At 42.4% G+C, this 144179-nt stretch overlaps 3 protein-coding genes across 10 annotated transcripts; 2 read left to right on the forward strand and 1 right to left on the reverse strand.

Moving 5' to 3' along the window:
- Nucleotides 1-9720: 9720 nt before the first annotated feature.
- Fam118a (family with sequence similarity 118 member A) lies at nucleotides 9721-36333 on the forward strand. 8 transcript variants are annotated; one of them, XM_051189542.1, is made up of 10 exons: nucleotides 9721-9882; nucleotides 18071-18246; nucleotides 20240-20295; nucleotides 20817-21069; nucleotides 23465-23686; nucleotides 25866-25994; nucleotides 28101-28386; nucleotides 29992-30087; nucleotides 33246-33329; nucleotides 35034-36333. In XM_051189542.1, exons 2-10 carry the CDS (start codon nucleotides 18136-18138, stop codon nucleotides 35054-35056), a joined length of 1260 nt encoding a protein of 419 aa, XP_051045499.1. In that variant the 5' UTR covers nucleotides 9721-9882; nucleotides 18071-18135; the 3' UTR covers nucleotides 35057-36333. The 8 variants fall into 8 exon arrangements, with proteins under 8 accessions (XP_051045499.1, XP_051045501.1, XP_051045502.1 ...); XM_051189544.1 differs by having other exon boundaries at nucleotides 35037-36333; XM_051189545.1 differs by having other exon boundaries at nucleotides 29992-30024.
- Nucleotides 36334-38721: 2388 nt separating this feature from the next.
- On the reverse strand, nucleotides 38722-97726 carry Smc1b (structural maintenance of chromosomes 1B). The gene is made up of 25 exons (XM_051189551.1): nucleotides 97595-97726; nucleotides 91659-91847; nucleotides 90354-90466; nucleotides 90066-90269; nucleotides 85944-86182; nucleotides 83545-83803; nucleotides 82582-82722; nucleotides 78103-78185; nucleotides 77073-77280; nucleotides 75248-75433; nucleotides 72872-73051; nucleotides 69542-69688; nucleotides 59302-59439; nucleotides 58745-58861; nucleotides 57971-58077; nucleotides 55371-55512; nucleotides 54388-54533; nucleotides 53037-53190; nucleotides 48548-48643; nucleotides 44541-44697; nucleotides 43672-43826; nucleotides 42561-42712; nucleotides 40965-41034; nucleotides 39802-39912; nucleotides 38722-39059 (listed from the first exon to the last, which is right to left on the reverse strand). Exons 1-25 carry the CDS (start codon nucleotides 97701-97703, stop codon nucleotides 38925-38927), a joined length of 3738 nt encoding a protein of 1245 aa, XP_051045508.1. The 5' UTR covers nucleotides 97704-97726; the 3' UTR covers nucleotides 38722-38924.
- Nucleotides 97727-98032: 306 nt separating this feature from the next.
- Nucleotides 98033-113951, forward strand: Ribc2 (RIB43A domain with coiled-coils 2). The gene is made up of 7 exons (XM_051189552.1): nucleotides 98033-98152; nucleotides 98820-98901; nucleotides 100448-100792; nucleotides 104082-104200; nucleotides 109650-109877; nucleotides 112418-112584; nucleotides 113508-113951. The coding sequence occupies exons 1-7, from the start codon at nucleotides 98039-98041 to the stop codon at nucleotides 113584-113586; spliced, it is 1134 nt and encodes a 377-aa protein (XP_051045509.1). The 5' UTR covers nucleotides 98033-98038; the 3' UTR covers nucleotides 113587-113951.
- The last annotated feature ends 30228 nt before the right edge of the window (nucleotides 113952-144179 follow it).

A 144179-nucleotide genomic window follows, 5' to 3' on the forward strand; every position in this document is an offset into this window, starting at 1 on the left:
AGACACACATATACACAGAGAGACACACAGAGAGAGACAGAGAGAAGGGGAAGAGAGACAGATATCAGGGACAAGATGTCATTCCTAAGAACACACCCCAAAGATCTACTCCTTTCAACTACATCTCACTTCCAATACTGAGTCTGGCTAACCCATCTCATTTGGACACATAAACGGATCAGTCCATCCACAAGGTCAGAACCTCATGAGCCAATCATTTCTCAAAGTTCTGCCTCAGTTTCAGGTTCCAGGGTTAACAATAAGCTTACGGAGGACATTTCTAGATTCAAACCACAGCAGAAGTTTTGGGTTGGGGAGACCCCTGAGGCAAGTTAGGCTCTGCAGTTACCCAGGCAGGAGGTATGAACAGCCTATCAGGGAATGAGGCAGATGGGAGCCGGGTGGAGGTATAATTTGGATGGGGACTGAATTTTGTGCTGATGGATGGGCCATGAGGTGTCAGGAAAAGGGGTGGAACTTGTGGGTTCAGGGCCAGGAGCACTAGGGGTATGGTAATGTCATCTCAAGATGGGCTGGGGGAGTTGGGGGAGTTCGGTGTAGGCTACTGAGGTTGTATCAGCAGAGCCTGAAGGAGTAATGGGTGGGGGAGTCCGGCACACAGGGGAGGAAAGTGTTGCAGGCACCCATATCGCCATTATCTGAGTGAGGTAGAGGGATCATGGCTCCCAGATACCCCTCAGTCTCTGCTGTGGAAAGATTTAAGTTATGCCTCAGTGCACTTGCAGACAAGTTCCTGCATGCCCATGCATACCAAGGTGCACCAATGCGTAAATACGGCATTTGTATACATAACATGACCTCCCATGTCCTGTTTTATTTATTCTTCCAGCAGCTCTGGGGGCGGGGGCAGGCACAGGACCTTGCACATGCTAGACAAGTATTCTACCTCTGAGCCACACCCAAGTCCCTTCTGTTTAAGTTGTTGGTAGAGTACTTAATGCCTAACACAAGGTTGTGTTTATTTGCCTTCAGACAGCCCAGCCTGTGGACTCAAGTGATCCTCTGCCCTCAGCCTCCTGCATCTGGAGCAGTGGGTGGGAAGCACTGTGCCCAGCTCCTGTCTTGTATTAACAGTTGTGTGGTGGTGTTCAGAGAACACCTTAGCCACAGTTCTTGAGTCGGTGCACCTGCCTATGCACACACAGATGGAGACTGCGGGTCAATGTCAGGTGTCTATCACTCTACACCTCATATTAGAGAATGTCCTTTTGCATTTATTATTTTGCGGTGGGGGATGGGCAGCTGTATGGCGGTCAGAGAGCCACTGTCAGGAGTTGCTTCTCTCCTTAGGCTGTCAGAGTTGGCAGCAAGTGTCCCTACCCAATAATCCATCTTGCAGCCCTCTCCACCTTAGTAGTACTGTTGTTGGGGCCTTCTTTCTATTCTTTTTCGTTCTCTCTCTCTCTCTTTCTTTTTAAACTTTTTATTTAGTGATTTTGAGACAGGGTTTCTCTGTGTAGCTCTGGCGGTCCTGCAACTCACTCTGTAGACCAGGTTGGCCTCACACTCAGAGGTCTGCCTGCCTCTGCCCGCCCCTCCCCCCCCCCCAGTGCTAAGATTAAAAGTGCACCACCACACCTGGCTTTTTTTTTTTTTTTTTTTTTCTTTTTTCTTTTTCCTTTTTGAGAAGGATCTCACGGGCTGGCCTGAAACTCACAGAGATCCGCCTGCCTCTGCCTCTGCCTCTGCCTCTGCCTCTGCCTCTGCCTCTGCCTCTGCCTCCTGAGTGCTGGGATTAATGATGTGCAGCACCACATCTGGCCTCTGCCTTGCTTTTGAGACAGGATCTATCACTGACTTTGAAGCTCACTGTTTCAGCTTGACTGGCTGGTTGGCCCTGGAAGCCCTGGGATTCTCCAGTCTCTGTTCTCCACCCCAGTCTGGAGTTACAGGTGTGCACAGCCACACCTCAATTTTGCAAGTGATTTGGGGACTGGAACTCAGGTCCTTACGCTTGTACAGTAAGCACTTTATCCACTAAGCCATCTCTCCAGCTCTCTCTGAATCAGTTTCATCCACATTTGGTTGAGTCAAGGTCGCAGAATCTAGATATGAAGTGCCAGCAGTGTCCAGGCAGTCACCAGGCTGGCCATCGATGCACTGGGGGCTACTTCCAAGCAGGCTCAAGAGTCTTCCCCATTACTTTTCTTTACTTATGTTTCTCCTATTCTAGAAATGCAAGCCACTGCAGAGCCACATGTGCAGCCCCCTCCTCCACCCATCAGAAGAGCTGCCCTGTCCTCTCAACAGGAAATAAACATTTGCATGCTATGGCACCGCAGGGCACTCGCTTCAGGCGACCTGCCTCCCTGGCAGACTACAACACAAGTCCTTGGACTGGGATTCCCCACCAAAGCCCTGCAACCTCATCATCCTGGAAGCTGTGGTGACAGCCTCTTCACAGCAGGTGACCCACTTGCATGGGTTAGCCACCTGTCCTCGGGAATGCAGGGGTGCGAGGAGCCAATAACTCATCTTTCTCTTGCTGACTCCCATAAACTTTCTTTTGTCCACCCCCTCCTACCCGATGGAATCATTTGCCTTGTCTTGACACTCAAGCAGGCACAGAAAAATGTACTAGAGGCTTTCTGATACTCAGGGTCAGGACAGAGCTGCCTGGCATGGCTCAGGTCAGGGCTGGAGATACAGTGAAGGTGACCCTGATAGAATTTGGGCAGACACTTGGAATGAGTGAGGATGCAAGAGAAAAGATTGGAAAGCCAGTCCTAAACCCAGTAGTCCACTACAGGACCTGCTGTTGTTTTCTTCCCTGAGGTTCTTCCTAGAACCTCTAAGCCATCAGGTTGACCCCTCCACACCACCTTTGAAAACAGAATAACCCACATGCCACAGAGCTAAGCCTGGATTTGGAGGCTGAGCAATGCTCTGTAGACTTAGAAACCAGTTCTCTCCAAGCCCTAACTGTTGGAGCAGAGTGGACCCCACTGCTGGGGAGAAGTGGAATTGTGGCATGTGGCTCCTAGACTCTGTGGGCATGGGGGCTTCCTTACTATAGCATATAGAGGTCAGGGGGCAGCTCATGGGAGTTATTTCTCTCCTTCCAGCTTGTGGCCCTAGTTGTCATTTGGCTTGGTGGTAAGTGCTCCATGGAATGTTGACTGATCCATGGGAGTAATTTGTTTCTTTCTTTTCTTTTCTTTCTTTCTTTTGCAGGGGAGGGGTGATTTAAGACAGGGTACCCATGGAGATCAGAAGAAGACATTGGATCTCCTAAAACTATAGTTACTGGATGCTATGTACAGGTTCTGGAAACAGGACCCAAGCCCTCTGCAAGATCAGAAAGTGCTCTTAACCACTAAGCCATTTCTCTAGCCCTAAAAATAAATAACATTAACTTTGAAATAATTATAGAAGAAATATACAAGGATGTCATACTTGAACCCCCCCACCCTGAAATTATACCATAATTATATCAAAAGAATGGAATTCATGTTGGTACTAGGCAAAGGGCTATCTCAGATCCTACCAGCTTGTGTGTGTCTGTGACATGTGTGCATGTGTGTTCCCACCTGGTTTTATATGTCATTCTACTACCACAATCAAGATAGGAAAATGCTCCTCACCAAGTCCCCAGGTGTTTATTACTTTTTCATTGCTGTCCCCAAACACCCAACACAAACAACTTAAAACTGGAAAAATGTATTTTGTGTCACAGTTTTAGAGGTTTCAGTCTACAGTCTCTGACTCTGCTGATTCTGGGCACGTGGTGAAGTGGAATATCATAGGCATAGGAACATACAGAAGAGGCTGTGCATCTCATGGTGGACAGGAAGCAGAGAACAAGGAAGTAAGAGGGAGTCAGGGAATGTCATGTCCCAGTGACATACATTCTGCACAGAGGCCCAGCCCCTCCCTTCACTATGTCCCAGTAGAGCAACCAGTCATCTTTATGAATCCAGCAAGAGAGTCAGCCCATTGATTGTATTAGAGTCTTTATAATCTAATCATTTCTGGAATCACCCACTAGAGACATACCAAGAGGTGTGCTTTAAATATTCTAGATGTTTCTCAGTCAAGTTTATTTCTCAGTCCAGTTAAAGTCAGCAATCAGGGTACACCATCATGTGTGATGATATATTATTTATGGTTTATTAACTCTTGCCTGAGGGTGCAGAAAGCAAAGCTAGTCACAAGCCATAGAGCCAGGCAATGGTGACACACACCTTTAATCCCAGCAGCCATACTAGCTAGCCATAGAGCCAGACGGTGGTGGCACACACTATTAATACTAGGATCAGAAGACAGGCAGATGGATCTCTGTTAGTTCAAGGCCATGCTGAACTACCCAAAATTGATTCAGTCCTAAAGATAAATAGCTCACACAAAGGTGATTTCAGCACTGGGGATCACATGCCTTTAATCCCAGGATCTGAGAGGTATAAAAGGAAGATGAAAACTCAACCTTGAAGATTTAGTCTCCAGCCACAAGAGAGGCAGCAGTCTAGGGTCTGAGGATTTGTGGAGCTAGTCCAATCACCCTTTCAGTCTGAGGTAGAGGTAAGAGCTAGTGGCTGGCTTGAACCCCAATATCTGTCTCTGGGCTTTTATTATTCATACTACAATCATGGGCTGGAGAGATAGCTAAGTGGTTATCAATACTGACTGCTCTACTTCAGGACCCATGTTGGAGTCCTAGCATCCACATGGTGACTCACAACTGTCTGAAACTCTAGCTCCAAGGGATGCTCTTTTCTGGCTTTTGTAGGCACCAGGCATGTACACAGCATACATACATTACATGCAGGTAAAATACTCATATATAAGAAATAAAATAAATACACCTAAAAGTTGGAGTTATATCAGTGGAATTACAAAGTGTGTAACCCTCCATACAGCACAGTTCCTTGGAGACCCACCCCACCACTGCCTGCAAACACTTTTGATTATAGAGTAAATTAATCTTGTTCATTTATCTATTTACCCAGGGAAGGACATTTGGGCTATTTCTGGTTTGGGCTGTTTTAATTCCAGCTGCAAGGTGGAATTAACCCATGGGAAGTTTCACTTCTCTGGGATAAATATATCCAAGAGTACAACTGCTGGTTTGCAGGGTAATGCATGCTTATTTTATTTTATTGTTTTAATTTTTTTAGCCTTTAATTTTTTTTATGTGTGTGGGTATTTTGCGTGCATTTACGTGTGCACCATGTGCTTGGAGAAAAGACTGATGGGTCCCCTGGAAGTGGGTGGTTGTGAGTGCTGGGAATGCAACCCAGGTTCTCAGGAAGAGCAGTCAGTTCTCTTAAGCACTGAGCCATTTTCCCAGCACACTCACCCTGTGCTGATATTTTGTTTATTCTCTAACAAATAAAGCTTGCCTGAAGATCAGAGTTCAAAGCTAGCCACACTAGTTAGCCCTATGAACCTTTAATCCCAGCAGCAGAGGCAGACATATCTTTGTTAATTCAAGGCCACCCTGAGCTACATGAAATTGATCCAGTTTAAAAGAGAAACAGAACTCACACAAAGGTGACCTCAGTACTTAATGACATGCCTTTAATTCCAGCACTAGAGAGGAATATGAGGCGGAAGACGGCAGGAGCTCAGTGCAGTCTGGGGTGGAGAGCAGTGCAGTCTGGAGATGCAGTCTGAGGACAGGATCATCCCTTGGGTCTGAGCATTGGTAGAGGTGAGAACTTTCTAGTGGTTTGCTGCTTTTCTTTTCTTATTTTCAGCTTTAACCCCAATATCTGTCTCTGGATTTTATTAATACCAACCAGAATTGGTGCTACAACACCCCCAAATCCCACCCCTGTCTTTTTTGAGATAAGGTCTCACTGTGTTGCCCTGGAATTTGCTTTGTTGACTCACAGAAAAACACCTGCCTCTGCCTCCTGGGTGGTGGAGTTAAAAGAGTGTGTCACCTTGGCCAGCCAAACACCTCTTCCCAAGAGACAGATCTCTGGTACTCATGTTGATGAGCAACCCCATTTCCCTGCATCCCCACCAGCACTTGATGTGGTGGCTATTTTCCTCTTAACCTTGTGCTGGGTGTGCAGTGGCTGAGGCTCTTCCCACTCCCCCCAGAAGTGGGAGCAGATTCCAGTTCCTCACACCTCCCAGCACCTGCCTCCATCAGTCTTTTGCATTTTGGACATTCTAGTGTGCAACTATAGCTCTGAATAGTTTTGATTTTCATTTCCTGTGATAATAATGCTGAGCACTTTTCCAGGTGCTCATTTACCATCCACGTATCTTCTTTGGAGAAGAATGTGCTCAAATATTTGCCCAATTAAGTTTGTTAAATCTTTCATTGCTGGGGTTGCTCATGGACTTTGCATATGCTAAGTGAGCTTCAGCCTTTTCTTTTTGTTTCAATTTGCCTTTACACATGTATTCTGCCAGATTTTTACAAATCGGACTGTTTACCTCCTTGTTATTGAACTGTGAGCTCTTTACATCAGGTCCTTGGTCAGACTACATTTTTCAATTTTTTTTGTTTTGTTTTTTGTAGTCTAACCCTTTTCCTTACATCTTCGGGGTCTTATTGGCCCCACCATCCATGTTGGCAGTTATTTTCTCTGGCTAAACAGTTCCACAAGGGCAAGGGTGGTTTTCCTGTTGTGACCTAGAGCAGTGGACATGTGGGTACTTATTCAGTGCCCAGCTGTCTCCAACTATTTCGTGGTTGTTGGAGGTGCAGGGGACCTGGAAAAGGAGGGCCTCAGAGCAGCCTGTTGAAAACTTCCAGGCCAGCAGTAATGAGGCCCTAGAATCTAGGGCCCAGATGGAGCACAGGTGAGACTTGGGGTGAGGCAGGTATAGCCAATAGGGGATGAAAGTGGGCCAGAGAGACTCTATCAGGATGCTAGGCTCTCCCAGCAAAGACATTTTACTCAGTCCTTCCTGCCTAGAGTCAGGGGAACATGGATGACTTGGGCAGGAAACTGACTTGGGTGGGATAGAAGGGAGGATCCAGAGTACTTTATTGCTTCCTTTGTCTTTAGAGTTTACAGCTTGCATGCATGATGACACATACCTGTGCATTGCTATAATGCTTAGTATCTATATAGACTGTGGTACTGGGGCCCAGGATCTGTGTCTGCCTGGCCTGTACACTGATGCAGGGCCTAAGTGACGGAGACCTTCCAAGGCTATGATAATAAAGCAACAACATCTCTGGGGGTGGGGGAGCACTGCCATGTGTGGCATCTGTGTCCTCCTGTTCACTCTGTCAGGTCTCACTGAATCCAGTAGTTCGGTCCTTTCTAGCTCTGCAAATCTCTCTCTGTAGCAAACCAGAGAGCAGCAAACCCAAGCAGTTTGACTAGTTAAAGTCCTTGTGTGTGTGTGTGTGTGTGTGTGTGTGTGTGTGTGTGTGTGTGTATGAGCATAAGCATCTATATGTTCATGACATGAGTGTGGAGATCAGAGGACACATTTCTGTGTGGGTTGTGGCCTTGAATCTTGTTTGTGACAGGATCCTTTTTTATGTTGTTCACAGTTTCATGTGCCAGACTAGCTGGCCTTTGAGTTTCTGGAATTCCTCATGTCTTTTCCTGTCATCTCACTGTAGGGTGTGCAATCATGCCTGACTTTTTCATGGGTTCTGGGGACTCAGGCTCAGGTCCTTATGCTTGCATGGCAAGTGCTTTACCCACTTGGAGCCATCTACCCAGTAGTCGTGACTCTGTTTTTTGAATCTGTAAGAACAGAATACGAATCCTTATTGGAGAGAGTTGTGGTGAGAGTGAAACTGTACCTTAGAGGAGTTTAGCACATAGAATGTGCTTAGAAACCATTACTGTCCTCATAGACTTGCACAAGCACATGCATTTCAAACACACGGACATCTCCAGGGTAGTCCCTGCTGCATGCCCCAAAGGCCACCTTGGTATAACAAAGAATGGGCCACAAGACTCATTGTGTGCACGTATTTATTCACATATTTGTTCAACCCACCTGAATGGTGCATACCAGCAACACATGCACATAAGCACCACGATGGCCCTTGGCAAGAGCCACATTATCTATGAACACAGTGGCCAGGGAGGGGTGAAAGCAGCTTTCTGGCATTTCTCCATGTAAATCAGGATGCTCCTAGAATGGCCTGGCTGGGGAGTAGGCGCTCAGCTGTCTCTCTTGGATAGGGGAAAGAAGCCATGGTTCCTAAGGCATCCCGTCTGTGGCTCTCGTCCTTGTAAAGCTTCTTGGCTGGATGGGCTGAGAGTTTCAGTCTGCGTCTTCAAGGGGTTGCCCTTGGATTGAGAGTTGAGATTACCTGGGCTTTACCACACTGGACCTTGGATGATATTCTCTCTCTCTCTCTCTCTCTCTCTCTCTCTCTCTCTCTCTCTCTCTCTCTCTCTCTCTCTCTCTCTCTCTCTCTCTCTCTCTGTGTGTGTGTGTGCGCGCGCGCGTGCGCGCGCACGCGCACGCGCTGTGGGTTCAAAATCTACACCTTCTAGCTTCTAGCCCACAGTCTACTTGAACAAGTTCCTCCTTCAGCGTCTCAAGTCTAGGCCTCGGGACCTGGCATAGACACAGGCAGGAGCTTGGGAACTAAAATGCATCACATTAAATTGTCCAGTCCCGGGACGGGAAGCCTGAACTATGGGAGTCAATGCATGGCTGGTATTGCCAATACAAAGTCTCTGGGCCTCTGCCTCTTCTGCTATTAATTGCAGTAAATATGGTGCCATTCATGGGGTTATTTTGAGGACTAAAGAAATATTCACACACTGAGGTAGGTGCCCAGTACTGCATGGGAAACCACTGGCTCCACACATTTCATGCTAAAAGTTGTTTAGGACCAGCATCTGTCACAAATGCAGTTTCCTTGTGGGCCGGAGGGATGCTAACAGCAAAACCAGGTAGAAAGAAGGGGGGAAGGATGGAGGGAGGGAGAGAGAGAGAGAGGGATAGGGAGGGAGAGGGAGAGGGAGAGGGAGAGGGAGAGGGAGAGGGAGAGGGAGAGGGAGAGGGAGAGGGAGAGAGAGAGAGAGAGAGAGAGAGAGAGAGAGAGAGAGAGAGAGAGAGAGAGAGAGAGAGAATCTTGCCTGGGCACGGTGGACCCAGGAAGGACAGGAGGAGGAAGTGGGCTTTGATCCGACCCAGCCTTATTTAGAGAAAGGAGAGGAGTAACCGCATCTTAAGGTTCCTCAGGCTTAGTTGAGTGCTCCAGCGAAGTGCCCATCCACGTGTGCCCTCCACTGTCCAAGGCGGGTACTGAGTTCACCCTGATCGACAGGCATTGAACCTGGGCACAGATACTTAGAAGTCCCTGGAAGCGAGCCCAATCTGGACGTGTCCAAGAGGGACTCCGGGGCACACTGGGAGGGCCAGGTGTCAGCTCTGGCACAAGGTGGGGGAGACGTCACTGCGGGAAAGCAAGCTGGGCCGGGTAGAGACACAGGCGGTGCAGCTTGTGGTTTGATGTGGAAGGGGCACCCCGAGTACCGGGCTGGTTCCGACCAAGCTCGACGACCTTCGCGTGTTTGTAGGGCCGTCCAGGGGCGCAGATGGGGAAACTGAGAACGCAAAGCTGCGCATGGGAGCCCTACAGCGAGCGTCAGTAAACCTAGATCGTCCTGCACACTGCAGCGCATTCACCTCGTTCGTCGCCTCAGGGGCGGGGCGCGCCCGCCCCCGCCCACTCCGGGCAGGGCTTCCCGTTGCCGCGGGGCCGTTGATTTCAGGGCGGAACGTTCGCACGGGGAGTGCGCGCGCGGGGGGGAAGTCATTGAGGGAGCGCTGCGGGTTCGGCTCGGCAGGCTCCGCGTGGTGCGCGCGCAGCGCCATCCGGCGCACCGCCCGGCGGCTCCACCCAGCCCGAGGGGCGCGGCCCGGGTAGGAGGCGGCAAGAGCGCGAGCGACACTGGAGACTCCGCTGCGCGGCAGGTGAGGCAGCTGGTCGGGGCCGAGTGCCAGCACCCTATGTCTCCCCAGCCCTCAGGACCCGTCCTGAGTGCCCGGAACCCCAGTTTCCTCTGATGTCCTGGTGACCCCTATCTCCGGCATCCCCTGGCACTGCTCGGGTCCGCGGCCACTTGTGGACTGGGCCACCTTTTAGTCTCGGGAACTCTCCAAACCCTCCAGTTTTCTCCCAGACTCAGCATACAGAGAACCTTGACGTCTTCAAGGTCTGCGACCCTGCCACCGTCTGCTCCAGAAGTCCAACCGAGTCCCCTCTGGGTCCGCTCCAAAACCTCCTCGAGTCTCCGCGCCCGGTGAACTCCCAACCTTTCTTGGGTGGAGGCCTTCAGAGCCACCTCTCCCTAACGTCCGTCCTTCTTGGGATCTCCTGCCTCCAGCTTTCTAACTTGAGGTTCACAGAGCCTTGCAGCTTGTACTAGAGTGTTCTTGAGGTTTGTGATTAGTTAACAGGAATAAAAGTACAAACATTCGACAGGTCAGTGGAGAGCCACGTATAACCAAAGAGGAGGTGGGATGTGGAACTCCGCCTGTGCGTTGTGCTCACCTTGGGGCCGCGTTTTCAGTTGTGAGACCCATATGGTAGAGAGGCATTGCTGGGAGTGAAGGAGCTGAGCAGACAAGGCTCTTTTAGATTTTGTTCTCAATGCATGGTAGTTTTTGTTACCGAACACAGCCCACCAAAGCCAGCCTAAAAGAGCAAGGCTGATTACAGTGGGCTAGTTGCTAGGAAGATGGCAGCCTAAAGTGCCATCCTTCTGGGATCCTGATTTATGGGTGGCTTACATAGGAAATGGAAATTTGTGGCTGTCGTTGCCGAGGTGAAGGTTTGGGGCCAAATGGTGCACATGTTATCCTTTTTAGTCCTGGAAATCTCTAGAACAAAGATTATCATTTCCTCAGACTATTGTTATTGATCTTCAGTTCTGAACTTACTACTACACAGTCTGGTGCTCTGAAGCACTGCTACAAAAAAGAGCACACTTGATCTGATGGTTGTGAAAGACAGGAAAGAGTCAGACATTGTTAAAGAGGGAGTGGGGGCCCTAGTGATCCAGTGTGCTTGGTGCTGGAGGCAGAGGGCACAGCCCCAAGCTGGTAAGGTTGGGAGGTGGGGGAGGTTAGCCAAGTTCTGCGGTTGTGTACAATGATCTTAAAGCAGCTGGGGTGGGATTCGTGAGGCTAGGTTATGGTGAAGGGAGTGATGGGAGACGTTAAAGGGAAGCGGACTCTCAAAGGCTGAGAAGTTGTTGAAGGTCATTTTGAGCAAAGTGACAGAAGGAATGAAAAGTCAGAGAGGTAGGCCCGCCACACCAGATTTTAGAACCTTGAGAGAGTGGGTGGCAGAACTTCATCCTAGGGCCTGTCCTTATACTGATGATAATGATAAAGGAGGAAGCCACAGCCCTTATTCCCTTGGGAATTTTTCATGAGTGCTTCTGCCATTACTTAGACAGGGATCCAGCCATAGAAGGAAGGTAGTATGGAAGCAGTGAGGGATGTGTTCTTAGTTGAGGCCATGATGGGATAACGAGGGCCTGAGCAATAACCTGGCATTGAGCTTCTTGTGCTGAGCAGAGGCCCAGATGAGATGGTTTAGGGGAGCAGGAGGCCACAGAAGGGCTTATGGAGGAGTAAAGTAGCTTGTATATTTTTGTTTTTGGTGTGTGTGTGTGTGTGTGTGTGTGTGTGTGTGTGTGTGTGTGTGTGTGTGTCGGGATGGAGGGCAGGGGACAGCACATATATGTACATGTGGAGGCCAAATGACAATCTTGGGTGTAATTCCTCAGGTACTGCCTCCTGTGCTTTTTTGAGGCAGTGTCTCTTGCTGGCCTAGAATTTATCAATTAGGCTAGGCTGGGCTGCCAAGGAGTTCCAAGGACCGGCCTGTCTTCACCATCCCAGTAGTGGGATCACTACACGAACACATGAGACACTTTTTAAAAAAGTTGTTGTGAGGATCAAACTCAGGCCTTATGTTTTGCTGCTGGAGCCCTCTCCCTAGTCCTGGCTTACTCATTTTTCCAATGGTCACTTTAGTTGTGGTGGAGAGACTGTAGGAAGCAAGACAGACCCAGGTGGTGTGGTTCAAAATATCCTCTAGGGCTTGACTGGGCTTCTGAAAGCCAGGGCTCAGGGTTTGGGGGCACTGACATGGAGATTTCTTAGGTGACATATTATCTGTTTGCTCACAGGTCATAGTCACCTTAGTGCCTCTCACCAGGGTGACTGTGTCTGCTACCAGAATAGGAGACTTGCTTCCAACAGGGAGATGAGGGCCTGATTCTTATAGGTCAGCTGGGGAATCTTGAAGGCAGTGGAAAGTTGCTGAAGGAGACACGTGTGGATGTGTCAGCATCATCCTCTGTGTGGAGGGCTGAAGCTGCAAGCCACAGGTGTCAGTGCCCATACAGGTGAGCGCTTTAAGGCCTGGCACACAGTGTGGAAAGTGTGGGTTAGAGATCGTGAAGAACAATGGATGAAGCCTGGATTTGGGAGATGCAGGGGGAACTGGAGGTAGCCCGGTGCAGGAGGGTTTTCTGTGGCCACCGCAGCACTCTGTGGTATGGTATTCGAACACCAGCCACACATGGCTGACAGTCACTTAGAGCTGCCTACAGTGACAGGACTGGATTTTAATGGATTAAACCTAGGGGCCATGTGAACCATGTGCTGTAAATTGCTCTAGTGTTAGTTATCCCGTGGAAGCCTCTGGCTACCTGGGAGGTGAATACTCTTCCTTTTTTCATGTGTCAGAGGACTGAGTAGGCTGTAGGCAGCACAGCACACCTGTTTTTGGCCAGAGCTTTCTGTGTACCTTTCCTTTTCCCACAGCCTGAAGCATGGAGCCTTCTGCTTGGAAAAGTGGCCACACCTCTTCTCGTTTAGCTCTCTTATCAGTTTTGCTAAGGTTATTGCAGGCAACACTGTCTTTGCTGGCTGGCTGTGTGTTTCTGTCTGTTCGTTCTTCCCAGCGTCCCTAATGCTATGTTTCTGGAAAATACAAGAGGGTCAGCAGGCTAAACAGAGTAGTCAACCTGGGGGCCCAGGTGTAGAAATGAACATGACAGGTAGACTTGGGGCTGCAGAGGTGTAGGCAGTGCCTGGGGTAGTCAAAGAGTCTGGGGTGCAAACCAGGACTGAGTTATTGCTACCCCCAATGCTTGGGGGAAATGTTGACCAAATTACTAGAGGCTTAGCTTTCACCTCAGAAAAATGAGGGCATTTGGCATTGTGCAAACCCTCAAGATCCCTCCAGCTCTGGAATTCTGTAATTTTAAGTTGCTCTACAGAATATCTCTTCTGCGTCTTCTGGGGTTGCAGAGTGGGGAGGTCATTTTGGCCCAGTTTGGGGTGTTTTACCATTACTGACTTAATAAATGAATGCAAATGCCTGTATTATATATAGTATGTGTCACCTTTGATGGGCAGACTCAAACAGTGAGTGCTGTGGGTGGCAGGTTCCTGGGAAAACATCCCATGTATTCTTTGCCATCCCAGCACACTGGTGTTAGACTGGGGGCAAGCCTGCAGCTTGGTGGTTGCCTCTAGAATGGACTCAGTGTGAGTCATGCAGGTGAGAGCTGTTGCATGCAAAGTGCTTCCTGTTTTTTCCTAAAAGCAGCAATAATTGTTATTATTTCTTTTCTTCTCTCTCTCTCTCTCTCTCTCTCTCTCTCTCTCTCTCTCTCTCTTTGTTTGGACATGCTCTCATGCTCAGGCTGGCCTTAAACTTAACATGTAGCTAAGAATCACTTTAAACTTCTAATCCTTCTGCCTCTGTCTCTAAAATTCTGGGACCAAAGGTGTGTGCCAGCATGTCTAGATAATGCTGTCCATAGAAGGAACTATAATTGTGTTTTGATTTTGGTACTGGTGGGATTTTGCTTTTTCTGTTTTAGAATTTGTTTTATTATTATTATTATTATGTGTATGATGTGTGTGAGTGTATGTGACACAGCATGTGCAGAGATCAGTGGACAACTTTGTGGAATCATTTCTCTCCACCTTTTTTGGGGGGATAGGTTGAGACAGGGTTTCTTTGTTATGAAGCTATTTCTTAATTTGGGCCCAAATATGTAAGCAGCTTGTGAGGACTGCTTTTAAAACACCAATGAGCACTTTTTTGTTTTGTTTTGTTTTGTGACAGTCTTTTCTACATAGCCCTAGCTATCTTGGAAAGCACTATGTAGGTCATCAATCTGGCCTTGAACTCACAGAGATCCACCTACCTCTGCCCGAGTGCTGGAATTAAAGGAATGCACCACCTAGCTATAGGTGGGGTTTTTTTTAAGATCAATTTTTTTAGATCAATTACTTAATTTAGTAATTGATCTAGTGGCATGTGCTCAAGGTTAGGGTTTGTGTCTTCTGTAAATTGTTCTGAAGTGTGTTTGGAAGCCAGGGGAAGGCTGTCAGGTGTCACTCATTGCCTTATTCCTTATAAGACAAGATCTCATTGAACCATCAATTTCAGTTCAGGGATCTTCCAGGCTCTGCCCCCAGCAAAGGTATAGGTGCCCATATAGGTACACATACAGTTTTTAAGTGGGTGCTGGGGATTCAAACTTAGGTCCTAGTTCTTGTGCAACAAGTAATTTTACCTACGGAGCCATCCCCCACCAGCCTCATTGTCTTTGTTTTAGGGTCTCACTTTGTAGCCCAGGCTGACCTGGAATTCACTATATGGACCAGGGTACCCTTAAACTTTTGGTATCTTTCTTCTACTTAAGCCTTCTGGTTGTTGGAATTGCAGGCATGAGCAACCATGCTTGGCTGTCTTTGTTGGGGGAGGGGGATGGGGAAGGGGAGGGTTGTTGAGGCAATCTCATGCTATATACCCAGGCTGGCCTTTTACTCACAGGGATTCATCTGCTCAGTCTCCTGAATTCTCTGATCACAGGTGTGCTGGCTACCTTTGTTCTCTTAATTGGAGAAAACAATTCATCCTTAAGCTCCCTGATTAGTGGCTGAAGAAGTGATTTTTTTTGTGACAGTTGTAGGATGGCACCGGAGAGTAGTGTAGAGTTGGAAGCTTGCTGGTGTGCTCAGGTAGCTTCTGGTAGCCTGTAGGCATCTTGACAAGAGCCTTTCAGATTCTATGCTCCCTTGAAGTCTTTGCAGTGGTCTAACCAGTGACATGGGTGGTGGAACCCCACAGACAGTTGGGAACTGAGCTTTGGGTTTTTCTGTCACATCTCGGTGCTGTTTGGGGTGTTTGTAGTTCTGAGTATAAGTCTATTCCTTGTAGTTCTGCATACTCCATCTTTTTAAAGCAGGTAGATGGAAGCCTGCTGATCCATCTCAACTGAGATAGATCTGTCACCCAGATTCCAGCTGGTTCATTTGTGCTACTGGGTATATTAGACACATTATTATTACCAGTGATTTCTGCCATAGCACCATGTTCCTCCCTGTCTACTAAGGTCCACATGGGAACCATATGGTGTGAGAAGATGACAGACTGGAAGTCAGGGAACAGAAACCTGGTGAGGTTAACAGGCCAGCATCAGCTGTAGTGTGTGAGGGCTTGGTAGATGGCCACAAGTGCATGTTGTGCAGATGCTTAAGTCTTGGTGTAGTGGGAATATGACTGGCAGAGTCCAGCTTTCTGTTCTCTTTTGCTTTTTTTTTTTTTTTTTTTTTTTTTTTTGAGATAAGATCTTGCTTTGTAGCTCAGGCTGCCCTGGAACTCATTATGTAGATAAGGCTAGCCTTAAACTTGAAGTGATCCTCCTGCCTCTGCCTCCCCAGAGCTAAGATTAAAGGCATGGTCACCATGCTCCATGTTGGCCTTCTTTGAGGACCTCCAGGCCATAGGCTCATATATTTAATGGTTAATCACCAGGGAGCAGTACTGTTTGAAAAAGATTGGGAGGTGTGGCCTTGTTCTCAGAGCCTTCAGAGGACAGCTCAGCTCATTGCTGGCCCAGTAATCTTGTCTTAATGATGCAAGGGATCCTTTTCTTCCGTCACAGTTTGGACTGACTTCACATGAGTTAAAGTTCTGCTCTTGGTTATCCTGATGCTGGGGATGGAACACAGGACATCTTGGATGCTAGGCAAACTCCAGCACTGAGCTGTCACTCTTAATCATGTGAAGGTCTGTCCTCACAGTTACTACTGCTCACTTGTTTAAATGTGATGCCTGCCCCTCCTGCTGGGAGAGAGGAGTGGGTTTTGAATATCTGCTCACCTTTCCTTCAGTGTGAATGATGGAACTGTGCAGCCTGTGGCTGGACATCTTCCTGCAGGACTTTGTGTGTGAGGTGCTGGGACCCAGGGCTTTGAGCCTGCTGGGCTGGGGATTGAAAGTATGTGTTACCATGCATGGCAGAAGTCAAATTTTTCTTTTGTTTGTTTGTTTCTGTTTTTCAAGACATGATTTCTTGGTATAGCCCTGACTGTCTTGGAACTTTCTTTGTAGATCAGGCTGTCTAGAAGCCAAGGTTTTTGTATAGCATAATTTCTGGATGGATGGATGGTGGTGGTGGTAGTGCACACCTTTAATCCCAGCACTCTGGAGGTAGAGGCAGGTGTATCTGTGTGTGTTAAAGGCCAACCTGGTCTACAGAATGAGTTCTAGAACAGGCTCCAAAACTACTCAGAGAAAACCTGTATGGAAACAAACAAACAAGCATAATTTCTGAGGCTCCCACAGACTTGGACTTAACTTAGTTTCTTGTTACAGCACTTGTAATGATCTGTGCGCCCCCCCCCCCGCCCCAGCCCCCCCCTCCCCCGTGTCCCTTATGGCCACTCTCATGATGACTCCAACTTGTTCTTTGTGTGGCAGTATAGGACCCTGGTGGTAGCCAGCCTTTCAGATAAGGGCCACTTACACAGCTTGGGCTGGGCCTGGTTCAGCAAAACTCCACTAGCCATACTGGGTGGCTCATGCAGTGCTCTTGGACCTGAGGGTAGCCATGCTCCTCACCTGGGTGACACTTACTCTCCCAGGAGTCTGGACTGGCTTTACAGGGCTGAGTTGCAGAGGTCAGCACTGCCCAGTGCTTATCAAATTTTCACTTTTATCCCATTTGTTGGTGTGCCAGTGACCAAAGAAATCATGTAACCAAGACCAGAGTCATTGTGTAGGGTGTTCATATCTGGAGGCTTGATGGGAATTGTTGGTGATCCACCATGACGGGTTGGGGTTCCTCTTCACAGTTATCTGAGGATGACCAGTTCCTCTTCTGTAGTCTGTCAACTTTTGGACTTTGGTGAACATTAAATGTTTTTAAAGTTTATAATTTTTTATCAGTGTGTGTCAGTGTGGGAGTATATGCATATAAAGCAGGTGCCTGTGGAGGTCAGAGGCATTCGGTTTGCTGGAGCTGGAGATTCCTCTGTACCAACTGGAGTAGGTGCTGGGATCAAAGTCAGGACCTCTGTAAGAGGCGTATCTGCTCATAACCACTGGGCCATGTCTCCAGCCCTTCTGATGAACATACACTTAGTGCTGTTTATGCCAAGGAATTTAAAAAAAAAAAAAAAATCAAGGCAGTCTAGCTACTACAGAGCTCATTCGTGTAAAATAGTTGTGATTTCTTATTCTAGGCACAAAACATTGTACTGAGACTTTGCTGAGGGTCTTAGATAAAGAGGACAGTAACTGCTTTTAAGAGTCTACTTTGGACCTGATTTTACATTTAGAAAACACTGGTAGGTTTTTATGAAAAAAAAAAAAAAATGGGTTGCTATGATGACTTGGCTTTGAGACTGCAAACTGGTGACGACATGGTCACCTAGGAAACCAAAAGCTGCAGCATCTAAGAGGCCTCCCAAAGGGTTTTGTTGCTGTTGTCTGGAATGTGATTGGCTTAGAGGAGTGGCCATTGAGAAGGGAAAAGAACATCAGAGGTAGAATGGCCTCCGGAAACTTCTAGGCACAGATCAAGCTGGGCAAATCTCCCACTTGGGCCTTGGTTTAAAAACAAAGGGGAGATTTTGAGCACTCTCTGGATTATTATGAGGCTTGGCTCTAATCTTTTGATTGCTAAAAAACAGGAAATGAGGTAATGTCTTTAAGCATGTGGTGTTTATAAAGAACTGTAAATGTCTAAATATGGACAGCTATGCAGTTATCACCGCATGGTTCCTGTGCTGAGTCTAAGTGTCTTTTGCATCCCCTGCTGGTTGCTTCAATCCCTAGAGGTTCAAGCAGTCTAAAAGCCCAGAGGCCCCTCTCCCCGTCCAGTGGGAATCCTTGTGATACTGATGCGAGTGCTGGCGGCAGAGACCTCTCCAGACCACCCAACTCAGGCTGAGACAGAGCCAAGCGAGCAGGAACCAGCCACAGTGGGCCTGTCCAGAGCAGAGTTCTCTCCCGTGAGTGTTTCCTATTTTCTTGGGGAACTGAAATCACTTGTTTTTGTGTTACTTCATTGAGATGTAAGTGCATGATTTTAAACAAAAGCAGTTGAATAGTAGAAAGGATCTAGAGAGTTTTCAAGTTCTTTATATGGTTAACTGTTGAGGCTGTGTCATTTCTAAGGCATGCTGGCTGCCTGTGTCTGTGTGAAGTCAGCCATGAAGTACTGGGTAGAGCTGGCCAAGATGAAGGCAGGAAGGATAACCACTCTGAAGACACAGTTATTTTGATGGCCTTGAGGAGTCTGCTCACGGTAACTTCCAACAGGAAGTGCAGCAGCATCTCTCAGTACTCTATCCTTCTAGGACCCCCACCCCACCCCACTCCGTTCTCTGTTGTGGGGCCCAGCTCAGCTGCTTGGCCCAGAAGTTTGGTTTGCAGATCACTATCCCTCTGGAAAGGACTGAGCTTGGAAGTGTGGCCAGTTCCAGGAATCTGTGTTTTACGGTTGGAAATAGAACACTAAATATGTATTGGCTTATTGGACTCCTGGGGTGAATCCATGGGGCTGTGTGCAGGGACAGGTTATGTGAAATAGAATACTTGCCTTAGAAAATTTCTAACAGATTACAGAAACAAAGACTTGGCCTTGGATGGTGACTGCAGTGAGGTGGGCACCCACACTCTGCTGGCCCTTCTTTCCTTTGGGCAGGTGGCACCCTCTGCCACCTTCACTTGTTTTGGCCATGGACTAGTTTATTAGCACTGAAGAAAGGTCAGGGGCTCTTGGGAACTTTGGAAGTTGTGAGTACCCCCATCCAAGGTAGGGGGTGGCTGTAGGGTCCCATTTCTACAGCCTGAGGTTGCAACTTACAGACACATTGAGCTTTGTCGTTTCTCCTGAAAAATTACATTTGGTGACCTGATTCTAATTGAAGAAGAAAAAGATTAGAATGTGAACAACAGTTTTCAGTCTGGTGAGGGTTGGCAGGGCTGGTATTCCTCCCACTGCTGACCCCTGGGGGAGTGCTACTTCAGGGTGTGCTAATGAGAGGCAGGGCTCATTCTCATTTGTCTCTACATAGCCTAGGTGGGCCTTTAACTTGGGGTTCTTCTGCTTCTGCCCTTCTAACTGATGGGGTCGTAGGTGTTCTCTGCCCATACCTGTAACTCAACAGTTCTGCTTCTCAGAGGGCTGCCCTCCATAGACAGGGTCAGAGTGATTACAAGTTCTGCACATGAGTTGTTCACCATGCTACTAGCATCTTGCATTAGTGAAGGGCTATTGAAGATGGTGTATCCATCAGTATACTGCAATCCCACATGTGTGGCTTACTTTTAATTTTGAATAGTTTCTAATAACACAGGGAACTAAAATTAGGTTATGTACTAGGCTCTCAAGTAACATGAAAAATATCAGTAAAAAGCCTGGTGGTAGATGGGGCAAATGGTATCATAATTCTCAGTGATAGTAGGATGTTGACCTTCATACCAAGTTCTCTGCATATTTCCTTGTTTACTTACAGTGAACATTAGTTCTAGACTCAAGGGCACTGTGTAATGGGGAATGGGAAAATTGTAGATGGTTTTGTCTTCAAGAGACATTTCCTAGGTGAAAGCATACAATGTAGAACTTGCTTAGGAGAGCTGCTCACTCTGCCTACTGTCTGACAGAAGACACTGGAGCACTTGACCAGTGGCAGCAGAGGAACTATTTGCACTTCAGACAGGGTTTCTCTGCAGCTTTGGAGCCTGTCCTGGAACTTGCTCTGTAGATCAGGCTGGCCTGGAACTCACAGAGATCTGCCTGCCTCTGCCTCCTGAGTGCTGGGATTAAGGGTATGCACCACCAATGCCCGGCTTGCGCTTATATTTTCATAGATAGCATTTTTCAGGTACTCATTACACGGAGAGTCAGGACCTTTTATTTCAACCCCATCCTTTACTGTCATCCAGGGTACTTGTGAAGAGTCTTCTGTTAGGTTCTGGTCCTAATGTATTTCTCTTTAGGATTCACAGATGGAGTCAGTGGAAAAGACAACGAATAGAAGTGAACAGAAATCAAGGTAAATAAAGTCAGTTAGGAAATATAGGTACTGAAGGGAACCCAGGGCTGCTCACCATGCAAGAAACACCACAGAAAGTGGCTTTCTGAGCCCCATCTTCAAACCAAGCACCATGGAGGTAGAAGGTGGGAAGGACTCAGAACTGAGTGGCCAGCCTCAGGTTCCACTTACTGGAAAGTGATGCTCAATGATTTGCTGCCCCCTGGAGAATGCAGTGGGTTTTAGATGACAGAAAATCTGCATTTTGTCAGAAAATCTCTCCCTGTCACCACAGCAAGATCATTTTATCCGTACAGTGTTTTCAAGCTACTTGCAGCTTCAAAGGATGAGAGAACCTGAACTTTTTGTTCATAGGTGCTGTCATGTAAATGTGCCTATGACTGTGGGCAACATGTATTTTGTCTTCTGGTAGTGAACGAAAGGGCAAATGTTTGACCCGAACATTCTAGATGTTTGTAGACTAAAAGCATGCAGTACTTCCAAGCTGACTGTTGGCTTCTTCTTCCCTTGTTTTTAAATAGAAAGTTTTTAAAGAGCCTCATTAGGAAGCAACCCCAGGACCTACTCCTGGTCATTGGGACTGGTGTGAGTGCAGCTGTGGCCCCAGGGATCCGCGCGCTCTGCTCTTGGAGAAGCTGCATTGAAGCAGTCATTGAGGCTGCAGAGCAGCTGGAGGTTCTGCACCCTGGGGATGTTGCCGAGTTCCGGAGGAAGGTGATGAAGGACCGGGACCTGCTGGTTGTAGCCCATGATCTGATCCGGAAAATGTCACCTGTGAGTCTCAAACACTTGAGGTTTCATGGGGCTGTCTTTGGGTTCTAGGCCAGGTTGAGGGAGTGAATAGATTGAACACTAGGCCTCTGTGAGCAGAGGTACTCATGTTTTAGTGCTCAGTCTAGCAAGTTTTTTTTTTTTATTATCAAGACAGGGTTTCTCTGTGTAGCTCTGGCTGTCCTAGAACTCGTTCTGTAGACCAGGCTGGCCTTGAATTTAGAGATCTGCCTGCCTCTGTCTCCTGAGTGCGTGGTTTAAAGGTGTGTACCACCATGCCTAGCAGGATGTCACCCTTTTAAACCTGGACTGCCTACAGATGCTGGATCAGCTGGCTGGCTCTCAATTTTGTCATGCTGCGTTTTGGGTGTGAGATTTGTGATACACTGTGAATATTGTGTTGGTTAGTTGTATTTCTCCAGATAACAGTGGGTCCTCAGAAGTCATTTCAAGGTGGGAAGTCAGTGCCAGTGACACAGCAGAGCGGTGACATAGCTGGTGATGCAGGGGACAGTTAATGAGAGGCACCACCGGCTCGTAGGTGTCTGGTGCAGTGCTGAGAACAGTGTGTGAAGCTGGAGTGGCTGCTCTCACTGGTCTGTTTTGTAGGAGATGTGCAATCAGCATTCAGAGGAGGCGGAAGAAATGAGATAGGAAGAGAAGAGAACACAAAATGGTCAGCAGGAAGGGCAGGAGAGGTTTGGGGTCAAAAGAGACCCCAAATGGTGTGGTTTTATTGTGATAGTATCTCAGATTCCTACATTGAAACTTGGGGTGGCAGCCCAGGAGTGTGCAAGAGCTTTATGGCATTGGGGACATGGGCCCTACCATCCTCAGCAGGAAGTTCCCTGTCTTTGTACAAAGTTAGCTGCCTGACTCCCCCTGCTCCTTCCAGTGGGCAGTGGACATGGGGCTGTCAACCCCCCACCCTTCCATGGCTTCCCATGGAGTCATTAGAGTAGTGTTTTCACCCTAGTGCTGGGCCTCACCTTCCCAGGCTGTGAATGTTTTCAGTTAGGTGGTGGTTGTGCCAAGTTGTGGGTGTTCAGTTAATCAGCAGGGGCCAGACCAAACCTGACCTGCTAGCCATTTTTATAAAGTTGTGTTGGCATGTGGCCATACCTTCCTGCTGGCACATTGTCTATGGCTGCTTTCACGCTCAGAGGCCAGCTTGAGTAGTTGCATTAGAAACTGGCCACAGGCCTAACAGATTTACTCTCTGGCCTTTGGTAGGCAACGGATGCTGACCCCTTATATAGGAAGATGAAGGCTAAATCTCTGCATAGCTGGGCATCACCGAGTGTGTGTATATCTCATGCAGGGAGAGGCTGTCATGGTGATCATTGTTGGTCAGGAGATGCGTGTGAAGTGCCATCTGTCGCTTCTTACCCTTGTGCACTGTTCTAAACCTCCCAAAGAGTCAGGTGAGGGGTCAGCAGGCCTCTCCTGCTGTGTTGGCAGGTTTGTAAGGAGGGTTCTGGTGCCATGGATAAAGATGAGGGCTAACAGGCACTGCAGGGGAGTGGCTGCAGTAATGTCATCCCCATAGCCTTCTAGGAGGGGCCTAAGGGAAGCTTGCCTGGTGGCTCTGCCTTGTGGGCCCTTGAGAACCCACTGTGAAACTAAGTGCTATGTAGGAAGCCTAGGTTAGGTAGGGCTGCTCTTCTAGGGAGTGTGTGGCCTCCTGACCCTTGTGTATGTACAGCTCAGCCCCATTCCTCTAATTCCCTTCAGCAAAGCTCTGCTGACACCACTTCTGGTTTATGCCCTAAGCTCCCTACCTTCCCTGCCCCACATGGAGAAAGTAGAGATTTTCATATACCTTCTAACCTGGCTCTGGGTCACCTCTCTGACCTCCCTGCTAATCTTTCCCCTCCCTCTCCTAGGCACACACAAGCTCTTCCTGGCCTTGGACCTATTTTCACTGCTTACAACTGCCCTGAGAATTCTCCACCTCTTCAGGTCTCTGCCTGGACTTCGGTTTTTCAGAGAAACCTATACAGGCCCTTGACCTGCCCACTCTCACCCCAGTGGTATCTACACCTCCTGCTCTGCCTTGCTTTTCCTGTAGTGTTTACTGCTGCAGGGTTACATCCTTGCACTTGAGCTGTCTCCTCCTCGAAGGCTGACTTCTTTTTTGTAAGAATGTGCCTCCTACTCATATGCCATGTCTTAGTCATAGTCAAGCTCTGGTGTCCCTAACTTCTTTTTGTTGTCGTTGTTTGGAGACAGGGTCGGTCTCTCTGTGTAGACCTGGCTGGCCGGTAATTCACTATGAAGACCAGGCTGGTCTCAAATTCACAGAGCCTACCTGTCTCTGCCTACTGAGTGCTGGGATTAAAGGCGTGTGCCATCACGCCTAGCTTGTGTTCCTAACTCTTGATCTACCTCTCTGTAGCGCACAGGCGATACCAAGCCCAACTTCTTCCAGGATTGCCTCATGGAGGTCTTTGACAGCTTGGAACAGCACATCCAGAACCCTGTGGTGCTACAGTCCATCCTCAGCCTGATGGACAGAGGCACCATGGTGCTAACTACCAACTATGACAACCTGCTGGAGATCTTTGGTCAGCAGCAGAGCAAGCCCATGGAGTCCCTGGACTTGAAGGACAAAACAAAGGTACAGGTGGGCTAGGTGGGCAGAAGTCAGGGAAGTTGTTGGCATGGGCATGTTGCTGGTGCCTTTGTTGAAAGAAGATGCCACACAGCCATTTTCTCAAGCAGCCTGGGAGTCATGCCCGTCCCCTCTTGTGATGTTTTCTGTTGTCCACTTGTACTTCCTTTTCATGTTTTGTCCTATGCCCTTCGAGCATTGCTCATTTACACTTATTCATTAGCAGTCACCATGGGAATATGGACAATAAAGTAAATATAAAGGAAACAACTACAATCCTCCCAGTGTGGATTTTTATTCGCATAATTGGGATTGCAACATATACAAACATTTCAGTCCTGTTTTTTTTTTTTTCCCCTTTAATATTTATTTTGGAGACAGGGTCTTACTGAATAGCTCAGGCAGATTTAATATGTGGGATATGTGTGCTCTGCTTTCAAGTACTGGGGTTATAGGTGCACAAGAATGTGCCTTGCTGTTTTTGTTTGTTTGTTTTGAGACAGGGTCATGCTATATAGTTGTAGCTGGGCTGCAGCTCACTATATAGACCATGTTGGCTTTGAAGTCATAGTAATCCTCCTGTCTTTGTCTCCCAAGTGCTAGGACTACTGGCATAGTCGATGATGCCCAACTTTATTAAGGTATTTGTTTTACTCACTATTCTATTGCTAAGACACCATGACCAAGGTACTTTGTAGAAGAAAGCATTTATTTGAGGCGTACTTATATATAACCCTCAGAGGGTCAGTCTGACCATCATAGCAGGGAGCATGGCAGCAGGTACATGGGTGTGTCGCTGGAGCAGTAGCTGAGATTTCATGTCTGATCCACTTGTTGGAGGCAGAGAGAGGGAGGGAGGGAAGGAGGGAAAGAAACTCAGCTTGGTGTGGGTTTTTGAAACTTCCCAGCTCACCCCTCGAGGCACATTTCCTCTAACAAGGCCACACCTCCTGATCCTTCCCAGATAGTTCTAACTGGGGACCAAGTATTCAAATAGATGAGTCTGTGAAGACCATTCTCATTCAAACTATATGTGTGTGTGTGTGTATATATATACATATAGATATACATATATATATACGTATATATATATACGTGTGTGTATATATATATATATATATATATACACATGTTTTAAAGAGCAAATGTAGATTTATTAAGAAAACGTGAGGAAGAACTTCTGAGAGCTGGTTCTAAAGGAGAAATGCCAAGAAGTTGTTGACAGTGATTTTGGCCTGGCATGGTGGTGCCTGTAATCCCAGTGCTAGAAGGCCGTTCCGCTCCAGCTCTGTGTGGTAGTCGTTCCCTATCCCTTGCCAGCAGTGGAGTTATTACGAACAAAGCAAGCAGGCATGGTGTGCACGCCTGGAACCTTAGCACTGGGAGACTGAGGCAGGAAGATCACTGTAAATTTGAGCCTTCCCTGAGCTACATAATGAGTTTGAGGCAGGTCTCAAAACAAACAAAAAAAGTTAAGTGTTCCCTGTCTGGGAGGTCAAAACCCTAATTGTTTCCCTTTTATTGCTGAGGTTGAGCCAAGTTTCACTTTATGGGTCATTTTCATTTTTTGTGCCTTTTGTGATATGCTTATATTATGGGTTATTAGGGATTCACATTGCTAGTTGTGCTGTTGGCCACTGAGTTGTGGAACACATTCTCTCTGTTGTAGCCTGTTTTGAATTGGCTGTGGACACAGGCTGGCTGCTGGGGAATCCTGTATTATGACATGGCCCTAGGACGGGTGGGACACAGGCTGTGGCTGAGCATGACAGCACCTTAGGAAATGAATAGTTGCCTATTTGCAGGTGTAAGAATAATGCGGGTTTTAGAGCTCAGGGGTAGAATACTTTAGCATATGTGAAGGAGGACCACAAAACATAAAAATGGAAACAAACCCAACAACAACCCTGCAACAACACAGGGTGATTAACTGCATATAACTGAAGAAGGTCCCTTCCCCAACACAGCCACTACCATTGCTGTAACAGCAGAATTACATTCCACACACTGTCTTTAAAGATTTTGCTACATTCTGGAGCAGGAATAACTGCTCCAGTGTTATTATAACACTGTGTTAAAGGTATAATTATGAGTGGAAACATTTACCTTTTCAGATAGTTTTCTTCTTGTATCTTGTCTGAAGTAACACCAGGCTGTTATTTTGTCTTGGTTTGGTTTTTGATAGGTCCTTCAGTGGGCAAGAGGCCACATCAAGTACGGAGTACTTCATATTCATGGCTTGTACACTGACCCTTGTGGGATGGTACTGGATCCATCGGGCTATAAAGATGTCACTCAAGATCCAGAAGTAATGGTATGCCTGTTTTCAGTAAGCCTTGGGTATTTATCCTGGGGAATTTATGGTGGCGAGCAGTCTGCTGTAGTCTGAGTGTTTTGCAGGCATTCTGGTCGTCTGTTGACCCTCCCTCCACATGGCTGCTGGGAATAGGACCATGTCTCTGTGCCCTGGTATGGTGCCTACACTTTGAGTAGATGCTCCCGGCACACTTTCTGGAGGAGGAAATGTGTGCTTCCTTAGAAAGTACAAACCTCTCTAGGTGCCAGCACTAGCTTGCAGTGATTTTCTTGCCAGAAAGTTGGCAGGAGTTTAGCATGATGCTGGTAGTCTGTGTCTTCCTCTCTGTTTTCCCTGTTCTTCAGTTCTCTGTGTTTACTTAGGTACCTTCTGTCCTGCAGCCCTCATCTTCCTTACATAGCGTTCGGTTCAACTTTCCAAACCTAGTTTTAAAATTAGGGCTAAAAATGGAGCTCTGGTTGAGCTCTTGACAAGCATGTGCATGCCCTTAGTTTCATGCCAGCACATATGGTAGACATACCAGTTAAAACCTCATTTTCTGAGAGCCTTTCTTTACTTTTTAAAATTTTAGGGTTTTTTTTTTTTTTTTTTTTTTTTTTTTAAACAGGGTGTCTCTTCAGAGTCCTCGCTATCTTGAACTCAGTATGTAGGCCAGCTGGCCTTGAACTCAGATATCTGCCTGCCTCTGACTCCTCTGAATACTGGGATTTGCTACCACACCCAGCCTTCTTAATTTTTTAAACAAAGATTTTGTGTGTGTGTGTGTGTGTGTGTGTGTGTGTGTGTGTGTGTGTGTGTGTGTGTACATAGTGAGTGCAGGTACCCACAGAGGCCAAAGGCATTGGCTCTCTTGGAGCTGGAGTTGCAGTGGTTAAGCTACCTGCCTTTACTGTGGGAATTGAATGGGGTCCTCTGTAAGAACTTTCATTGCTCATTCTTAACCACAGAGAATCTTTCCAGCCCCACGAGCCTTTTTTTGATGTCCTCACATGCCCAAATGAAGTGTGTGGAAAAGCCCTGTCCTGGAAAATTGCTGCCAGCTCTTCTGTCCTAGCTTCTACCTTCCCCCATTTCTGAGATGAGGTCTCATATAGTCTGTCTGGCTTCAAACTTGCTAAGTATCTTTGAACTCTACATTTTTTTTTTGCCTCTACCTCCCAAGCACTGGGATTACAGGCATGCACCACCCTAGCAGGCTATCTAGAACTCTGATTTAAGTCTGGGTGTTCTTGTAATACTCCTAGGATCAGGTACATGTTCCCCAGAGCTCTTCTCTGGTCTCTGTCACCAGGGATAGTATCAGCAGATGAGTGCTGGGCCATTAAGGGTTGATGCTGCTGAGGCCCTCAGCATGAGAAATTGCTGTCCTGGTATTGGGTCTTCATGTTTGACTCAGTTATACTCTACTGCTCCTTTGACTGACTCTCATAATCTGTGCTTGACTCACTGCCTGTTTCCCTTCACAGCCCTCTTGGCTTTACTCCTCAGAATTCATCTACCCCTACCCCATCCAGGGTATTGTATGTGTATAATTTTGACTCAAGAAAAATTTTTTTGAGATAGGATCTCACTATGTAGCTCCAGCTGTCCTGGTACTTACTGTGTAGATCAGGCTGACCTGAAACACACAGAGATCCATCTGCCTCTGCCTCCCAGTGCTGGGATTAAAGGTGTGTGCCACCACACCCAGAAGAACTGAGAACATTTTAATGTTCTTGTTTCATGTTTTACTAATTGAAGATTGTATGTAAGTATAGGAGTTGACTTGGGTGAGTTGACTTGGCGAGCCATAGGTGTACCATAGGCTGTCCTCACTGTGAGCTGCATTCATGCTGGGCAGGTTGGCCAATATTCAGGCTCTGCTGGTTCTCCTTCTAGTCCTATCTGAGAGGTGGATCTCTGCTTAGCTGTATTCTAATTGCACAGCTCACTGCATGGGGTTGACCTGAGTATGTCAAGAGTTCATAGCCTTTCAGAGCTCCTCAGGGTGGCTCTTGGGAAGCCTGGTGGGTCCATGTAAATGGACACAGAGTTGGCTATGTTAACTGTGGGCTCCTGCTATCTTCACAGAGGTGTGTTCCTTTGTTTATTGGCTTTCCCCAGGAAGTCCTGCAAAACTTGTACCGCACCAAGTCCTTTCTGTTTGTGGGCTGTGGAGAGACCCTGCGTGACCAGATCTTCCAAGCTCTCTTCTTGTACTCAGTGCCAAACAAGGTGGACTTAGAGCACTACATGGTAGTCCTCAAAGAAAACGAAGACCACTTCTTCAAGCACCAAGCAGACATGCTTTTACATGGCATTAAAGTCGTGTCCTATGGGGACTGCTTTGACCTTTTCCCAGGCTATGTGCAAGACCTTGCCACTCAGATCTGCAAACAGCGAAGTCCAGGTGTGGAGTTCTGCCATTACTTTCCAAGCATGATTCATGGCTTCTTCCCCATTTCTTCCTCCTCTCATACTGTAAAACTTTCCAGTTACCAATAATCTAGTTATTTTTTAATGCCTGTAAATTTAAAAGTAGAAAATGGGTGATTCATATAACAGTTTGTAAGTAGAACTTGAGACTTCTGCTCACAAATAGGAGACACACTCATGTTGCAGGCCAGTTTTATTGGTTGTAAGACTTAAACCTTAGTCATGTGAATATCATATACCTTCATCTTGTCACTACATTTTAAATCTAAACCCTGAAAAGCACAAAAGTTTCTGGTGCTTTGATTATTTTTATTTTCTCCTCAGAGCATATCTCTGTGCTGTGTGAGGCATAGCATACATCTCATTTGAGCTCTTTGGTCTTTCTAGGGAGTCTCTGCTCTGCCAGTTTACACCACAGTAATGGGAAATACTGCCCAAGTCACTTTTACATGAGGGAATTAATGGCTTTGACTTCAGTGTCATAAGACATGGATAGCAATTAAGAATAGAAAGTTCTGTATTGACTGGCCTTTCATGGTAACAGGAAACCCAGAGGCTCCCCATGCGGTGGAGTGAGGCTAGCAAGAGACAGCTGCTTATAGCACAGCAGCCATGTGTCTCTGCACAGGTACTTCAGCTGCTAAATTATGAGTAGTGTATAATCAGGGGGCCGTCAGTTTCTTACTGGGAACAGCGAATTCATGGTGTAGAGCAATGTCATCGTAACTACAAATTTTACATTTTTGCCATTATTATTTTGTTTGAGACAGGGTCTCACTATTTTCCTGTGGCTGTCCTGGAACACATAGAGATCTGCTTGCCTCTGCCTCCATATGCTGCGATTAAAGATGTGTGCCACCATGTCCAACTGCTCTTATTTTTTCATATCAGTACCTTTTGCTACTTAGATGATTTTAGAGTTGATACCAGCTGAGGGAGGTATTTGCCCAGTGTGTGCCAGAACTTTGAATCTGGGATTTGATCCTGGACTAACACAGACAAAAATATCTTGATACCTATTGTGTGCATGGATCTTCAGAGACCTCTCTCATCCTGCCCACCTCTGTCCTATCCATCACCTCTTCAGACTCCCCAATCATGACTCCCTAGAGGACAGCACCTAGCCACTAAGCTGTAGTGTATAGTCAGCAGCTGAATTGCCTCCGTCTCCATTGAAGCTCCTTTCCCAGGACCTGGCTGCTGAATGGACTCAGTGAGCTGCTAGAGTAAAAGGTCACTGAGGTTTTCATCTGTGCCTGTCATGAAGGATGTTTGTATTTGTGTTCTCTCCTGATGGGCAAGGATGCCCACTGGCAGTGAAAGTGACATTAGCTGTTATGGTACTGTGTCTCACTCCATACACCTGTCAGCTCCAGAAGCTTCACGTGGTCTGGTCATGCATCCCACCAGGTGAAGAAGGGAGTGACACAGGTAGGGCTCCATGGCTGGCATGTGATACAGTTGGCACAGAAGCCTGGCCCAAGCAGTGGATAGCCTCGGGACAACCTTTGCCATCATTCCAGACCTGAGGAGGAGTCCTCCCAGTCTTGGCTTTGCTGACTGTTTCCTCTCTTCCCAGATGCTGAGCGAGTGGACAGCACCACCTTACTGGGTAAAGCAGATCTTTCCTTTTGCTCATCTGACTTTTGCTTCCATGGTTTACTCGTCACCATAGGTACAATCATGCAAGTGTTCCTTGTAGTCAGTAAATTGCCTTATTAAATAGCACTGAAAGGACAGAGAGCAATGCCTTCAGATGGTCCCCACCACAGTAAAGGCACAAAAGTCCTTCCCTCTTACCGGGAAGCCTAGCCTAGTCTTGGACTGTCTGCCATAATTTCTGCCCTAGAACCAGAGCTAGAAGAAATCAGAGCAATGCTGTTTGCATTATGCCATTCAGTGAAGGACCCAGTAATCTAGGGTGACCTGTCCCTTACTTAAACTTTCATATATATTTTTTTCTTTTAAAACTTGCTTGTAGTGTGAATGCCCTTGCTGGGTTTGGGACTACCAGTTTATAAGCTGAGGAGTCAGCAGCTACCAGCATCTTCAGTGGGAAAATTAGGCAGGAATGTCTACTGCCTGAGTCATTTGGGCTAACGGGTCTAGCCAGTGAGCAGGAGCCTCTGTTCAGCCTGTCATTGCTGCCTGTTGGGCCAGTGTGTCCACACAGAACAGCATGGCAGTGCAGGGACAACTAGTTCCAGTCCATGCCAGTGGTGGAATTGGCTCAGTTCAAGAATGGTAAGAGCTGTCCTCTGCTCTCCAAGGCCATTTGAGAGGGTATTATTGTTTTGCTGTAATTTTCCCCTTTAGTGTGAACCCCAGAATAATAATTTTCCTTTGAAAGCAGCAGTGACTCAGTTGATTAAAAAAATGCAGTACATGGTAGGGAATAAAATCAGATTCAGAAACTGGCTCCTAGAAGTAGATTCTGTAATAGTGTGTTAGCACAGGAAGGACTTGCTGTGCCACTTAGTTCCAGAGCTTTCAGGCCATGGTCACATGGTTCCCTTTCTTCTGTCCTGTGCATGGTAAGGCAGAGCAGAGTACAGAGAAAGGGCCAGGAACAAGACATGTTTCCAGTGACCTGTGTTCTTCTGCCATAGCCCACCTGATAGTCCATTCAGTACAGGCTCAGTGCATATAGTGAGACCATGTGGTAGTTTGAAAAGGATGTCCCCTATAAGTCTTGGGCATTTAAATGGTTGTTTTCCAGTTGGTGGTGCTGTTTTGGGAGGCCTAGGAAATATGGCCTCGCTGGAAGAAGTGTGTCACTGGTAGTGAGTGGGTTTTGAGGCTTCAAAGTCACAGGCCTTTCCAGTTACTCTTGCTCCTCCCTGCTTTCAGTTAGAGATGTGAACTCTTTGCTTCTGCTCCAGTCACCATGCCTGCTTATTGCCATACTTCCTTGCTGTGATGTTTAAGGACCCCAACACTTTAGAATTGTTAGCCCAAAAATAAACCTTTCCTTTTAGAAGTTACCTTAGTCATTATATTTATCACAATAACAGACAAGTGACTAATATTAACAGTCTCAAAAACAGCAAAATCAAGAAAGGTCAAAGCCAGAGTCTATTCTGACATGTGAGGTAACTCTTAGCTATAATCTATAAAAATTAAATAAAACTGTACATGTTTGCAACATACAGTTGGCAGAATAAACATTTCCTATGCCAAAAGGAAGGAACTGGGTAATAAGAAGTAGGGATTAGAGCTGGGCATTGGTGGCGCACACCTTTAGTCCCAGCACTCGGAGGCAGAGGCAGGTGGATCTCTGTGAATTTGAGGCCAGCCTGATCAACAGTCTCCAAAACAATATAGAGGAACCCTGTCTCTAAAAACAGAAACAACAACAAAACAAAAAAACCCCAAAGAAGTAGGGATTAGACCAAAGCAGGACCAAAATCCAGCAGGGCAAGCATTAAATGCAGGTCTGATATGTAGGGCACCATTTAGGTAGCTCTGTTGTATGACCTTGTCAGCCACAGCCCAGATGGCCTCTCCTGGGTTGGCTCTGCTTGTTCCTGGCAGCTTTTCTATAGATATCCCGTATTCCTGCTGTTTGATGCTTACATTACAGCTTTGGTTTCACTCAGCTTCCTACATCTATCCCATCAGTGGTGAGGGAGTATTCCCCCTTTCATATTTGGCCTCTCTGGCTTCCAACAGCCCTAGAGTTCTTGGAGCCTTATCCCTGTGAGCCTGTGATTAATGGCCCTCACTGATTTCTGACCTTCAAGGCATCTTCCCTGATGTCTTGGAACAGTAGCATGGGTCAATGCTTTTTAATGGTGCTAATCTTAATTGGCAGCCACACCTTCCTTGATCATAACTTCAAATGTCCTACTTTTCTGGCTGAACTGTAAGGTTTTCCAATTCTTTTCTGCTTTTTCCTTTTAACTCTCATTGTGAAGCTAGCTAAAAGCAGCTAGTACTATCCGTGCCACAGCTGGAACACTACGAGGCAGTTTTCTTCACTGGCTTATTTAGTCTATCATTTTTAAATTCAGCCTCCCACAAGGTCTCAGAGCATAGACAAAATGTAGACTCAATTAACTAATTAATAATGTTTTCTAGAATGTGAAATGAATGACCTTTAGTCTAATCCCCTAAGGTCCTCATTTTCACCTGATCTTATGGGCAGTCCTTACTGTTTATATTCCTGGCAGCATACTGGGCTTCAGAACACTCAGCATCTCTAAGCTTTCTCTAACATGTTTATTTAAACTTGCAAATCACTCCTGTACACTGGTTCTAAAGGCTTTTGGTGCACATGCTCAGACAGAGCGTGGCCTCACTTGTTAGCACCAGTTCCCTACTGGCCTTTCTGTGACAAAATTCTGGAGAAAAAGCTACTTAAAATAGATACTTGGCTCTCAGGCTTGAGTTCTTGGTCACCTGGCTCTATTGTTTCTGGACCTGTGACAAGAAAGAGACATGGCAGAAGAAAGCTCACCTCTCAGTGTAGCAGAAGGACGGAGAGTAAATGCAAGAGCAAGGGTATGCCCCCAGTTACTGACTTCTTCCAACTAGGCTACCCCCAGCAATGTCATTGATCAAGCCGGACACCTTAGGATCTAATCACTACCCCAACAGTCTAACTTTGGGGATATGTATTGGTGACAAAACCTTTAACCCACTAGATTTGAGGGATACTTCATAATTACACCATAAAAAGTAGGCAAACTGTATTTCCATTTAGGAGCAATTTCTAGGCTATGCAAGGATAACAAGTGAATTCCCAGAGCACCCCCCCATCCATCTGTTACCCTCATGCTGCCCTTTTTTTCCTCCTGAACTATTTTAATGTAAATTTTTTCTTTTTAAAAGGTAATGCATGTCAGGATTGTGCAAAGAGGAAATTGGAAGAAAATGGGATTGAAGTTACAAAAAAAGTCAGACAGTCAGATACTGGTAGGTATTGTTTGTTTTGTAGGGGCCCATCCATAGGTTCTGTAGTTAGTGGTTTGCTAACACCCCTGGTCTGTAGGGAGGAGTGGTGCTTATACCATGCCAGAATCACACAGACCTTTGCAGTGGAGCCTGGCCTTTCACACTACTGACCAGATGACCAGAGGTACTGTTGTTTCCCCCAAATTTTTATTGAATGGAAAGCAAATGATGTAGCATCAGCTCAGTGAGTGTTCAAGAGGAAAAGACATCCATTTTCATACTAAATCAGCAAACAACATTTTGGGAGTATTCCCCCCATCAGCCAGAAGGCCCACATTAATCTATAAAGAAACTACTTCAGATTCTTGCTCTTAAACCTTTATGTAACTCTAATAATTTTCCAGGGGGTTGGAACATTTAGCATATTGATGACATTTAAAGTTAACTCCTCAGTGGGTGTCTGATCAGTATTGTGACAGAGCTTGAGCATTCCTAATGTGAAATCCTCCCAAACTGAAACTTTTTGGTACTCAAATGTTTTGGATTTGGGGAAAGAGTGTTTGGTTAAGAGTGTTTGCTGCTCTTAGAGAAGACCCTGAGTTCAATTCCCAGTACCCAAATGTGACTCATAACCATCATAACTCTAGCTCAAAGGAATTTGCGACCTTCTTTTGGCCTTTGCAGGCACCCCCCCCCCACAGGTTTGTGCACTGAGTGCAGGTTCCTATGGAGGCATCACATTCCTTTGGCATCTTTCTTCACTTGGTTTGTATTTTTAGTCATCAAGAACATCTATAACTAAAATGGAGCAGACTGGTTCTGTAATTGTTGCCTCTGGGCAGGTTTTTTTTTTTTTCTTTTCTATTAGTCTCCTTCATGTTCCTAGTTTTCCTCACATCTAGGCATCCTCCAGTTTGAGAGATTATTGTCAGCAGATAGTTGTGGGTTTTTTGTTTGTTTTGTTTTTCCTGCTGTCACCTATATGCATATAGGCTTGATATATATGTTCATGATATCTCTGAATGCTGCTTGTTCAGGTGCCAAGGCTACTGCATGGTAGACAGTGCCGTAGAGCCAGAAAGAGCTTTGCCCTTGAGTAATAGCAACTGTATCAGCCTTGCCTATCTCAAGGAAGTCATGTTTGCTTGAGGAAACACCTCTCGTCTCTGATGTACAGAAAGCCTTGGCCTATTCTGTATGTGGATGAGAAAGGCCAAGGGCCACTTTCTTAGTCCTGCTGTCCACACCTGCAACCATTACCAAAGGAATGGAGTTTCTACCTGTGTTGCAGTATTGTGTCTGCATTCTGAGCCTTCACCCTTGCTTCCAATAGACTAGGCTGGCCTTGAACTTAAGAGATCTACCTGTCTCTGCCTCCCAAGTGCTGGGATTAAAGGCGTGTGCCACCACCACCACCACCACCAGGCCTGAGCCTTCATTTCTTAACCATACTTTAAACAGGCTTTCACTGCATGTGTGCTGAAATTGTAGTCTTGATTCTACCAGAAAACAGCACTGAATTTAAATGCACAGGTCTTCACACACCTAACATTATACCTAGTCTTGGATAGAATTTATAGTTCTCCAAGGCCATTTCTAGATAGTGGCTACTATTCCTGTTATGGAAGGTTTTCAGAATTTTCAGTATATGAGGTAGTTGCTGAAAAAGAAATCCTGATATAATATTTAGTGGACTGAAACACTTTGGTATTTCTTTTGCTTAAACAGATGATGCTGGAGGGTCTTGAAGATTTTAAAACTTGAAACTTGAAAACCAGCCTTCTGTAACCACAGTGCCATGCCCAAGTGATGAGGAATATAGAGGACTCCATATGGATCTCTCAATAGAGAACTGTTACATACCCCAAAAGAGCCATGTGGGTGTGTGGCCTCCGTGGTTGAATGACAGAACTCCACTATGTGCTTAGCTGCTCGGGAGGTGACATAGACACACTTCAGGTATACTCTGTAAGGACTAATGGACAGCTACCTCAGGGACCAAACTGCAAGGTGGGGGGGTGGGATGTACCTGGCATTGTTCCCTTTTCCTTTTTGACATGTTTTCTTATGTCAGTGTGTTATTTTTCCTAAAACATGGAGGAGAGTGAAGACTGTCCAAGCAACAGTAGTTGCCAAAGAGAAAATAAGACATTTATATTTTATACCTTTATGTAGAAACATCTTTTACTGTAGAAAGTTTTTTAAAGGTGTGTTGGTTTTACTGTTAAATAGTAAAGAATGAGTAGATAGTAGAGGTGCTGAACCCACTAGTGAAAATGGTTGTTAAAGGGATGACTAGATCAGTTAGGTTTCTTTGGAATTGTGATATTTCAGTAATTTCTGTTCCAAAGCAATGGTAGACTGTCTGGTAGGAAGTGTTATGTCTGAGTCTGAAGACTTCTTTCATAGTCTTCAGTGCTGTCTAGATCTACTCTGTGACTTAAAAGTTAGAAAGTAAAAGTGAAGCACAAGATCAAGCTTTAAACTTTTAGATCTTAAGTTCTAAGCTTTCCAAGTCTTATTTCTCTAGGATAAGGCCCATCTTTTCTGTTCTCCTCTCTTCCCATGGTTCATATTAAAATTTACATGGAATGGAATAGGCAACACTTTGAAAGGGCTTGCCATATTTTAACTGCATTCAAAGTTTACTTCTGAGAAGCACCTATATTAAGAGCACTGCACATGCCCAGAATTCCTCTAATGGCGACTATGGCAAAAGCTCATGTTATGCAGAGTGATCCTTTCTAAAGGCAGACATCTTAGAAACAGGTCTTGCATGGCTCATTTGAGGCTATTAATCTTTGATATGATGCCAAACTCTGATATCTTGCCAAGCCCTGCCTGTGACATTGCGTGGATAGCACTATAGCTCCCAAGAAGACAGGGGTATAATTAAGAACAGGAAACACAGGTTGAGACAGGGAATGAGGGAAAAGCCAGAGAAAGGCTGAAGACCCCCTCCCTTTTTAAGTGTGGAAAATAAATCTTTTATGCCACTGGTTATAAATAAAATTTTTAAAGTCAACCCTGTGTGTGCTCATTTTTTCTTTAATTATGTCAAGATATGGTAATATATAATGAGAATGCTTAGCCACTGAAATCTGAAATCAAGCAAATGATTACTTTTGAATGTGTCTAATCAAAACACACACACACACACACACACACACGAATGTTATGAGCAGTTTCCCACCAGCCTGGTCCCAGAGTCTCATCAGCCCCAAGTAACATAGACACTGTATTAAATTATAGCTGTTGGCCAATGGCTAGAGCTTCTTATTGGCTAGCTCTGTCTTAAATATTAACCCATTTCTATCAATCTAAGTGTTTCCACATGGTCTTATCTTACCGGAGGGTCCAGACCACTTAGTCCTCTTGGTCCTACATTTCAACTCTCTACTACATCTCCCAGAATCCTCCTTGTCTCCTAGTACCACCTATCTTGTCTTTCTATTTGCCAATAGTGCTTTATTCATTAACCAATAAGAGAAACATATTTACAGGATGACATCTCCCATCACATGAATTTTTAAAAATTGATTTTTGGGGGCTGAAGAGATGGCTTAGCAGTGAAGAGCACATATTGCTCTTGTAGAGGACCAAGTTTGGTTTCACCACCCACATCAAGTGGCTCACAACTACCCAGAGAATCGGGTGTCCTCTTGTGGATTCTTTGGGCACCTATACTCATATATGCACAGACCCCCCCCCCCAACAGATAAGAGATTATTATTTCCAGATAGGGTCTTACCTTGTAGGACAGACTAGCTTTCAATTCACAGCAGTCATCCTGCTCAGCCTGTTAAATGTGGTTACAGGTTCAGCAGTGAGCCTTTTTTCTTTTTTAAACACATTAATAAAGCGCAAATGCTATCAGGGATAGATAGATTAAATATTAAAGCTGATCCAGTACATTGTTTAGCAAAATTATACTTTGTTGGCTATAAAAGCAGGATATAAACTGCAAAACAAATCAGAACATATCAGAAGCTTTAGTGGTCATACTGAAGATCTGCAGTCTTTTTTTTTTTTTTTTTTTTTTTTTAAAGACTGGTTTCTCTGTGTAACAGGCCTGAAACTCATTTTGTAGACCAGGTTGGCTTCAGACTGAGATCTGCCTGCCTCTCTGCCTCCTAAGTGCTGAGACTAAAGGTGTGCACTGCCACTACCCTGCTTAGTCTTTGTTATGATGTGCTTTGAATGTTCTTTTATTTCAGTATGACTCATGTATTAGAAGGAAAGTCTCAGCACAGGGTGTTTGCTGTGAGAAACACAAAGTTATCTAACAGGCTCTGGCCCTCTTTGGTGATTACTACCCAGAGCTAGAGTTAAGTGCTTCATATGAACTACCCAAGAACCTCACCAAAGCTGGAAACTTGTTCTTCAAGAAGTCTGCTGATCCCTGTTGTTTAAGTAGATCTACAGATAGCACCCAGTTCCCTAAGCTGACAGAATCCCTGATGTCTGCAGGGTATTCACTCTGCAGCTCCCTAAAGTTTTGGGGTCTCCAGTTACCATGTGCACCACAAGCTTCCTCCACAGAAGACTGAGCTTCAGACAGCCCTCTTAATACCCACTTTTCCTCTAAGTTAACATCAGGGCTCTTTCAGGGTAAACTGACTATTAATTGTAGCATTTGTGTATTTCATAACCACCAAATGTATAGAAAAGCTATCTCTGCTTTTCTGAGGGATATATAGTTCAATAATCTCATTACATTTTATTTTGTGTGTGTTTAAGTGTTCATTTGTGGAGTGGAACTAAATCTTGTGACTCAGTCTTGAGTAGGTAAAGAACATGTTCTGTATACAAGAAACAAGTTCTATTCAAAAGTGACCCAGGAGGCAGTTCCTAGGTCAGCAGTTGGACCAAAGCAGACTTCTATGAAGATCTTTAGAGTCCTTCTGTTCCACTTTGAAATGGCAACAAATACTGTTCAAAACTGGCTACCTTCCTTCCTCCTTGCAACAGCATTTAACATGAAGCCACTGTTAGTAGGTAATACCTTATAGTTCTGTACGTCCTTAAGATAAACTAGATTTAGAAAAATTAAGATTGTACTACAGCAGATGATTCAGTTTCACCATCAAAAGTTCTGCTTTTAAAACTTGTGAGATTATTTTACCTGTTTTCAATACTGACACACACCCCTGAAATAAGCCAGGTTCACCAATTACTAACTGCACGATGACTGGTATCTTTAGAAACTATCAAGGCTGGAGAGGTACTCAGTGTAGAATACTTACACAAGAGTCTGAGTTCCATCTCTAGGATCACAAAAATAAAAATCCTAAACCAGCTGTTTCCCTTAAAGGTAAATGCAAGGCAGAAACCAAAGCAAAGATGCTGCAGAATTCGGAATTTTACAACCAATTTATTTCAAAACAGAAGTTTTTAAAAAAAGTAAAAGAAAACCATACACCTCATGTTGCCATAGGAAACATCTATTGAAATGGGGCTGAGCACTCCTTAACTGGAGTGGGCTATAACCTGTTTTACTAAACCTGTAAGAAATTTTCTTCCATGACACATGGGACTAAACAGACACTGACCTAACCTCCACAGAGTCATGGTATAGCTCCTATAGCTGGCAGATGTTCAAAGACATGCTCATGTCTAACGAGACTGTGGGGACTGTGGGGACTGTGATGCTCTGGGCTTCCGGCGTCTCCTGCTGCTTTCTTGATCTTCAGTGTCTGGATACTTGGAGAGGTCCAGAGTCAACACGTGACTGAACATGCATTCATCATGCTGAAAGGGAGGGAGGCCAGTTTTAGTCATCTGCCCTGCTTAGAGGAGAGGTATTTTTCAGAGTGAGGTCATTAGTTAATCTCGATTAGCATTTAAAGGGGATTAGTTATCTTGGGTTTTTTTTTGTTGTTGTTTTGTTTTGTTTTGAGAAAGGATTATGTATCCCTTGTTATCCTAGAACTCACTCTGTACACTATGCTGGCCTGAAATTTAGAGAAATTTGCTTGCTTCTGGCTCCTGGGTGCTGGGATTAAAGGCATACACTACCCCACCTAGCTCAGTAAATTAATTTTTATCTTAAAGTGGGACTGCCTAGAAACTGAAGGTCTTAAATTGTTGCTCTACTCTCTTGGCTCGGGTTTTTAATTATTTTAAAATTTTAGTGTGTGTGTGTGTGTGTGTATTGAGTTGGTTTTTTCCCTCTATCATGTGGGTATGGAGGATCACACTCAGGTCAACAGACTTGGTAGCAAGTGCCTCAACCTGCTGAGCCCTCTGCTGGGCCATGACCTACAGTTTTAATTTCCTTGTTGCACTTAAAAATATCTTAAACCTCTTTCTGTCAAGGAGAGTATCTGAGTAATTACTCATAAATCTTACTCTTTAAAAAATCATTTGGCTTATATTTAGCCATGGTAGAAACCAATAGTGTGCACAAACTCTTAAACTATATGGACGTGGAATCCCAAGGCTGGCAGGGTAAGGAGTTAATGGGGCCTGCCCTTGCCCCTGTGTCTCTTACCTCTGGGTAGATGCCTATCAGTGCATCAGCTCTGGAGTAGAACTCCTCTTTCAGGGAAATGACTATCATCTGAAACTGTTCCTGACTCTGCTCTTTGATGTAACTTGAAACCTGAGAGGAAATAAAAAGCACACATTTCACCACCTCCTTTCGGTTCTGGGAACCTTAAATATTGGGAAAATCAAGTCTTAGTTAAAGATGAATTCTAGCTCCTTGGGGAAGCTCCATTCTAAGAAAATGACTAAAATAACCAGGGTATGGTGGTGCACACCTGTAATTCCAGAGAAGCATAGGATCTGAGGGAGGTCCCAACATCCTCAAGGGCATGCCTGGAATCAGATAACATCCTTCCACTATGGCCCTACCCTTTCATAGCTTCCTTTAGAAAGCTCAGTTAAAGAAAATCCTTTTCCAGTGCCATAGTCTTTATGTAGGGGTCATTTTATATCCAGACCATGGCATCACATCTCAAGTTCAAGACTTCCATTCTTGCACCATGGCTACTGCCATGGTCTCTAAAACCAGAGCCCTTTCTGTGAATGTGGCTTGTTAGCCTCTCATTAATTCTCTATAGGTAGCACTTCAGAAGCACAGTTATCCTGAATTCAGAGCACTTAGGACCAGTGTACTCTGACCCAGGCCAATCTTAGGGACTTGGCAAGTACTATCTTACTAGACAAAAAGTCTGAGTCTTAGTTCTCCTGTACCCAAGTTTTGAGTGGTTTGTTTGTTTTGTCATTTTATTTTGTTTGGCAAGCAAGCCATCAAATGGCCTAGCCTTCCTCCATGGTTTCTTCAAGCTTATGTTTGAGTGTATGTCCTGACTTTCCTCAATGATGGATTGTGACCTATAGTATAATCCAAATACACTCTTTTTCTACTAAGTTGTTCTTGGCCATGGTTTTGTCACAGCAACAGAATAAAACTAGAACAAAAATGTTTTATTAGAAATTGAAAGCAGAAGCCTGTGGTGGGATAGGGAGAGGTATACACCTTTAATCCTAGCACTCCATGAGGCAGGGGCAGGGGCAGGCAGATCTCTGAGTTGGAGGCCAGCCTAGTCTACAAAGCAAGTTTCAGGACAGCCAAGGCTACACAGAGAAACACTATCTTGAAAAACCAAAGTGGGGGAAAAAGGAAATTGAAAGCAGAAGAATACTCACTTTGCCAATGTTAGTATTGTCCAGGGCTGCATCTACTTCATCTAATACAAAGAATGGAGCAGGCCGAAAACTAGAAAAAATTTACATGCACATGAATAACAACTTCTTATTTGTTTTGTGAAGACTTAGAGGCAAGGAGAAGTTCTGGGAGACTTCTGGTGCCACCATGCCCAGCTCCCACACATTTCCATGACAACTCTGAGCTCCCACATGTCTGCACACTGAATCCCACATGAGTATTAAGCCATAGTCTCTCCTTGTTTTCTCCTGTGGGCAGTTAGTAGCAGCAATTATTATAGTTATTTAGGCTAAATCCAAGGAGTCAATACTGACATCTTCATATTCCATGTCTGTTAGCAACCTCTCTCTCATACTGTCTCAAGCCACCACAACCTTTCACCTTGCTTGTTACAACAGCATCTTAACCCTGTGCCTATCACTGCCATATGAAATATTCTCTACACATGCTAAGTCCACTTTGGACTCAAGGTCTTCTCACTTGCTATTCTTTTGTTGTTGTTGATTCTTCGAGATAGGTGCTGGGATTAAAGGCATGCACCACCAATGATGGGCAAAAAAAGTATTTTTAAGGAAGAGATTTTGTTTGTTCACAGGAATCTCCACACCACCTGCAACAGTATCTGAAAGTGTGAATATTTAATAGAGTGAAGGGATAGGGTGCTGCCTAATAAGAATCTCATTCTGCTGTGATCCTGAAGTTGGAGTCTTTCCCAGGCCACCATGGTTTTTCTCTGTATATACCTCTCCTGTGGGGGCCTGTCCCATTCCTTTCTTGAGACTAGAAGTCAGATTCCTATGTTCTTTCTTGGTGATGGGAAGAAGAGAGCAGCACTCACACTGCTGCCACCTGCTCTAAATGCTGAAGGCTGTTGTCTTATTTTATACAACTTTTGTTTCTTGATTTATATTTCAAGGGAGATGTACAACTATCATCAGTGGAAATGAGGATGTTAAGTCCCCAACTCCTTTTTTTAAAGGAAGAAATATTTTGCTTTCATTACATAACACAGAGCTCTGAGTATGGCCTGGGAAAATGATACGTAAATTAGGTCATTGCTTATTGCTCATTTATGGTAATCTTGATATCCTATGTTGATTATCCAAATACTTTCCTTTTAAAAATAAGCTAGAAAACTACTGGCTATTGACACTTTGTCAAAGACTGTACTTGTACATTTTCTAACTTGCTATGGATCTAAAAAAAACTTCAATTTATGACTGAAAAAAAAACAGATCTGCTAAATATTAAAGAAAATAATTATATGCTGGGCGGTGGTGGTGCACACCTTTAATCCCAGCACTCAGGAGATAGAAGCAGGAGGATCTCTGTGAGTTCGAGAACAGCCTGGTCTACAGGGTGAATTCAAGGACAGGCTCCAGAGCAGAAATCCTGTTTCAAAAACCAAAAACAAAATGAACAACAACAAAAAAAACAAACAACAACAACAACAACAAAAAAGCCCTCATCACCAACAACAAAAAAGAAAACAAAACTCCAAAAACAAACAAACAAAAAAAGAAAATGATTATAGTTTTCTGTCAAAAGGTACAACTGGTATCTTGCTGTGGCCTTACCTGTGTACAGCAAACAGAAGAGCCAAAGCAGCCACACACTTTTCTCCCCCTGACAAATTGTCCATAGGCATGAACCTTTTCCCTGGAGCCACACAATTATAGCTAATTCCATCTAAATAAGGTTCTTCAGGGTTCTCTGGGCTAAGGAATGCCTGAATGAAACACATTTATTTAGCCATATTAGAAAAGTAACCAATACATGTCAAGTTGAGTGGCAACATATTTAAGTGAAAATATTCTTTCTCTTGGTTAGGTTTTCAATTTTGATAGGAAAATGCTAATGCCTGTAAATACATTTAATTCTGTATTTAACCATAGACATCAGGGATATCTGGGATGAGGGAAAGGCCTAGGCCTTTCCACCATAATTCCAGTCAAACCTTAGCAGCAGATGTCACAGAGTTACAAAATCCATCAACTTGCTGGTCTATCTAGCTGGCATTTACTATGAGCCACATACTGGAGATATATGTATGAATTCTGTTTCCAATGAGTGAATATGCTTATTTTACTGAAAATAAGTTATGTTTAGTTGAAATTCTAAAATTCAGAAGTAGGATCATCTCAGTCATAGATCAAGCAGCACTGGTACATAAATCCTGACCCATATCTTTTCCACATTTAATTCCCCTAGTATTTGCTGTGGCTATTGATAATACAACTGGAGGGGATAATACAATGGGCCAAGAGATTCATTCAAATGGATATTATCTAGACTTGATCCCATCTTTAGTCTTCCACTCTCTTTTGATCAATACAACTATTTCTTTTATCCTGCTCCCACCTTTACCACAGAGACCATTATTTCCACAAAGTCAATTTAGTAGCAGTCAATAGGATTTCAGCATTAAAAAAAAAACTTAGAAATCAAATGACCCAAGCCCATTCATGTTTCAAATGGAAAAATAGGCCCAGAGTGGCTCTGACTAGTCCATGCTGTCAGGATAGTGTAGAATCCAGAACACAAACCTTGAAGATGACCAGTCTTCCTGCAGTGGTTTTGCACCTACATTATTCAAGGATTGTGCAGTGGTCACTTATTTCTCACCAGAAAACAAAAACACTATCATTTACACTAAGCTCCTATAGGATTGGGGGTTGAAAAACACACCTGGGCACTGCTGTTCCTGCAGAGCTTCTTGTAGATTTGATCAATTGAGACTGAGATGTACTCAAAACACTGGCTGAAAGCATCATATCTCCGTCTTTTCACCTGTTCAAACTCTTGTCTACATACTCTGGCTTCCTTTCTGCTGGCCTCAAAAGCTAAGAAAAAAAGAAAGAAAAAGAAATCAATGTTATTTTTTGAGACAATTGGGAACTTCTCTTAAAATCAAATTATAGATCATTTCCAGAACTGATTTTTGAGTTTGGCTGCCTTGATTATATCTATTTTCAAAATACCTTAACTGTTACAAAGTTCTGAAAACACATCTTTTAAACTCAATGAGTCTTTTCCTGGCAGAGCTAATGTCTAATATTAGCAAATCCTAGCAGTGTATTTAATATACTTATTTTTCTGGTATGAAAAATCTTAATTATATGTTTTAAAATAGTAAGTCTATGTTTTTTGTTAAGACAGAGTCTCATACAGCCAGGCTGGCCTCAAACTCACTATGTGGCTAAGGGTGACCTTATACTTCTGATGCTCCTGCCTCTACCTCCAGAGTTCTTGTATTATAAGTAAACCCAGTTTATGAGGATTTGGAGAAATGGAGCCCAGGTTTCATGTACATTAAGTATTTGTTCAACAAAGCTATATTCCCAACATCCAATAAATCTATTTTTAAAGTAAAGCATAACATTCTTCATAAAAAACATTTTGGCATTTAGTATTAAAGAAAACACATTAATATAAGGCAACAGAGAAAAATACATGTTAATAAGAGAAAGGTACAATACAAGGAGGTTGTTGGCACATACAGAAATGAAACACCCAAGAATATCATCTTGCTAACAACTATTAAACTCAAATTTTACCATCTGCAGATTCTTGAAACTTATCTCTGACAGCCTTTAAGTTCTCCTGTGCTCGTAGGTTTGGAGCTGAGGTCTTTAGTAGAGTATTTTCTTGGGATGCTACTTGCTCTCGAAGGAGTGTAAGATGATCTGCCATTTCCTTATCTGACTGTAGAGCCTATCATTCGCAGAGAACAGCATTGATTGGTATGCCTTTGACATTCAAAGGTAAGGCTCAAGTATAAGACTTACCATTCTTTGTGTGTGTATGTGTGTGGAAGTAAGAGATCAGCTTTTGGGACTGATTGTCTTCTTCCATTATGTATAACCCAAGAATTGAACTCAAATTATCAGAGTTGGTGGCAAGTACCTTTATCTGATGAGACACTTTCCTGGCCCAAGACTGCTGCTACCTAGCTATCTAGCTACCTAACTCCCTTCCATCCTCCCTCATCATCATCATCCATCTTTCCCATTCCTCCATCCATCCTGGTTTCTTAATATAGGGTCTTGCTATATAGCCCTGGATGGTCTGGTATTTACCATGTAGTGATCCTCCTGCTTCAGACTCTCAAATGCTGAGATTATAGGTATGTGCCACCACACCTGGAAAAGATGCTATCTGACTCTACTTGGACCCTCTGCATCTCCTTGCTCCCTTTGGAAGCCATTCTGGGCTTGGTACTGCAGTCACTCAGGCAGTGTCTGCAGTTTCCTTACCTAGCTGTGCCTTTCTTGGCTTCATGATGTTCTGGGAATATTCTTTTATACACCCCCCCCAGATTATGGTTATGTCTGAAATGTGAAAATTCATTTATCATCTGATTTTATGTTCATTAAAAATAATACTGGTAATTTATTACGGGTTAGACATTGAACCTTCAATCATGAAAACTATTCAGTTTTTTGCATTACAAGAACTCACAGAGGAGCTAGAAAGATGGCTCAATGGTTAAGAGCACTGCCTGAGTTCGATTTTTAGCATCCATATGGCAGCTCATAACCATCTGTAACTCCAGTTCCATGGGATCTGACACCTTCTTCTGGTCTCTGAGGGCACCAAGTATGTATGTGGTGTACAAGCATACATATAGACAAAACACCCATACACATAAAAACAAAACAGTAAAAAAAAACTTAGAAGTCAAAAATACAAACTATCATTTACACAGGGAAAAAGCTTCCTCACAGTATGAGCACAGGTGCTATAGGGCAGAGAGAAGGAATCCAAATGACTTAGAAGGGGTAGTGCTTAACTCCAAAGCCAATGAATAAGGAGGGGAAGAGGAAAGTGTTCTTCCAGGAAAACTTTCTTGACTCCTAAAGGGGGTTAATTAATATATAATAATGATAATATTTAACTTACTGATAAAAAGATCATTTGAAAACTAAATATCTTTGTGACTTAAAAATAATAATGAAGTAAAATAAGTGATTAACTATGATGGGTTTTTGCTGAAATATGCTTCCCAGCTTCCCTTGCAGACTATAGAAGTCATTTCCACCCTTACAAGGGGCCCATCTTCTTCTTCTGTAGGCATTTTGGCCACCCACACATGTGGGTAACAAAAGTGATCACCACTGTGAATAAACATGTCCCTAGGAATGGTATCTGGAGGTCAAAGTTCTCTTCCACCTCCCCAAACTGGCAGCTAGCTACCCTTAATCTAGGGCCTGAGGGCCTTTTTTTTCACTCTCTGTCTTCAGCCCTCTCTCTCTCACCTTGCTGACTCACCCTGATACAGTTTGACTTAGATGGGAGGCCATGATACATTTGACCAAAACATATATGCAGCATAACAAACTGCCCAGACAGAGTCCACAGAAAAGGTGGACTCTGGAGTTGAAATTTGGCCTCTCTACTCTAGACCCAAGAATGTTTACTTAAAAAGTTTCAAAGTCTGTCCTAGGTCAGGCTGGCTACCTGACTCTGTGACAGGGAGGAAAGCAAACCAGAACATCCCAGGAAAAGACATTTTGTTCTTAAGAATAACTAAGAAGAAAACTAGTTCCTTTAGAGGTTACAAATGGTAAGGTGTTTTGTTTTTAGTTTTGTAAGACAGGACTTCATTGTGTAGCTCTGGCTGTCCTGGAATTCACTCAGTAGACCAGGCTGGCCTTGAACTCAGAGATCCACCTGCCTCTGCCTCTGCTTCCCAATTGCTGGGATTAAAGGTATGCACCACTACCTGGCAAAGGAAAGGTGCTTTTAACTCTCTGCATCCTCCACACTTGTTTACTATCTTTAGTATCTTTAAAGCTTTTGTTGAAAATTTAACTTTCTCTATTTTAGGATTTGTAAGTTCATTGAGTGTGATTTTAAAAGGATGCATAGATAATCTTATTTTGTTAGAATACACCATGGATTAAACTCTTGTTCAGTAAAAGGGTGTGTGCCTAATGGGCTCACCTGCGGACATAATATGGCTTGCTATATCTTGGCTGATGACCTAGAAGACATGTGACTTGGCCACCAACTTTACTAAGGTTAAAAAGAGGACATTCCATGTGACTTAACTGTGACCTTGTTTAGACCACAATATAACCAGGGGATAATGCTTAGGCTTTCTAGGAACAATTTCAGTTTTAGAACAGTACTACCCCAAAAGGCATTTCCTGAGGGATCAGATGAAAGGAGCTCCTACTGTTATTCACAGTCTGTCTCTTTCCATTTTTAACAAAGTAATGATAATAAACTGACTTTTGAAGGATGAGAACTGACTCCTGGTGTATGAATGGGGTTAGAAGCTTGTAACTTTCATCATGTATCTCTAGGAATGAAGAGAAACTAGGGACTCAGTTTAATCACTGAAGTCACCAGTTGAATCAGTCATGATCAGGGTGGGGCATTCAGGTTGGTGGACACATGGACAGGCTGGCAGGGCAGCAGACCTTCAGGAGGCAGAATGCATGGGAGGTCAGCTCAGTACTTCCTCCATTCCTGTCCTATGTATTCCCTTCACTTGGCTCTTCCCATGTTATATCTTTCATTAAAAATTGGCAAATGTATAATATATTATCCTGAATTCTACATGTGATTCTAGCAAATCTGAGGGCTGAGGTATCCCTGGGTGACTGACATCTGAAGGGCAGGCAGTCTGTGTCCTGAACTTGTGGAATCTGATGCCACTCCAGACAAGAAGTTCCAGACTGGAAATAAACACTAGTATTTCCAGCTGATGTTCAGGGAACTAAATAACTGCTACTTCTCTAGTGTTGGAAACACTGTTAATACAGATGTTTGGTAACGTATGCACATATTTGTATGTGTGCACATGTATATGTAGAGGCCAGAGACTGACTGGCTGTCTTCTTTAGTTTCTCTCCACTGTATTTTTATGTAATTAAAAAAATTTCCAAGTGGTTTTGCCTGCATGTATGTGTGTACATCACCTGCATGCAGTGCCCATGGAGGCAAGAAGAAGACATTGGATCCTCCAGAACTGAAGTTACAGATGCTTGTTACCTGCCATGTGGGTAAAGGGGACAAAACCTGGGTCCTCTGGAAGAGCAGACAGTACTGATACCACTGAGCCATCTCTATAACTCTCCACCTTATGTTTTGAAACAGGATCTATTACTGGACATGGAGCTCACTACTGACTGGCTAGACTAGCTTCAGGGACCTACTTGTCTCTGCCTTTCCACTTCTGGGATTGCAGACTTAAAACTGTGGCACCCTGCCTTTTCTATGGGTGCTGGTGAACCAAACTTTGGTTATTATGTTTGCTTGGCAAGCACTTTACTAATTTAACAACCTCCTATTTTGATTTTTGGAGACTAGATTTCATGACACAGGAACTGACAGTAATTTTTTGATCCTCTTGCCTCTACCTCTCAAATGCTGGGTTTGTAGGAATTTGCAATTGTCACTCCAATTTTCTTTTTTCCCTTTGATGTCTCCCCCCCCCCCAAGACAAAGGTTACCAACTACCCACTCAAAATCTTAAACCTAACCATATAAAGATAACTCTATAGTATTTTAATAGTCAATATTACTGTTAGTCACAAACAAATCTTTAAATTACCTTCAAATCCTCCCTTAAAGGACTGTAGTCTATTTGGATGGATGCTTCTTTTTCATAGATATCAGCTGTTGCCTGGGTACTTTCTGTTTCGGTTAACTGAAAAACAGATACTCTGACTGAATTGCAACCTCTACTATAGCCTTGTTGAGTCTTTCAGATCAAAAGTTAACCCCTTTATAGCAACCAACCAGCCACAAAAGCCTGGTCTCAGTCATTCCAGACATAATCATGCATCAGTGTCTTATGCTCACTTTGCTGCAAGCATACAACCTTACTGACAAAGCAGGTGGGAGCCACTGTCAGAGCTATTATACTTCCCTCAGTGTAGCCCACCATGCATATCTGCTCAATTCTCACCTCAGCTACCTCTTAGATGCCTTCCCTTAAGCTGTTCCTTCCTTCTTAAATCTCTGAGATCTACCGTCAACACTCAGTGCTAGGCTTTCTCCTTTTTTTTTTTTTTCTGCTAGAATGTGTCAATATCTAATATAAAAACATTCTAAAAAGAGGAACAAATTACTGTTTATTCAACTATTTTTTGGCTGTTGGTGTAATGATGGTGAAAACAAAAAATTACAAAATGGGAAAAGCCTTATTCATCCCTTAGTAAATTTCTTAGCAACATAAACTCATTGAAACTACTTTTTGAACTAAGTTTACACTTTGCATACTTTCTTAATACAGCTCAAATACAAGTTAAGGCTGAATACTAAATGTATTGCAGAAGCTCTACATCTCGTGAGTGTGACTCCTCTGTATAGGAGAGAAGACATGACATTTGTCTATGTTTGACTTATTTTGCTTTATATCATGATCTCAAGTTCTATTTTCCTTCAAATGATATGTCATTCTTTATAGTTAAACAAACTTTCATGTGCATTTGCTTTACCCATTTATTTGTTGACTGAAATCTAGACTGGCTCCGTATGCTGGCTACTGTGAATAGTATTTTAATAAACACAGATATGTAAGTGTATCTGTGGTATGCTGATTCCTCAGGGCACATACAGAGTAGCAGCATATCTGTATCCTATGGTGGGTTTTTGTTGCTTTTTTTTAACTTTTTTTTTTTTTTTTTTTTTTAGGATCCTATATTCGGATTTCCACAGTGGGTATACTAGTTTACATTTCTACTAGCTTTGTATAAAGTGATTCCCTTACCTTACATGCTCACCAGTCTTAATCACCATTTGTTTTGCTTTTGATGGTAGCCATTATGATCTAAGTGTTATTTCTTGCTGTTAGTTCTTGAGTTGTTGGGATCCTTTTCATTAAGTCCTTGCCTCTACTCATATTTTCAGGTGTTCTGTTTCCACTAGCAGTTTCAAAATTTCAGGTCTCACATTAAAGTCTTTGTCTATTTTGAATTTATTTTCATACAGTGATAGGGAAGGGGAGTTCCATTCTTTAACATGTGACATACAATTTTCCCAGTGTCCTTTGTTGAAGATGTCTTTTCACCAATGTTTGACTTTAGCCCTTTTATTGAAAATCAGGCTGTTAAAGTGTATGTGCACGTTTCCCTCTGGATCCTCTATTCTGTTCCATTGGTTTGTGGATCTTTTTTTTAATGTTAGTAGAATGCTGTTTTATTATGGCTCTATCATACAATCTGTAATCAGGTATTGTGATACTCCAACACTGCCTTTTCTGATTAGGATTGTTTTTGCTATTAAGTTTTTTGTGCTTCCATATAAATTTTAGGATTGCCTTCTTTTTCTAGTTCTGTGAGGAATATCATTTAATTTTGATAGGAACTGCATTGAATATGTACACTGCTTTGAAGTATGATGGCCATATCCAAAATATTAATTATTGATTCATGTCTTTATGTCTTCAACTCTCTTTTTTCAGTTTCTTCAGAATTTTAAGGTTTTCACTGTAGAAATTTCCATATTTTTGGTTCAGTTTATCGCTAGATGCTTTTTTTTTTTTTTTGAAGCTTTTTGAAAATGTTTTTCCTTAGTTCCTAACAAGTTTAGTATTGATATGTATAAAAAGCTTTACTGAGTAGATTTTTTCTATTCCTTTAATTTTTAATATCAGCTCCTTTTATCAATTCTGTTTTTTACTTGTATTATTTATTCATTTAATAACAATTCGACTGTCTAAATGTAAGAAAAGCATCATACCAAAACATGCTATATCATAGAGGGCTTTTTTCTATTGGAAATAAACTGTATTAATAAAAACACCACACAACTAGATTTAGGTAGCCATTCAAATACTTTCCTAGCCCCAAACATTATATATTTTAGTTTTTTGTTTGTTTGTTTTGTGTGTTGTGGGTGGTGGTTGACACAGGGTTTTTCTGTGCATCCGTAGCTGTTTTGGTATTTATGCCATAGACCAGGGTGGCTTTTAACTTAAGAGATCTGACTGCCTCTGCCTCCCAAGTGCTGGGATTAAAGGTGTGTACTGCTCAGCTAGAGTTTTTGTTTTTGTTGTTTTTTGTTTTAATGTGTGAATGTCTTGACTGCATGTATGTATGTGCACGTTGGTGTGTGCTTGGTACCTGTGTATGTTAGAAGGCAGAAATGGATCCCATGGAACCGGAGTTACAGAAAGAGGTCACAAACCACCTAATGTGGGTACTGGGAATTGAACTTGGATCTCTACAAAAGCAGCAAGTGCTCTTGACTGCTGAGACTTCTCTCCAGCCTCCCCACTGTATTTTTCACTGCCTGAGCTAAACCTCATATTACCTGAACTTTCTGGTGTGTTAGCATCTAGTCTTCCATTCCACAATGCCTCCTTGGATGTCTCTCTCTGTGGGAGCTGTGGAAAGTTGACTCTAGACACTTTTACTTGTGACTATTCTCATTTTCAGGCTCCCAGTAGCTCAGCCTTAAATAGGTTTATTCTTAAGATGGCACTGAACCATCTTAAGTGACAAACAGATGTACTTTCTTTTGCTAACTGACCATGACAGAGTAGTCATTATCTCACTACAATCCCCAGTAGGATTCTAAGCTTTTGAGACCTTTTGTGGGCTTGTCCTAGGGCAAGATTACTAGTTTCTTTCTTTCTTTTTTTCTTTCTTTCTTTCATCCTTCCTTCCTTTCTTTTTTTCTTTTTTCTTTTTTACCAAGGCTGCTTCTACTCTGCCTCTTCCATCAAGAATTCATGGCTGGTACTGCATGGTGTTTGCTTCTTTTTGCTGTGATACTTTTCTGTTTTTTTCCCATTTTTCATCTGATGGTCTTCTGTATTTCTCTTGGGAAGAAACGGTTACTGTTTCTTCTTTCTTAGTACACATATTTTTCTACCTTTTGTAATTTTCCCAGAGTATTTGGAAAATCTCTTTCTGCCTTTTTTCCTCTGTCTTTTATGTTTGGGAGTTTCTATAAAGCCATCTTTAAGCTCAGAGATCTTTAGCTATGTTCAATCTATTAGTAAGCCCATATAAAGTATTCATTTCTCTTACATTTCTTTTGGTTCTGCTTAAAATACCCATCTGTTTAAATTATCCTGCTTACACACTGACTATCCAGTAGAGTTCTTAGCTTATCAATCACATTTGTATTAAATTTCTATCCTGATAATACCAACAACCCTACCCATTTCTTAGCTGAAGTCTAAATGTTGGTTCTGGTACTTTTCCTGATAGTCAGACATGTGCTGAGCAAAAGTAGCTACTGTAAATAGTCCCTTAGTACTGTGGTGGTGAGGTGTAGGAAGAGAAGCATCTAGGTGACTAGGTGACAATCTTTAGCAAGCTTCTGTGCCTGGACTATGAATTTCATATGCTTCTCAGTACATTTTTTTCCTCCCTTAGGTGGGACAGGATGATGAGAGATGCCTGGAGTGGAGGACTGCTAATATCTGACTGCTAACACTTAAGAACTGTTAACCTCAGCAGATGAGGTACTGGTAAAGTCATTTCTCCAGAGAGCAGCAGACTCTGTTAAGTGATATCATTTCAGAAGGTTTCAACATAAAAAAGTGAAATATTACTGGGCAGAGGTGGTGCATGCCTTTAATTCCAGCACTCAGGAAGTAGAGGCAGGTGGATCTCTTGTTAATTTGAGGCTAGCCTGGTCTATAGAGCAAGTTCCAGGACAGCCAGAACTGTTATACAGAGAAGCCCTGTCTCAAAACACAAAAAAATAATAAATAAACCCTAGTGTTCTCATATTCATATATGTATATGTGTACACACATCTATGTGTGTGTATGCATGTAAATATGTATATTTTTGAGAAATGCTCTCACTACATAACCCAGGATGGCCTTGAACTCTTGACCCTCATCTCAGCCTTCCAATCCCTCAAGTACTAGCTAGGTCTATACAGTCTTGCACCACTACAACCAATTTAGAAACCTTTTATTTTTAGGTAATTATTCAATACTAATTCATCTTAACATTTTAATATCTACCTTGAATACTCTGCCACAAACATTTTCCCCTTTTCCTTCCCTAGAAGGAGCTAGAAAAGCCATAGCACAAGCAGTTGAAGACATCACATATAGTATTTTGGTTAGATACCTCCACTTCAATGATGTCCTCCAATGACCCCAGCACAAGACTTATCTCAATGTCTTGAACTTTGCAATCCAGCAGCAAGTTATGCTTCTCTAGTAGCTTCTGTTCCAAAGAACCCTGAATGATTACAACTTCTTTCTGTAATTTTTCCACTTCCCTGTAAATACAGATATGAAAAAGTGGCTTTACTCATTATGTAATTATATCAAAGAATAACATGTTACATTATAAACCTACATGAAAATGTTACTTTTCTATGAGAGATGCAAGTGCCAGTCCATGATTTATGTATTATCACTCCTGAGAAAGATTATCAATGTATACATCTGATCTAAGAGAACATTTTTTTCATAGACATTTCTTTAACCAGAGATAGAAAAGACCCTGCTTTCCTATATTTTTGAAACAAGATTTTGCTATTTAACTCCAGCTAACCCCAAACTTTGTATTCTCTTGCTTCTAACTCCCAATTGCTGGGATTACAGGTACATGCCGTCATATCCAGCCCCAAATACTTTAATTTTAAATACGTGCAATTTTCAACCTGCATTTCCTATTCAGATACACTATATATTTTAGAATATTAAACCAGGAGAATATCTCAGGAGAGAGATACCAGATTAGCTATTGCATCCCTGACAACCTGGTTTCTATCACTCACAGAATGCTTTAATTGGAAGTGGGGAACTGAAAAATGAGGGACGGGGTAAACACTAAGTCAACAAGGACCTTTAAACAAGTTCAGAAAAAGGACAAAAAGAGAAAAAGAAAAACAAAGAAAGAGATCAGGATACGGGGGGTGGTGGTGGTGGAGGAAGATGGGTGGTTTTCAAGAGTGTAGAGAAGCAGAAAGGATTCTGTTTAAATGAAATACAAGAGGCTGAATATCAAAGCACTGAAGGTCTCTAGATAGTGAGGAAAATTATGACAAGTCAAGGGTTGAACAAAGCAAAGTGCTTATGGTCCTGTCAATCAGGAAAGTAGATGTCATCTTGACACGAATCAGCTGATTCAAGGCAGTGATTGTCTACATCATGATGGCACATATACTTGTCAGGTACCAGATGTTCTTTAAATGCAGACATAGATTAGAAGGAATCCCTGGAGGACAGGAAAATGCCAGTACCAAGAGATTCAGGGTAAAAGACTATATGTGAGTTCATGTTTTCAGCTGCCAAAAATGACTTCACTGAAGCTGTCCTGGTTTTCCCCATGTTTAGAACATTTGGAAGATGTTATGTGGGACCAAGAACAAGAAAGGGTAAACATTCAACCAAGTTTAGATAAGAAATATCAAACTGGAATTATAACTTTAAAATAATAGCTAGGTCTTTCAAATTGAAGTATTGATTACCTATTAACAACCAAAAACTTCTTTCGTTCCTCTTCAATTTGAATATGAATTTTCTCTATGTTGGAACTCTGAGTAGCAAACACTTCCTTAATTTGCTCTTGTTTCATCATGAATTCATCCACACTTTTCAGACATTCTTCTTCAGTCTGAACACAGAGAATATGTGTGTGTATAAAATATTTTATATTAATACAAAAAGGTTCTGCCATTATCAGTAAGAACATCTATTCATTCTAAGAGAAACCCCCTTATCCCATGTGTTGTTAATCTCTTTCAGATTGTGTCCCTTTTATTCTATAGCTTTTAGAAGCTACTAATCATTTCCTGCCTCTGTCTTTGGATTTGAATCCACTGTTTAACCTGCACTTCCTGACATGTATTCCATTTGTCCAGTGCAAGTGCTCATGAGACTATAAAATGCTAGCTGTCTTAACAGTTTCTATCACTTCTTCCTTCCCATGTTGCTGAGTTTCTGTACTGCCTTCTTTTCTGTTTTCCTCCTAAAATTTCTGAATTTTCTAGAATCTCAACTGTTTCTTCATTACACCATGCTCTCCACCTCCCTTAGTTTCATTCCTTATGCTTTTAATTTGCTCTACAAACTAGGAACTCCTGCCATACACAGAACGTATCTGTAATCTAGCTCTCAGGAAGCTGGGACATAATTTTGAGTTTGAGAACAGTGGGGCTACATAGTGAAACTGCTTCTGAAAACACAGCAAACCAGTAATTCTGGTTTATAGTTCCAGTCCAGAATTCTGTTATCTACATGTGTGAGTTCTCTGTGGCTGTGTTACTGCTCTCTCTCTTCCCACTTAACATCCAATAATTTATCAGTTCTGTTCATTTTACTTTAATATTTTTGAAATATGTTGCCCCCATTCCAACAAGGCACCATTAGGTTCTCAAAAATTGCTATTCAATGAAAAAAAAAAAGCCATAACTTCAACAAAATGGCATTTCAGCTACCCATAATAAATTACCTTCTTTAGGTTATCAATGTCTTCTCTGCCTTTCTGGATAGTCATTTTTAATGTGTCGATCTTGTTCAGTTTCTTCTTAAGTTGATTTCGACTATATTCAAGCTGAATATTAAGCCGAGTTTTTTGTTTTTCAAATTCTAATCTAGTATAATAAAATCAAGCAATGTAAGTGATAAGTGTGTTGATTCTTTTAACTTTTTTTCCAGATTAAAAAAGGTGTGTATATCTGTGTACAGATGTCCACTGAGGCTAAAGGGCATGAGATCCTTGAAAGTGAAGTTACAGATGAATGTGAGCTGCCTGATGTGGGTGCTGGGAACCAAACCTGTATCCTCTCCAAGAGCAGTAAGTGCTCTTAACCACTGAGCCATTTCTCTAGTCTTCTTTCATTTTTTTCTGATAGAAAATTTCAAAAATAAAAGTAGAATTAACATTGTAATGAATCACTTGCAATATACCCAACTTAATAATTACCAATTCATGTTGACTCCTGTTTCACTTAACTGAAGTTAGTGTAACAGGCAAGAAAAAGAAATTTAAAAAATACTAACTTGTCAGGAAGAAACAAAACTTTTTATTTACTGAGAATATGATTCTCTATGTAGAAACTCTAAGGAATCTGTCAAAGGGCTAATAGAACTAAGGAATTTAGCCAAATTTCATGATACAAGGTATGTTTAAGGTAAACTAATTTTATCTCATTAAAAAGTTTAAAACTTATTATTTGTCTCTTTGTGTATGTACATATGGATATGTATGATATGTGTATGGAGGCATATATGTCACAGTACAAGTGTGGTCAATGGACAACTTCCCAAGGGTTCTAGGGCTTGAACTCAGGTCACAAGACTTCATGACAAGTGCTTTACTCATAGAATCATCTTGCTGGCACACTTTTATTTCAATATACTACTAACATACAATTTTAAACTGAAATTTAAAAAACAATTTAATTTTCAAAAGTACAAAGATATGAAATGATGAGGAACACATGTCATGAAACAGGTACAAGACTGAATTTATATACTGTAAACTAAAGACCATTAATGAGTGAAATTGTGGATCAGTGTTTTATTGTCAATTCTTCCTAGGTGATCTCTAAATTCAATATGGGCCAAATAAAAATCAAGTTCTTTTTAAGAAAATGTGGTGGTTTGTAAGAAAATGACTCACATAGAGAATGGCATGATTAGGAAGTATGGCTATGTTGGAGTAGATATGGCTTTGTGGAGGAAATGTGCAACTATGGGGGCGGAGGGCACGTCATCGAGTTTTGAGGTCTCCTTTGCTCAAGCAACATTCATTGTGACACAGACACCTACTGCCTGTAGAGCAAGATGTAGAACTCTTAGCTCATTCTCCAGCACCATGTCTGCCTGTGTGCCTCCATGTTCCCTGCCATAATGATAATGGGTTAACCTCTGAAACTGTAAGCCAACTCCTGCTAAATTTTTTCCATTATAAGAGCTGCTGTGGTCATGGTGTCTCTTCACAGCAATAGAAACGCTAAGACAGAATAGCAATTAAATATTGATTCTAAAATCTATGAAGAAATGTAAAGGACCTAGAACAGGAAAAAACTTAATGACTCTTCTCCACTGTTGTACTCTCAGCCTCTAGGAAGGCCACCCAGCACATGAAAAGTACACAATAAATACAAGTTGAGTGAATGAATGGGATATGAAAGTATTATAGAGATTAACAAAAAGGCTGTGGGATAAATGTTGATAATTTTGATTTGAAAAACATTCTCAGGACTAGAGAGATGGCTCAGAGGTTAAGTAAGAGCACTGGCTGCTCTTCCAGAGGTCCTAAGTTCAATTCCCAGCAATCACACGGACGGACGGACGGATGGCGTGCGCGCGCGCGCACACACACACACACACACACACACACACACACACACACAGAGGTTTTTTTGAGACAGGGTTTCTCTGTATTGTTTTGGAGCCTGTCCTGGAACTAGCTCTATAGACTAGACTGGCCTCGAACTCACAGAGATCTACCTGTCTCTGCCTCCTCAGTGCTGGGATTTTCCCTCTCCCTCTCTTACCCCCACTCATCCCCCCATTCCCCCTACCCATCCACTCCCCAGGGAGGGTGAGGTCTTCAATGAGGGATCATCAAAGTCTGTCACATCATTTGGGCAGGACCTAGGCCCTCCCCCATGAATCTAGGCTGAGAGAGTACCCATCCATGGGATACTCTACAGTTAATCTGTAGTTTAAACACCACCCAAATTGACATTTTTAAATAGGCTGATTCTAAAGTATACATAGGAAGTAAACAAGAAAAATATACTTTAGAAATCAACTTCATTATAAAAAGAACTAATATGACTTTCCTTTTTGTGTCTGTTACATTTCTTTGTAAGAAACTAAGTTTTACTAGATTCTCCATCCTCTGTCATACTGAATATCAAACCCAGGCAGGGCCTTATGTATGCAAGGCAAGCGTGATCAACTACTGTGCTGTAAGCCTACCATTACTAGCTATTTCTTGTTGGACTAAAATAAAGCCTACCTCAAGCTTTAAACTAGGAAATAGTCATTTTTACATGTATACCAATATTGCTTACCAATTTTTTAAAACAAAAATACCTTTTTTGATCATTTTCTTGCTGCTGTTTAACATGTTTGTTCTCAAATTCACGGATATTTTCCACACCAATTTCTTCACAGAAGTCTTGGAATATTTCATCTTCTACCTTTTAAATTATTTTAAAACAACTGATTTAATAACCATTTTATAAAAAAATACATAAGCAGTGTTATAATTTTCCACCCTTAGCTTTTCCTGAATTAGGCCAAAAGCTACTCAGTGCATTCAGCCCAGTGCTTTCTATTCCTTAGCTCCATAAACTATCCTCATATGTTTTCAAAGTTGTACTTAAGCCCTGATAAAATACAATATTCTACATTTTAAAAAATGCATCCTTTATATGAGTAATAAGAAACATCTTGGGCAGTTAAAACAAGATTAAAGCATAGAATCAGTAATAAATTTAAAAAAAACTGGCATAATCTCAATCCAACAATATCTAGCTTCAAATACATAGCATTTTAATAGTAAGCCATATTGAAAATTTGTGGATTTCAGTTCAACACAAATGTGATAATACTGATACAGCAGTTAAGTAACATTAATGCCAGTGGATAATCGAAATCATCGGAAACTACAGAGGTCCTTGATCCTCTGTACTGGTAGATCCTATTTTGACATGCTCTGTTCTGGGTATGAACAAATAACAACATTCAAAAGATGATTTCCTGAGCTAATCTTGAATGCATAATTGTGTGTACACAGCCAAGAAGCCCTAGCTCTGGTCTAGAACATTCTATATGCTACTTAATAACAAGTGCAATATTTATCACCTTATCTATTTTATCTTGAAATTCTTCAATTTTTTGTTGTTGTTTGTTGATTCCTTCATTCAACATAGTACACTGAGACTCAATATTCAGCAATTCACTTTGTAGCTGAGATTGTTCCTAATAAGAAAAAAAATCTGCTTAATAACAGACTATTTTATTTTTATACTGTAAGGCTAAAAATATGATAGGGTGTCTTTTACAATAAATGAAGAATTGCTAGCTACAATGGATTCTGCTACAGCCAGATAACATGGTTAAATACTATAGAAATCATGAAGGACTGTAACAAAAAATCTTAAACATGGGATAAAGTATCTACAATTACATATTGTTATGTAAATACTATTCTTTTTAATTTTTTGAGACACAATGTCTCTGTGTAGCTCTGGCTATCCTAGAACTTCCTTTGTAGACCAGGATGGCCTCAAACTCAAGAGATACATCTGCCTCTGCCTCCCAAGTGCTAGGATTAAAGATACGTGCTACCAATGCCTGGTGTAAATAACATTCTTAAAATTCTATGTTGTAATACAAATTTCCATCAAACTCTACATTACCTTGTAAAATGCAGCAAGGTGCTTCTTTTTAATCATCTCTAGTTCATTTTGTGAATATTTGAGTCTTGTATTGGTTCCTTGTACTAAAGTCTGTATTTGTTTCAGATCTGTTTCCTTGCGGAGTGTCTTCATTAACTCCTAAACAGGGAAATGTGAGAACATTTTTACAATGGAAAAGCACTCTTGCTATTCAGTGCTTTCATAGTAAAATAAAAGTGATTTTACACATAACCACTGAACAATTTCTTCCAAAAAGAGGTAAGGTGTGGGTAATGATGGGATGTCTCAGTAGTTAAAAGCATTGACTGCAAGGGCTGGAAAAATGGCTTAGCTGTTAACAATACTGTCTTCTTCCAGAGGACCCAGGTTCAATTCCTAGAACCCACCTGGCAGCTCACAACTATTTGTAACTCCAATTCCAGGGGTTTCAGGGGACCCATGGCAAAATACCAATGCACATTTAAAAAAAAAAAAAAAAAGAGGACTGACTGCCTTTACAGATAACGTTTCAATTCCCAGCACCCACATGTGGTTCACAATCATTTCCAGGAGCTCACATTTAATTACAGGAGATTCAATGCCCTCTTCTATCCTCTACAGACATCATGCAGTCAGGTGGTACACAGAAATATGTGCAGATAAAAAACCAATACACATTAAAAAGTTGTGGCAGTGCTGGAGGGACTGCCTGGTAGTTACTAGTACTCTTAGAGAGGACCCTGATGTTCAATTCTCATGACTTACCCTGTAGCTGACAACTGTCTTGACTCCAGTCATAGGGAGTCCCCAGTAACCTTTTCTGGCCTCCATGGGAACTGCATGCATGTGGTGCATACATGTACATTCAAGCAAACACACACGCATGTGTGCATGCGCGCACACACACACTCTATGCAATATTATATATAAAGTAAACAAACACACACACACACACACACACGAAGACTGGGTGTGTAAATTCATTTGTCACCCGGAGTAAGACAGCATACAACTTCACAAAAAATTAACAAACTTTCCAACAGAAATGACAGTTAAGAAACGTGAAAAACAATGCTAAACAACACATCTGTATTTACATCTCAAGTTATTGGTGTTTTATTTCATGCAAGACATTCACTACAGTGGATTGTTTTTAATTAATGTCTGTAAGCAGTAGATGAATGTTCTTTTCCTTATACTTCACTAGAACTATGTATTGAAAATTTTAAGACTTATAAGAATAAAGCACTCAGTTTGTATACTATCATCATGTCTTACTTCCTGGACATATGGGTATTCTCTTTCAGTTACTAATAAGAGGGGGGGAGGGAGGGAGGGAAGGAGGGAGGGAGGGAGAAAGTGTATATTTCATGTGTGTTCAATGCCTGTGGAGACCAGAAGAGAGCATTAGATGCCCTGGTGCTGTAAGCTGCCCAACATGGGTTCTGGGAACAAACTCAGGTCTTCTGCTATAGCAGTAAGATCACTTTAACTGTTGAGCTGTCTTGTATTAGTCAGGGTTCTCTAGAGTAACAGAACTTGCAGAAAGAATCTCTTTATATATAGACCAAGAGGATTTATTAGAATGATTTATAGGCTAATTCAACAATGGCTTCCATGAATGGAAGGTCCAAGAATCCAGTAGTAGTTTAGTACATGAGGCCAGATATCTCAGCTGGTCTTCAGTATATGGTGGAATCCTGAAGTAGGCTCTGATGCCAGTAAAGGAATGGACTTGACAGAGTGAGAGCAAGGTAGCAAAGAGTGAAGATTCCTTCTTCCATACCTTTATATAGGCTTCTAGAAGATGGGGCTCGAATTAAAGATGGGTCTTCCCACCTCAAATATCCAGACTAGAAATGGATCTTCCCACTTTAAATTGAGCAAAATTCCCTCACATACATACCTTTTCTTTTTGAGTTCTAGTTAATTCCAAATGTAGTCAAGTTGACAGCCAAGGATAACCATCATAAGTCCACCCCTTGTCAATCTGGCATACAACCATATCTCCTTATATCATGATTAATTTCCAAATGAAAACAACAACCATGTCACGATTATGCCTAACATGATATAATATCCCACATACACCGGCATACATATATTTAACCAGGTAATAATTACACCTAACATGATGTAACTATCCCACATACAACTTCAAACAGTATATACATTTAGAATAGGTGGCAATATCCCTTGAGGGACATTCTTTTAGTATTTTAAACTTAAATATAACCATTGAGACTCTCTTAATTACATGTTAAAGAAATTGAGAGAAGAAAACACAAATCACAAATATGTGTATAGACATATTTTTTTCCCTTTGAGACAAGGTTTCTCTGTGTAACAGCTATGGCTGTCTTAGAACTCTTTGTAGACCAGGCTGGCCTCAAATTCAAGAGCTCCACCTGCCTCTTGAGTTCTGGGATTGAAGGTGTGCATCACCACCAACTGGCGATTACAAACACATTTTGAACAAAATGTATAACTGAAGCATTCATGTAAATTTTAATCCTTTTTTTCTGCAACTGGCTCACAGCCTTAGATGGTATTTGTAACCACTTTTCTCTACTACCCATTTTGTATTTCCTCCACCCTCATCAAGTACTTCAACAGGTCTTAACTTTTCCTGGAGCAGTGATGAATACCTTTATTACGGATGGGTCCTGTGCCCTTTGTCATCCTGTCTGGATTAGATGGTTGCATTCTCCCGATTTTAATTACAGAATGTGGCAGCACCTAGATATGTCCCAAAGGATCTTCTGTACTCCAGATATAATCTTTCTTACCTCCATTGTGGAGAATCAACACAATTTCCCCATGGTAATCTGGATCAATCACCCCTCTTAACACTATTATTCCTTTCTTAGCCTATTGGCTTAAGAGCATCAGAAGTCCAAAGTGGCCGGAGGTTGGAGGGAAGTATTTGAGCTTCCAGTTCAATGGAATGTTTGTTGTGGCACCTGGCAGAAGTGCTTTTCCACTCTGGAACCAAAATGTCTAGGCCAGCAGAATTTGTGAGAACAGGAAACAAAAAACTTCCTAGTGAATCCCTTGGATCCTTGCTATGGGAAAAACTGTACCATATACTGGACATTGATTCAAAACATATACTGCCTTGTTGGGAACCCTGCACCAGCCCTACAGACTTCTGCCACCTAACTGGTGCTGGAACTTGTCTTCAGAAGGCCATTTCACCTTTCTATCAGGCCAGATGCTTCATGATGGTAGGGAACATGGTAAAAACCAGTGTATTCCATGATCATGGGCTCACTGTTGCACCTTACTGACTGTAAAGTGAGTTCTTTGGAATACCATGATGGTAGAAAAAGCATTCTATAAGTTCACAGATGGTGGTTTTGGCAGAAACATTATGTACAGGAAAGACAAATACAGAACCAGAATAAATGTCTACTCCAGTAAGAACAAAGTACTGTCCTTTCTACAGAGTAAATGGTCTAGGTTGTAGACTGGTTGCCCCAAGCAATGGTGCCATATCTAGGGTTTAGTCTTGGTCTCTGCTGATCTGGCACTCATCAGCAGCTGAAGCCAGGTCAGCCTTGGTGAGAGAAGTCCATGTTGTCAAGCCCATGTACAACTCCCATCTGAACCACCATAACCACTTTGTTCATGGTCCACTGTGCAATGACAGGAATGGCTGGGGAAAGAGGCTAACTGCCCACAAAATGGGTTATCTTATTTACTTGATTACTGAAGTCATCATTTGGGATAACCTTCTGATAAGCATTTACATGCAACACAAGAATCTTCACTTCCTTTACTCATTTGGAAAGATCATCCACATACCTCTCCCCCCAGATGTCTTTCTTACTAATTTTCCAATCCTATTCTTTCCAAGTCCCTAACCATCCAGACAATCCACTGGATATAGCCCATTATTCAGTGAACAATCACACATCTGGCCATTTCTCCTCCAAACAAAATGTATGACTATGTTACTACTCAAGTCTACTGTGAAAATTACCCTTTGCTGGCATCTTTCAAGGTTGTCTTAGGAAGAGACTATAATGCTGCAGCGGTCCAGTTCTCGGTGGTGCTTGCATAATGGGCAGAGTCATCAGCAAACCATGCTCTAGTCTTCTCTATTGCAGTTTAATAAGGATTAGGATAAATAATTAGGCCAAACAGATGTTTATTCAGGGAGAAATAACTCATAACATAGACAGATGAACACCAGCCGGTTCCTGGTCCCAAGGATGCCTCCAGAAGTCCTCCTGTCCCTGTGCTGCAAGCAAGAGAGCATTCCCCACCTCCTCAGACCTAGTTCCACAGGTCACTTCTGCCCCTGGCTCCACCCTCCAATGTGCATGGTCAGTGCCACAGAAGTAAACAAAGTAAATATCCCACTACAATTCCCCTTTTAGTCTACAGAAAAGATTTAGGCTTGATACAAAAGTATATACAAACAGTGAATAACAAGTGTGCTCTAAGAAAAGGAAAATTGAGAACAAAATGACCTACATATTTAGTCCTAGGGTGAAGGCATAATGGAGTAGGGAGGAGGCAGCATGTAGAGACTGGAAAACAGAGGTCCGGGCCCACTCTCCGGTAAGATGAGATCACGTGGAAATACTTAGATTACTAGAAATAGGTTAATAATTAAGACAGAGCTAGCCAATAAGAAGCAAGTAACTAGCCAACAGAATTATATCAAATACAGAGTCTGTGTGTTAATTGGGGCTGGTGCCACAGTGGGTCCCAGCCGGCAGGGAAAAACCTTACTCCTTACACTTCTCTTACTCAGTCAACCAATCATGGAATACCCCCATGAGGTTATAGGTGCTTGGTGGCAGACAACATTTTAATGGGAGTAGAAACCATAGGTATTTGGGTAATTTCTTCATGCAACTTGTTTTTGTCTTCAGGACCTGCTTGGGCCCAGTCATGTATGTACAACTTCCATTTGATAATGGATTGCTCCTATGAAAGGCCTAATTTGAGTTAGTGGGCCACATATAACACCCAGTTCATGATGGGCAGCTCAGGTTGCATGGTAATTTGGTGGCCCATTGTCACATGCTCAGGTTCCACTAAGGTCCAATAGCAGGACAAGAGCTGTCTTTCAAAGGTAGAATTATTCGCAGATGATGGTAGAGTCTTGCTCAAAAATCCTAACATCTCTTCTGTGATTTATCTCTAAGGGCCTTCCAAAGGCTCTAAACAACACCCCTACTGCCACTGCTACCTCAAATACCACTGGATCATATGGTCCAAATGGTAGAGCTGCTTGGACCTGCTTAAGGGCCTTTTCCTGTTATCGACCCCAAACAAAACTAGTAGCTTTCTAAGTCATTTGGTATATGGGCTAGAGTAACACACCCAAGTGAGAAATGTCCTGTTTCTAGAATCCAAATAGGCCCACTGAACTTTGTGGTGGGTTGGACCAAGTGCAATAATTTATTCTTCACCTTAGAAGGAACATCTCTGTGTTCTCCAAACTACTGGATTTCTAATAATTTCAGAGAGGTTGAAGGCCCTTGAATTTTGGTTGGATTTATTTTCCATCCTCTGACACATACATGTTACAACTGAGTCCAAAGTGGTTGCTACCTCCTGTTTACTTGGTTCAACCAGTGTAATGTCATCAATATAATGGCTGATATGATATTCTGTGGAAAAGACAGTCAAGAGTTGTTTGAGCTAAGTTACAACACAGGCTAGCTAATTAATATATCCTTGAGGTAAATTCTAGCCTTGTCAACTGAAAGCAAATTGTCCTTATGGACAAGTGCCAAGAAAAAGACACTTGCTAGATCAACAGCTATGTCTTAGAGTTTCTACTGCTGTAAAGAGACACCATGACCACAGCGACTCTTATAAAGGAAAATATTTAATTGAGGTGGCTCATGATGGGGCAGTGTGCAGGCAGACATAGTGCTGGAGTGGGAGCTTACAGTTCTACATCTTGATTCACAGGCAACAGGAAGTGAACTGTGTGCCATGCTGGGCATAGCTTGAGCATAGAAGACCTTGAAGCCCTCCCCCACAGTGACACACTACCTCCAATAAAGCCACACCTCCCAACAGTACCACTTTGTATGGGGGGGCATTTTCTTTCAAACCACCATAAGGTGCATACCATGTACCAAGTGATATGTTAATCTGCTCAAGTAAGGACACCACATCTGGTACAAGAGCTGAAATTGAAGTGAGTGATTGAGTTTGTGACAGTCAAATGTCATTCTCCACAATCCATATTGGGCAGATAGGATAGTTTTTAAAAAAGATGTGTTGGGAACCACTGCCCTACATCTTTCAAGTCCTTGATGATGGCACTAATTTCTGTTGTGGATGTGATGTTTTTGATTCACTATCTTCCTTGGCAGAGGCAACTCTAAAGGCTTCAATTTAGCCTTTTCAACAGCCTTCACTTCACAAGTCAGGAAACCAGCATGATATTTTTGCCAACTTCTAAGTATATCTATCCCAATTATACATCCTGGAAATGGGGAGATAACCAAAGGATGAGTTTGGGGACTCACTGAACCTACTGTGAGTTGAACTTCAACCAAAGCTCCATTAATCACCTGAAGTCCCTACTTTAACTAGAGGGCCACTGTTATATATTGTTTGTATACCACAATGTTTCTTCGGATTTCCCAGAGTCAGCATCAGTTCAAAACCAGTATCTAACAGACCCCAGAAAGTCTGGTCACTTCCTTTTCCCCAATGTAGTTAACCTTGTAAAAGGCTATATGATCCCTCTGGAGAAGGTCTGGGGAAGGCTAACAGTAAAACTTTTAGGTATTTCATCAAGGTCCTACCTCAGGAGAACCTTGCCATTCCTTCATTTAAGGGTTCTGGGTCTGTAAACTGGATCAAGCCTGGAAATTAGTTCATGAGGCAAGATTCATTTTTGCCATAATCCAATGTAGACTTTCATTTGTTTGAAAATTTTTCCACTTATAAAGACTAAACAAAAAAGCAATACACTTGCTATCTATTTCATGCCTAGAAACACCATAATTGATTACCCAGTACCAAAGGTCCATACAAATAAAGCCTCCATAACATTCACTTTGGTCTATGCTGACCATTATGGGTCAGGCCATTATGAGCATTACTTTGTGCTGCCCATTACAGTAACTACAATCTCTTTTACTTTGGCAATTAGGTGCTACCACCTGGCCCCTGCTACTTTAGGGCACAATTAAACCCATTACATTTAATTCATACAACAGAGCATCAGTGTCTCTAGCCCTAAGGTTTGGCACAAGATGAAGGGTGATGGCAAAGCTCTTCAAAATGTGCTGGTGCTCCTTTCACCATTTTACATCTTAGAGGATTACTGAAGGACATCATTTCTGGGATTTGCCATTGTAGAGGGTTAGGTTTTACACAGTGTTCCCTATCTAGCATTGCAATTTCCCTGAGACTTAAAACCCTGTCATTAATAGTAGGTTAAGGGATATCAGGAATCTCCAACCCTTTTTCAGTAGGCCATCTTTTTTGAAAAATGCTTTAGCCAATCATTCAAAGGGACTCTGGATACCCTCCCCTTTTAACTGTTCAATATTTCATATTAAACCTGGAATCTCTGCTCAATGGGCCCATAACAATAAACTAACCGAGATCTAGATTTATGTTCCTTTGACCATTTTATCCCTCACCCTTAAAATCCATTCCTACACATATTCCTCAGAATCCTGTTTGAATGAATTAGCAAACCCATTAAGCTCTTTATTAGTGTAGTGTATTTCATGGACTAGACTATCTACCTTCCCTCTAGGAGCCTACTCTGCTTTAAGTCTGGTTATAATAGGTCTAGAGGCAACTACTGGTGGGACCCAAAGGACATACGTATTATCAAATACTGAAAAGGCAAGGGGTGACAGTATATCTTCTATGGAGGGTGGAGAGACTACTTCCTTAAATAAACCTTGAGACTATGAGGGTTTGAAGTTCTCAGCTTCGATAGGGTCCTCTTACACATTCTTATTACAAGTTATGGATCCCATTCTTTACCAATTAATGTCTTTATTTTAACTGCTGACACCCTCTGAAGCTGAGACTTGAATTTTTGCTGTAATTCAGCCAACCTTATAATGACGACTTCAATTTCATTTTCTGCAACTTGAGATGTGGCTGCTGGAGAAAGATTCTCTTCCAAGACACACTTAAAACCTTTAGATTGTTACTGCACATCTGGAGCTGGTCAATTTTATCAATAAGTTCATTGTTGTCTGTCACCATATTCTGAGATGCTAGAAGTTGGTTAATTTTTATCATTACTTCTTTTCCTTTGTCAATTTATGCAGAGATGTTAGAAGCAAGTGACCAATATCATCATTTCCCACAAACTGTCAAAAGTTTTATATACAGAGTCACCAAATCTATTGCTATTCCCAATTGGTAAATCAGAATAATCAAATGCATTTGCCTCCTTAAGTTTGTAAAATAGTTCACACTATGGGTTTTCATTAAATACTGTCTGAGCTTCCAGGAGAGGCTTCAGCAACTTTAAGTGCTGGCAAATTGGAAAGCCTATTACAGATACTTAAAATATTCATCCTTATTCTTATGTTACTATAGAACACTTTCTGGTACCAAAATCTATATTAGTCAGGGTTCTCTAGAGTAAGCGAAACTTATACCTACACACCTACCTACCTACCCACCCACCCACCTACCCATCCATGAGATTTATTAGATTGATTTATAGAATGTGGCCCAGCTAATCTAACAATGGCTGCCTATGAATGGAAGATCCAAAAATTTAGTAGGTCTTCAGTGTATGAGTCTGGATGTCTCAGTTGCTGTTCAGTATATGCCAGAATTCCAAAGAAGTAGGCTGAATGCCTGTGAAAGAATGCACTTACTAGCAAGGTGAGAGCAAGCTGGAAAAGACTGAAGATTCTCCCATACCCTTATATGGGCTTCTTGTAGAAGGTGTGGCCCAGATTAGAGGTGGGTCTTCCCACATCAAAGATATGGAAAAGCAAGCAAAACTCCCTCACAGGTGTGCTTCTCCATTTTGGGGTTCTAATTAACAAGAACAGCCATCACATTTTCTTCAGTCCCAAACCAATTACTCTTTTACTTGGTATTTTAATTAGGCCTAGCTATTGAATTGGATAAAATGCCTTTTTCTATATACAAGCATATAATTTTTCTAATTCATATATTGGATTACATTATCAAATGTATCCTAATTAGGTTTTCTATTGTTGTGATAAAAACACCACAACCAAAAACAACTTTAAGAGTGAAGGGTTTGTTTACTTCCAGGTTAACAGTCCATCACTGAGGGAAGTTAGGAAGAACTCAAGGAAGGCAGCAACCTGATGAAAGCAGGAACTGATGGAGAGGACATGGAAAAGTGCTGCTTATTGGATTGCTCATGGACTGCTAAGCCTGCTTCTGTATAGCACCTAATGCCACCAGCTCAGGGGTGACACTGGTGACAATAAACATTCAATACTCAATTAAGAAAATACATCACAGACCAATATGGTAGGAGCATTTTCTCAATTGAGGTTTTCTCTTCCAAAGCAACTCTAGATTATGTCAGTTTGACATATAAAACCTATTAGCAATGTGTAATATCAAAACATCCATGTGTTTTTGGGACAAATTATATTCAGTCATATATATTCTCTTACTCTATTGATGAAGATTCTATACTGACATTTTATTTATAAATTATGCATTTAGAGCTGAATAAATGGCTCAGAGGTTAAGAGTATTGGCTGATATTGCAGAAGACCTGGGCTCCATTCCCAGAACCTACATGGTGGCCCACAACCTTCTGTAAATGCAGTTCCTGGAGGATTTTTTTTTTTTTGAGACATAGTCTCAATATGTAGCTCTGGTGCTACTAGAACTCACGCAGATCCATCTGCTTCTGCCTCCAGGGTGCTGAGATTAAAAGTGTGTGCCACCATGCCAGGCCCTAATAAATCTTTTTAAAAATACAAAGAAATGTACAGCATATATGAGTAACTACTAACTTAGTTATTACACAAAAAGGTAACAACACCTAATTACAAAAATGTGTGCAGGGAGCTAGATGTAGTGGCACACATTTATAACCCCAGCACATGGGAGGCAAACAGTTTGAGGCCAGCTGGTCTATAAAGTGAATTCCAGGATAGCCAGAATCAGGCCTTGTCTCAAACAAACAAACAAACAAACAAAATAAAAAGGTACAGCAAACAATTCACAGAACTTAAGAAAAATGACTTTGTTTTTGAATAATTATTTTCCTTAATACTTTGTAACTTTTATGATGGTGATTTACCTTTAGCTCTTGAACTAGTTGGCCTCTTTTGTCTCTAAGACCATGCAACTCTTTCTCATCCCAGCATAGAGCCTTGTGTTTTAAGTCACTTGATCCTCCAGAGATCACTCCAGATTTTAAAAATAGTGTTCCATCAAGTGCTACTGCCTATATAATAAAAACATTTTCCCTTAGAGAAATGTATTTTTAGACAATTTTTGAACTGAAATTTTATAAATGTGAAAAACACTTTCCAAATTTTACTAATAAAATACTGCTTTATGAAGGAATATAAACAACAGATATAAACCCATTTTTACTAAGACTAGGCAATAAATTAAAAGCAACCATAGAGGTTAAAAATAAGCTGTATATTAGCTCCAAAATACATAATATTGAGAAGCAAAAACTGTATTTAATATCAAATAATTTGTATTACATAATCCTGTTTTGAAGATTCTGACATATACATCAATAGCTTACTATGAAAATGACCATAATAACCTTAGGATACCCTAAAACAATTGCATTCTCCAAAATGAATATAGAAAGAAATTTAAAATAAAAATTGTCCAGAGTTTATAATGTTCTAAATGAGTGCTTTAGTGGAATAAATTAATTAATTTTCAACATTTTATAACTGTTTCTACTTATTAGACTGAAAAACATTCCTGGCCCTAGTCCTCCCACAGCTTTCCCTAGAGATAATAAAATTTGTGTGTATATTCTTATATGTTTTCCTGAACATATTTTGCATGTACAAATAAATGACTTTAGGCATTCTAGTACACATTAGGGTACATTTGTCAGGGTGGCTGTAAGGAGAAAGAACCTAAAGCCTAAGTCAAGCATACCAGGCAGGCACTCTACTCTCAGCCTTATATATTGTTCTTTTATTGATATCCTTTTTCTTAGTTTTTAAAAATTTATGGGTATAAGTGTTTTGCCTATATATATGTATATGTGCCATGTGCATGCCTGGTGCCGTGGAAGCTAAAAAACCACATCAGATCACCTATCAAAGGAGTGGTAGGCGGTTGCAAGGCACTATGTGGGTGCTGAGAATTGAACCCAGCCATCTCTCCAGCCCCTATAAAATAGAGTTTTAAAGATTGTATACAGGTATAAGGCCATTTGTCCCTTCATTTAGCACATATTTACAGTTTATTTTTTGTTCACAACATGCTTTGTTTAATTATATTGTATCTTGCTCTTAGTATTTCAGGATTTTAATCTGGTTTATCTGTATCTCAACTATAGTCCAGAAATGTAAAAAAAAAAAAAAAAAAAAATCTTTTCTGTGTTTTAAGTTGGGTAAAATGATTTGGATATAGATACCACATTTCCACAGAAAATCTCTCATCTGCACTTTGTGCTTTTGATTTCCTATAGACTTCCCATACTTTAAAATTTCACATTTCAAGTGACACTGTACTGGCTGCTTTCAGAAGACCTGAGTTCGAGTTCCAGCATTCACATGGAAGCTCACATGTAATTCTGTAACACCAGTTCCAAGGAAGCTGATGCCCTCTTCTGGCCTCCATGGGTACACAGACATACATGCAGGCAAAACACCCATAGACATAAAAATTAAAGCCTATTTTATAGATATACATAATTTTATAAGTATACAATTTTCACATAATAGGATACCTTAATAGGTAGCATTAAACTTGCTTATGTTTAACATATAAAAATCAATGATGGTGGTTACTAAGACAGTGATCATATTGTCCTTAATATTATTAAGAAATACCAAATGTATGCAGCATTAGTCATGTTAGAAAAAATGATCAATTTAAGAATGGAAATTCTCAGAAGAACAGTGTTTTGTATTGCTATTTTGATACTAGGCATTTTACATAAATGTTAATTGATCATGAAGCTGAGGACTTACTGGGGACTATGTGCTAGGCATTCTGGAAGCATTATGTATGATGTTCTTAATGTAAGCTTCATACTCTTATGAAAGAGTATTATTGCCTCAATTTTAAGTAAGAAAAAATTAGAGTTTCAGAACTTAAAGTCATGCAAGCAATTACTATATAAAACCATTAGTCTTACTTTATGGCTTAGGCACTGAAGCACTGATATGCTTTATAATAATATTTAATTACCTGAATAATACTTTAGCATTGCTCAATGAAATACAAACTACTCAGGTGAGAAAATATATCTCTGCCTTACTGTTCTAAGACAATGTTTCTTACTGAACTAGAGCTTTGTTATTTAGATTAATCAGATTTGGGGATCCAAATGTTTCTGCCCTCTAATGCTAGAGTTATAGGCATGTGGAGCCATGCCTGGATTATGTGGATACTATGAATTTGAAGTCTGGTCTGTATGCTTGTAGAGGAAGAATTCTTATCCACTAAGCCATCTCCTTTACCCTAAAATATTTATTTTTGAAAGAAAAGTCACTACCTTGAAACACTAGTATTCAGTAACACTTCAACTGTTCTATTATAAATCAATTTTGTTAAACTTCGATGTATGCCTGGCAGTGATGGTGTACACCTTTAATCCCAGCATTGGGGAGACAGAGGCAGGCAGATCTGAGTTCCAGGTCAGTCTGGTCTAGAGAGTGAGTTCCAGGACAGCCAGGGCTACACAGAGAAACCTTGTCTTGAAAACAACAAAAACATTTCTATGGGGGGGCTGGAGAGATAGCTCAGGGTTAAGAGTATGGGCTGCTCTTCCAGAGGTCCTGAGTTCAAGTCCCAGCAATCACATGGTGGCTCACAACCATTTATAATGAGATCTGGTGGCCCCTATATACAAAATAAACAATCAAACAAATAAACACATTCCCATTAAGTTATATAGGAACAAAGAATGTAAAGAAAGCAAAAAGAAAATCTTCCTGTTATTCAAATGTAGTACATAGAAAAATGCAGGGAAAATACATGATCTGCAGGCATGTATTCCAAACAAAGTGAAAAACTCAATTGCCTTAGGATACCACAATAAATCAAAGTTCTAAAATACAATTTGTGATATAAAGAATGCTATACAAATTAGTGTTATAAGACTCAAATGAAGAGCTGAGGCTGTAGCTTAGTTGGTAGTGTGCTTGCTTAAGCATATAAAACCCTGGGTTCAATCTCTAGCACATACAACTGGGCATGATAGTGCATAGTGCAAGCCTATAATCCCAGCACTTGGGAGGCAGAGGCAAGAAGATCAGAAGTTCATAGTTATTCAACATCAACTGAAACCATCTTATGTAGTCCTAGGTTGCTGGTTCTTATTAAAAAGAACATACAAAAGCATGTGTAAGAGAGGGATAAAAGGAGAGGAGAGGGAGAGAAGACAAGAACACTTTGCTGGAAGTGTTATTAAGTCTCTCACCTTTCGTCTTTCAGGCCCACCAAATGCAATATGTCTTGCTTCTTCCACAGTCTCACAGACAAGGCCATTTCCACACACAAACTGAATCACTTTCTTTAACTGAGGAAACTGAGTCTTTATAACATCAATCATCATTTTACAGCCCTTAATTTCCCTTAGTCGTTCATTGATTGGCTTGATCTGAGGGTTAAAAGGAGATGTGGTATATTAGTTACACTAAAATAAAAACCAAATACCATATTCTTTTCACAGCATAGCCAAAAGCTAACAATGTGCTCTTATATGCAATGAACTTTCAACAAGAATATAAGAAACTTATGTCCCACATTATATCATGTAATTTTTCCAAAAATAGGAAAATTTCATCAAAAGCCAGAAGAAAGGACTTTCAGAGTCACCTGCCACTAACTAGTTGGAACAAAACAACATACGAAGTGTATTGTGTGCGCTGGAGAGATGGCTCAGCCATTAAAGGCTAGGCTTACAACCAAAATATAAGAAGGGCTTTGTGTTAAATCATAAAACACATTGGAATACATTCAGCCCTTAGATATATGTACCCAAAAGCAGCACAATACTTACAGATTTAAAAATAGAAAACCCTCTATACTGAAATGACTAGGTCAGCCTTCAGATCATAGACGTACTTTCAGATTTCTGTCTACAAGTCTTAAGTTTATCTGTTGTATATTACTGAAAACTAGCAAACATGATCTTATTTCTGTTAAAAAAAAAACAAAAAATTCCAATATATGCTAAAAGGTGCATATGTATGCACTTGGGAAAGATAAGATACATATACACTCATATATGTTCATATGTTCATATGGCCTGAATGAAGAGAGAAACCCTACAAAGTAGAATTTAAGAACTGTACCCTTAAAAAAAATTCCTTTCAGAATTAATATATTTATATGTAAGGTTATTTTTTACATTTATTTATTGTGTGTGTGTGTGTGTGTGTGTGTGTGTGTGTGTGTGTGTGTGTGTGTGTGTGTGTGTCCCCGTCCTCTAGATGATTCTGGAAGTCAGAGGACAACTTATGGGAATTGGTTCCTCTCATTCTACCATGTGGGTAGAGGAATGGAACCTTGAATTCAGGTTGTCATGCTTGGTGGCAAATCCTTTTTATTCACTGAGCCATTTGATGGCCCTGTATAAAATGTTTGTTGTCATTTTTTTCCTATATAAGATTTTAATTAAAATTTTTTTTTGTCTGCAAAGGTATTTGTGCACCATATGCATAAAGTGCCCACAGAGGCCAGAAGAGGGCCTATGACTGGAGTTAACAGATGGTTGTTAGCTGCTCTCTAACCCAGGTCCTCCATTAAGAGCAGCCATTGCTCTTAACTGCTAAGTCAACACTTCAGATTCTATCAGATTTCTGTAAAATATGTGTTTGCCTTGAAAAAATGAGTAACAAAAATGATTTCTACCTTTAATTCCAGCACTTAGGATACAGATGCAGGCAAATCTCTTAAAGAGTTTGAAGCCAGCCTGGTCTGCATATTGAGTTCCAAGGCCAAGTGAGACCTCTCCTCCCACCCCCCAAAAACACAACAAAAAATTGTAACACGCAAATGAATTAAGATTAAAATTTTGTCATGGGCACACACATAAGCAAAACTATGGAAGCATAGCACAAAAGGTGAATGAGTCTGACCTTAACACAGCTAGCATTTGTTGACCCCACTCCTCTGTGTAGGCACTGCATCAGGTAAAGATCCCTTGCAACAAGATGATTTATTCCTTTACATCACAGATAAAGAAACTGAAGTTCAGAAGACAACCAACTAGTAGGGTCACTTTGGAGTAGTACCAGGATCCATGCTGTACAGGCCTGTGCTCTTAATCACTATGCACTCTGCCTGCAGTTCAGAGTTTAGACCACTGAACTAAATACAACATTCTCTTCATTTGTCAATGAAAAGAATCTATAAAAGATAGTAATAACGAAGTTCCTTTTTAAAATTTGGTCTGCTCTACAAATCAGGACAGACACTTATACCTGAGTTACCAGTTACCAACATGTATGTCATAACCTACCTAGTTCTTATACTTTGTTACAAAACAGAACATATTGTTGGTAGTAAGCAGAGCTGTGTACTTCTCCAGTGATGGAACTGAAGACATTTAGAATTGTAGCAAAACTAGATTAGGAAGAAAGAAAGCAGTTGCTTGGTATTATTCACCTGCCAGTTCAGATACACCAATCATTTGAATGACTGGCTAACTGGCATCCAAGTTACATCACTACCACCCACACCACTCCTGTCACATAGCTACCAGTTTGGAGCAATAAAGACATTAAAGACATATTAAACTAAATACATTAAATTTGGTAACTAATAAATACCAAACATTAAAAATTCTTACATCAAGGTAATCTAGAGCAAGGAATGTCTCAGGTTCAGCTCTTTCCTCCTTCAGAAATCGAATACAATCTTTTGCAACCTTTTCTGAGGCTACAACAATGGCAACCATGTACCGGCCAAAAAGCTTAGTCACAGCCAGCTGGTATTTCTTATGAATAGGATGACACAGATCAAGCAGTCGTCCAAACTTAAGATTTCAAAACAGGAGAAAAAACAAAACAAAACAAATACATGAATGAGAAACATATAACTGTTTTCTAATGTAACAAAGCAGCATAGCTAATTGTATAAAATTTGTGTCTAATATTCATATTTAAAATTCAATTGAATGCTTAAATATTTTTAATATTGTCAGCTGTTCAGACTTTTCTTTTAATATAATGGACAACCTCTTGACTGCTTTCCCACAGTATGAACCAATTGCCCTCTTTGAGCATTAAGTGACTGAATCCATATTCCTGCTTTACCCACTCTCCTTGGAGGACTGGACATATAGAAGGGCTCAGCTGATGCTTTGTAAAAGTACAGTTTGAGTATCTCATTCTCTCTCTCTCTCTCTCTCTCCCTCTCTCTCTCTCTCTCTCTCTCTCTCTCTCTCTCTGGAGTTTTTAATTAGCATCCTGTTTCAAGGCAATTATATCCTCTGTAGGAAAACATACTTTATATGGTAGGAGGGATTCAAAATGGCCTCTCAACTTAATGGGGAACTCTGGAGGAACCTTTCATTGAGAAAACATTTGAGGTTCCCCATTAATTTTCTAATTTTAAAAAGTAATTCCCTCTACTTGGTAAAGTAAACAAGTATAGAAGTTGTGCTTCTTGTCAAATTAAGGCATACTAGGTATGAATTTTCAGGATTTAGTCAATTAACCAGTTTGGCTTCATTGAGTTTGGAACAAGCAATCCTATACTTAAACTGCTGAGCCATCTCTCCTTTTACCCTCCTCTCCATTTACCCTCCTTTTAAAAAGAAATCTGCACTATTGCCATTTTCTGCTATTAGATGATTGCTGCACTAGTGGGTTATTTAAAAATAGAGTTGTGTCATTTTGCTATGAACTGAAGATTCAGCAACCTAACCCTAATTTTTTATTATTATCATTATTCATGATTCAAAGTAAAGATTAAGCAGTAACACCAAAGACTTGGGGATATATATCTCAGTTGGTAGAATGCTTGCTCACATACATGAGGCCCCAGGTTTAGTCCCCAGCAACACACACACACACACACACACACACACACACACACACACACACACCACATTTTTCTGAAAAAATAAAGTTCTATAAAGACAATATAAAGGAGATAAAGTAGGTGCTTTGAAAATGTAACAATATGAAGGCAATGATTAAGAGTCAAATACTAAAAAAAAAAAAAGCCATAAAAAATCATAGGGCACACTGAGGCAGAAGTAAGGCACACTTTCTATATAATAGAAAACAATGTTGTGAGGCTAACACCCCATGTGACAGAGAATATCACTGTATTTTGTACTACTGGCTACAGTCAGAAAATTAAAATATAGCATAAATACCTGTCAAAAATCATGAAGATATTCATGCTTAGGATATAATATAAACTGGCTAAGTAGTGTATTCATGTAAATGTTTCTTTTTAATAGTTGCTTACAAACAAGCACAATCTGAAATTACTTACTTCTTGCTCTGTTTACTACTATATTTTAAATATAAAATTGTCAAATATAAAATACATTTCTAAAATACTTCTGCTTCCTTACAATGGTTCTATTTTCAATCTGAATTAAGAAGACTATTTTTAGAAATGAGTAAGTGTAGGCTCTAAAATATATTCATTCTAATTACCACAGAATCTGGGTAAAGTCTTTTAAGATTTTCCAAAACTTCAGCTCTCTTCCGTTGACGTCTTCCCTCATGGTTATCAATGCCAGCATTCTGCAATTCACTTCTAATAAAACTCAATTCTTCATTAACTTCAGACATTCTTGATTTTGTATCAGCAATTTCTTTCATCAGGGCTTCTTCTTGCTGTTTTTTATCTTTCAAGCAATCTCTACAACAGTAACAAGAATAACCACCAACAATTTGAGAAGTTAACAGGTTAAAACAGTCTTGTCTGGCACTGAATGAGAATGGACTAGTGCTCTATTAATTAAAAAATAAATACGAAAAACCATCCAACACAAACAGGCAAAAGTGTGTTTATTGTTGTTCGTTTCTTTGAAAATACATATTTCTGGTTACTACAAGTGTAAGTATAGACCAATATAAACAAGAGCAACCATCACATGCTTAATAATATAAATGCAAAATCAACTAAAATTCCTTAGTGGTAGATTAAATACTTTATAGTAGCTTTCATGACATAATTATTTTTAAACGTTTTGAAATTTATTTTTATTTGTATGAGTATTAGCCTTTATGTATGTCGGTGAACATTTATGTAATGTCCATAGAAGCCAGAAGAGGGCATCATATCCTCTGGATCTGTTATAGACGGTTGTGAGCCCAACTGTCATGTGGGTACTTTGAATCAAACCTGTGTTCTTTAGCAGAGCAGCCAGTGTCCTTAGCCACTGAGACACCTTTCCAGCCACCATAATTCATTATTTATTCTTGAAATGTCAATATCTAAAATAGATTTAAGTATCTTCATTGTTATATATTTATATTTTCAAAATTTAACATTTTATTCACTTTTATTTTCATTTTTAGATATATTTATTACATGGTAACTATAATTTTTAGCAATCCATAAATAAATGGAAGACACTGAAGTGAGAATATCACACAACAGTAACATTCATTCACTATTTAGAGAATACACTGGATCATTTAGATATAAGAAAACTGCAAAGATTATTTTTCTACTTACATGCATGTCTTTGTATATTCCTCCAACTTCTCTATTCGTTTTTTATGTTCTTCTATTTGCTCTTTTATTTGTTTTAGATTTCCCTATGATAGGAAATAAAAACTAGAATCAAGTCCAACATTCCAAACCTATAAAATGACACAGCTAGAATTATATTGTAAGCTGTTAAATGCTTGAAATGTATCAAATATTCTGGCACAGCTGAGGGACCAGGCCAGTGGGAAAATATAATTGTAACAAAATAGCGTCCAACGTGGACCAAAGAACTTTCACTTAAAACTTGACAAAAGCTTAAAAAGGTTTTAGAAAAAAAAGAACAGAGACAAGCAAGGCTTCTTGGTAGCATCATTTTTCTCAGTTGGGCTCTGTTTTGCTAGAGACAAGCAGAGATTTGCGTGGCTCCTTTAAGGGAGGTTTCCTGATTCAGCATAGTGGCAAAAAACTGCAAAGCTTTTAAAGAGCTCTGCTAACAACTTAATGGTGTGTACGAGAGCTGGCAATGGCAGTGGCCACATCTCCAAGCCGGTTGCATTGAACAAGGCAGTGAGCACAGCTCTCAGTTCTGGCAGTAAACTTACCCTCACCACCTACACCCACTATCTTGGCCAGAAAAAGATAAAGATTTACAGTAAAGTCAGATTCAGATTAAGAAAAACCTCTAAAGGATTACAGTGTGTTTTAAAATATATGTAGGCTTGGGAGAGAAAAAGAAACAGGATAAAAGATTTAAAAAAGAATAATAAAAAGAAAGAGAGTAGCTGGGTATGGTGGCACACACCTTTAATTCCAGCACTCAGGGAGGCAGAGGCAAACAGATCTCTGTAATTTCAATGTAAACCTAGTATACAGAGTTAATTCCAGGACAGATAAACGTTACACAGAGAAACCCTCTCTCAAAAAATGAAAAAAAAAAAAAACAGAAGTAAAAGAAATAAATGAAAAAGCCTTGTAAAGATGGAAAGCACAGAAGCACAGAGTCTGGATACTGTATGCTATGATATTGTCTTTACATTGCTCAATTACTAAGGAAGAAATAATTGCTACAATACACTTGATTATCAATACTGCTAAATTAATCCAATTTAAATATTTTAAAAATGCTTTGACTCAAAAATTTAAGTCTAAGGACAGGTTACTGGGGAAAAGGATAACTATTTTTGTTTTCACAGAAAATAAAAAGCTGGATTCCTTTCCAGACTAACATGGTTTTATCACAAGAACCCTTGAAGCAGTGTCCCAGGTGATCCAACATTCACAACAGCTGTGACAAGACAGCCTTGCAGACCACTACAGCCAGGATTTCTTAAGATTCCCAAGACAGCGGCCCCCTACCAGCAGGAAGCAGTTTGGAAAGAACGATGCCAAAATTCCCAAATATTGTTTATAAATGCTTGTTTTCACTTATATGGGGTTGGTTATAAATGGTTAATGACCACAACCAATCTCTTTAAAGGTAAAAAGGGGATTATGGATTTTCATTGATTGATACAAATTTAAGGTCAATTTTTGATATGTATATTTCTCCTCTTATTTAGGTTATTATGTTTATATAGCTCATTTAGAAATGTAATGTGTAATTTAGTACAGATTTTAGATATATACCTATGATAGTCAAAACTTTAGTTAAGCTTGTTAGGATTTCTAGATACACAGAGATGTATTTGAGATGAATAGGCATTCTTCAAACCTTTCAAAGACCTACAGAATATGGAATTTAAAATGGTTTAGGGTTTTTCTTGATATGAGACTTAACTGCTCTTGGCAACACTACCTGAGTCAGAAAAGAAGATGGACATTGAAGAAACGCATTATGGAGTTTACTTTCAATATGACAAGACTAGTCATTTGGGCAAGATATTACTCTTGTCTGCTGTATAAACAGGACATGCAGGACCCACAGGAAAGTGACTGCTGATACAAGATGGACATTAGCAAGATTTAAAGAAAATATTTCATCATCTATCCTATCTTTGTGAGTCTAAAGTCCTATATGTAAATTATCTTTAATCCTAACTAAGGAAAACTAAAATCCTGCTTCATGGTTCCTGCTTCATGGAAGAGTCTGCCAGACAGTCTACAGGACATAGAGAAAAATGACTAACAAACTACCAATAAGGTGGACAGTTTAAAGTTTCCTGCTTTGCTGAGGAGTCTGCAAGACACACTATGGCCTATGGGCTGAAGATGGAACATTACAGAAGAACTTCAGGTAACTGATCAGGTAGCAAGATGTCTTTGTTATTTCTAGAATTTATATATTATCCTTCTGAGGTCTTTGATGGAACTGAAAACAGATAGTTATGATTTTAGTTTTCCTTAGTTAGGATTAAAGATAATTTACATATAGGACTTTAGACTCACAAAGATAGGATAGATGATGAAATATTTTCTTTAAATCTTGCTAAATGTTAACTGTGGTTCTCATTTGACAATTGTTTTGTTATATATTTTGCTTTATTAAGGTTAAAACCCTTCTTTTTATTTAGACAGAAGAGAGGAGATAATGGGAGATGTCATTCTGTAAATGTTTCTCTTATTGGTTCATTAATAAAGCACTGTTGGCCAATAGGAAAGCAAGATAGGCGGGACTAGGAGACAAGGAGGAGTTGGGAAGTAGTAGGGAGGAGTTTCAAGATGTAGGACAGGAAGAGCAGAATTCTGGCCCCTCTCTCCTGTAAGATAAGACCACGTGAAAATACTTAGATTAATAAAAATGTGTTAATATTTAAGACAGAGATAGCCAATAAGTAATGCTAGTAACAGGCCAACAACATTATATCTAATATAGCATCTGTGTGTTATTTGGGGCTGGTACAGCTGAGGGACCAGGCTGGTGGGAAAACATACTCATAACAATTCCAAACCTATAAAATGACACAGCTAAAATTTATTATATTGTAAGCTGTTAAAAGCTTGATATGTATCAAATATTACTACATGAAAATTTTTAGGGTTTGTGTGATGACTTAGCAGGTAATGGTGTCTTCTGTTAAGCCAAGTAATGAACTGAGTTCAATCATCAGGACATCAAAAAAGGGAAAAATCCAACTCTCAAGTTTTCCTCTGACTTCTACATATGCATCACAGTGTGCTTGGGTATTCACATGCACAAACATATAAATAAATGTAATATTAGTTACCCGAGTAACGAGTAAAATTAAAATGTCATAATTGGAAAGGGTAAAGACTGAAGAAAATTTTGGTGAAAAGATCAGAAGTTCAGTTTGTGGTCTAACTTTGAGATATTTGTTTAACACCCAAACTGGAGAGCCTGAAGTAGCAGCTGGAGATACATGTGGCTGGAGTTTTGAAAGATGGAGAGCTAGATGCTCAAACTTTTAGTGCAGTATTTACATAAGTATAACCACAAATTACCAAGTCAGTGAATACAGGTAAGAGAAAAATCATTACTTAAAAACAAATTGGGCTCACAGCAGCATTTACAATGCTCTATACACAAATATCAGGGTGGTTCAGAAAAACTTCATAATGTATAATAAACTTTCATTGTTGAATATGCAGTAACAGTAGTTTTATGCTCAATCCTTAGTCTTTAGAAAAGGAACCATGGAACATTTAGATGGAGTGACCACTGAGTTTGTCCTTCACTGTAATATGCCTATCCTTACTGTACACACAAATGCAAAATGCAAGGCCCAGAGAAATATAATAAGTAACAAGCAAGATAGACAGGATGGGCTGAAAACCAAGTCTGCCTTACTCTGAGCAAGAATATAACACTACCTTAATAGTTCCAACATAGAATGACTAGCTCCTCTTGGGCTACAGTCATTCATCATATCTATGGGGAAATAATTTCAGAACCTATGATTGTTAGTCTAATTTACATATACTCACATGCTTATATAAAATGGCAGTATTTATATATAATCAACATATATCTATTCCTCTATACTTTAAATCAATCATCTATGGAAGACTTACAATACCTGGTACTCTATAAATATATATAATATGTATAATATATGTTTAATATATAATATATAAATAGGTATTATATTGTATTGCTTAGGGAATGACACAATGTACATAGAAAATGTTCTTTAAACACATTTTTACCAGTATTGTTGATCCTTGGTTGAGTGTACAGCTTCAAAACCCACAAATACAAAGAGCTGAGTGTATTTATTGTCCTTTGTGCTCATCTCTATGATGAGACTTACTCCCCTCATTCCACTGAACTAAAGTGCATTGTCAGACCAGCCTCATTACTATATACACAGAAAACATTTCCTGAACACAGGAACAAAGGCACTGCCTAAGTATAAAAGTGCATCAATTATTTTGCTGTGCTATGGAAGTCAAGCCCAGGACATCAGTCTTCTATATGCTCTTAGCCCCTCATAATTTCTAAAATTTGTTTGATATAAATCCATTTATATGTTGAAAAAGTAGTATACATGGGAGTAACATCTCACTGCAAATAATTCTAAACTATGACCATATAATCCATGGTACCTGAGTGTCTCCATGCCTCCTCTTTTCAAATGCCAGTCTTTCTCTTTCTGCCTTCTGTTCCCACTGCAGTTTTTCCAGTTGCTGTGTCATTATAGCTACCTTCCGTCTTACTTGCTCCTTAAGATCTTTGTAACGATCCAGCTATACAAACAGCATTGACACATTACTCACCTAAATGAAATTATTTGTATGACATCCTGTTCTCATCAAAATCTTTATACAAATTAGATCATAATTAGACATCTCTCCAGGTAAAATATGTGAACTTAGTATGAAAATTTCCTTATTAAAAACTCTTTAGATAGAACAACAAACTAATCAAGACAAATTCTATAATAAGGTCTCTGACAGAAAATCTTGAGAAAAATCAATCTAGAAACCTAGTCACAATTACTTTGGTGTATGTATGTTGTGACACAAGACTAGCATAATTCAATGAAAGGAATGAATAATGATACTTTAATTGAAAGGATGTTTGAAAACTGAGTTACATTCTTGTAGTTTAGTTTACTGATTAATAATTTTAATTCTGTATACTGCATTACATTGACTATTAACTCATCACTAAACAGTTAAAATTATCTTAAGTAATTTCCTCTATCAATTAAGTCTCTTCACAGCTACATATATCTGATCTTTAAGTTTATATAATATCCACAAGAGAATTGTTTTATCTTTAAAATAGTAACAATTACCTAACTTTTATTACAGTACAACTCTAGGTAATACTGGGCTTTCACTAACCGGTAAGGTTATAACACCATCTAACTACATGAAGGAAAAATAGCTTAGTTTCAAGTTTAAATTTAGATTCTGTGAACAGATCAAATAATTTTTAATTCCTACAATGTATATTCTAAAGACAATCTCAATAAATCATCAGAGATGTCATTCTTTAATTTTTTTCTAATTAAAAAAGAAACTGAGACAATAAAAAAGTTTCTAGTATTTTCATTTTTTCACCTGACTATTTTCCAATTCAATGTCTTTCCCTTTATGTAAAGTTTTTTCTTCCATCTGTTTTTCAAAACTTCTCCAAGCTCTATCTAAATCAACCAGTTCTGCCTCTAAGGCTCGTATGTCATCTTCCTGCTTAGAACACTGTTTTTCATTGTCTGCTATCAATTTCTTAGATAAATCCAATTTCTTGAGATGGTGAGAAGTATTTTCTTTAGCTTTAATGTACTGGGGTCTCTTCTGATTTAAAATTGCTTCGAGAGATCTAAAAAGGAAAAAGTAATTTTTAAAAATTTATTTTAGCACAAAAAAAGGTATTTATTTATATTTTTATTTGGAGACAGGGCCTCACTATGTAGCCCTGGCTGGGCTGGAACTCGCTATATATATACAAAGTTGATATTGATTGAGGAGATCTTCATGTCTCCCATGTGCTAGGAATAAAAGCATAAGCCTGGCCAAAAGAAAAGTAACTTTGATTAGATATCATTCAAAAATTAAATTCTAAAAGTTATCTTGCAGATATTATTAGGCAGACCTGTAGTTGTCAGAGGTTGGGTAAGGGAGAGGGAAAGAGTTGAATAGTAGAAGCAGAAGAGTATTTTTTTTAAGTCTTTAAACTATGAATTTGTCAAAACCAAAGGAACTTTATAGCACCAAGAGTATACCTTATGTAAACAAAATGTTAAAGACTTCTTAATCTGCCAGATGAGAAAGTCTAGAAACAGTATTAGTGACCAGACTTAGGATGTAGATGTAGGATCCTAATACTACTCTCTAATCAAAAAAAAAAAAAAAAAAAAAAAAAAAAAAAAAAAAACCAAAATAAACCTTGGAGAGGTGATTGGTCCTAGGCCTGGGGTAGGTTCATAAAACCTGGGAATGTGGTTAGGACTAGGTCGGACAAGATAAGCCTGGAGTATTTTGCAATGACAGAAAGTAAAGAAGTGCTAAACAGGAAAAAAAAATCACAATGATGGGATGTGTCTAAGGGATATAGGGATAAGGGAAACAATTCAAAGAATAATTGAAGTAGTAAAATAAGCAATACAGTATTGTGCTTTAATTCCAGATAGAAAATATATCTAAGTACAGTTATATAAAAAATAATTGAACAATCTGGGTGGCAGCACATACCTGTATTCCCAGCACTCAGAAAACAGAGGCAGGCAGATCTCTGAGTTCAAGGTCAGGCTGGTTTACACAGAGTTCCAGGACAGCCAGAGATACATATAGAAACCCTGTCTTGGAAAACAAGCAAACAAAAACTGAACAAATAATGGAGATGAATCTCTTGTGCAGAAATACAATGTATCACTGGGCTTTGCTTCAAAGTGGAGAAACTCTCACCTCTGTGTCAGTTGTGCTGAAAGAGAGGACTAACTTTACTGCAGAGAAACCTGACAAACACAATCTTAGTCAGGTGATCAAGGTTAACATTTAATAGTGCACATGTTGATATTATGCACAGGATATGCCTAGAATATGCAGAATGATATTTTACTTCTTCACCCTCAGAAAACCAGCCCATACAAACCTTGCAACAGTATTTCTTCAAAACTGCCATGCTGATAAACTGTCACAGCCCAAAGAAGTCCAGGAACAAATAACTAAATGTAATGTGGCACTCTGGGCCAGAAAAAGAGATGTTACACAGACATAAAGAAACTATGAATGAAATGTGGATGTAACTAATATGTATCAATATTGACTTATACATTCTAACTATACTAATATGTTAGTAGTAGGAGAAATGGCATGGGACTATAGGAGAAAGGTTCTATATTTACAAATTTTCTGTATATCTAGAGGCATTCCAAAATAAAATGTACATTTTATAAAGTCAATTTCAACCAGGGATGGTAGTACACATTTTTTATCCCAGCACTCAGGAATCAGAGGCAGGCAGATCTCTGCAAGTTTGAGGGCAGTCAGAGCTAGCTATACAGTGAGATTATGTCTCAAAACAAAAAAGAACAAAACACCAAAATAAATAAATACAAGTTTTTAAAAGTTAACTTGTAGGCTGGGAACACAGCTCAGTGGTAAAGTGCTTACCTATCAAGTATGAAGGTCTAAGTTCAGTCTACAGTATTGTCTCCACAAACACATTAACTTCTAAAGTATCAATTATATTTTCTTAATTTACATGAAACTCAATTATGGACCAAAGAAATGACTCAGTGGGTAAAGATACTTGTTGACAAAATTAACCTGAGTTTAATTCTTAGAACCTACAAGGTGAAATGAGAGAACTGACTTCTGTAGGTTGTCCTCTGGCCTCCTCATGAATGTTGCATTAAGCATGAGCCAGTATTCACATGTACAAACGCACAGGTAAAATAAATGCCATTAAAAAAACCTTTTAAAAAAGCCTAACTGCTAGTATTATTTTAAAAACTTACTTCAGTTCTTTTTCCGTTTGCTGTAGTTGTCTAGTTAACATGCCATGATCCTTTTTCTTGGCTTTAATTATGTTTTCATGGTGAGAAAGAGTGTCTTTTACAACACTCAAACTCCTGTCCTTATGCTCTAATTCAGTGTTCAGAACATTAATTTTTTCTTCATTGTAATATAATTGGAAAAGCATCAGCTGTATCTTGTTTATTTTCAATTCTTTAAGAAGACTTTGGTAATGTTCTGCCTATAAAACAGTACAAAAGAAGGTAAAAGGGTATACGTTTAAGCTTCTGCTCATGAACTTGGCTAGTGTATTAGCACATCATCACTAATTTGTTACAGAAATTTGTTATGGAAACAATTATCTCTTCCCTGCATTCTCTCTTTTTTTTTTTTTTTTTTTTTTTTTTTTTTTGGAGACAGGAACTAGTTTCAGACCTGTTAAGCATCTGAGGATGTCCCTGAACTCCTGATTTTCCTTTCCATCTCCTAAGTGTTGAAATTACAGTGTGTACTACCACATTCATCCAAGAAAGATTATTCCTGACAAAAGTAGAATTGTTTGAAGACTTCTTAATATACTCTTAAAATAAAACAGCAACAAAGAAATGAGTCTGCATTCACACACTCAGTGACCAGATTGTTACAGTGAAGTGGCACCTGTTTGTCAATGGGTCCTCAGAAAGTCTGACAAGTTCCTTAACCCTGCTGATATCATCTTCTTTAATATATATATATATATATATATATATATATATATATATAAAACACATACACACACATTTATATATATATGTATATACACATACATACATACATATATATATATATATATAAGTCCCTAGCCACTTTACAGTGATTCCAAGTAAAATTCTTGCTCTAAGAAGTAATTTTGAACACAAAGAAAGGTCTAGAGAACTACAAGACTGCTGCCAAATACAATTTGAGCTTCCGTGGAAAGGCTACCATAAACGCCCTTCCTGGAGAGTGAGATCAACAACTAACTTATCCATGGAGCCCTCAACTAATGCCTGTTGGAAACAGGAGCAAACACCCATACATAAACACTGAGTTGAAGTAGAATTCAGATGCAGATGGAGAGGACAAGACCAGGCAGCAGAAACACATAGAGACAGTTTACCTGAACAAGGAGGAGCTAATGGGCCACCAGACTGAAAGCTGGGAAGCCATCATGGGACTGACTCAGGCCCCCCTGAATATGGGTCTCAGCTGAGCAGTCTAAGGGACCTCAGACAGTGGAACCAGATGTATCCCTGGTGCACAAAAGGACTTTGCGAACACATCCCCCATGGAGGGATAACTGCCTTAATCTAGAGACAGGAGAGAAGCCCTAGTCCCTACTTCACATGACCTGTCAGACCTACATGACCCCAACTGGATGGCATTCCCCTACATATGGAATTGGGGTGGGGGATGGGAGGGGAGGGTGTTTAGAGTGCATGTGAGAGGGCAGAGAGGGTAAAAGGGAGGGATGAAGGGAGGAAGGGAGGGAAAGAGGGAGGGAGAGGGAACTGGGATCGACATGTAAAGTAATAAATTAAATTTAAAAAAAATGCTCTGACTCCAAAATTTAAGTTCAAGGACAAGTTACTGGGGAAAAGGATTTCTATTTTTGTTTCCACAGAAAATGAAAAGATGTGGATTCCTTCCAGGCTAATGTGGTTTGATCAAGCCAGACCATCTGAAACAGAGTACCAGGTGATCCTACATTCAAAACAGCTGGACAAAGCAGCCTTACAGACTACAGCCAGGATTTCTGAATCTTCTTCGAATCCCCCATGACAGTGCCCCTTACCCACAGGAAGTAGTTTGGAAAGAACGACGCCCAAATTCCCAAATATTATCTATAAATATTTGTTTTCATTTAAATGGACTTGGTTATATAAAATAAAAAAAAAGTAGGGGGAGTAAAGGGAGTAACCTAGTTACTCAAACAGGTGCTTAGAAATGAAATTATTATGTAAATCTGTTTAAATTATATGCAATAATTATAAACATGAGACATTACTGTGCATAGTTAAAATTCACTTTTTAGTTCATTGTATGCACTTGCCTGAATTCCTTGGCTTTAAAGATTGTCTGCAGAATAAATAAATAAATAAATAAATGCTATTTATGAAAAAAAGAAGTAATTTTACACTGATAAAACTAATAGAACTATTAAAATTTTAAATTACACATGAAAAGGAACAATGCTCTTAAGATTTTTGCTAACAATAAAGAAAATAAGGGAGTGGGCCACCATCTTATAAGGTGGGGTCAACAAACTTTCCACTAGTAAGTTGTAAATAGATACCTTCCAAGGATGTTCCAAAAAAAAAAAATAATCAGGAAATGGGACTATTCTAATTGTCTTTATGAAAATGTTTTAAGTTCTGCTATTCTATAAGCTATTTCAGTATGCTCTAAATACTATGTTCTGACTTACTACCCACCTCTTTTCACTAACAAAATATGAAACATATATACACATTCACAATATAAAGAAACTAAGCAATACTACTAATAAGTAATACATCCACCTATCATTTATTTCTTCAAATATTTACTGAGCTACATGGCAGATATGTGTTTTTTTTTTTTTTTTTTTTTTTTTTGAGACAGGGTTTCTCTGTATTGCTTTGGAGCCTGCCCTGGAATTAGGTCTGTAGACTAGGCTGACCTCAAACTCATAAAGATCCACCTGCCTCTGCTTCCTGAGTGCTGGGATTAAAGGCCTGCACCAACAATGCCAGACTACCATCCTTCTTCTTATTAAGATTATATTCCAATTTTTCCAATAGAGGGCATTGGACTCAGAGACTACTAAAAAAAGCAAACAAGATAATTTTGCACAGAATTATATGCTACAAAGAAAACTAAATTAGTAACACAACAGAAAGGAGGAGACAGTAATTTAAAATGGCTTCTGAGCAACAAGTAGTTAATAAGGAAATGGTTTGGGGAAAGCTTGAGTTACAATGCATCACCCATGTAAAAAAAGATCATTAGTGTTGGTGAGAATCCAGCCATGGTCTATTAAGCCAAACATAAAAGAATATACAGTGTTGTTCTTGGAAATGTAGTTATTTTTCATTAAAAATATATTATCCATATTAAGATGAAAGAGCTTAACAAGTTAAAATACCCAGTTTTAATTTAAAACAGAATAAACAGAGTTGAAGAAATGGCTCAGCAGTTAAGGACACTGGCTGCTCTCCCAGAAGACTCGGGTTCAATTCTCAGCTCTCACATAATAGCTCACAACAGTTTGCAACTCCAGTTCCAGAGGATCCACTGACCTCTTCTGGTCTCTACAGGCACCAGGCACATGGTGCACATGTACACTTTTAGGCAAAACACCCATGCACATATAAAATAATAAAAATGAAACACACACACTATATATACATATATATATATAACTACATATATATATATATATATATATATAGAGAGAGAGAGAGAGAGAGAGAGAGAGAGAGAGAGATAGATAGATATGCAATTTCTTATGAAAAATTCTTTGGGGTCCTCAGTAACATTTACAAGTGTACAAGAGTCAAGACCCAAAAGTTTTGAGTATCTCTGCTGTACTGTCTTATATGGCAGACATATAAAAGTTTTATATTGGGGCAGCAAGTTGGCACAGCAGGTTAAATGTACTTATTGTCAAGCCTGACGGCTTATATTCAATCCCCAGGAACCACGTGGTGAAAGGGAGACCTGATTCCTGACCACCACACATGGATCTGAACATGTGCACATACACATACAAAATAATGTTAAAAAACTGTTTACCTTTTTTTAATTTTTACTGAATGTCAGATTTTGTTTCACATTATTAATGGAATCTTTTAGTACCCTACAGCCAATAATGCAGGGTTTTGTTTGCTTCTTTTCAGTTTTTTTTTTCTTGTTTTTGTGAGACAAACTTTCTCTGTATAGCTCTGGCTGTACTGGAACTAGCTCTGTAGACTAGGCTAGCCTCAAACTAAGAGATCTGCCTGTCTGTCTCCAGAGACCTGGAATTAAAATTGTGCACCACCATGCCTGGCTAATTACTTATATTTTAACAGAATTTTTAAAAGTATGTACTTATTACTGGTGACATGTTCAAGACACCTTACCTCTTCTTTCTCGATTTTTGCATGCTTCCGCTCTGCAGCTACATTTTTTTTCCTATTAAAATTGAATTGTGCATCTTCTTCAGCTTTTTGTAACTTCTTTTTCTTTGCCTCATATTCTCCTATAAACTCTCCTGAAGTACTGATTTCTTCAAAAAATTGGGTTCTCTCTTTGGGTTTTTTCATAGAAATTGACTCTACAGTTCCCTATTAGTAACAGTAAAGCACAACAGCATGTAAAATGTGGTAACATCTTAAAAACAAACCAAATAAACGAGTATAACTACTTACCTGAAAAACTAGACAGTTCTGTGCTTTGACTATTATACCTATCTTTTCCAACTGTGCTACATATGCAGAACGACTCACGGGTTTATCCCCAAAATGAAATTCTGAGCATCCCCCTAAAATAAACAAATAAATTGTTATAAAATGTTTTCACTGAAATAGTTTTACAATAACATAATACACCTATACATAAACCCATTTAATTACTTAATAAATATTATATATTATACTAAAGATCATGTCACAGTACTAACAGATAAAAGTGTTTTATCTGAAAGAGTTCATATCTAAGCAATATAAACAAAATATTCAAATAAAATAAAATAGCATGTGAGCAAGTTGTATCTGTAAGGATGGGATGTTTCTACATGTGGTGGAAGTTATTACAATTTTTAATACAGTGAACAAAGAATTTTTACTGAAATGGAGAATTCTCAGTTAAAAAGCCAAGTGCTAGGTATGGTGACATGGCCCAGAATTCCAGCACCTTTTGGAGGATCGCTTGAGCTTGTATTAACAACACATTGACAGCCCATCACAATTTTTTTAAAATGCCCAAAAGGGAATGCAAAAATAGGTCAATGACTACTCCAAGTGATAAAATGCAGAAATACCTAAACAATATATCTAAAATATATATATAAACTTAAGTTAGTAATGCAGTTTGCATACTTTATAAAATGTAGTGAAGGCAGACATGGTAACATGTATATTCAATGCCTGCCCTAAAGAGCCTAAGTAGGATTGTGAACTAAAGGTCAGTTGTACTACATATCAAGATCCTGTCAAGAAAGGGAGGGAGGGAGTGTGGGAATATTTATTTTAGTGAATTAGAAAGAAAACAAAAACAAGTAAGAATAAAATATATACCTACTTTCGTGACTTAAGAGTCCTTGTATGATATAGTTATTACAGATGAGCCATAACAGTTTATTATAGTAACACAGGAAATTAATGAATACAAGATAAACATTTTATTTGAGTTGCTTTTAGGTGTATATAAGCCAAAAATATACTTACTTACTAAGAAAACAAGTACAGAGAAGCAGAGAAAGAAGTTTTATAATGTCTATTCAGAGATAGCTCCCTCCTTCATCTTAAGCAAATATCCAAGTATAAAAATGTTACCTGTCATAGTATTGAAAGTGAGTCTGCTTAAGCAAGACACTTAATAGGAAGTAAAATGCCAGTGATTAGTAAGTCACAAACTTCAAAGAAAGATCAGGCAATCAGACCCTAAACAAAAATATTCTTTGTGTCTGTCTCTGTCTCTGTCTCTCTCTATCTCACACACACACACAAAATTACCTCTGATAATCCTTGTAAATGTTTTCTCTTCTCCACTGTCCTCTATGTATATAATTTTTACACTTGCAGAAGAAGAAACAGGTTTTCCAATATGTGCTCCATGAATAAGTTCTTGAATATTTTTTACTCTTAAATTAGTTGTTTTTTCTCCCATTACAAAACTAAGTGCATCCATTACATTAGATTTTCCTGAAGAAGAAAAGAAGGTGAAGATTCTTTTTGTTCTTGGGGTTTTTGTTTTTGTTGTTGTTTTGGTGGTTTTTCAAGATAGGGTTTCTCTGTGTAGCCCTAGTTGTCCTTAAACTCATTTTGTAGACCATTTGAACACAGAGATCCGCCTGCCTCTGCCTCCTGAATCAAAAGATTCATTCTTAATGACTGAAAAATCTTCTGAGAACCAAAGAAAACAGAAGTGAAATCTAGCCAATGTTCAAAATCTATTTTTTTATTTTAAAATAATTTATATTTTTTCTTATTTTACATATCAATCCCAGTTCCCTCTCCCTCCCTCCCATGCCCCCAACTTCCCCTCCCATACCACCACCCCCATTCCACAGGGATGGTGATGCCTTCCAGGAGGGATAAACAAAATCTGTCAAGTCATTTGGAGTAGGGACTAGGCCATCCCTCCTGCCTCTAGACTAAGGAAGTATCCTTCCATGGGGAATATGCTCCCAAAGTCCTTTCATGCACCAGGGATTCATCCTGGTTCCACTGTCAGAGGTCCCTTAGACTGCCCAGGCCTTCTAACTGAGACCCATGTTCAGGGGGTCTGAGCATGCCCAATGCTGATTTTCCAGCTATCAGTCTGGGGGTCCATTAGCTCCCCCTTGTTCAGGTCAGCTGTCTCTGTGATTTCTGTAGCCTGGTCTTGCCCCCATTTTCTTATCACTCCTCCCTCTCTGGAACAAATCTATGTGATTGAGAAACTCCAGAGTTTCTTAATAGGTGTACTGTTTCTACCATATAGCTGTGGCAGAAAGGTGTGAATGTAAGGATATAAACATATGAATCAAAAAACTAATTAAATAAAGTTAAAACAAACATGGACCTCAGCACTCTCCTATTACTGAGTATCACACAGGGCAAATGACTTAACATCTCTATTTCCCATTGTATAAATAGGGAAATGATCACATAAACATAACAGCACCATACCCCTCTATATTTAAAAAAAAATTAAAAAGCTAGCTGGGCAGTGGTGGTACATGACTTTAATCCCAGCACTTGAGAGGCAGAGGCAGACAGATCTTTTTGAATTAAGAAACCAGCCTGACCTACAGAGTGACAGAGATACCCTGTCCTGAAAAATAACAGCAGATTGATAGATAGACAGACAGACAGACAGACACTTCTCAAGGTATAAACTGAGACTGCTAGAATTTTCATGATTTTTATACTTGGATCTGGGCAAAGTTTTAATAATTTCTTGGTAGGGATGGTTCATGGTGCCTAAACTTTTTGGGACATGACTAGAATTAAATATGTGCTAGGAGTCTGGAATTTGGATATGTAATAGATAGAGAGCATGTCCATCTCCCAATAAAAACCCTGTACATGGAGTCCATGAAGATTTTTGGTGGCAATTCAACATGATAACTTACTGCTGAAGTTAGCTTTTCCCACTGCTGAGTTTGCTTTGTACTTCTTCAGTGTCATGCATGACAGCCCTGAGTAAACTATATGCCACACACTGAAGGATTGCTCAGCAGATTACCAAACCAGAGGGTAGTCCTGGAGGTCTTCCATCCCACTGGTAGATTAGCTTTGTAGGGAACCTTAAAGATGAGTTCTAGCAAAACTATAAAATTTGTGTTTAAATCAGCTGTGAGGGCATACACCTTTGATCCCAGCACTTGGGAGGCAGAGGCAGATAGATCACATTGAGTTTGAGGCCAGCCTGGGCTATATAACAAGGGCCAGGCCAGCCAAGGCTATATAAAAACTATACAAAAACCCCTTGTGTTTGAAACAAGGAATTCAAATATTTTCTCCCAACCAAGAAAATACTTTCCCACACAAAGGTTTGGCTATATTCCTGGAACTTAAGTTAATTAATTGGTTGACTGCTTCCTGCTTTCCTTCATACCTTTTGCCCCCCCCCCCAATTCTTTTAAAACTAGCCAGTTGCCAAGACTGTGAGGTCAGATCCCAGCTAATGGAGAAAAGACTCAGACTCTACTACCTGCCCTAGAAAAAACAAGTGCACTTCTAGTCTCAGGGAGCTTGCTCTTCCAAGCTTACTCTCTTGATCAAGATACATACTTCAGCTGGAATTGTGATCTTTTTCCTTGTGACCCCCCAAACTTATTTCTAATATTATACTACAAACCCATAGCTGTAATTCCAAGACACAATTGTCAGTCCAGCCATTACACAAGCAATTTGAATTTCCAGTGCAAGAAAGTAATGTAAACAAAGATGGTTTTAGAGGGCTAGAGTCATTCTAAAAAGAACAATAAGTTTTTTTAAATGCTGCAAAAACAGCCAGGTGGTGATGGCATATGCCTTAATCCTAGCACTAGGGAGGCAGAGGCAGGTGGATCTCTGAGTTTGAGGCCAGCCTGGTCTACAGAGTGAGTTCCAGAACAGCCAGTAATACAGAGAAACTCTGCCTCAAAAAAAATAAAATAAAATAAAAATAAAAATAAAAAAGCTATAAAAACCATGGCTTTTGGAGGTTGAGAAATTTCACATCAAAAAGCTACTGTAAAAAGCACATGTAGGACAAAATGAACATTCATTGTACTGAATTATTAAATGTGGCAGTAATGAAACCAAATAGCAACACCTTTTCATAGACCATTATTTAAAATCTACTCAAAAATATATTTTCCCAATTAAAATTTTTATTCAATTAATGTATGTGTTCAAAAGGTTGTATTTTTAACTTACTTACTTACTTACTTACTATGTGGCCCTGGCTGTCCTAGAACTCCATGTAGACCAGGACAGACTCAAACTCACAAATCCACCTGCCTCTGCCTCCCAAGTACTGGAATTAAAGGCTTCAACCACCATAGATATGGTAATAAATATCACAGAAAGATAAAACTGTGTGATGAAAGGATAGAATAATTGGAAGAGAAATGTATAGTGCTCATCTGTCAACTAGTGTTAATCACCATCTGCTATTAAAAAAAAAGATAATGAACAAACCAAACCAAGCCAAGAGACTGAGGATATCTGCTATGAATAATTTAAAAAGAACATTAGGAAAGTAGCTATTTTGAAAGAGCTATATTTTAGGCTATGATTGCTTAATACAGATGAACCAAGATTTGAAAACTATAGAAGCCACACTACTGTTCTTTCAATCCTTTTTTATTCCAACTCCTTAAAACATAACTCTCCTTTTTGCCATTCCTTTCCTAATTCAAAATCTTAAAAAGCCTCCTTAATCTTTGATCTCTTAGCCCTCAAAATATCCATTCATCCTACAGATGTTTTTTTTTTTCCTGAACATGTATCAGACACTCTTTTTAAGTACCAGTAAATTATAGGTTTTGATCTATCAAAATTTAATGAAGGTAATAGTTTTGCACTATCCTCACAACTAGATACCAGACTATGAGACTAAACCAAATAGAATAACTCATCTAAGTTCCACGCAATCAAACTGAAGTTTTAAGGAAGCAAGTAAATCCCCACATAGACTGGTTTATCCTGAAAGCAGGAAGCTCACAAAACCAAGCAAACAGTCTAATCTACCTCAGCTGGGTGTAAGGAAAGTAACCCGTCTTAAGTTACTGTTGGTCAATCCACTTTTATTATTCTTATAAAAGCCAACCATTCTGCTATTCCTAGTAAAATACTCACTCTACTTCAGAGAATGAGATGTGGCCTGATACTACAATCACAAACAAAAGACAATTAGCACTTTAAATTTGTTCTAAGTTTTTCACTGCTCTAAGGTGCTTACAGTGGAAGGATGTGATCAATTTGTTGAGCCACTTTTGGTGCTGGACACCTGTCATCTGTTATTTTGTGCAACAATTTCTGTGGAATTGGTATTTGCATTTTACAAATGAACAGGCAAAAAAAATCAAACATACTTTAGAGTGAAATATTTGATTTCCAAAACACACGCTGTTCCAATAAATGTTTTTGGTTGTGAGCCTAGCCTTTAATGGCTTAGCCATCTCTCCAGCTCTGTTTCCAATAAATGTAAGAAATTATATTATAACTTGCAAGGAAAAATTTGAAGTACCATATAACTACCTAACAAGAGCACCAATAGCTAGAGACCAATTTGAATTTTTAAAAAATTTTATTGCATAGGTGTTTTGCCTGCACGTATATAAGCATACCACATGATTCCTAGTGTCTGCACAAACCAGAAGAAGCTGTGAGGATTCCTTGGAGCTACAATTACAGATGGTTATGAGTTACCATGTGGATGCTGGAAACTGGATCCAGGTCCTCTTAAGATCAGCTAATACCTGCAACCACTGAGCCATCTCTCTAGACTGAGCTAGATTTTTTAGGAATAATTCTAGGTTAAGTTTTAAGGAGTAAGTCAATTTAGAGAGGGGAGTGCTAAAAGTAAATATATTATCCTGGGAAAAGATCACTTGATCACAGGTACAAAGGACTAAGCACATGGTATTATTTAAGTTTAAAATAAAAAGAAGAATATTGCTTTTATAAGCTTATATTTAGGAGTATAAGAGAAAAGGCTAGATAAGTTATCTAAGAACTACAACATACTACATTAAAGGAAGTGAACTTTATGCTTTAGATTGTGAGAAGCCATGAAAGGACTTTAAAAAAAAAAAAAAAAAAAAGCACTGTGCTACATTAAGATAAGGGAAATAACATTCCGATACATTATGTAGGTCTGTAGGAAAGGGTTCTGTCTGAATACTATTTTGAAATTAGTTGAGGAAATCTGGATTTGAGCATCAGATGAACATTTAATGAAAGGCTAATCTTCTGAAGAAGAAACAGTAAGTACTAACTCATTTTTTTAAGTTTACCTAGGGCAAAAATCTGTATGTATATGCCCCCAAAGTAACAGAGCAATCATCTCTGAATTGTAAATAAATGTTTGATTTTTCTGTTGTTATTGTCAAGTTTTTATATTACATGTATATTGTTTTATATGAAAATTTTTTCAAAAGATTGTTATCACTAGATTATCTAAAATTAAAAAAAATATGCTGATGCTGACAGTGAATCAGGTGGTGGGTAAGTTCGTTATGATAGTACACATTAACTGATGGCCACAGAAGGCTTAACAATCATTTGTTGAAAAAGATGAACAAAGCAAATCTTCAGTGCTCAGACTGGAGACCTCTGCTGTAAATGGTTTAAACGCAGCACCAGCCAGGAAAACTATTTTAGAAATTATCTTTTGGGCACTAAATTTCCCCTGCTTCTCATTAACTACGCTTGGGTTACACTCGGGGTGTTTGTGTGTGTGTGTATGTTTTCTCTCCAACAACGGCCAAATCCATTTCATTCTTAGTTATTTGCTACTGTTGGGTGGTGGATGGGTGAGTGAGGACAGCCTGCAAGGGTGGGTGGGGGCTGAGGACTCTGGAACTCTTAGCCCCAGTCCTTCGTGAAGCAGAGACCTCAGGCTGGGGCCGGTCGGGCCAGACCCCATGTCCTTCTCAGGCCTACAGCGAGAGTCAGGGGTGGAGGATGTGGGGGGGGGCGTGCTGGTCCCCTCAGGGCGACAACGGGCGAGGCGCCCCTGGGTCCCCTCAGAACGACGGGAAGGCCCCTTGGAACCCTCAGGCCAATTGTGGCCCCTGTACTCTTGGACCTACAGCAGTCAACAGTGGCACCCTGCTGAAAGGGAGGGGTCCCCTCGGCCTAGCCGGTCATCACCAGCATTGGGAGTGGCTGGGTTCCCTCGGGCCTACGGCCGGCCGGAGCCAGTGGCCGCGGTGGCCCCTCAGGCCGAACTGCTCTGGGGCGCAGGTTACCAGAGCCGTTGGGGCCGATGATGCAGGTGAACCTCTTGAAGGGGCCGATGACCTGGCGGCCTCGCCACGACTTGAAATTCTCCACAAGCAGCAGCTCAAGGCGCCCCATGGCCGCCCTCCGCGCCTCCACCGCTTGCTTCCTCGTGCGCCGGTGGGAAAAGCGCGGGAAGAGTTTTGCCAAGTCTCGCGAGACTAGAGCGAGCGAGGCGCTGTTCCTTAGCAACGGAGGTTGGCGTTTCTCAGGGAATCCGATCCTGCGCCGTGGCTGGTTGCTGTGAAAGCTGGGCTGCTGCTGGTGGCGGCAGGGACAGACCGGCTCTGAAACTTTTGGGAGCGTTGCTTCTCGGAGGTGCAGTTTGCTTATCTCTGTCGCTTTTTGTTTTTTTGTTTTTTAAATACGGTGTTTATTCTGAAAGCTGCTGAAGGCCCACCGGTTCCAGAGCCATGGAGGTAGCGATGCTTAAGGACCTGCGACAAGACGCCACCCTAGCCAAGAATCGGTACATGGAGCTGTGCAGGCAGGGACGGGTCTTCAACGCCAGGAACAGGATCATTGGGGTGAGGCACCGGGGCCGGAGAGGAGCCAATGCTTGAAGGAGCCTTTATATCTAAGCACCAAGTTTGGCTGAGTCAACTTGAAAAGCCTTACCTCGACAGCCCAGGGGAAGCCAGTGGGAGAGTGGAGACATTTGCTTTCCTCCTACTTAGCTCAGTTTTCCATTCTTCCAGGTGACAAATGCCCTGGCTAGTCCTAGTTGGGTCCAGGAGGTGGGAGACCTTTGCAGAGTTCACCATGTAGTGAAAAAGGCAATGCCTTAAAACGGCCACAAAAAAATACAGTGGCATCAGCACCAGCACAGACTGGAGCCTGGAGGGAAAATCATAGAGGGTTTCCCAGAAGAGCGGTACCTAAGCACTGTTTGGGCAGACAGACAGACACGGGGGGTGGGGGCACAGCAGGAGTCTGGAGAGAAAATCATAGGTTTCCGAGAAGAGTGGTACCTAAGCACTGTTGGGACTCTGTCTGTCTGTCTGTCTGTGTGTGTGTGTGTGTGTGTGTGTGTGTGTGTGTAAGCAGCTGATAGCATAAGCAGGACACCCAGCTACAAGCAAAGCCATCCAAGCGCTGGAAGGCAATTTGTTGATGCCATGACCAGATGAGGGGATTGTGTCCTACTGAATAATGCTAGCTGGTTCTAACCTCTCTCCATTTATCCATTCCTAGGGAGATACACAAGCCTGGGATATTCAAGTTCATGATCAGAAGATAAAAGAAGCAACTGAAAAAGCTAGGCATGAAACTTTTGGTGAGCACTTCTAAAATGTTCACCTATCGATTAAGGCTTCATGTCTTCATTTCTGTGAAAACCAGAGCAAAAGTTTTGTGTTGTTCTCAGGGCCCTGGATTCAGTTCCATGCATGTGCACTAATGAGGACAGACGGACACACACACACACACACACACACACTACTTGTATGGTCTTTCTCCTTTTAAAATCCCTCAATTTCTTGTGGTCATTTAACTTAATGAGCATAATTCCTCTCAAGAAAAAGTAGCTATTGAATCTCAATGTGCATCTTAGGAAATATATTTTAAATACAAGGAGTGTTCTTCATTGTTTTCTTTAAAAATTCTTGCTCTGAAAGGGAAAAGCCTTAAACACACATGCACACATTCTCTATTTCTAACTCAAAGCTGACCTATGGAGGACAGCTGTTGATGGATGACAAGTGACACATGCATCCTAGACCTCAGACCTCTGAGATAACTCAGTGATTTATGTATAGTATGTAATATGTATACATGTAGTAGTTACATATAGTGTGTAGCTATATATAATAGTGTTCTAGTTGCCAATTCAAAATGTCAAACAGAATCTAGTTTTCCTTTCATGGCCATCAATTTCACCAATTGTTGAACATTTGGGTTTTTTTTTTTTAAATACTATAGAACTTTTTAAAATTTAAAAAAATGGACAAATAATTGTAGAGACAAATGTGCTGTCAATTTAGGCTTTAAGATATATGATTAGAAAAAGACAAAATTTGTTTCAGTGGTTACATTGGAGTAGTTGTTTTTCTTTATACTATTATACATTTTCTAAACTTTTAAATCTTGTTTATTTGTAAAAGTAATTCACACTTATAAAACCAATGTAACAGACACACATGTGGCCACCACCAGGCTTGATGACAACATTTTGCCATGTTGGCCTATGTATGGTGTGTGTTGTGTGTGTGTGTGTGTGTGTGTGTGTGTATGTGTTATGTATGTGCAGGTAGGCATGCCCATGAAAGTTCAGAGACTGTAGGCCAGGCTAAACTCTGCCTCCCAAGTGCTGGGGTTGAAGGTGTGTACCACACACCCAGATTTTTAGCAAATACTGATGCAATGAGTATCTATGTGTTATGTCCCTTGTGCACATGTGAGAGGGACACTGGGGTGGGATCAGTGGGTCAAATTGCTTTGTTAGAAGTGTTCCAAATTATGCTTCAACAGCAGTGAGTGCAACAGTTTTAATGTCATTCCTCACATCATTGCTAATGTATACCATTGGCAGCATTTTAAGCATTCTGCCTGGAGTTCATTGAATGTATCCCGTGAAAGGTTAATGTTCCTTTCTAAGTATGTTGCCCACTTGGGTTTCTTTACAGTGCTTTGCCTGTGCTCACTTTTCAATTGGCTTTCCCATGTATTCAAGATCTGTTTATAGTGCTTTTTATACAGTGGATACTGTTCCTTTAATGATCATGTTACAGTTTGGGAACATTGTCCTTAGGTCATGAAAATTCATTTTAAAGTAGATTTATTTGTACTCATTGTAGCTTATATGTTTGCTCTGTCTTTCCTAGCTGCAGAAATGAGGCACAATGACAAAGTCATGTGCATACTCCATGACCGGGAACGGAGGGACAGGAAACAACTCTGCTGCGCTATCAATGACTTCCAGCAGAGCTTTCAGAAGCCAGAAACTCGCCGTGAGTTCGATCTGTCTGATCCACTGGCCCTCAAGAAAGATCTCCCAGCCCGGGTGTCAGACAGTGATATGCGGAACACCATCTCAGGAATGCAGAAGTTCATGGGAGAGGATTTAAACTTCCATGAGAGGAAGAGGTTCCAAGAGGAGCAGAACAGAGAATGGTCCCTGCAACAGCACAGAGAGTGGGAGAGAGCTCAGGCTGACCACAAGCTTGCAGGTATTAAAAGAGAAGACACGGACCACCCCAGCCGGGTATGGGTGTCCCTGGGACAAGGGTTCTCGAAGACTAGGTGGGTAAGGATTCGGAGGTAACTAACAGAAACAAACACAGAGGCAGTTTGAATCTGAGTGTATTTTGCAGCTTTCAAGCAAGGCTTTTTATCCAGGATATAGAATAGTTTCTCAGAAATTGTATTCATGGAAGCAAATCCAGATAGAACAAATGACATCATCGTTGTTAGGTACAGTAACCTACAACTTCTTCAAAGCTAACAATAAATCAGAAAATCATTCAAGGCTAATCACAACTAACAGCCTATTTTCTAAGATTAGATTAATAAATCTTTATGGTCAGTTATTGTTTAATAATTGTTGCCTAGCTCTTAAGAATCTTTAAAATATTGAGCTAATTTGACTTTTTCCTATCAAAAGGCTTTTTTTTTTTAAACCAAATGTTTAAACCTACTCTCAGTTACACATATACAGCCATATGAATTTTTATTGTTGGGAAAGTTTTCGATACTAACTGTATTTATGTGAGTGATTTGAAAGCGCTGGTCTCCTAGAGATGAGGTCATGGTTAGTGACCACATCTCAGGGGACGGTTCCTCATTTGTATCAATATGAGAAAAGGATAAAAGAAAAGAAATTGCCATGAGAACTATAGCTCAATATTTTCCTACTTATTTGAATGATGTGTATGATTTGAAAAGTGCTGGTTTACCTGGAGATGAGGTCATGGTCAGTGACCACATCTCAGGGGATGATTATATCTTTTGTCAGTATAGGCTCTCATGAGCATTTTGATAATATGAGAAAAAGAATAGAGGAACAGAAATTGCCAAGAGAACTATGGCTCAATATTTTCCTCAGGCCAAGAGTCCCACAACCGTTTCCAGGAGACCTCCTTCTTTTGAAGTTATTGCCAGTCTGTGGAACTTGTGACACAGAATCTACTGGATTTGGTGTGGCAGATCTCAACTCCTAGCTCAGTTTTTATGGGTGCTTTTAAAAGCTCCACCAAATCAAAACCTCAGCCCCAGGAGTCAACATCTCCCAGTGTGCCTCTACAGTACAGGAAACGCTTTCTGAGTACTCTATTGCCCTTGTTTGCTTTATATTCCTGGGCTGAAACACTGTAACCAAAAGCAACTTGGGGAGGAAAGGGTTTATTTAGCTGCAAGGTCACAGTCCATCACTGAGGGTTGCCAAGGCAGGAACCTGGAGGCAGGAGCTGAAACACAGCCTACTTAGAAGATGAATAAAAGTGTATGTGGTCTTCTAAGTGTCCTGGGTGTGGAAATGGAGGGTCCACATGGTCCTTTGGGAACCCAATCACAGGCCCAGTATTAGCAGGTTCTCACCAGGACTCACTGGACCCTGAAAACCTCAGGTATCTGACATAAAAGGACTCTCCATGGAGAAACAACAACAACAAAAAGCAGTATGTTCTGCCTCCATGGAGGCCATCATCCACTCCTTGGCAGACACTCATAGCAGCTTCCGGTCTTCTGAGCAGGTCACTAGTGACTGAACTGGAAAGAACAGCTGCCAGGAAGAGCAAACCAGAGCTAAGTGAGAGCAATTGCTCTGCCCTCCTCAGCAACTCCAGTTTGTGTGTTAATTCAGCCCTCTTCTCTGTCCTCCTTGTCCATTAGAGTTGCTGTGGCAAGCCTGGCTTCATGCTCCCCTCTCCAATGTTAGTTCTCAGCCTCAGCTCCCTGGATTTGCCTTCCAGGCCAGTCTTTTCCCTGGTTTCTCTGCCTGTCCAACCAGAGATCTGAGAGGCAATCTTGACCCCATCTTCAGCTGTCCCCTTCTACCCCCTACATATACTTTGAACTGCCCACTTCTCATCATCCCTTTTGCCACCACTGTTGAGACAAGCCATCAGATTTTCTCACCTGAATGGCTCTCTGCTAGTGGCTTTCTAGCTGTTCACTCCCACTTCTAGTCCATTCCTGCCTGATATGTTTATCAGGCAGAATGATAGTTCTCAAATAATTTCATGTTGAACCATGCCATGCCCATGCCCTCATCCTAGCTATCTAGTGTCTTCGTGGGATGTGGAATGAGATTAAAAACAGCCTATAGACTATACATGTTGGGCCTCTGCCCACCTGGAGAACATCTGCTGATGTCTCCATCTCAATCATGGAATTTCAAACATGTTGGCCTTTTCATTTAGGATTCCATCATGTCTCTCCCACCTCACGGCCTTTGCACCTGCCCTGACCATTTAGTCCTTCAGCTCTGGATAAACATGTCCTCCTAGAAAAGCAGTTTCTTGGTCCCTAACCTCCAGCTTCCCCATCCAAGCATTCCAGCATTTCCTCTTTCATCTCATCCTCCCTCTCCTCAATGGACTAGCACACTTTGTATATCTCTTTGGGAGGCTTGTATGCTTTGAACCCCTGTTTCTCACCTCTGTGTTACGTGTGTCCTGAGCCCAGTCTCAGTTCTTGATCACTATCTGGTACAGGACAGATTAACAGATGAAGAGTGAGCTGAGGCCAGAAAGCCAAGGCCAAAGAGTCTGGGCCTTCAGGACTGCCTTGTAGTGCAGTAGCAGAGCATCTGCCTAGTGTGTGTGAGGCCCTGCATCCCCAGCACCAGAGAGTGCTTTTCGTGTTTGGAGTCAAATGTGGAGCCTCTCTTAGCACAAGTAGAGAAAGCAGAAGCTGCTGACCTTCGACTTTTCACATGTCCATTGCATCTCAGCACTGTGCCTCAGTGAGAGTACGGGACACGGAGGTTAAGCAGTAGCTGCTGATAACGGTGCTAGGCCATGTCTGGAAGCCTGTTCTGACTCCCAACTTTCCTACTTCACTCCTGGTACCCTCCAATTTCACCCAGCCTTGTCCCCCTCACTGGCCTGGCTAATCTCTGCTGTCACTCCACAAGTGTCTGTGACTCTTTGCTCTAGGTCTTCTCTGGTTTCTACAGCCCTTTCTCCTGGTTCCTACCACTTCTTGCCTCTAAAAGGCTGAAAACATCTGATAGACCAGAGTCAGCAAGGTCTAACTAATCCCCCCTAGGACTGCTGCAGACATCACCAATTCACAGCAGACACAACCAGTCCAAAGAGAGCTCTAGTACCCCTTGCTCACAAAGATCTACAGGCTACACTTAAATCATCCTGCTCTCCCAGAACCCGTGAGGCAAATAGCTTTCCCCCCTCCTCTCACTCTTCCTTCTCTTCCATGGTAAGAAATGAGTGTGAATCACCATACTACAGGTACTTCTGGTGGGCATACTCAGGCTGATGGCATCTTGTCCCTTGGCAGAAGACCTCCACACACAGACAAGACTAAAGTTTGATGAGACAGCCAGACACTTGCAGAAGTTGGAAGGCTTCACCAGAAAGGAAGTCTGTGCAGCCATGAAAGCGTTCAACAAGAACCAGGTATACGCACCCTGAGCTCAGTCTGAAGCACACAGCAGCTTCCCTGGGGCTCCCTACATTTTGAGGGGTCCCAAATTAAGACTGCTCAAACCACCAGCTCTAACAGAGGTAGGTGAAATCTGATTTGGCCTGCCCTTCAACTCACCTGTAAACTTCACCACCATATAAGCTGTGGAGTTGGGGAAGGGAATCACTTTTTTTAAACTTCTTTATTGACTCTTTGGGAGTTTCGCATCGTGCCCTCCAGTTCTGCTCACCTCCTGGTCCCCCCGTATCCTCCTGTCACACCAGTAGCACCCCTCCAAAAGAGAACAAAACAAAGCAAGCAAGCAGACAAAAATAAGAACAAAACAGAACAACAAAAAATCTCTTTGCTTCTCATTCCCTACCTTTCCAACCCCTCTTCATTTGTCCTGGTGACACTGGGGCCTTAGTGCCCCTTTGTCCCATCAATGTTCCTGGCAATGTTCATTGCAATGAGTCACTGGTCTTGTTCAAGGCCTCTGGTTTCTGGTACACCATCAACATTGGGTCCTCACCGGAACTCCTCTGGGATATCCTGTGGCTGCTCAGTGTCATGGAGATCCTGCGGGTGTGGCTGCTCAGTGTCATGGAGATCCTGCGGGTATTGTTCCACAGCACCAGTCCCTTCACAAGCTCCAGATATCCTAGATGGGGTAGATGTTATGGTGAGCTAACCCAAGGCCTGGCTGAGGCTCTGGGTGGTAGCTGAGCTGGTCAGTCTGGGCCACTGGGGCTATCTACCTCAGACCAGGAGGCAGAGTCAGCACTGCTAGATGCATGCCCTCAGGGTCAGTTCATCCTCACCTGTGGTGAGGGGTAGGGCCAACTCTCTTGCTGTAGTGTCCAGTGAGAGGCAAGGCCAGCTTTTCCCAGGGCCAGCAAAGGGAAGGGCTGGTTCAACATGACCCTCTGATTTAATCTGGCATGGTTCCTAAAGTCTTCTGAGGTGACACAGGCCACAGACATCAACAAGGGTACAAGGGTGTCACTTTTTTAACCTCCAGAACACAAGGACAGGAGCATCTGTGCAGATGAACACCATTTGGCCTGGGCTGGTCTCAGTTCTTGTCATAAGCTCAGGAATGAAGCAATCAGTGCAGACTGATGGCACCCTCCTCTTCTCAACTGCCTGGCTCCCCACAAGCTTCCTGTCCGTCAGCCCCTCCTGAAGATGCTCCGAGTTTCTTACTACTTTGGGAACTGCTTCCTCCTCTAGGTTTTGTTTTTATTGTTATTGTTATTGTTATTGCTATTGTTGTTTTCCCCATGCAGTTCTATTCTTGGTGATTTACCAGCTCTCCCTGTCTTTAGACCTATAGCCTTAGGAAGAAAATGGCTGATTTTATTTCACATTTACTGTTTTTTGGTTTTTTTTTTTTTAATTAAGGTTTCTCTGTGTAGCCCTGGCTGTCCTGGAACTCACTCTATAGACCAGGCTGGTCTTGAACTCACAGAGATCTACCCACCTCTGCTGAGTGCTGGGATTAAAGGCTTGTGACACTACACCTGTTGTAATTTAAGAAAAGCAGCACTGAAGAGAAAGACACCATGCAACAGGGTTCAAGCAGAGGGTTTTTTATTAGGGAAAGGGATCATAAAAGGGGGAAAGGGAAATGGGGGGGGGAGATTGGCCTATGGAGACAAGAGAAGTAGGAGAAAGGAGAGGGGGAGAGAGAGGGGGGGAACAGACAGAGAGGGAGAGAGAGAGGAGGATGGGAGGTGGGTAGGGGCCTTTAAAAAGGGAACATAGTTGATGTGCACAGATGGTGCTCTTGGTTGCTGCAGGTGAGAGTAAATCCTGTCAGAACCCCAAGGACAGGCCTGTACAGATGCCTGAATACTAACAACACCCTGCTTCCCTTTGACTCTTAACCTTCTATCTCTGAAGTCAGACACCTGGGTGGATTTCGTATAGTGCAGGCTGTGTTTATGGTGTGGTAGCTGCATACAGTGAGCTGAATCTGTGAGATGCAATGCAGTAAAATGTTCCGTAATGAGCCATGAGTCAAAACTCAAGAGAGGCTAAGGTGAGTCAGAGAAGCCAGGTTTCCAGCGTTGCAAAGAGAAAAAAAAAAGGCAGAACAACAGTGTTGGCGAGGGATCCAGAGGACACCAGCAAGCAGCAAGTGTTTTTTGTTTTTGTTTTTGTTTTTTTTTAATGTGCATTGGTGTTTTGCTATGGGTGTCAGGTCCCCTGGAACTGGAGTCACAGACAGTTACAAGCTGCTGTATGGGTGCTGGGGATTGAACCCAGTCCTCTGGAATAGCAATCAGTGCTCTCAACCCCTGAGTCATCTCTCCAGCCCTACTACAAGTGTTCTTAAACATAACTTAGTTCTTTTTTGTTTTACAGAGGAAGCACAGAGGGAGATGTCAGCTCTAGAATGGCAGAATGGAGGGAGCTCTTGACAGGTTAATGTCTCTTGGCAGATCATCTATGTAGGCATTCAGTGTTTATAATTCAGCAGATGTGGACTGAGCCCCTCCTGTGACACTTGTGGGGACTCTTGTGGAACCATGGTGTCTCACTCATGGATTTTTGGGGTGTGTGTGTGTGTGTGTGTGTGTGTGTGTGTGTGTGTGTGTGCTTTAATACATATACACATACATATATGAATACACACAAAATGTGTGTGTGTGTGTTTTTTTTCAAGACAGGGTCTCACTATGTAGCTCTGGCTGTCCTGGAGCTCACTATGTAGGTAAGGCTGGTTCTTGAGTGCCAGGGTTAGAGGTGTACACCACTGTGCTTGGCTCATTCCATACTATTTTAATAAGCATCCACAGTGTTGCCTTCAGACCCCACAGCTCCTGTGTGAATACTCAAGGAGCACTGTCACAGCCTCTGCCTGAGGAAGCTGCCCTTCAGCCTTCACAGCTCCTGTTCCTGACTGGAATCAGACCTTGCTATTTAGTCAGAATCATTAAAACTAAAAGAAAATTCCACACTGGGTATGTGGCCCCCCACCTGTAATCTGGCACTCCAAGGATATGGTAGGAAGAGTTCCTGGCCATGCTGGGCTATGGAGAGAGACCCTGTCCCAAAAAAGAAATGAACATTTCAGGCAGGCCATTTTGTATCAGCAGGGCAGGCACAATGGGGACTGCTTGTTTCACATCTGGGTTTAGAGTGCAGGCTTCAGAGCCTACCAACAAGGTTCAAGACAAAGCCCTTCTCTGTAGCCTTAGACAAGGCCATTGAGGCCTCTTTTGTCATCTGCAGAACAAAGCTGAAGGCAACACCCATCTTACCATTCAGTATTCACGAACTCTCCTCCAGTAAGGCACACCTCAGACCTCAGTAGCTGTGAACACAAAACCAGTCTTTCCCTCTGCTGCATGTCCATCTCAAGTTGGCTAGGTCAGAGAAACTGCCAGGATTACAGCAACACAGAAAGGAAAAGATGTGGTTGGTCCCTCCCATCTGTGTCCTCCAAGAAGCTGCACAACCACCCTTGCTCACATTTTGTAGAATGTGTGCACATTCTGCAAAATCTGAGGCACAATGTCATAGTAAGCAGTAATGGCCATGGCACCTGCTCTCTGTTCACTCTGAGGATGCACACAGTGTGTTAGGACAGTTTAGCTCATCATTAGGACCCTGAACACTATTTTAAGATTTATTATTTTTAATTGTGTGTGCACGCATGTGTGTGTGCCATGTAGTGCAAGTACCTTCAGAGGTTAAGGTGTCAGATCCTCTGGAGTGGAGTTACAGAAAGCTGGGAGAACTTGGCTCCTCTGCTCTTAAACATTGAACTAATCTCTCTAGCCCATGTAGCTGATATTTTTAACGCTGGCAACAATTAGGAAATTGCTAGCATGTTTGGCTATTTGACAGCCCTACCACAGAGGCTGATTAATGCATCGTCATTGATAAAGCAAGGCTCAGAAGGGGTGAGCAATTTTCCAAGGACATCTAAATACTAAATGGCAAGTATTTGAATTTGGTCTTTGTCTGCCACAAAGTCTATGCTAGATGAACAAAGCAGCTGGCCTCTTGCAAGCCCCTGCCTTTCAAGTTCTCTGCCCATTCTTCTCTAAGAATAATAGTCAATGTTGGGAAATGTCTCCTAGACACCTATATTAGAGTTTTCTAGAGGAACAGAACTGATAGAATGAATTTCTCTATATAAAAATGGGGTTTACTAGAGTGGCTTACAAACTGTAGTCAGGCTATTCCAGCATGACTGTTTCCTGACAGAAATTTCAATAACTCAGTAGTTGTCCATTTGGTTCATGAGGCTGGATGTCTCAGGTGGTCTTCAATATACCTCAGAATCCCAAAGAAGTAGGCTCTTAACACCAGTGGAGGAGTGAGCTTGCCAGTGAGAGTGAGGGCAAGCAGGCAACAAGCAAGGGTTCCCTTCTGGCTGCTACCAGAAGGTGTGATCTAGATTTAAAGTGGGTCATTTTCTTAGTCAATGTTCTATTGCTGTGAAGAGACACCTTGATCAGAGCAACTCTTATGAAAGAAAGCATTAATTGGGGGGTTGCTTGCAGTTTCTGAAGGTTAGTCCGTGTATCATCATGGTGGGAGCATGGCGGCATTCGTGGCACTGGAGCAGTAGCTGAAAATTTTTCACACTGACACACAGGCAACAGGAGAGAGAGACGCTGGGCCTGGTGTGGACTCTTGAAACCTTAAAATCCACCCCCAGCAACACACCTCCTAATCCTTCTAGTCCTCAAATAGTACCACTCCCTTGTAACTGAGTATTCAAATATATGATCCATTGGGAGCCATTCTTATTTAAACCACTGCAGGCTTCCTACCTCAAATGTTCCAATTCAAAAAAAAAAAAAAAATAGTCCCTCACACATGTACCCAACAGCTGTAGATGTATGTAGTCAAGTCGACAACCAAGAATAACTACACAGGGAAATATCTGCAGCCTAGAGAAGGCAGGTGTACAAATCACACAGCCCTCACTTCCATGCTTTGAGAAGTAAATCAACAAGAATTTGCCCCCCCACCCCTGACAGGGTTTCTCTGTATAGCCTGGCTGTTCTAGAACTCACTTTGTAGACCAGGCTGGCCTTGAACTCATAAAGACCCACCTGCCTCTGCCTCCCGAGTGCTGGGATTAAAGTTGTGCGTCACCACCAGGCAGAAGTTCCTTTGTAATGGGGGCTATGCTGAAACAGGACTGCTGAGGCAGCTGTGTGCTCCCACCTTTAGAAGTCACCACTGTGGCAGCTTGTGGTGGTGGCCTACAGATGTCCAAAGGTTTTACAATGCACACTGCCCTGTCCTGGAGATGAGCCAGTGGGGAAGCTCCTTGCTTTGACAAATTGGTGCCGAGACCCACAGTTGTACACATACCTATGGGGAATGACCCAAAGCCCAGCCTGCAGCCAGGGCCCAGATGAGGTCTTGACCCTTAAGTCACTCCAGCACATTCTGAGGTTCTTCTCTGCTCAGGTTATGGAGATGGCAGAAAGGAAGAGGCAACAGAAACAACAAGAGCAAGAGGACAACATGACTGAGATCACCAACCTGCTGCATGGCGACTTGCTCTCTGAGAACCCACATCAGGCAGCCAGCTCCTTTGGGCCTCACCGTGTGGTCCCTGACCGCTGGAAGGGCATGAGCCGGGAGCAGCTGGAGCAGATCCGCTTCACTCAGAAGCAGCAAATCCAGGAGAAGCTGGTGAGCCCCTCCTGGGCCACAGAGCTGCCTCTGTGCCCCTAAGTTGTTGCCCCCACACCCAGCTCCTGTGTCAGTGCTCACTCTGAGAGGTGCCTCTGCTGTAGGCAGGGCCATTCTGGTGTGTGAGGGGGATGTAGATGAAAGTTTCTGCTACCCAGTTCTGCAGCCAGCCATTCAGTCCCAAATAAACTGTTTAGCTAATGGCTCAGGCTTCTTATTGGCTAGATCTCTCTTAATTATTAACCCATTTCTATTAATCTATGTATTTCCACATGGTCTTGGCTAATCAGAGAATACCTGGGTGTCCTGCTTCATGGTGTTTCCTGGCTACTCACTCTCTGTTCCTCTTCCCAGCATTCTCCTAGTCTGGTAGCCCATTTTGCCTGGCTTCCTGCCTTGTTCCATTTTGCCATTGGCCAAAACAGCTTTTATTCATCAACCAGTAAGGAAAACATATATTCATAACATACAGAGGGACATCCCCCATCGTGTGGGGGGGCAAGAGCCAAAAACTATGGTCACACATGATGTGTGTAGCATGTGTGAGAGAGGAACTGAGGATGGCTGCAGACCTTTGAAGGATGGAACTTGTGTCTATAGAGATGGGAAGTTAGTGGGAGGGGCATGCAGGTTGGTGGGGGTGGGGGTGATGAGTACAACTTTAGACATGTTAACTGTGTAATGTCCATTAAACGTCTGTGGGATTCAGTTTGCCTGATACAGCAAAAGAAAAGGACATCAAAAAGCACTAGCTACAGCATTTTGAACAAGGTAGAATCTGTATGTAATCAGTCCTCAAAACAATCTCAGGCTTGAAGAGAAGCTCTGTGACCACTGTATTCTGCTGTCCTGGTTCTACCTTTGCGCAGAATGGCCACTTAGATGCCAACCATCACATACATGAGAAAACAGTAGAGAAAGAGAAGTAAGGATAACACTTTTAAGGGGTTTTACAAGTCATTTTCAGATATGTTTCAATGGACAACATTTAGATTACTCCAACTGTAAAAGACATTGGGAAATGTATCACTAGTAGTTCTTTATTCAGGGTGGCTACTGGGGACTCTTACATTTTTTTTGTCTACAAATTCCTGGTAAGGTGTATTGGGGAAAAGCAGAGAAGGGCGCAGGATGTATGATCAGGACTCAGAACAAGGCATAGGTTAGAGCCTTATGTTTTGGAGTTGTCATCTACAGAAGGTAATATGATAGCAGTCCTGGGCATGACCATGGGTAAAAAAGACAGGAAAGGAGGCCTGAGGTCTGGGACTCAGGCATGGCCATCATTCACAAAGCAGGCTGCTGAAGGCAGCTGGGGAAGGAGTGGGTAGATGGATGCCAAGAGGGATGTCTTGGAGGTCAGGGAAGGGAAAGTGTTCCTGGAGGGTAGAGAATGAACCCCTGCACCATAGTACTCCCAGGATGTGGACTGCCCCCTCAGCAACCCACCAGGCAGAAGTGCTGGGGGGACGGAGGGCCACTCTGTGATTGGCTGCAGGGAAGGCTGGCCTGGGAGGAGAGCACAGGGAAGGAATGGCAGAAGGCTTTGTCTGTCTGTCGTACATCTGTTCAGCTGGACTGTGGAATGAAGGTTGGCTGGCTTTAAACCCAGCATTTTGGTCCAGTTTTTAATCTGGAAGATTTAGAAGGCAGGAACACACAAAGGGAGAAAGCCCACATTAAGATGCTTGCTCGGGCCCTTGCTCTGTGTGTCTTGGTGCTCTCTTTGCCATGCCCTCCGTGCCCTGGGTGGTCTGGGAAATGGAGCTCATGTTGAGGCAAATGTGCTGCTGGCTGTGGTGTCTTTGAACAGTTCCTTTTTAGAGAGGCTTCTGAGATTCCCAGCAGCAAGGCAATTTGTCCCTGGTGGCAGGTGGCTAAGCCAGTGCAGGCTGACTTTGTGCCCTGGTAGGAGGCCTGCTGGACACCACCTGCTCCTCCAGTGTGGGTGCTCATCTTTCCTTCAGTCTGGCCCACCCAGTTACTTCTCCTGGGAGATTGGTGGGAAGCTCACTGAGCTGAGAACTCTTGGAAGCCACTTCTCTATGTTAATCTGGTGTCTCCTGGAGGGCTCTATGCTTCATCAAGAAGGATCTGGAGTGCATATCCAGGGCTGAAAGGCAGTACTTCTAGAACTAGGCTGTCACCCACACCCCCATGGTGATACTGTTGTCATAGGATGAGGCTCAGTGCTCAGGGAATCCACAGATGATCCCCACTTTGGGCAGCTCGGTGGGATGGTATCTGGTTTGCTAAGTCAGCTGGGAACCCTCCTGAGGACTTGATAGAGATCAGCCTGACTGGGAGCACTACGGGAGCCAAGTCCCTAGGTCCTTCAGGGATAAGAGAGCATCAATGCCATCTGAGGGTAGAAAGCCACCAGGCCCCACAGGACAAGGCCAGGGTGTGTGAGGTCACCTCCTTTCTCCTTCTCCAAGCTTCAGTTTCTCTATCCATAAAAACAGGCCATATTTCCCAGATGAACCCTGCAGGTTCCTGGGCCTTGGGGAAAGGTGGTAAACCTCTTTTCCTGCCTTCAGAGGCTTCAGGAGGAAGAACGCCAACGCAGCATGGACTGGGACCGACGCAGGATCCAGAAGGCTCGTGCCAGCCTGCTGCATGAGCGTGAGCAGCAACGCTTGCAACGGGAACTGCGCAGGGCTCTGGACTGCAGCAACCTCAGCCTGGCCAGGGAGCAGTATTTACAGTGAGTTCCAGGGACCTCCATAGGTGCAGAGAAGGTGGGCAGACCCACAGGTCACTGTGTGTACCTTAAGTGCCTGAGGGACACTGAGTCACCTGGGGAATCAGGGAGGCTTTCTGGAGGAGGCTTCATGGCTATCTTGGGGTGCAGTAGTTGCCTACTGTGTGCTGTCTCCAGGCAGAGGAGAGGAGGGCTCCCAGGATCTTTCACATACCAGAGTCATCTGGATACAGACAGAACCCCAAGACTGGTTCGAGGATGCAGCCATGCCAGACAAACTAGCAGCCAAGCATCAGGCAGGCATTGGCTCACTCAGCTGTTATATCCTGAACTTGAGTCCTGAGGGCACCCCTGGGGTTTGCTCCAGTCAGAACTCAGTCACCATAGGGTCTGACAGTTGTCATGGCTTCCACTGGGGCTTAAAAGGAGTCATGCTCATGTGGGATGTCCTCATGAATCACTGACACCAAGTCCCTCTAACTTCAGTGTCACTACAGAGTAGTAGTAGAGAAGATGCTTTAATATGCATATATATGGGGTTTGTTCTTTTTAAATAACGTGTGTGTGCGCGCGCGCGCGTGTGTGTGTGTGTGTGTGTGTGTGTGTGTGTGTGTGTGTGTGTGCGTGATTTGCCTATGTAAATCCTATGTGCCACTTGCATGCAGTGCCTATAGAGGCCAGAAGAGGGCATCAGATGCCCCTAGAACTGGAGTTGTAGATTGTTTTTTGCCTCCATGTGGATGCTGGAAAGTAAACCTGGGTCCTCTGCAGGAGCAACAAGTGCTTTAGCTACTGAACTACCTCTCTGGGCCCGGATAACTCTTATTTTGAGCTCATTAGTGTTGGAATGTACTCTGTAGGGTGGGGATAAAATACTTTAGAGCTTTACCTCACATATTTGCTTATCTCTTTTCTTCTGTTAATAGGAAAAAACAAATGGATGCAGCCTCCACAAGTCAACCCACGGAAGATTTTTTCTCACAGTTTAATACAAGAAGCCGCTAATAGGAAAGACTCCTCTTTTCTTGTTGACAGTAGTGTGGACCCTAGGATTCACACTTATTTCAAAGTGAACATCCCCATCAAGTCTCATCACCCTGGTGGGGAGTGTGCACTCTTGATGCTCTGCTCTCTGAAGGTCTCTAGAGCAGCTTTGGGTGCTGTGGACATAGGGCACATAGAACACAATGAGGACCTGTGTGCCGCTCCAGCTCCAGGCTAGCTGCTGCAGTCCCTGCTTACTCAGTGAGCATCAGAGATGTTGTCTATGTGCTCCACAAAGCACTCCTTGGTTGGATTCTCACCCCAGAGGCTGACCAGTACCTCTACCACTGTCTAGTGGGAGAATCAGAGTTAAAGGCACACATCTGGCTTATCGTGTGATTCCCCGCCCCCCACCAGGAAATGTCAGCACTCAGGACTGGACCCAGCAATTTCAGCCTTTTCATCTTCTGGCTCCTATAACAAAGTCCCAGGCAACAGTGGCTTCTATAAAGCATCAGTTTTTATTTTTTGCTTCATTAAAAGCAAGCTGACCTAGGAGCCCTGCTGGTTGGGGAGAGCCCAGTATCCTCTGCTACTTGTTCAGTCTCCCTTGCCACCATGTAGCTCCCATCCTAGAGACTATGCCTCTTCCCCATCTTATAACCCTGAACTAAACCCCGTCACCAGAACCTAGCCTTCAGTCCCTTCAGGGATGTGGTCCAGAAAGTGCCTCTTCTCTCATCCCCATGTTGATGAGCTCCTGCTAGCAAGAGTGCTCCTGTTTCAGTCTGGAGGTCTCCAGGATGATAAAGACTTGAAGGGGATGTCCAGACCAAGGAGACCTCCACATTTACCCATCACAAATGCATTTGCTAGGAAATATGCGACCACCAACACTGTCAACAGCTGCTGGGCTTTCAGGAAGGTCAAACTGAGTTGAGGTCACCAGAACAGTAGGGCAGTGCTCAGTGGCCATCACTTTTGGCCCCAGGTATGCACAGGTGCCCTTGAAGCTCTGCCATTTACAAACTCCCACCTGGGCCAAGAGTCCAGTGGTAGTGACAAAGTGGCTCAGGATATTTAGTCAATCACAGGGTTCACTCATGCTTTCCCACAGACTCCACTTTGCCTGGGTCTTTCCACACAGCCTGCGTCTCTGTCATAAAACTGAGACCTGTTGTTCTACCCCATGTTTTCCTCAGGGACCCACACATCAACTAGATCTCTCTTCTCTGGAGCAATATGGAACCCTGTGATAGAAACCAAAATGTTGCCAGAGGCCCACAGAAACCAAAGCACCTTGTCAGAGGAGATACCAGTGCCCAGCCCCATCAGATGCCCACCTGTGTGCTTGGGTGGCCCCACTACCAAGCCTAGGGCACCCGCATCTGGAACTCAGCCCTTATTTCCTGAGTAAGAGTGTCTAACTCTAAGAGTGCATTATGGGACAAGAGCATGCCAGGAAGAGAGGGTGGGTGTAGATGCTTTGGGGAGGGAGACTTAAGAGCACTACAGCAGACTGTGCACCTTAAACAGTAGACAGTTCTGGGTCCTTAGAGTTTGTGATGGAAGCCCAGTGGTGGTGGCAGCACACACCTTTAATTCCAGCAATCGGGAGGCAGAAGCAGACAGATCTTTTGAGTTGGAGGTCAACCTGGTCTGTAGAGTGAATTCTAGGACAGCCAGGGCTACACAGAGGAAACCCTGTCTTGAAAAACAAAAACAAAAATATTTATGATGGAGACACCATGTTAACAACTGCATTTATAATTGCCCTATTTCCAAGTAAGGTTACTGTCTGAGTTATTGGAAGGTAGGATCACAAGTCATCCATCACTGAATAAAATGCCAAGGAGCCCCTGGGTGTATCAATAATTCTATGGGAACATTGATGAAAGGGCCAGTATTTGACACAAGACATCTGAAGACCAAATCCTCAGCATAAAGAAGATTTATTTGCCCCAGAGTGACAAAGGGCAGGGATTAAGAGACAAAGACAGGAGACAGAGGAAGAGGGGGAAAGAACAAGGGAATGGAGAAGGAATGTTTGTCCTGGAGAGACAAAGACTGCCTCTGAATAGAGGGGAAACATACAGACATAGCCCATGGGCAAACAAAGGTAAAAGGTAAAAGCCTGTGTTAGGATGAGGTGTTTAACTGGGCCATGCTAATTAGGGTAGCCAAAAAAAGGTGGCTTTTGATTGCTGGAGTTCAATACTTTGATAGCTGGACCTTGGTAGTCTGCCTCATGGGGGAGGAAGTGACCAAATAAGGGATTAGAACAAGGTGGCTAGCTCTAAGAATGTAATCTAATGGCCTTTTAGGAAGGCAGAGGAAATTGTGGTAGGGAAAGGCCCACCAGAGCCATCTTTTCCATGCTTGGGCCAACTAGAGTCCCTTTTATGGGTGTCCAGGATAAACTCATCAACTTGGGGCAGCATCCTGTTGACAGACAATGGACAGTCAGCTGAGGTGGCAGATCCTCCTGCTTTTGAGGAGTGTGGTGGTTTGAATGAAAATGACCCACATAGGCCCATAGGGAGTGGCACTATTAGGAGGTGTGGCCTTGTTGGAGTAGGTGTGGCCTTTTGGAGGAAGTGTATCACTGGGGGTGGGCTTTGGGGTTTCAGAAGCTCAAGCCAAGCCCAGTGAGTGGCTCACTATCTCCCTGCTGCCTGCCAATCCAGATATAGGACTCTCAGCTCCTTCTCCAGCACCATGCCTACCTGTGTGCCACCATGTTCCCCACTATAATACTGGACTAAACCTATGAACCTAAAAACCTACAAACCAGTCCCAATTAAATGTTTTCCTTTATAAGAGTCACATGGTCAGCCAGATGTTAGTGGCGCACACCTTTAATCTCAGCACTTGGGAGACAGAGGCAGGCAGATCTCTGTGAGTTTGAAGCCAGCCTGGTCTACAGGGTGAGTTCCAGGACAGGCTCCAAAGCTACAGAGAAACCCCGTCTAGAAACCTCCCCCCAAAAGGAGTTGCATGTTCATAATATCTCTTCACAGAAATAGAAACCCTAACTAAGACAAGGAGGGGGAGACACAATGAAATGTCCATAGAAACACTATACATCCATTAGTCGAATGTATCAACAAAATGTGATGTCTCTATACAGTAATTATTCAGCCCTAGAGAGGAGTTGCCAACAGAACACATGCAGCATGGACAGCCTTGAAAACATGCCAAGGGAAGAAGCCAGACATGAAGGACTACACACAATATGACTACATTTTTATGAAGGACATGTCCAGAATAGATCTTTAGAGACAGAAAGCAGGTTAGACTTTTTGCTAGGGACAGGCTTGAGTAGTAGATAAAGGGCACAGAGTGTACAACATGAGATTCTACATGTTTGAAGTTACAGGATCAACAAAACTGTTCTTTTAGGGCGTCAGGAGGATGACCACGGAGAAACATGAGGCCACTTGCTAGGAGTGGGGTAAGTATAGATAAAAACAGTTACTCCACCCACTGCTACCAGAACTGTAACGGATGGCCCCCATCAAACCCCAGTACAAGTGAGCTCTATTTCTGTCGGCCATTGCCACATCCACCAGTAGGTGGCGTTTCTGGCTCGCCTGCTCCAACCTCTGCACAGCTCTGGCCATCTTGTTTCCACTAGACCCGGAGTGTCTGCAGATAACGGAGGCTGGTGGAGGAAAGCCATTATGACAACCTGAGCAACAGCCACTTTGGATGACAGAGCAATGAGACAATAGGATGAGTCTCCATAGGTCTCCACGTCATCCTTGAGCAGCAGAGCATGGGGAGGGGCTGGGAAGTATAGAAGACGATGAAAGTTGCAGGAGGTGGGAGCTGAGTGCAGGGTGCACTTACAGAATGGGGCTTCATCTCTGATTGCTTGCCCCACTCCAGATGTCCAGGTCTCTTTCCTAACCATTACTTTCAGGCACATGCTGCCCATGTTGGAGCCCAGGCCCTCTGTCAGACCTTGAAGCAGCCAGTCTTTCCAACTCTGTCTGTGGAGCTGCCCTTTTTGTTTTTCTCTATGAATGAGGGAGCATCTTATCACAGCCCTGAAATGAGGCATGACCAGTAGAAGTCCCAGAACCACAGGAGTCTTTCTTACAATTATTCTAGAAAACACTTCAAACTTCCTTCTTACAGTGGTGCCAGAGAAACTCAACTCTATTAACCATAATTTGGAGACCAGAACACCCCAGAGCTTATTGAAGGTGAGATAAGATGGCTAGGGTCATCTTCTCCATACCAGACTGGCTTCTCAATTAATCACCCCAAAGGTTCCCATTTGGGGCGTAGGTTTACAATGTAGCTTTGTTGACAAGATGTCCAGGCAGAACCTAGGGCAGGTCTCACAAGCATCATGATCTGCTGGGGACAAGGACACTATCCAGAAAGCCAACACCTAGTATCTTCTCTAAGGCCACTCAGAGTCCTTGTCTTGCTTCTCTGGTAAGAGGTCCAGAGTGCCCACTGACTGGCTCAGTGTTCTTTCTCAACTCAAGTTCATGAAAATGTTCAGTCCATAGGCCCCAACTCCAGCCTTATCCTCTGGTGGGGAGGGGAGGGTTTTGTGGGTCAGAGTGTAGTCCCCTGAGGAAGGAGAAGTGGCCTTACAGCTGTGGAGGCCAGCACCATGCTGGCCCAGTGTTATTACCCTACTGAAGCATTCACAGTCCTTTCTTACATATTCCTCATCCCAGAGGAAGATCGGAGGTTTACAAAGGTAAACTAATGCCTCCAAGTCCCCAGGGCCAGAAGAAGGTGAAGTCCAGCATTAAATCCTGTTCTGATTCCAAAGCTCTGGCCACCTCCCCAGAACAGAATGTCCAACAGGCAACTGTCAGCAGAGTCCCTATCCTAAAGTATTCAATAAAAGCTGACACGGTGAGCTGGTGCAGTGGGTAAAAGAGTCTCTGTACAAGCCTGGTGACCTGAGTTCAATCCCTAGGACCCAGAGTTGAAGAAGAGAAACAATTCCCAAAAGTTGTCCTCTGACCTACACACACACACACAATTTATCTCTCTCTCTCTTTCTCTCTCTCACACACACACACACACTTTTATAATATTGAATATTTTTTGAAAATATGACACTGAGGAGATGGCTCAGTAAAGTGCTTGCACAAGCATGAAAACCCAAGTTCACCAGACCCACATAAAAATGTCCCATATACCTGTAATTCCAATGCTGGGGGAGTGCAGACAGGAGGTTCCTCAGCTCAGCTGGCTAGCCAGCTTATCCTACTTGACAAGCTCCAGGCCAGTGAGAGACCCTGTCTAAAAACAAGGTAGAGTCAGGCATTTTGGTGCATGCCACTCTGGAGGAAGAGGCAGACAAATCTCTGTGAGTTCAAGGCCAGTCTGGTCTATGTAGTAACTTACAGGCCAGCCAGGGCTACACAGTGAAACCTTGATTATAAATAAATAAGTGGGTAAATAAACAGGGTAGAGAGCTATAAGATGTAGAACTGTAGCCTCTACAAGCACATGCACGCATGTGCATAATCACACAAAACCTGAGATGGGTTAACTTTATTGAAACAAAAAGTCTTTAGTAGCAGACATGATTGCAATCAAAGATACTTCACAAAGCTCTATTCTCTTGGAGCACTGGTTATACTGAGAGGTAGAACAAAAGAAAAAAAAAGATTCAGAGGTTCAGGTGATGGTAGCACATACCTTCCTTTAATCCCAGCACTGGGGAGGCAGAGGCAGGCAGAGTGAGTTAGTTCCAGGACAGCCAGAGCTACACAGAGAAATCCTGTCTTAAAAAAAAAAATTTACATAGAAAGAATGTTTGTGTTGATCAGTTGATAACATATTATTGGCTCTAACTCAACTGCTCTGACAGGGAGACTCAGTTGCTTAGCAATGGGAGTTTACTCATAGTTAGGTCCCACCATGTTTAAACATTAAGTTGGGCTACTGTTCACTATGTTTAGAAGCCACTTTGGGTTAGACTTTATCATCTAAGTATGGAGAATGGCTTAAGCTAAGCTCCAACCACTTTTATATAGGTGACAGCACAGTCTCTGTCCTGAATTCTGGGCTTGAAAGGAAGCTATGGGCAAGGAGAACCAGGCAGGAAGCTAAGTAGAGAGGGCAATTGCAGAGTAGGGTTCTATTGTAGCTCTGTTTTGAATTCCAGCTTGATCAGTCAACTTGGATGCCTCATGACAAAATTAGTATGTCCTGAGCTAGAGAGATGGTTCACTGGTTAAGAGCACTGCTTGTTTTTCCAGAGGACCTAGGTTCAATTCCCAGTACCCACCTGGACTCACAACTGTCTGTGACTCCAGTTCCAGGGGACCCAATGCCCTCTTCTGGCTTATCTAGGCAGCAGGCACACCTGATACACATTCAAGCAAAACAATCATACACATAAGATACAAATAAAGCCCTTTTCAAAAAGTTAGTGTGTCCAAGCTGCTGTCTTTCTTCCCCAAGCCTCTGTCTGTCCACATCAACCCCATTCTTGTAACTGTTCTAGACAGAAAGCTAGGACTTATCACTGAACTTTCTCTCTTACACACACACACACACACACACACACACACACACACACACGTGGGCACACATGAAAGAGATATATCCTATCAGCAAAGCCTGTTCACCAGTCTTCAGTATGTTTGTATGTATATATGTATGTATGCATGCATGTGTACATGTGTATGTATATATGTATGTATAAAGCATATTTCAGTGTGTCTCATCTATATGGGTGAGACACCTTGATCTAAGCCAACATCTACCTAGTCTCTTCACTGGCACACCCATTCCTCCCCTGTCAACCCACATTCTTTCTCAAGCCACCCTAACCACAGAGCCAGGGTTAAAATGCAAGGTAGATCTTTTCAACCGAGAGAGGAGTCCAAAGGCCACATGACTATAGCACCTCCTTCCCTGCATCCCTTTTTCACCCCCTGCCTCACCGCCTTGTTCCTTGCTGTACCCTGATCCTGCCCCCACATTCTTGCCTTGGGCATTCCCCATTCCCATCATTCCCTCTGCTTGGCATGTTCTTTCTTCCAGATACACACATGGCTAACTGCTACTTTCCTAGCAACTCAGCTCAGCAGTTACCTTATGGGGGGGAGTGACACTTTTCCTGGCCCATATACAGAAAGGCTCCCCCCCATGGTACTCTTCCCTTGGCCCTTTTGCCTCATTTGTAGAACCATCATTCGTTGTCCTCTTGACCACTAAGATGCATGTTCCATGAGGACAGGGGCTGCTTCATTCACAGCTACTCCCAGAGCCTTGAACAGTGCAAGTTGCCTGAGTTGTCTCAGGGAGAGTTTCACAGTCTAAGTCTAAACAGCCAAGGCTCTGGTATTGTTGTAGCTATGGCTGCCCAGCATCCTGAGAGCTGAGAGGGGAACTCACCCACCAGGGACAACTGAGAGGGGGACACGCCCACCAGGGATCACTTGGTATGATGATTGAGGAGCCACCAGGGAAGAATTTGTAACTGGAGATTTATTTCCCATCTATCAGTTCCAAAATAACCACCCAGAGGCTTAATATTAATTACAAATTGTTTGGTCTATTAGTTCAGGCTTATTATTAACTAGCTCTTGGAACTTAAATTAACCCATTAATGTTATTCTATATTTTACTGGGAGGCTAGTGGCTTATTTATTACCTCACATCTTGCTTTCCCAGCAGCTCCCTGATTCGACTTTCTTTCTCCCTCTGCCTGTTTGGGTTTCCTGCCTAGCTATATTTTGTCCTGCCACAGGTGAAAGCAGCTTCTTTATTAAACAATGACAGTAAAATATATTCACAGCATGCAGAGGGGCATCCCACATCAAGAATTCACTCTGGGGAAAACAGGCTTGGCATAGTGTAGTCTAGTTATCTGACCCAGTTAGCTGATAATGGGGAACGCTGTTCCTGGGTAGGGCAATAGAAGGCCAGTACCCCTGTGAGACACAAGGGACAACCAGGCAGGCAAAACCCTAGCATGGCACCTGAGAGACAGCTTGAGGTATCAGAGAGCATGCTTAGCCAAGTCTGGTGTCATTGGATGTGCTGGCCACCTCTTAGGTTAGAAAGGCTACATCAAAAGGCTAGCAGCACTTATCTTAAATCAAATCCAATCTGTGCTTGGATGATAGCCCTTGAACATCATATATTAAAGCTATGGGACTCTTCCCTATAGATTCAAGTTTGCTGGAAGGGACTGCTGCTCCAGAGATCTCACACTTTGGAAGGAGGGACTGTTTTTTTTCATTCGTTTGACATGTGCCTATAGAAAGCTCATGCTGTGGCAGGCACAGTGCTGACTCTGGTGTAGCAATTAAGAGGGCTGGGGTGGAGCTCAAAGAGTGTATTAGTTACTTTTCTGTTGCTGTGACAAACCACCACAACCAAGGCAACTTATAGAAGAAAGGTTTATTTGGGCTCATGGTTCCAGAGGAGTAAGAGCTCATTGTGGCAGGGAAGCATGACAACAAGCAGCAGGCTTGATAGGACTGGCTGGGTGGTGTGGGGAGCTGGCTGGTCACTGAGGCACCAAGCACACAGGGAAAAGGAAGCTTCCCCAGACTCAACTGAAACTTGCTAGGCAAGCAAGCCCCAGGGTAGGTGAAGAGCTGCTTGAGTTTCATGTCAACTGTGTGCATAAAATGAACAGTATGGAAGCAGAAGAAAGACTTTGGTCTCAGGATCTGGCTCCCTTCCCTCCACATGATCTTAGCTACACATTCAACCTCTTTTGCCTCTTCTGCAGGGTTCCCTGAGCCTTGCCTAGTGAAACCATAACTGCACTGAGATCTAGAGTGGTCCAGGTCCCCAGAACTGAGGATTTGATGGAGCCTAGTTGTCTGAGGCAAGCCATGTCATTTGCCTGCAACAATACAAGTTAGGGATGCAGGGAGAGGAGCAGAGTCGATGCCAAATGGAGAATGCCAGCCCTGGGGCCAGGTTTGGTTTTCTAGGCTTCCTGTAACTGTCCACTGTCCACTAGTCACTCATCTAAGATATAGATCATCGAAGAGGAAGTGGGTGGGACATGTAAGAAGGTGCATACCGTCCATCCCAGGTCACTGTGGCCTTAGGGACTCAGGCCCAGTGTCAAATGGGTGTGTGGGGTCACATTCTACACTTGAATACCTTCTGTCCTCTCCCTGCCCATGTGCTTTTGGAAACATGACTTAGATGTCCCAAGACTGGGTTTCCACGTTTGTAAAATGGGGTTAATAAACACACTGTCATCCTAATCTTATTCTGAGAGTTAAATGACAATTACATGAAACATATGTTTTGGGATATCCAGGGCTCATGCATGTGGCACGTCATGCCAATAATGTTACATGGAAGGAACCAAAATCATTGAGATCAAATTTAACAGGGGAAAAGGTAAAGTTCCCTCATTAAAGTCCAAACCATGAATTCTGCATAAATATTTTTCCATCTCTGTCTCAGGAAAGTCACCCACCCCTCCTGGTAATAAGCCTCTGGAATCGTTGGTAAGGAACATCAAATGAGAACAATCTCATGTGATTGTGGCATTGGCCTGTTTCTTTTCTCAGTAAACAAGCCCTGATTAGCCCTGTCTGGGGGCCCCCCTGAGTGTGAGGCTGGAAGTTGGGGGAAATGCCCATGCCTCCTCCCATCGGCCTTCCCGGCTGAAAGTTCAGATGACAGCCTTGAATCCCCGGAGCAGCTGGCCTTCTTCCACTCAGAAACACTGGAAATGGATCTGCTGGATAGTTAGCCAACAAGCATTTCTTGGAATTGTAAATGTCTGAGAGCTGCTGCAATACTTCAGATTATCTTGTTTTCTTTATCCGTGGAAGCCAAGGTTTTAATGCAGCATCTGTGTGAGTATCTTTTGATAATAAGAACCAAATGTTGGTGGAAATGACTGGAAATTACACTGAGGATCAGAATGTGGGCTTTTAGATTCCCTCTGGAAGGCCCGCTGAGAAACAAACACAGAAGACATCTTTCCTACAAATCACCTAGGGATGTTGCAACCCTAGGGGCTCCAGCTGCCTCCTCACTCCAGGCATGGGTGGGCTGGGGCTGTGCAGTCTTGGAGACTTCTGCTGGCTGGTGTAGATACCTCACAGCTCCAATCAGATCTCCAGCCCTCTCCTTTGAGTTCCTTCCTTGGCCACATCTAGAAACTTCTACCTAGACATCCCACAGGCGTGTCAAAACTAAATCCATCATTTTCTCCCAACCTGGCTTGCTTTTCTATCACCAGATGCCATGATGAAAGCTGACCTTGGTCATACAAGAGAAACCTGGAAATCATTCCTGACCCCTCCCCATGCTGCCCCTACCAACTGATGGCTTGTCTCACTCTGATGTCACTCCCTCTTATCCATATACTTGGCCCCTCTCCTGGCATCCAGTCTCCCTCCAGACACCAAACCTTGCAGGCGTCTCCTTTGCCAGCCTCCAATAGTGACTCTTTTTTTTTTTTTTTTTTTCCAAGCCCACCTCCAGTTAAAATGATCCTTTTTTGGAGGGAGAGGGGACAGATCCTATTCAGCCATAACCAAAACTGCAGATGGGGCTGGGGTGACAGTTCAGTCAGTAAAGTGCTTGCTGTGTAATTATGAGGACCTGAGTTTAATCCCAACACCCATGTAAAAGGCTTAGCCCTGTGATGCACATTTGTAATCCCAGTGCCCGGAGAAGCAGAAGCCCTGAAGCTCCTTGGCTAACCAGACTGGATGGATTGGTAAACTGTTCCAATGAGAAACCCCTCTCAAAAAGTAAAGTAAGGAGATAGCTTAGTCAGAAAGCAACTGCCGTGCAATCACAAAGAGCTGAATCTAGGTTCTCAGCATCCACATTAAAAAGTCAGGTGCATTCATCGACAACCCTAGCAATAATAGTTAAAACAGGCAGATCCCTGAAGCTCACTGGCTTAGACAGCTTAGCCAATCAAACACAAATGTGGAGAAGGATAGGGAAAGATGCTATACCTGGCATTCACATATACTATAGACTAAACATATACAATTAAAAAAAATAATAATTACTGAGGAAACACACATACTCCTATACAAACATGAAAAAACGAAACCCCAAAGCATGAATTGGGGTCTGACCCCATCAGTATTCTCAATTTGAACTCCATCTTCAAGGAAAAATTGCAAATGGCATCAATATAAACTTGTCCCCAGGATCTGCCCAGGGAGACATTTCAGAAACTGTCCTTATCCCCTGATGCTCAGGGTACAGGCTGCATCCATCCCTCCTGCTGTTCACCATGTCCAGTGCAGTGGGGCCTGTGGACAGAAGAAGGGACTTAGTCCTGTACAGGGCAGGGCCTGGGGCAAGGGGATAGCTCTGATGAAGTCCCATCTAGTGGACTTCTGTCCCCAGGTGTGACATATCACTGCTGTCTTGAAAGCAAAACAACTGTGATAACCAGCAAGGGGCCCTCAGAGGATTGAGCCTATTAATACTCCCTCATAGAAGTAGTGGGGTGAAGGTGATGAAGCTTGCTTAGGATTCCAGCCACTCCCTCCCTCGACCATCTCCAGCACCCTCGTTGCCCCCCATCTTGATGTACTAGAACACAAAGGAGGTGGAAGATTGACTCCAGTGATGTAGCTATCATAAATCATCACCTGTGTTGGGGTCACCTATGCTGGGGTACACTTTTTGGTGATGCAGCTGCTTTTTGAGTCACCCACTCTTCTCATCCGTGCTGCTGTAACTTAACCCCAGTAAACAAATTGGTTTGGATGTAATTGTCTCTTGTGTCTGCTGTTGTCCTATCTTGGGTGAGTGTTCTATCAGTCCCTTTCAGCCACACCCCTCAATGAAGCACCCTGCCATGAGGGGCTCTGGGCTGCAAAGTCAGGAATGATTGAAAGGAAAGTTGGCAAAGGAGGAGGGTCAGAGGGTACCAGAGAAGATGCTGAAGGCAGACTCTGGGGTCCTGCAGTGCATTAGTAGACGACAATGGCCAGCCCTTGAGAGAAAAGGCTAAAGGTTACAAGTGCTCTCTGTCTTCCTTCTCATTCTCCTGCCTTTCACAAGAGCTTTGCCACAGAGACTCTATATGGAGGCCCACACAGACCCACCATCCCTCATCTAGAATTAACTCCTTGGGCCTGGGCCAGTATCTCCATGGTGTAGGTAAACCTGCCTGCTGCTGCTCTGGGGTTTCTGATTAATAACAGATTTTAGTGCATTTGTTTGCCTTGCTTTTAGAAGGCAGCCATGAAATAAACATACATTAGGTGAATGAAGTAGCTCTTTTCCCTCAAACTTCTTTCTTTGCCAGGCTGCCCTGACATGCCCAAAGTGACAAGAAAAGCCCCAAAGAGCTCAGCGTGGGGGTTCTATTAGCTTCACAGCACCTCCGGTAGAAAGGAAATCACAGCCCATTATGTGAGCCTTTCTCTGTCCTGAGTCTTTTGCTTGGGCTCCTCCAAGCAAAATACCGCTTGAGAGTGCCACCCTTGCCTGGCGGTGGTGGGCACGCACCTTTAACCCCAGCACTCTGGAGGCAGAGCTAAGCTGATCTCTGTGAGTTCAAGACCAGCCTGGTCTACAGAGCAAGTTCCAGAACAACTAGAGCTATACAGAGAAAGACTGTCTGGAGAAAACAGACAAACCAAAACAACAACAACAAAAAAGAAAAGAAAAAAAAAAAAAACCCCACAAAATGAGAGCGCCACCCTCAGATGGCTCCTGGCTTCAGATGAGAGCTCAGAGCCCTTAGCAATCCAGTTACATGGGTACTGAGAACTGGAATGAAAGCATGCTTGGCAGTCATGTGCCATCCTGTTTCTGAGCAAGCCCTTCATCTTCCACATTCTCTGACTCACTGCACATAAGGCCGTGAACAACTGGGACACAAGGTCTAAGGGAATCTCATGGCGCATAGCTTCGAACAAAGTACTCAGTAGAGGTTTGCCCACAGAGCACACGGGTGTCTTGCTCAATCACACCCCCAGAAACACCTCACTCCACCAAACTCTGCCTCCATAGTGTGAGTCTCCCTTTTGGATTGTGACATTAAAAGCCCCTTTATCCATTCACTTAACATCCATGAATCTATCTTTCTGAGAGGAAGTCACCACACATCCCATGTTTCCAAATTCACCATCAATCACTCTGTGGTTTTTCTGGGGCTGGCAGGCCTGGCTCTGAACCCAGCAAGGTCACAGAACTGGCAGTGGGGTGGCCTGTGCACCGAGGAGGCATCCTAAGAGGGGGTCTACTGTCAGCCACAGCCACAGCACAGACTCTTCCTCTTCCGTGGGGCGCCAAGTAATTGGTTCTGTATGGTGTTTGTTATGGTTATGTCAAAAAATCAGAAAAGAACCCGCTGGGGAAAGGCTTTAGTCAGACACCACATGGCTGAGCCCCTGCTGTGGCTCTCTGCTAACCTGGTCCCAATTAGGGGGTTGTGGGACTCGGGCCCTTGAGCTTGTTTTTGAAGCTCTTTGACTGAATTCTGCCTCAGAGGAGAAGCCTTGCTTCTTTTTCAAAAAGCAGATTTGCAAAAGCCCTGGCTGAGCCGGGTCCTACAGTCTGGCAGGCAGCAGCTGGAATCCTGCTCACTCTTGCCCTGCTGCACCAGGCAGTACCCAGAGCCAGGTTGTGGAGCCGACACAACCGATGCTGGTCACCTTGATTCATGAGGGAGTTGGATGGAAAACTTGGGGAGAGATGCTGTTTTCTTCCAAGCCTTGGGCACCATTTTGCCATCTACAAAAATACCCTTTGCTATATTTAGGCCATGCTCACAGGCCCTGTTGCCGAGACTGTTTCTCGGGCTGTTTTTATCATTTAATATTTTTTCCTGCCACCTGGAGAAATCATCAAGCATTCGAGTCCCCCGAATTCACCCTTCTTGCAGCTCGCTAATTAAAACAAACCCCTGGCCAAATTACAACCTTCAAACAGGATTCAGGCGTCAGTGGAAAGTACTGGCATGTGTGCCCACCCTCATGACTCCCTGCTAGTTTACGAGGCACCTGCCCTGTGCCAGGCCCTGCTATTTGCTCTATACAAGTTTGCTTACTTCAGGCTCTTGTCCCCTGTGAGTTGTGGGAACCCTGAGTCACCATCACACTAAATTGGAGACAAGAAGTCACACTAGGGAAGTGCAGCCACTGGTCCCCATCCTCATAGCCTCAGGGAAAGGGATGCAAGGCCTTTCTTGACTGTCCTGGGACTGGTGTGACACTCTTCCTGGAGAGATATAAGCAAACATTTACTTACCCCAGATAGAGAACCAAAGTCAGACCAAGGTGTGATTAACACAAAAGTCCATTTTGGTGAGTCAGTGAGTTTTATTTGGGTTACTGTATGGGTGAAGGGTTACTGGCAGGACCAGAAATGACTCAAAGGCCGCTAAATTAAAAAAAAAAAAAAAAGCCTCTCCAGTATGGGTGACAGCTTATGAACGGTAGAAATATGGAGCTCACTGCACAACCAGCAGGAGGATCACATGTTGGAGAGTATCCTTTCCAAGTAGTTGAGCAGGTCTCAGCCTCTTCCAGACAGTTGAGATGGTCACTACTCCACCCAGGCAGACAGCTCAAAACACCTGAAAGCTCCCCTCAGCCATTTTTACTGCACAGGGCTGGAGAAACCTCATCAGTCTGGTCAGTTTCGGGGACTTCCTGAAGCCTTTGAGTTGTTTTCTTCCTGAGCTTAAGGAGTGTATGCACATGATGCAGTGTTTCACCTCCCCCAGAATCTTGAGTCTTAAGGAGCTTCCATATAGAAAGGACAGTTTCCTCCCCCTTTAACATCCTGTGCCTTAACCAGCATTCCCAAGAATAAAATATTTTCCTTTTAGAACATCCTGTCTCTTAGTGAACTTCCCTCCAAGATGGAATATTCTATCTCAGAGGAAATGGCTACACAACATGACCCTAAGCCTCTCTTGAAGGAGACCCCTGAACAATGGGGACTCCCTCCTGGACGCTGGTTAGTCACAAGCCACAGCCAAACATCTGCTTTCATGAGAAGATCCTTTATTAAGTTGGGAAGAAAAGTTAAAGTGGCTGCTTTCTGACTCAGGGAACAATGAGCAGCAAATGGCCTTGCAGGAACCATTTTTAAGGGGAGGAAAAGGGAGGTCTGTGTTAGAATGGGCTAGGATGCAGTAGTAAAGGAGATAGGAGACAAGGGGAAAGAGGGAGGGGACAATAGAATGGGAGCGGGGTATTTGTCCCAGAGGGACAAATGATGGCCTCATAGAGAGAAGACAGACATGGTCCATAGGTAAATGACAGTTTATAAAGGTGAAATGGGAAACCCTGTGTTTAATTGGACATGTTAATTAGGTGAACTAAAGGGAGCTTTTGATTTCTGGACTTCAATACTTTGGTAGCTGGACCTTGGTAATCAGCCTCAGAAGGAGGCAGTAACCAAATAAGGGAATTGGCATTAGGGGTTAGTTTTAAGAATGTATTCTAATAGCTTCTAGCAAAGCAGAGGGAATTGGGGAGAAGGGCAAGACCAACCAGAGCCACATGCATGAATGGGCTAGTGTCCCTTCATCCCTTCTATATGGCACTCAATGCTGGAGGAGGCAGATTAGGGACACTGACTTCTGAGGGTCCAGATTTTATTTGCACATAAAACCCCATAGTTCTGAGGAAGAGCTCTGACCTTGAAGGGGTAATAGTAGCCCCCTCCTAGTACAGTGGTTCCCCAACCTCAACCACACTCTCATGGTCTGTTCTTTGCCTCTAGTCCTCCTCCAAAGAAGGTGGTGGCATTGACATCGCTTTTACTGATCCTGGAGCTTTAGCACTACAGATGTGAAACAGAAAAGCTCCCCTAAACCAGTCCTGCCTCAAAGATTAGCTCTCTGGTGGGTGTGGCCTTTGGCTTAGACTCCTGGTCTGGTCAACTCACAGACATTATCCATGCTGCTGTTTGGGCTTAGGCCTGGCTTCTGAGAGCAGCCAACAGCTTCCTTGCTGTGTGGCTTCTGACCTCCTTCAGCCATAACAGTAAGGAGTACATTCTCCTGAAACTGCCATTCCACACTGGCCCAGAAAACTGAGAACAACTGAACATTCAGCAGTGATACAGGCCACATGACACATGGAATTATTACCTCTGCCCAACAGAGAAAAAAACTAAGGCTGCCACATTTTGTTTGTTTGGTTTGCAAAGGGGTTTCTTGTAGCCCAGGTTGGCCTCAATATACAACTTCTGTGTAGTTGAGGATGACCTTGAGATTCTAATCCTCTTGCCTCCTCCATCTCCCAGTTTTTGTGATGCTGGAGATCATATTCCGTGTTTCAGGCATAGTAGACAAACATTCCACCAACTAAGCTACATCTCTACTCTTTAAAGCAGCCCTTTGTGAAGATATTTGAGGACCTTAGGGCCAGATTCTTGCAAGAAACAAGCCTGACCCTATCACTCCCAAACCCTATTGGATCCACCTCCACCTCCACCCTTACTCCACCCTTACGCCTGCCATGTCTAACCTCAGAGGATAGACAATGGCTTTAAAACCCTGTCAGTATTGATCCTGCCTACTAGTCCAGCCTTAGCTCCTCTATATCCAAGAGCCTATGCATGAACTGTCTGTAACCTGCATTGCCCTTTCCTGGCGAACTCTGCTTCTTCCTCTTTCAATCTGTATGGGTGTTTCAGGGCTCTGTCCCAGAAGAGGCTCCTTTCTTTACACTTCTAGATTCTCCCATGCCTACTACACGTGCCTCTCATGGGACACCTCTGACTGTCCTTTGTCTACTTCCCATGGTTGACAGTAGAACCTGAGAGGAAAGGTGATGCTCTGGAGAGTTTTAGGTCAATGACACAATCTAAAGTCATTTGAGAGGAGGAACTCCAATTAAGAAAATGCCTCCATAAGATCTAACTATAGCTGGGCAGTGGTAGCGCTCACCTTTAATCTCAGTACTCGGGAGGCAGAGGCAGGCAGAACTTTGAGTTCGAGGTCAGCCTGGTCTATAGAGTAAGTAAGTGCCAGGACTGTTAGACGGAGAAATCCTGTCTCCAAAAAACAAGGAAAAGATCTAGCTATAGGCAAGTAACTATGGCTTTTTCTTGACTAGTGATTGATGGGGGAGGGCACAGTCCATCCTGGGTGGTGGCACCCCTGGGCTGGTGGTCCTGGGGTCTATAAGAAAACAGGCTAAGCAAACCATGTGAAGCAAGTTAGTAAGCAGCACTCTCCATGGACTCTGCACCAGCTCCTGCCTCCAGGTTCCCACCCTGTTTGAGTTCCTGTCCTGACTTCCTTTGATGATGAACATGGAAGTGTCTGTGCCTTCAAATCCTTCCCAGGTTTGCCCACACTGACTAGTGAGTTTGCAGAGGATCCAGTCCCCTAGCCCTACCCGAGCTGTCCTTCTTTTAGACCTCTGCCTTCCTTTGATACCATCCACCCCAGTTAGTCTTCTCACAGGTAATCAAACCTTCAACTTAGAACTTTTGTGTCTTTCTAATTCTGATGATGGCAAAATTCTGCATGGTTTCCTTTCCTCATGGTGTGCTCTTTCCTCATGGGTCTGTGACCTGGCTTTGCTGGTACCCTGTGCATGGGCAGAAACATGCTGTGGTTTGGGCCAAGTGCCCCTCAACGGGACTGGTTCTTAAGGATTAAGGCTCAATGGATTCAAGTATTGACATCGTGGTTTATCATGATGGATCTGACTTCAACAATTGGTTAACCCATCAAGGGATTAATAGTTGACCAGACTATAGCAGGATAGGAGAGACTGGAGAAGGTGGGACCTGGCTGTAAGAAGTGGGAGATTGGTGGTATCTTTGAAGGGTACAACGTTTTGCTGGTCTTTTCTTCTGTGTTTTTCTAATTACTTATTGCTGTGAGGTAAGCATCCTCCCACACCACATATTCCTGCTGGCATGGTATTGTGTCTAGTCTCAGGTTCACAGAAATGGATCCAGCTGAACTTACACTGAACCCTCTGAAACCCTGAACAAAGTAAATCTTTTCTTCTTTTAATTTTTTTGAATATTTACTTATTTTATTTTTTATGTGAATGGCTTTTTTACCTGCCTGTATGCCCATGTACCAGATGTGTGAAGTGCTCTCAGAGGCCTGGATGGGTATAAGATCCCTTAGTGCTGGGATTACAGGCAGTTGTAAGTTGCCATGTGGATGCTGGGATGCTGGGATGTTTGGAAGTGAACCCAGGTCCTCTGCAAGAGCAACAGTGCTCCTTAACAAACCAATTCTTCCTTTAAGTTTATGCCAGGTCCTTTGTCACTGTGATATAAGGCCAGCAAACACAAAGCATGTGTTTACGGGGTCACTCCTCACTCCTAAAATTCTTGAGGCTATGAGACTTTTTCTTTTGTTATTTTTCAAGACAGGGTTTCTATGTCTGTGTCCTGGACCTTTCTTGGTAGACCAGGCTGGCCTCGAACTCAGAGACCCTCCCCCCCCCCTCTGTCTCCCAAGCACTGGGATTAAAGGTGTGTGCCACCACCACCTGATAGCCTTGAGGCTATGAAGCATCTAAGAACCATATGGACCATGTGATGAGTACAAGCCCTCAGTTACCAATTTTTCAGGGGAGGCATACTTAGGCTCTGTTGGTCTGGGTTGAAGTGTTTCCAAGGTGGGAGGAGTTTAAGTATTGTGCCTCCAAGTCCTCGCTCTGTCTTGTGTGCCTCTGCTAAAAAGAGGTGCTGCCTGGATTTCATGGCTAGTTTCTCATTATTGGGCATGCTGCCCGTTGGGGCTGTGGTATCCTGATTATGTAGTGATCTCTGTCTAGGCAGATCTGTGTTCACACCTCTGAAGTCATCAGGGACTGTGTGCTAAGTTTACAGGTTCTGAAATGGTCTTAGCTGACAGCTGTGTCTGTTGGGTGTCAGACAGCCTTTCAACTGAAGGAGGGATTGCGTGGATAGAAAGATGTGAGCACACTAGAAAGCTGTTAGGAGGCTTGAATAGCCAAGGATGGAACCCAGAGGAGAAGCAGGGAAGTTCCAAGCTTCTTGCTTTGTTCTTACAGGTGGCCAGCTGTAGGTATCAGTCACAGAAGTTAGCTGACTTTCGTGTGACAGGTGGCCAGCTGTTGGTATCAGTCACAGAAGTTAGCTGACTTTCGTGTGAGGATCATGTAAGAATTTGCAATGGCTGCTATAATAACACACCACCACGGTCCAGGGGACTTAAACTTCAGAAATGAGTTTTCTTGCTATGGGGAGTGGAGGAAGCCCTGAGTGGATGTTTAAGGAGTAGATGAAGTCCTAGTGAATGTGTGTTGTTGACATGAGCACAGCCATTTCTGAACCCCAATGCCTCAGACCCATGTGAATGGCAAAGCCTTCAGGGGTTTTCACCTGGTCCAAGTACATGTGTTTTCGAATGATTGACAGATGTGCAAATACTATCAAACACAGCTTCCTCTTGAGGATGTCTGCAGCTTGAGACTGTTCCCCTACAGGGACCTCCTACATAGTACAGCTAAAACTGCCGCCTTATTCAGTTGTATGCAACAGACCTGCCTCCTCCATTGAGATGTATAAAACAAATGGGCTGAGCTTCTAGGCTGTACTTGGTGCCCTCCATCAGACCAAGCATAGCCCACCCAATTCTGTATGAGTGACTGTGTGTCTGTCCTTTCTTCATTTCTCGTTGCCCAGTCAAGTTTCCAGGACCAAGCAGTGTAGGATGAGGTATCCTGCATTTTTAGAAACAGAAAGTCAAGATGTTTTGGAGACTGGTTTCTCCTAAGTCCTCTCTCCTTGGCTATTTGCAGACATCCATCTTCTCTCTGTATACTTGGGTGGTTATCTCTTTTTGAGTTTCTATATTCCCATATCCTTCTAAGGACAGCATCTTATTGGATTGGGGCATGTCATAATGACCTCATTCAACCTTAGTGTTTTACTGACTCCAAGTATGTCAGGTGCTGAGATCCTGGGGTTTAGAACATTCGCATATGGATTTAGGAGTGGGGGTCATGTTGCAGCCATTATAGTACATACACAATTTAAAATAGGGTGAGTTCTGAGAAATGGACAAGTATCCAAGAGGCAATAATGGGGTGTGTGTCTGAATTTGGAGGACAGCTTGGCTGGGGATGTGAATTCGGGGGTAAAGAGTGATAGAGATTGCTGGGCATTGGTGTCGCACACCTTTAATCCCAGCACTTGGGAGGCACAGGCAGGTGGATCTCTGTGAGTTCAGGCCAATCTGGTCTACAGAGCGAGTTCCAGGACAGGCTCCAAAGCTACAGAGAAACCCTGTCTCAAAATAATAATAATGAGAAAGAGTAACAGGGATCAAGGAACAACTGTATCAATACTGAAAAGGGAGGGAGGGAGGAGGACACAAGACCAGGGTGTAGGACCCATGGGCAAAAGTGCAGATGGAAGCTGTGGTCAGGGAATCAGAAGACCCAGGGATCAGCAGAATCCTAGAAGTCCCCAAGCAAGGAATTACTTTAAGGCAGTGGTTCTCAACCTGTGGGTCACAACCTCCTTGACAGACCTCTACCTTCAAAAATATTTACATTACAATTATAAAATTACAGTTATGAAGTAACAACAAAAATAATTTTGTGGTGTGTGGGTCACCACAACATGAGGAACTATATTAAAGTGTTGCAGCACTAAAGTTGAGAAACACTGCTTTAAGGAGTGGCATTCATGGATCCAATTTTTCAGTACTATGCCACACACATATGCCTTAGCTCTGGGGTCTCTTCATACCTGGTTCTCATCAGCTCTCTATTTTCTACAAGAGGCAACACAGTTAAGAGAAGCAGCTGAGTTTCATCACCCCAGGACCATGGTTTACAAAGAGAATAAAAATTAAAATACAAAACATTGTATCTACCTATCTAATATGGTTTTCTATGTTCGTGAAATCAGCTCACTTTCCAGGAAGGGCAAATCATTATGTCCTTTGATCTTAAGATGCTCATGTCTCCCCTAGGAGACTCTAAAGTTAAATGACACATCCAAATGAATATTCTACTTGGAAAGTTAAAAGGAGGCTGAGACATCTACCCAGCCCATGCTTACTGCAGCCTTGTTTGGTCTCTCAGCATCCATTGGTTGAAGGGACTGATGCCTTCCAGATGCTTCCAATCTTCTCCAGCCAGAAGTCTGGCTGGCCAACTGGGCCCCCACCCTTTGTCTGACTGTCTACAGCCAGATGGACTTTCCCAGCCCAGCTTCTCACACACCCACTGCCGCTGTGCCTGTGGCCTTGCGTCTTGTAGTAGATAGGGCCAAGCAGGCTTCCCTGAAGACCCTTGAGTTCTAAGTTTCACCTTCTTGGGCCTCATTGGCTTACCAGGCCTCAGCATGAAAGGCAACCATGGAAGGACCTACTTTTCATTTGAAAAGGGCTTGGTGACCCTGATCCACCATCCCAGGCCTGACTATGTAGCCCCTGTTCCCTCCTTCTGCCAGTGCCATGGGCATCCTGGTGACAGGACCTCCAAACTGTTAAGCTATGCCTATGACTACTCCACCCTTGGCATTTGCTATATACTGATTGGGATGAATAAACAGCTTTCTTCTCTTAGAATAAATATCAACATTCTTTCTTTCTTTCTTTCTTTCTTTCTTTACTTTCTTCCTCCTTTCCTTTTTTTCTTTTCAGATAGGGATTCTTTGTATATCCCTGGCTATTCTGGAACTAGTTCCGTGGACCAGGTGGCCTTGAACTCACAGAAATCTTCCTGCCTCTGCCTCCTGAGTGGTGAGATTAAATGTGTGAGCCACCACTGCCCAGCTGTAAGTATCATTCTTATATTTTGATATTTCAATAAATTAGACCCCAATATTAGGAGTTGTTTTTAACTTTGTTCATGTGCATGTGTCTATACACATGTTTGCATGTATGTGGATGTGCATTTTACACAGATGCAGGTGCACAAGCATGTGCGTGAGGAAGCCTGAAGTTGACTACTTGTCTCCCTTGTTTTTCACTTTATGTATTGAGGCAGGGTATCTCACTGAGCCCAAAGCTCACCAGTTTTACTAGTTTAAATAGCCAGCTGGCCCTAGGGATGCCCCGCCTCCCACACCCTGGGGTTGCAGGTGGTCAACACGTTGGCCTAGTTTTTACGTGGGCTCTGGTGATTTGAACTTTAGTCCTTATGTTTGTGTGACAAGCACTTTATCCAGTGAGACATTTCTAAATCTTTCTTTTTAACTTTGTGTTTTGAAAAAAATTAAAATTCACAGGAAGTTATAAAAAAAACAACACAGAGAGACGTCTGTTTCTGGGCAGACAGACAGATGTACTCTCCCTATTCCACCCACCAAATGTAACTGAAAACCCTGGACTCAGAGACACTGACAGACAGGTGGGGGGCCAGCGAGGAATTTCCAGATCTAAGGAGCCTAGGAGACTGCCATCCAGAACCACTAACAGACACAGACTAAACTCAGCCTAGCAGAGCTAGGACACTGAAGCCTACCAAGACAAAGTAAGTGGTGTGATTCCACTGAGCACAACAGTGGGGGAATGACTACCACACACACACACACACACACACACACACACGCTAACCCCATGAAGTGTCCAAACACCCTGCCTATTGGCATTGCAGGGCAGAAAGCAAGACTTTTATTCTTGCCAGGTGGATCAGTTTCCTTGCCATGGTGTGAGTAGAGCCTTCTCTCACCTAGGATAGCAAGGAAACTTTCTCATTTCCACTGGGGGTCAAGACACTCATCATGTCCTCTGATGACAGAGCTGCTCTGTGGCTCCAAGCAGGTATTGGTGGAGACTGCTGGAGAGCTGGCACTGTCATTTCTACTCAGCAATGACAAGGAGCAGATCTCTACTACCCCGGTTATCAAAGAAGGCTGAGTGAAAAAGCTGGCCTACTCTCTCCACTGTGGTAATGGAGCAGTATCCCCTCCCCCTGCCAGAGCTGCACAAGGAAAAGCCAGCTGCATCAGGACACTTAAATAAGGTCCAGAGTCTCTGATGAAATATGAGACTGCTCGGGTTTCAATGGAAAAAAATTATTCATCGTCATACCAACTGTCAGAAAGATCACAATTGGAGTGAAAAACAAGAAATGGATACAACCATGGGGTGGCAGGCATGTTAGATGATCAGGCCAAGATCTTGAGGCTGCAATGATAAAAATGTTTCAGCAGGCAATTATGTTTGGAAGAAAAGAAAAAGAAAAACAGAGGCTCGACAAATAATCATAAAAGGGAACAATTTCTACAAACAGAAACTTAGAAAAAAATAGAAATTGTCCAATAAGAACGACAGAAGAAAGACTAAAAGAAAATCCCAGTAGAACCCTGGGGAGAGTTGTTAATGGGATTCTGTTAGAAGAAAGGTGGGTAAAGACAAAATAATTTAAAACTCCCCAAATTAGGGGAAGGCACAGACTTCTGAGAAGCTTAGATAACTTCCAAACTGATACCACCAGGACAGCCTCACATCAAACTGTAAACAAGGGGGATGCTTGAAAGTGGGGTGCTGTTTCCTGTGGGGAAGCAAAGGTTGCTGCACAGCCTTCATCCTGGCCACAGGGTCAGAAGGCAGGCTCTTGACATTCTACAAGACAGAGGAAAAAGTCAGCATGTACCCCAGGGAAATACTCCTTAAGGACCAAAAGACAGAGAATGGAAGGACTGTTCAGTGGTTAAGAGTGCTCACTGCTCTTGCAGTCCTTGGATTCCCTTCTGGGTACCTGTGTCTGACAGTTCACAACAAGCATTAACTCCAGCTCCAAGTAATCTTACACTTCTGGCCCCCCTGGGCTCCTGTATATACATGCATAACCCCCCCCTCACACACACACACACACACACACACACACACACACACACACACACACACACGTAAATAAATATTCAAAAATATTAAAAGAAAGAATGAAAGGAAAAGAGCCTGTCGTGGTGACACAGAGGCAAGTGGATCTCTGTGAGTTTGAGGCCAACCTGCTTTACATAGTAAGTTCCAGGCCAGCCAAGGCTACATAGTGAGACCTTGTTTCAAAAATAAAAAAACAGGAGGAGGAGAGAAAGAAAGAGAAAAATGATAAAAAAAAAAAAATAATTCTCAGACTATCAGGAAGATAGTCAAACAATGAAACTTTTTTTTTAAAGTTTCTTAAATTTTATGGGTATGGTTATTTCCTGCATTGTTTGTGTGACACATTCATGGTTCCTGTGGAGGCCAGAAGAGGAGTCATATCTTCTGGGACTGGAGTTACAGATGGTTGTGAGCTATCATGTGGGTGCTAGGAACTGAACTCAAGACCTCTGGAAGAGCAGCCAGTGCTCTTAACCACTGAGCCATTTCTCCAGCCCCAATAAGTATTATTTTCAAATACTGATACTGCTCTAAATAGATGTGAAGGGAATACTTAAAATAATTATAAAATGGCCCAATGGTGCCTGTAACCCTAGCTACCTCAGAAGCTGATTCAGGAGGATAGAAAATTCAAGATCTGCTTAAACTATAAAGCAAGAAAACAAAACCAAACAAACAAAAATTGAGATAGAGAGATTAAAATTAAATTCTAAAAATGGTCAGGTAACTTTATAGGACAAAAGAAAAAGAAATAAGAAACAGAACAAAAAAAAAATGAGTGGCAGACATAAGCTCCTGCGCATCCATCAGCCATGAATCCCTCATAGAGCGATTACAAAGCACAGGTTGGCAGAGTGAATGAAAATGCTGAACTTAACTACATGCCCCTTGCAAGTTGACAGCTCTCTGATGGAAGAAGATCTATCATACAAATATTAACAAGAAGAAAGCATGTTGCCCTATGAATAGCAGGCAAAGCAGGCGTAGGAGCAGAAGCAGAACTTCCAGAGACAGGGAGGAATGATGTTTGAGGGCCAGCCCACCAAGACACAGAAATTCTGAATGTGTTTGTACCAAAAAGAGAACTGTGAAATATTTACAATGGAAAAAGAAATAGGTTGCTCTGCAGGTATGTTTGGATCCTTCAATAACCCTCTAGAATGAGATGGGATCCCAGCAGGGAAATAGTAGAAACAACTATAGCATCACCCAACAGAATCTAAATATCACTGGAGACACTCCACCTCACAGAGGCAGAAATGCCTCAAACTCACAGAGATCCACCTGCCTCTGTGTCACCACGACAGGCTCTTTTCCTTTTATTCTTTCTTTTAATATTTATTTACTTGGGGTGTGTGTGTGTGTGTGTGTGTGTGTGTGTGTGTGTGTGTGTGTGTATGAGAGAGAGGGTATGCATGTACATCCCTAGTGTAAGGGCAGAGATGTGTGTGTGTGTGTGTGTGTGTGTGTGTGTGTGTGTGAGAGAGAGAGAGAGAGAGAGAGAGAGAGAGAGAGAGAGAACAACCTAGGTGTCCCTCCTAGCTTTCCACCTTCTTTAAGACAGACCTCTCTAACTGGCCCAGGAATTTCTGCTCTCCGCCCCCCATCTCTCCACCGGAACTTTGGAATTACAGACATAAGTTAGTTACCATGCCTGTCTTTCTGTGGGTTCTCGGAGTTCACACTCTCATTTTCACTCTTGGATCACAAATGCTTTACCCGCTGTGCTAGCTCCGAAGTCTTGACGCCTTTATTAATCATGGCTCCAAACTGCAAGGGTGCCAGCTGCCCTTTAGCACTCAGGGGAGTGTTCAAGGTCAAGTATGAAGCCCATCTTTCCCAAGGTGAATTTTCCTTTCATTCCCAGCTTGCAGAGATGCTTTGTCTAGGATGGATGCTGGATCACATCAAGTGCTTTTCCCACAGATATTGAAAGGGTTCACGTCAACGTGGCTAATCACACTGATTGATTTTCGGATGTTAAACTGATCTGGAAGTCTGATGATGGGTCCCACTTAGTCGTGAGGCAGTGTTCTTTTTATATACTGCTGGATTTGGTTCCGTGTTTGGTGATGCAGATTTTTGTGTCTGTATTCATAAGAGATATTGAATTGCAATTTTCTTTGCTTGTTTGGTTTTGGTTAAAAGGGTAACACTGCTTTTATAGAATGAATTAGTAAGGATTGCTTTTCCTCTGTGTTCTGAAAGAGTTAGTGTAAAACGAACTTGATCCTTCTCCTCCTAGAATGTCTGACGTAATCACTTTCCCATCATTGAGTCTTCCTCTTGCCCTCACTCCATTCCTAAGGCAACAGCTATATGGTGTATATGGAATGCGGAGGGAAGTGCTAAAATCTGACTGGTTTCCAGGTTGCATGTAAGCAGGTAAATGGTCTACAGTGTGAACGGGGTTGTGGCTGAAGTGGCTGGCATATTCAAACTTCTCAAAACCTCTGTGGTTTCTGCTGTTGTCCTTTGCTGTGCCATCCTTGGGGACAATCTGGGTTCCACACTAGGCTAGGACAAAGAGGAGGTGATAGAGGACACTGTGAACCCAAAACAGAGACAAGCTGTTCTAAACTCTGCAGACATCCCATTCTGCCTGTGTGGAGCAACTTGCACTAAGGTCAACTGACTGCAAAACTCATCAGTTAGCAATGACTCATTTATGTTAGCTGTGGCACACATAGCAAGCAGGGCACCAACCTGTAGCCTCAGCTGCTTGGGAGGGTAGCTAGCAGAATTTCTTGGACCTACAAATTCAAAACCAGCCAGGGAAAACTAGTGAGGTCCTTTTTCAAACACATAAACACCTTCCTATCTCTAGCCCCCCAATCTTAGAACTGGAAGTATGGCTTAGCGGCAAAGTGCTGGCCTAGCATGCATAAGGCCCTGGGTTCCACTCCCAGCCTCGTGCCCACAACCACCAATTTCCAGAGTATACATAACACCCCTTCTATGTGTCACAAGTGACAATTGATGAAGTTGGTTACATTTGTGCAGACCACAGACAACTTCCTAACCTTCCATTCCCTTCCCCAGCCTGCCACAAACCAAAACCACTTAACTGAATTCTTGGAGAGGTGAATTTGAGACTTGCTCTCCATCTCCAGAGATGGCTGCCTTATGAATAAACAGTTTTTCTTGTGAAATTCCTTCCAGTGATTGACATTATGTCCAGGGGACAAAGTGGGCCCACTTCTCCAACAGATCCCACCATTGTTTATTTGAGACAGGGTACTAGTTACCCAAGCTATACTGGAACTTACTGTGTTAGCCTAGGATAATTTGAACCCACCTGTCTCAGCCTTACTAGTGCTGGGGTTGCAGGCATGTGCTGTCATACCCAGCTAACACTCCAAATCCAACAGATTTTTAGAAATTTGGAGAGCATGGGTCACCATCCAATGTCTCCCACTCTCCACCTTATTTTGTGAGGCAGGATCTCTCACTGAACCCGGAGTTCACCATTTCTAGTAGACTGGCTCCTATACCCTACTTTTGAACCCAAGGCAAGGAAATATCATCTGAAAATCTTTCCATCCTAAAATGACAAAATAAAAAACAGCAAAGGTGGATAGGCATGACAGCACATCTATAATCCGAGCAATCAGAGGCAGAGGCAAGTATATCACCGGGAGAGTTTGAAACCAGCCTGGTCTATGCAGTGAGTTCTAGCCCTGCCAGGCCTATAAAGCAAGATCTTAAAAAGCAAAAACTAGAGTCTGGGTAAAGTGCTTGTCTGGCATACACAAACTCCTGGTTCAAACCCCATGTATGGCATAAAACCAAGCTTGGTGGAATATAACTACAGTCTTAGCACTTGGGAGACGGAAACAGGAGGATCAGGAGTTTGAGGTCAGCCCAGACTACATGAAATCCTGTGTGCTTGTGGGGACCTGCTACTTCACAAAACACATAACCAAGAAGTATGGGGTACTAGCAGGCACCCCTCTGTTTGTGAAGTGTGGAGGCACACAGGTGGTAAACCCCTCATGGAAGTCCTGCAGCTGACTTCAGTGTTTGAAGGGACTGTTCCTGGGTGAATTCCGTGTAACTGTGACTCAAGTCTTTCTTGTTCCACTAAAGTAGACCTCATCGCTTTATGGTCTGTTTCATTTTCCATGAAGCTTTGAACAGTATATTTTGATTTTAGAATGAGGTCATAAGACCTCAGAATTGTCAACAGATGGTCCCTTTCTAGAATCTGAGTGTGTGTCAGGGGGTGTTTTATTAAAGTGATTTTGCTGTGTAGAGGAAGATTAGGCACAAATGAAGCATGCCATAAAAAACATATGTGTGCCCTGGGGAATGTCTCTGTTTTGATTGCAGGGTTCAGTCTTGGCTGGGTGATGATAATGATATCTTTAACATATAGATAATTTTCTTTCCCATTTTTCAGTTTGGGTTTGGATTGTGTATGCTTGTCCTAAGTCCCTATTGTGACTTCAATTTGCCCAAATTTAAACCTTGAAAACTGGCAATTAGGATTAGCCATAAGGCTATGAGGTGGTGCAGACTTCCAATTTGTTTCATACATTTTGTGCACTCCTGGTTCCAAGATGTTTTTGTGCCAACAGTGAACATGTGCTGGGGTGCAGGGTGGGTTTGAAAAGTGCAGGAGACATGGACTTTTAACTAATCCCATGACCGGGGTGGGACGGCGGGGCAGTGGGAGGCAGAAAGAAAGAGGCATCATTTCCCAGAACATTGGCTCTAGGGCAATTGTTGACTCTCAGACATTTTAATCGAAGAATTTTTCTTCCCTAGGACAGGTCCTGGGTCTTGCTCATTCCTTCATTTTGAGTTCCTAGCTCAGGCCCAAAAGAAGATTATTTGAACATGTTTGTTTCTAAGAGATGCGTTATGTGAGCAGGTCCCTAGAAGCAGAAGCCATGCCTCAGGACAAAGGGGATCTCTCTCTCTCTCCTCTGTCTCCCTCCCTCTTTCTGTCCCTCTTTCTCTCCTTCCTTTCTCTCCACCCTCCCTCCTTTTTTTTTTTTTTTAAGTAGACTAACTGGCCTTGAACTCAGCATGAAGCCAAAGACAGCCTTAAACTTCTGGTCCCTTTTACCTCCTCTTCCTGAGTGCTAGGATTACAAACTTCTGCTACCCCAGCCTGGTTTTAGGCCATGCTAGGTGCTTAGGAACTGAACCCAGGGCTTTGTACATGCCAGGCAAGCTCTCTGCCAACTTAGCCACATCCTTAGCCTTGTTTCTCTCCTCCCCCCTTTCCTTCTTCCAAAATAGAATTTAGAAACTTGGTTGAGACATTGCCTTAAAATTAAAGCAGCTGCTTAGGCTGGAGAAAGAGGCTTCTGAGATGGGAAGGGAGAGGGCTCCGGTGCTGCAGAGTCCCTGAATAGGGCCTGTGCCCACTCTGTATTCTCCTGAAGAAAGGATCTACTCAGCCATAGAGTGCAGAGAGGACCACTGGTGGCAGTTGCCTGGAGCATCTTCTTTCTTCTATGAAGCACAGCCACATTCACCCTCTCTGGAAGGCCTACATGACCCCAAACTGGGGTTACCCATATCCCATTCTCTGAGTTTCCTTGTCCCCTGTGCATCCTTTTGCTGTAGACTGATCTCACTGTAGTTAGTCCTGCCTTCTTTGAAGCCTGTGTGTACACACACATGTGGAAGCCTAAGGTGCATGCTGGGAATCTTCCTCCATCACTCTTCCGCCTAACTCATTGAGGTAGGGTCTCTTCATCAAACCCAGAGCTTCGCTGATATGACTTGTCTTGCTAGGGATCCTGCCTCCAGCTTGAGAGGGCTGGAGTTGTCAGCCTTCTCTCCTCCACCTCTCCCTCCTCCTCTTCTCCTCTTCCCTGTCCCCTTTCTGCTCCTCTTCCCCCTGTTAAGCATTTCCTGCTGGCTTTCTCTGAGTTTCTGTTTTCTGTGTTCTGCTGTGCCCAACCTTTTAGTAGACTCATCCACAGAGTTTTTAATTTTTGAGTTTTACAATGTTATTTTGGTCCCTTTTCTTCAAAGGTTCCAATTTCAATTTCCCATTGTGAAGCCTCACTCTTGTTACTTTGCATGTATTTCCTTGTGCCTAATGTCCATATCTGTATTGTTCCATTCCTCCACCTCTTGCTGGCCTCTTCCCTTCACTGTGTGCTGGATTTTCTAGCTCTTTTCATGTCTAATAATTTTAATGGAATCCTGGACGTTATATATCAAAAGAGGTTCTGGGCAATGTCACTCTCTCTCAGGGATGGCTTTTCCTCCTCACCTAATCATGTTTATGATCAAAGGCAGAAGCTAAATATGAAGCTACCCTTCCTAGATAGAGAGGGCGTGGGGAAAGCCCAGATTGTGCCCTCACAGTCTCTTTTTTTTTTTTTTTTTTTTTTTTTTTTGAGACAAGGTCTCAGTATGTAGTCCTGGCTGTTCTAGAACTCACTCTGTACACCAGACTGGCCTCAAACTCAGAGATCCCCCTGCCTCTGCCTACTGAGTACTGAGATTAAAGGCCTGCACTGCCACCATCCTGCCGGTCTTATCATTGAGAACTTGGTGGATCTTTGTTTCCTCTGCCCTTGCAGACTCCTTGCTGCTCGATTCTCTCTGTTCCATGTAGGTTGGAGTCCACAGATATGCCACCAAGGTTAGCAGGCTGCTCACCCCAGTCCCCTCACCTTATGATTTCTCAAGTATTCACTGCATTCTTCTCCCCCTGTAGGAAGCTTGGAAAAGCCCCATCCTTGGCCCCAAGAAAGAAGACTAGAGGAGGGCTGGGGAGGTGGCTCAAGCATCAGACTTAAATCTAGATTTCCAGCACTCAATAAAAGCCAAGTATGGAAGGGTATGTCTACAATCCAGCACTGAGGGGTGGGGTGGGGTGGGCACA

The sequence above is a fragment of the Phodopus roborovskii genome, unplaced genomic scaffold, assembly GCF_943737965.1.
Source record: "Phodopus roborovskii unplaced genomic scaffold, PHOROB, whole genome shotgun sequence".
NCBI lineage: Eukaryota > Metazoa > Chordata > Mammalia > Rodentia > Cricetidae > Phodopus > Phodopus roborovskii.

Coding starts and splice junctions, on each gene's coding strand:
- Smc1b (XM_051189551.1), bottom strand. CDS start 97,703: ATGGGGCGCCTTGAGCTGCTGCTTGTGGAGAATTTCAAGTCGTGGCGA. Junction 82,723..83,544: donor TTGAATTGGAAAATAGTCAG/GTGAAAAAATGA, acceptor CTGTTTGTATAG/CTGGATCGTTACAAAGATCT. Junction 59,440..69,541: donor AACTAGTTCAAGAGCTAAAG/GTAAATCACCAT, acceptor TTCCCTGTTTAG/GAGTTAATGAAGACACTCCG.
- Fam118a (XM_051189542.1), top strand. CDS start 18,136: ATGCGAGTGCTGGCGGCAGAGACCTCTCCAGACCACCCAACTCAGGCT. Junction 18,247..20,239: donor CCAGAGCAGAGTTCTCTCCC/GTGAGTGTTTCC, acceptor ATTTCTCTTTAG/GATTCACAGATGGAGTCAGT. Junction 20,296..20,816: donor AGAAGTGAACAGAAATCAAG/GTAAATAAAGTC, acceptor GTTTTTAAATAG/AAAGTTTTTAAAGAGCCTCA.
- Ribc2 (XM_051189552.1), top strand. CDS start 98,039: ATGGAGGTAGCGATGCTTAAGGACCTGCGACAAGACGCCACCCTAGCC. Junction 104,201..109,649: donor AAGCGTTCAACAAGAACCAG/GTATACGCACCC, acceptor TTCTCTGCTCAG/GTTATGGAGATGGCAGAAAG. Junction 109,878..112,417: donor AGCAAATCCAGGAGAAGCTG/GTGAGCCCCTCC, acceptor TCCTGCCTTCAG/AGGCTTCAGGAGGAAGAACG.